General features: G+C 32.4%; 6 protein-coding genes and 2 long non-coding RNA genes across 11 annotated transcripts; 5 read left to right on the top strand and 3 right to left on the bottom strand.

The window, feature by feature from the left end:
• The first annotated feature begins 2,068 nt into the window (after positions 1-2,068).
• On the top strand, positions 2,069-3,245 carry LOC148276688 (uncharacterized). Its single transcript, XR_015823675.1, has 2 exons — positions 2,069-2,388; positions 2,640-3,245. It is a non-coding gene; the product is annotated as an uncharacterized LOC148276688 (long non-coding RNA).
• A 174-nt stretch (positions 3,246-3,419) lies between these two features.
• On the bottom strand, positions 3,420-5,624 carry LOC148276687 (uncharacterized). The gene is made up of 3 exons (XR_015823676.1): positions 5,353-5,624; positions 4,651-4,838; positions 3,420-4,096 (listed from the first exon to the last, which is right to left on the bottom strand). It is a non-coding gene; the product is annotated as an uncharacterized LOC148276687 (long non-coding RNA).
• Positions 5,625-13,778: 8,154 nt separating this feature from the next.
• On the bottom strand, positions 13,779-28,247 carry LOC148276686 (uncharacterized). 3 transcript variants are annotated; one of them, XM_088233936.1, is made up of 6 exons: positions 28,031-28,247; positions 26,099-26,263; positions 19,855-21,046; positions 18,510-18,620; positions 16,891-17,010; positions 13,779-14,434 (listed from the first exon to the last, which is right to left on the bottom strand). In XM_088233936.1, the coding sequence occupies exons 3-6, from the start codon at positions 20,883-20,885 to the stop codon at positions 14,230-14,232; spliced, it is 1,467 nt and encodes a 488-aa protein (XP_088090062.1). In that variant the 5' UTR covers positions 20,886-21,046; positions 26,099-26,263; positions 28,031-28,247; the 3' UTR covers positions 13,779-14,229. The 3 variants fall into 3 exon arrangements, with proteins under 3 accessions (XP_088090062.1, XP_088090060.1, XP_088090061.1); XM_088233934.1 differs by having other exon boundaries at positions 26,099-26,325; positions 28,031-28,229; XM_088233935.1 differs by lacking the exon at positions 16,891-17,010 and having other exon boundaries at positions 28,031-28,238.
• Positions 28,248-32,197: 3,950 nt separating this feature from the next.
• On the top strand, positions 32,198-35,218 carry LOC148276685 (m-AAA protease-interacting protein 1, mitochondrial). The gene is made up of 4 exons (XM_088233939.1): positions 32,198-32,706; positions 32,796-32,960; positions 33,857-33,975; positions 34,686-35,218. The coding sequence occupies exons 1-4, from the start codon at positions 32,365-32,367 to the stop codon at positions 34,822-34,824; spliced, it is 765 nt and encodes a 254-aa protein (XP_088090065.1). The 5' UTR covers positions 32,198-32,364; the 3' UTR covers positions 34,825-35,218.
• On the bottom strand, positions 34,936-46,081 carry LOC148276684 (uncharacterized). Its single transcript, XM_088233938.1, has 6 exons — positions 45,819-46,081; positions 43,843-44,198; positions 42,904-43,093; positions 42,345-42,676; positions 38,827-38,922; positions 34,936-35,147 (listed from the first exon to the last, which is right to left on the bottom strand). Exons 1-6 carry the CDS (start codon positions 45,914-45,916, stop codon positions 35,068-35,070), a joined length of 1,152 nt encoding a protein of 383 aa, XP_088090064.1. The 5' UTR covers positions 45,917-46,081; the 3' UTR covers positions 34,936-35,067.
• Positions 46,082-48,785: 2,704 nt separating this feature from the next.
• On the top strand, positions 48,786-54,983 carry LOC148276683 (uncharacterized). Its single transcript, XM_088233933.1, has 3 exons — positions 48,786-49,037; positions 50,855-51,523; positions 52,633-54,983. The coding sequence occupies exons 1-3, from the start codon at positions 48,936-48,938 to the stop codon at positions 52,966-52,968; spliced, it is 1,107 nt and encodes a 368-aa protein (XP_088090059.1). The 5' UTR covers positions 48,786-48,935; the 3' UTR covers positions 52,969-54,983.
• Positions 54,984-56,702: 1,719 nt separating this feature from the next.
• LOC148276682 (uncharacterized) lies at positions 56,703-61,222 on the top strand. 2 transcript variants are annotated; one of them, XM_088233931.1, is made up of 3 exons: positions 56,703-57,303; positions 58,623-59,279; positions 60,805-61,222. In XM_088233931.1, the coding sequence occupies exons 1-3, from the start codon at positions 57,202-57,204 to the stop codon at positions 61,186-61,188; spliced, it is 1,143 nt and encodes a 380-aa protein (XP_088090057.1). In that variant the 5' UTR covers positions 56,703-57,201; the 3' UTR covers positions 61,189-61,222. The 2 variants fall into 2 exon arrangements, with proteins under 2 accessions (XP_088090057.1, XP_088090058.1); XM_088233932.1 differs by having other exon boundaries at positions 58,623-59,308.
• Positions 61,223-76,954: 15,732 nt separating this feature from the next.
• On the top strand, positions 76,955-101,270 carry LOC148276681 (uncharacterized; the record flags this gene model as incomplete). The annotated part of the gene is made up of 13 exons (XM_088233929.1): positions 76,955-77,242; positions 79,719-79,904; positions 82,198-82,354; positions 86,046-86,173; positions 88,092-88,220; positions 89,015-89,135; positions 89,572-89,726; positions 90,507-90,654; positions 91,856-92,056; positions 97,499-97,722; positions 98,798-98,979; positions 100,430-100,611; positions 101,137-101,270. Coding segments are annotated over exons 1-13 (2,184 nt in total), but the record flags the coding sequence as incomplete, so codon positions are not given.
• Between the last annotated feature and the right edge of the window lie 5 nt (positions 101,271-101,275).

Here is a 101,275-nt window from a genome sequence, read left to right as displayed (position 1 = left end):
ATGGCAAAACTGTGAGTTTGTGCCTATGTAAAAACTTCAATTTTGATTCGCCAATAAACTAAAATTCTGACTGCATTTTTGCGACAGGGCTTTAAAGGGGTTATGAACTGTCATTGGCTGGTATAAGTGGCCACTTTACACACTGTAACATTTCCATTTTGCCCATGCTGAAGCAGCTACATTTCCTCAACTCTTCTATCTGTTGACTTTTTAGATCTAAATGACTTCCCAGGGAGGAAATCCAGCCTGTCTAAAAACATTTTGACACACTCAAAACATTGTTGAAAGTAAAAATACTGGGTGGAATACTTATCTACCGGTGTATATTATTACGATATTCTTGTGACATGAATAAGACTTCTTGTGAATATGAAATATTAGAAAATAAACCCCTCAATTTTGGTGGTATATTTATGAGCCACTCTGTTTCAGGTGTGATATTAAGAGTCAAATTGTTCCAATAGATTAGATTTCGAAAAAAAATATATGGTAAATGGAATTCATGGTTTCACCAGAAAACAATACAAAAATAAAAACTTTTAGTGGACTTTTATATAAATTTCCTCATTTAAAGGGTTTTATCAGTACACAAAAGATATGTATATATAGGTACCTTAGAGCAGCAGTTTCCAACCTTTATGCTGTTACGCCTCCCTGAAAATAATATTATTTTCTGCGCCTCCCTATCTTTTTTTTAAAAATAGCTTTAAAAGTAAAGACACGTTTTAAATAATAAAAACTTTATTACAACAAAAAAACTAAAAATTACAATTAACAGAATAAAACAAGGTTATGCTAAAACATATACATTCATGCATATTTATTTTGGAGGACGGTAAATAATTTTATCTTTAAGGCAGCCTATGATAGTGTAAACAGAAATGAACTCTATAAAACAATGTCTAAGCTAAACATCCCAAATAAGCTGATTACGATGATGAAAACCCCAGAAAACGCCTGACTCTCTCTGTGCCACAAGGACGACAAATACCAGGAAGGCCCAAAATGCGATGGACGGACTGCATCAGCATAGATATGACAATGTTGGAAGTGAGGAACTGGAGAGGAAGGGCAGCAGACCGGCAAGAGTGGAGAAGACTCCTGGATTCAGCCGAGGGCCCACCCAGGGCTTTCGAGCTTATGATGATGACATAATCTTAAAATGAATGCGAGGGATGTTGTTGTTTATTGGCACAAAGTTTTTAAAATCTGGGGAGCAATGTGGAGAGTGCTCTCCTATCTCGTTTTTGACTACTAACCTGGCTCGATATTTGGTTTTCATTGCAGCCAGTGCCGAATAGCCCGTTTCGCATAAATAAGACGTACAAACGGTAGAAGTACCTGCATTTCTTTGCAGTAAAAAAATTCAAAATTATATTATTCTATCAATTTCAATTTTTAATAAAAACATTAGCGTCTCTCCTGGCATAGTCCGCGCCTTCCAGGTTAGAAACCGCTGCCTTAGAACAGTTTCTTTTGCCGTTTTGAAGTCAAAAATGCATAAATTATTGCAATAAACTATTTCATATGTGAATAAAACAAAGAAGTCCTTATAAAAATGTTTTTTTAAGTTGAAATAGAAACCTAAGTCCACTTTGTTTTAATGCAAATGACATCAGTAGTTACAGGTATGCTATTTTAATATGTACTTTTATTATCAAAATAATTATTATTTTACATTCAAGGTTCTTAAAAGATTGAAATGATCTCATTTGGTTAAAAAGTTATCGTGTTTTGGAAATCGCACAATCACAAAATCTTGTTTCCTGAACATTTCATCCTTTAAGGTACAAATATACATTTCAACTTAAAAGGAATACCACATATAACAATTTAAAACAAACAAAAAATACTAAATAATAGTAATACATAGTAACGTAACACATAATAGGGAAATATCACGTTTTTTTTTTTTTACAATTATGAATTAATAAGGGTAAATGAAATACTTCAATGTCAAAAAAATTTTTTTTTTGCACTTATTAGTAGCATAAAAAATATTTTTAAATTCATCATTTTGAATTCCCGCGAAAACACTTCATTTCATAGGCCACGCCCGTCATACGTCACAAGCCGCATTTAAGTTTGACGTTTTGTCACTTTTGTATGCAGAAACTGTTGTGTATTATTTCATCTGAGTTTATTTACATATATTAGTGATTTTACAACTATATTTTCTGCATTATATCTGGAATAAAGGGCTTTTAATACTGTATAGTACCCAAATGCAGGATTACTTTGAAGACAACGCCAGAAAAAATGTGTTTAAATGTGCCCAAAGATGCATCAATACGAAGAAAATAGCGCTTCGCTATGAAGAGAGATATAAAGAAAAATAGGATGTTTACTTCCAAATCCGTTATCTATTGTTGTGAAGATCACTTTAATGTAAGTATTATTTAAAGTATTCGTTTGTTTTTATACGTATTTAGTTTGTCATTGATCACGGAAATTCTGACATTTCGTATAACCTAAAATTCATTTTGTCGCTACGCTATCGATATATTATACTTTTCCACTTCATAGCGAGTATTTTTATTTATCCAATGAGTCTCGGATCATGTCGGTATTGTAATGATATTTATTCAAGTGTATAAATAATATATTGCTATTCATTTAAGGGTTTCCATTTATTACAGTTGGAAAAGTATTTGGAGAATAACATGAGTGTGCCAAAAGTCCTAGATGATGAAGAAAAAGTGAAGTGTGCAAATTTCCCAGGAAATTCGAAACTGTGTCCAAGAAAACCCAAATTTCCTTGACAATGTGATAACCAGTGACAACCCGGAGACCAAACACCAGAGCACCGAGTGGCACACCAACAACTCCCCGCGTCCAAAGAAAGCCAGAATGAGCAAGTCAAGGGTCAAATCCATGCTAATCTCCTTTTTTGACCGTCGCGGTATGGCTCACAAGGAGTTCGTATCCCCTGGATAGACTGTGAATGCCATTTTTTACGTGGACGTGCTTGACAGGTTGCACAAACACGTCTTCCCCATGAGGCCAGACATCGCCGATTCTTGAAAGATTCACCACGATAGCGCGCCATGCCACACCACGCTGTTGGTGAGGGAGTTTCTGACCAAGCACAGGGTTGCCTCACCCTCCCTACAGTCCAGATCTAGCACTGCTGGACTTCTTCCTCGTATGTTTTTTTGTAAATGCCCCTTGGGCGTAAAAAAAAAACAGTACTTCATACATATTATGACCGTATCATATTCTTGAAATAAAAAATGATATCCAAACTGAATCTTTTACTCCACGTTGACCATTACAGCAAACTTTACTTAGCATTTGTTGCTATAGAGTTCAACTTAATGGACCACGCTCAGATATTTTAAGAGGTAACAACCGTCATCGCAGCCGATTGTGATTGATTGCAAGTAAAAGAGAAATGAAATAAGTAGTTAAAAAATCAATTCAATTTCAATGCTGACAAAACCAGCTTTTATTTGTTATGTAAAAAAGGTACAATATTACAAACAATCAGAATATATAAAAAAGAAGAAACAGGGTACGTTGACAATATTTTTTTAATTAAATTTATTTGGGAAACAGAACAGTTCTACGTAAGTATTTATAGTTCATAACATCATATTATTTATTGCATGGATGACTTTTGACATGTCTATCTTCAAGTATTTGTTGAATTTAGTCATGCCATGTCTTTCTCGGTATTCCTTTATTTCTGCATCCATCAACATTCACATTGTAAATATTTTTATCCGTTCTTTCGCTGTCCATTCGCTCTACATATCCAAACCAACGCACATCTGCTTTCTTAATTTTGTCGATAATGCCTACCACAGCATTACATAATGTACGGATATCGACATTCGTGCATCTATCGTACATAGTTTCAGTACACATTCGCCTGAGAGATCACATTTCAGCCTACTCTACGCTCCCATACATCAGAGTCGGGGCCAGGACTCCATTGTGAACTGATAATTTTGCCTCTTGTGGCAAACATTTATTTGCCGAGGTTAATTTAAGTTCACAGTTCACTCTGTTCCCGGCACTCACCCTCCTGTTCCTGGTTCCTTACTTCGACGATGAAGGCATGACAAAAGAACAACAGCGTGCTTGCAACCTCCTGAAAATAAATGAGTATTTTTACTGACTTTTATATAACTGGTCATACCATCTTAAAATGATGATGGAGTTCAATTCTATGGATTTTTTCATATGGGAGTTGCATTATTTTTTACTTTGCTTATAATATACAAGGTATATATTTCAAAAAGAGGATTTTTCTGATATTATCTTACTTTATTTTAGCTAAACTGTTGAAATTCTATGGATTAAAAATCTTTTAACTCCTTTTTAAAAGCTGGTATGCAATTTAAAAACTGTAAAAGGCGTCAAATACTGTTGTTTTCAATATAGAACTATTTGCACCCATTTTACACCTTTCTTTTCTTCATATTATAAAATATTAATCTGGGATATTAGATTAAATAAGTTAATATGATGGACAAAATACTTGTTTATACCGAAAAGTTTTAGTTGCCCATTAAAAATATATTAGATATTTCTGAATACTTATTATGACAGGTCAAAAATAATTACAATAAAACAGTTATATTCTTGCTTTCTCAAAACAAAGTACAAGTCAGATGATGAACATTTTGTTACATTGCTACTAACCTTGAGCCGCTGGACAATCTTCACATATACAAGACTCCACTATTTCCTCCCTTTCATTTCATATCAAAGTAACAGAATATTATTTTTGGCGTACTTTGTGCTCCGGTGTGACATGTGCTTTTACTAATCCAATTCGTTGAACGTGCACGTATCCAATTGCATTATTGCCATAATTTTCCCAGGACGACCTGTGTAAAAAAATATATAATCGTCAGTATCTATCAATCTAGTGATTAAAATAAAATATTATGAACATTCATGTCTTGAATATAACATTTATCTGATGCCAAGTACATTATTGCTAATAATAAGTATGGATTTAAAAAGCAAATCATACATTTTAGGAAGAACACGGATTATAAATGTACACATACAATAGCATAAACTTCGTTCTTAACCATCGGGAACAAAAATTAGGTTATGACTTGTCAAGCAATATTTTAATTAATATTTTACATAATAATTGATACACATCGATATTATTTTATATTAAATATTTACATGCCTTCGTTTTTTTAAGTTTAGGGTGTTTAATATATCAACAATTTATAATGCCAACTGGTTTTCTAACACAAAACGAGGTTAGAATGACACTTGTATTCGGGGAATGTTTAAGATACTATTCAAATGATTCATGTCAAACATCAACACATATAATTGATAAATACATTAAATCTATAAATATTTATAACAATTACTTACTTTGCAGCCTTGATTCCTTGAATTTTCGTACTATTATACTGCATATTTGTAGCAAAAAAAGACGCTAAAATAATCGCATCATCATTCGGCAAATTATCCAATCGGGCTTTTGAAATTCCGTCTTCCATTATTTTGAATGATTTCTTTATCACTGTAGAGTAATTATAATTTACATTTATAACTTAATACATAATTCACAACGTCAAAATCCTTTATAAAACGCACGCGACATTGACAACCCGTACAAACAGTATGCAAAAATAACAGGCATTGAAGACGAAAGCGGCTTGTGACGTCACGACCAATCATATGGCGTTTTTGTAAAGGCGTATTTTTCAACATTTTTATTTTAAAAATTAAGAATGAAAACATATTTCTACAATATCCATATTGATTATAAAAATATAATTATTTTTTCTAAATCCATTTCACATATTTTTATCGGTATTCGTAGTATGTGATATTTCCCTATGCAGTCTGATTCTAAGTTTGCGATAATTTAACACAGGCTTGTGTTCACAGGGGTGCTATTCTGAACCACTCTCGTAGCATGAGAAAACAGTTTTTCTCGTGTATTTTGTATGTAAATACACGAGATAATACGGCCACGAGAGCGTTTGGAATACCAGCCCAGAATATGAACTTGAATTTAAGTTCTAGTAAAGCGCGGCCGTGTTAATTTCCTAATGAATCAGACCGCAGGTATCATAAAATAAAACAAAAGCTTTAATATATAATATAAAAGTACAATATAATACTTAAGGACATATAACACATGGACAGTGTCATATTGCGCAGTAGAAGAAATCCAAAATTCCATACATAATTACATGGTAGGATCAAATAGTAGTAGGACTGAATTTCTGTAGCGCGAACCGAGCGATGAAGGGGGGTCGGACTACCTGGGCGTGGTAATGGGGAGCCTTCCAAAGGGACCAATATTTTTCCAGTCACCTGCGGGCAAGCGGAGAGTAAGCACGTTGATTTCCGTGAACCTCTGTTAAGAAATTTCGTTGCGATCCAAGATGGAAAAAAATCTCAAGAAGCGCTACACCATCAAATTCTGTGTCAAACTTGGGAAAACCGCGACGAAGACCCTCAGAATGATTAAGGACGTCTACAGGGATGCTGCCATGAGCCGCTTAACAATGTTTGAGTGGCACCGCACCGCACTGCTGGTGAGAGAGTTTCTGACCAAGCACATGGTTGCCACGTTGTCTTACCCCCCTACAGTCCAGATCTGGCACCGCCGGACTTTTTCCTCTTTCCTCTGCTCAAGCGGGACCTCAAGGGAAACCGATACAGCTCCGTAGAAGACGTTACAGAAAGCGTACGTGCAGTGGGAATCATTATACGCGTTGTGTTGAAGCACAAGGGTGCTATTTCGAGGACTACTAAGGATTTGTACCGATTAATTCAATAAAAATAAAATAATTCAATCCTACTACTTCTTGATCCTAACCAGTGCATAAACATTTATTTTTCATGCAACTAAAACAGGTAAAACTCTCGTATTTTTAAATCATTATAAAATAAAAGTTGCATACGAAATACAGAAAGAATCCTTGTTCTTAAAACATATAGGTTTCATAATAAATTTAAATAAAACAAACAATTTTATACAAAGGTAGAGGTGTGTAGCTTGCCAACGACCCCGACTGACAAGGTGGAAACATTGAACTAGAGATACGTTTCTCACATCCTGATCATCTAGTTCGCAAACAAATGCTCCGAACTAAATGTACCTTCGTGTCTTTAGTATTTCTAGTTGTCATTGGCTATGATTGTGTCCTTATCTCCGCGGTTAGTCGGTAGATTTGGCACCTACATATACACTCTGTATCTTTAGTAGGTGCCTACATGCCTATACTGGCTCCTTTGTTCCTTTTTTCTTTCCGTTTTTGTAAGTCTCTTGTGTCGTGTCAATGTCGTCGGCTCAGTGGTTTTATGGCGCGTTAGCAGATATTTATGTGAGGGAATGACACTTGAAACTAACTTAACACTAATTATAAAATGTGAAAGATTAAAATGCTATTTTAATAATTATTATTTACATTGAGACTAAACTTGAAGTATTCATATTTAATTAATGCCCTCAAATGTGAACAAGGTCAGTCGATTTGCTAAAGTTTATTAAATATCAAATCTTTTGCTGTTCAATATTGAAGTATTTTATTAATTGTAGAATAACTCAGTAGGTCATTTACCATAATGTTGAAACAGTGCTTTATTTATTTGGTTTTTTATTGTTACTTTTTAGCATAAAAACTTTATCTACTAGGCTCAATGTTTATTGTTTGTAAATTTATTGATATAATTTTATGTTTCTAGAAATCTTTGTAGCTGCAAGACGATTGGTAATCTAACTTCAATATGTAATTCAACTATCAAATACCTACATTTTGTAAATGGGGTATGGAATTTCAACCCTCCATACACTCGTTGAAAATGAGTTTCTTAAATGTTTATTTTAATATCATTGAAACACTTAACTTAATTGTCAAATTAAAAAGCAATGTAAATGGGGGCTACATTTTTTACCATCCATGCGCTCTCTAGCTGCAAGATGTACTGTAATCTAGCTCCTATCTGTTATAATTGAAATAGATCATAATTGGAAACGAGGAACTAGAATCCCAATCATCCATGCGCTCTGTAGCTGCAAGACGTATTGGGATATTTATTTATTGTACAGCGCCCTTCAGGTGACTTTCACGAAAATGGCGCTGCCCAACTATGATAAAAATAATAGTTACCCATTTTATGTTAGAAGCCCATTATTATTATTTTTTTGTTATATATTTTTCCATTTGTATTTGTTTATTTTTAAAAATTCACAATTAATAAATATGGAAAACAACTTTAAAAAATATTTAAAACCCGCTGAGGGCATTTAAAATATTTATAATTTAAATAAATAAATAATGTATTAATTATAAAAGTAGCTTGTGCGAAATAAATAAAATTTGCTTGAAATATAATTTCTGTGCCAATTTGTTTATTAAGTTGCCATAAAAAATGGCTTATAGTACAACCATTATTTTTGTAAATAAAACTATTTGTTTTCTACAGGTGTACAATATATTATAATGTGTATAGAACATTATTATTATTAAATCGATAAGAGAAAATAATGTTGATAAACCAGCTAAAGCTTATTTGTTTCATCTGTGTTCTCGCACACAACTAACAGGTCGTGCACATTCCGCTCAAACAAATAAAAGAACTAAAGGAACTAGAGACACGAAGATACGAAAGACACTAAGATACGAAAGATACAAATGATACGAAAGATATGAAGATGCGGAGATATGATTACCTCAATGAGCCGAATGAGCTCAATTAAACTACTTAAAAGATCCGGTCTTTTTGTTGATACAGATCAAGTGATATACACCGCAAGACAAAAAAAATTACGAGTTTACCTGCTACCGCGCCCCTTGACTTTACTGAACCCTTTTTCTAAGAAATCCTTTATCGATACCTCTTTCTTTTGTTTAATAAATTAAGGACACTATGTGTCACCTTTCTACAATATTTACATTTTAAAATGTCTCAACAGTCTTGTTTTACCCGCGTTTGAGTGAACATAACACAACAATCATGGAAAGTGCAAAGCAAATGTCGATTGCGATAAAATCCAAAATAATCACATTGTCGCAAGAAAACATATCTAATTGTGAAATATCTCGTCGAGTTGGGTATTCAGAAGGTGCAGTGAGGTTTTTATTAAAAAAAATCCAAGAAACTGGATCCATAGAACGGAAAAAAGGAAGCGGACGGGGGCGCGTGACATCTGCCCGAGATGATCGCTTAATAAAAAAAATTGTTATGCGCGATCGATTTTTAACGGCACCTGAAATACACGCAGAGGTGCAGTCTACCAGCACATCAACATTTTCAGTAAAAACAGTGTCCAGGCGGCTGTTGGAGCATGGTTTCCAAGCACGGAGTCCCGCAAAGAAACCATTACTCACGGACAAAATGAAGAAGGCTAGACTGGATTGGGCGAAAGAGCACCAGAATTGGACCTTGGAGGGTTGGCAAAATGTTGTTTTCTCTGATGAATCAAAATTCAACCTTTTTGGTCCAGACGGCAGAAAGATAGTTCGACGAAAACGTGGGGAAAGATATCATCCGTCGTGCGTCACTCGAACCGTTAAACATTCACCCTACGTGATGATTTGGGGGTGCATGACAGCATACGGTTTAGGACCTCTAAATTTTGTACAGGGTACGATGAATGCCATTCAGTACAAAAAAGTGTTAAAAAAACATATTATTCCAACAATCGAGGACATTACGCAGTATACCGCGGACCCAATTTTTCAGGACGATTCTGCGCCGTGCCATAGAGCCCGCACTGTGAGTACAAATATATATATTTTTAAATGCATTTTGTGACCACATGATAAATAATTTATTGTTTTTTTATAGATCAATGAATTCAAGGAGAAAATTGGCTTAAAATCGTTGACGTGGCCCGGGAATAGCCCTGATTTGAACCCGATAGAAAATTTATGGGCGATTATGAAAAAAAAAGTCGGGAAAAAAAAATCAAAAAACATTGAGGAATTAAAAAAAAACTTAATTCAAGTTTGGGAAGAAGAAATAACATCAGAAATTTTAGATTCGCTTTACGCTTCTCTAAATAATAGAATTTTACATGTTATAAAAAATAAAGGTGAATTCACTAAGTACTAAATATTTTTAAATGTTATAAATATGTTTAAATGTAAAATACTTTAATTTAAAATAAAGCGATAAGAACCTACTTCTTAAATATGAATTAAAAAATAACATGTCTTTTATTATTCCATCACAAACACTCGACCATAAATGAACCGTTATGGGTCTCTAAGGTTCGGGTAATCTGATACCTGATATATAATGGCAATTTCTAAGTACAATTCATGAGTAAGATTTTTTATTTTAACCTTGAAATAACGAGTAGTCATCACATATGTCAAACAATATAAAAAAAACTAATTAAATATCAAGAATAATTCATTATATGTCAATTTTAGTTTTTTTTGAGAACTCGTAAATTTATTTGTCTTGCGGTGTATATCCTCTCAGTGACAGTCTTACCCACCTCTATGATAAAGCATTAAAAATTTAACAATTTATGTAAAGGAATTATTAGATATAAATCAAAAGAAATTCGAACATTGCCTTCAATTTCACTGAAAACATTATGAAGAATAAAAATAAACATTTGAAAACATGTAACATTTTCAGAAAATTTAAATGTCAATTATTTGTGATATCTTTTCAAAAAAACAAATTTGATAGTTTTTCAATGAAAATTGTGTTCAGGTGTTGTCTAGTATGTGAAATAATTCAGTCAGATGAATATCTTCCCAACAATAAGGATTTCAGCTCTTTAACTTCACTAAAATCAACAAATGGAAGAATTGAAGAAATATGGATGTTCAAACATAAACAAAATGGTGAATGTTACAGTGTGTAAAGTGGCCACTTAAACCAGCCAATGACAGGTCATAAGCCCTGTAAAAGCCTAGACTTCCATATTCCCTTATTTAAGGTATTCTCCATCCCTGTTGTAATTTGTTAATGTAAACTTTTAGATCATTTCATTTGCCAAAAGACCTAAAAATAACTTGCATTAAATATTAAAATAAATTATCATCCAAACCTATCGCTATCACAACCAGTCTTTTAATTTAATTCATATGGCAATTCGTTAATATTATTTTACTTATATAAACTATGTATTAGGGCACCACCGCAGATTTGAAAATTTTCCCGCAACACTGAATTTCCTTGTCGGGTTGTTAAAAAAATATACAAATATGCTCATTTTAATATGGCAAATTCAAGCCTACTCCATCAACAAGCATCGGTGAATCATTTACCCCCTCGTTCATATAACAAATATCTTCAAACCACGTGGAAAAATTTACAACTAATTCATCTTGTATGAAGATATCCTTAATTAAAGTATTTTTAATTCATAACTAAAATTTAAACACAGAGAAATGTGATGGAATCACTTCCTCTAGTTATTGAATCATAAAACATGTAATTATAGTTGAAGAATATTACGCTTACCCTACATAATATTATACATGTGATATTTACTATAAATATGTACTCCGAACAAAGCTACACTTAAAAAGATTTTTATGAATATAGATAATACTTAATTGAATTGAAAAAGCATTTTTTCCTTCAAATAAACACAATATCTAAATTAATTTTGGTGGATTTAAATTGCCTTTTAGTTAGGGATAGGTAGTTTTTTGTCATACTGTTTTTTTATCAAAACTTTTGAGGTTATTATAAAGCTTATATTTTTATACGAGCTATCGATCAAACCTCATCGTTAAATTTTCTGTTTTTTATTTGCCATCCCAACAGGTTCAAGCAGACACTTTTTAGTAAATTGTTTACATTTTCACTTGAAAACTAACTCAATTTTAATTTTAGGAAAGGTAGCATATCACATTTGGAAAATATTGTCATTGAGTTATGGGAAAAACAATGTTAATAAAGCCGAGCTTACAAAATCATTGAAAACCTCAATTGTAAAAAGAGAAAACTAAAACTAAAAGATATTAAAAATAATCAACACAAAAATCCTTATATTAAATTAACTGATATTTATTTTTTATGACAATTTATACATCGTAAATTATTAATCTCACATAAAATTTATTAATTACAAAATCAAAGAATCAAATGTCTTTGGTAAAGCTTTTTAAACAATATTGAATAAAAAATAAAAAATACATTCACTGCTGAGTCAAAATCCACGCATTTTTAATAAAATTGTATTGAAGATTTTTATTTGAAGTGATGGATCCATATTACTCTCGATTTGTATTCCACAAAAAAGCAGATTCGAATTTACTAATAGGATTTATTAAAAAATATGTTGAGCAAATTCATGCATGCGATAAACACATTTCACAAAACTGAAATGTTTTACAGCACACAAAACAGTAGGAGCTATATTAATTTTCAAAAGAGTTACTTTGACCTTTCCGAGCCTGAATGTGAAAAAAATTCGCAAGTTCCTGAGGGGAGTACCAGGAATACCCCAGCTAAAATGCTATAAATATGACATAAAAAATATTAAAAAATCATTTTGATTACCATGGCAGTGTTTATAAAACTGTTTCATAATATTCAGAGGTTTTCTGCGAAATTCATGCATTTGTCATCAAATAGTGTTGCCAGGATGCTATTGCTATATGACATTGCGTTGCTCTCTGTGACACGTTGAACTGCACTGATCTAAAATTTCGATCGCGTTAGCGGAGTGGTACAGCAAGGAGTTGGGAGAGAGAATGTATGTAAAATGTACAGCACAGAATCAAGATTGTGGTAGCTGTAGCTGAAAATATACGCCCAAATAACAAAAAGCACAAGTGCAAACTGAGCAAAATATCAAAGGTTATTAAAACGTAGAGCAATGAATTGTGATATTTGCTGTTTGGACAGGGGTAAGGCAAAGACAAAGGTGGATTATTTTTTTTAAGAATTTGGCAGTATATTTTTCAATTTTAATACATTCTTAACGTTATGGGGTAGGATTATGCAAAAAACGAATTCAATACGACGATTAACAAAAAAATTGTTGAAAAATATGCTTCTGGGGGACCCAAAATACTCTCTTTATGCCCGAAAGGGTTAAAAAAAATCATCACTATTATTTTTGTCTTATGCGCTGCCAAAAAGTCAAACTTTTTTTGAAACGATACAAAATTACATAGGTATATTAAAACAAATTGAGAATTTATAAGATATGTTTTGGTAATGCATATGAAAAAGAAAAGTATCATATAAAATAAATAAATAAATCCTGATTTAACGAGAGTCGAGCAGATACTAGATTCAACTAGATTACTGAGAAAAACTAAAGTTTTTCTACTTGGACGGTTAATCAAATTATGAATTATTTATCAGGATTTTCTTAAATACAAGTGTAAATGAATGCAAATAAAAAATATCAGTATGTATTTGATTAAATTAATAAATAAATGGATGGGGGAGTCCTCATTAAAAATAGAGATTCCACATCTTTAAAAATTATGAATAGGCACTGTTTTTTTTATGTAAATAAGGCAGGGAGGTACTACATATTTGGATAAAAAAAATACTTTGCTGGGAGATTGGGAGGAGTATCCTCTTTTGTGGTTTGGTTAAAAAAATAACAATTATTGAGTAATTATTATTTATCCTTTATAATAGTTTTTTAGGTTGCTTTAATCTTTAAGTTTTAAATAAAAATAGGACACAAAATGCCGAACGCTCTCAAAGTGGAACGGAAGATCTGTTGATGCCTGTCAATAGCCCGGCTTCTACTGAATGAGTTTCCACCACCAGATCCTCACACTATAGTAAAAAAAATTAGAAGGGACACACCTTTTGCAGTGTACATAGTAAGCAAGGCAAAAAATATGCAACTACTTTATTAAATTGTATTTTTGTTTTAATCTTTAAGTTTCTTATTACAGATGATTTATATAGATATATTAGAAGTACATAAATTTAGCTGCCAGTCCAAGGACAAAGAAATACTTTTGTGTAAAACCATCTTTAAATATAAATATTTCATGTCAACCTTATTTGAGAATCGAACCCGGGACCTCGATCGTGATTGGCCAAGGCATCAACTCTTCTCCACTCGATTTCCATTTTCAGCATTTTTACCCGAGAGCTGCCAACCATCCAGTCGAAAAAACTCATCCAGGATTCCGATTCTATTTCACACGCATAACTGTATTCTTCGTCGGCCTGGACACAGACTAAAGCGCTATCATTAGCTGCAAGATTTCTCACGCAGCATTTTTTGTGTATTTTTTTTTTATCCGTGTACTAAGGCCGTCGGGAATGTACATACATAAATTAATGGGATAAAAACTTTCGTAGGGTCGGTCCACTTCTTCCGAGAGGATCTTGAGGAAACATGAGCATATCTCCAACCCACGTAAAGGGAAGCAATCGCTGTTCTATGGTTTCTCTCCAAGCTTCATTCTCCTGGAGTAAATCCCTATAATTATCACCAGAAACGATAACTCCTTTACACTCCGCAGCACACTGCACAATGTACCTGAAATGAGAGGGTGTAGTATTAATTATTTCAATTTTATTTGGTGAAAGCACACCATATGTAGTTTTTTAAAAGCATTGCATACAAAAACTAGTTGGATATACAATAATTTAAAAACAATGATAAAACATGGGTAAAAGGTAAATAAAAATAATAACAGTCGGTATATATGAAGATAAAATGAGTTAAAACCAGATTATTAGCATAAGTAGCTTTTGCAAATAATTTGTTAATCGTTACTATAGAACAGCATGAAATATTTATATTTATAAAGAGATGATTTGAATTCACAGAGACTCGAGTTAAAAATGTCGATATGAGAAGTACATTCATTTCCTAGTCTGTGTATACGCAGTATAGGTGAGTGATAAAGATAGTTGGTTTGAAAAGGGTTACAATAATATATACTATTTTGTCTAGTTCTACAGGTTGGTATATTAATATTTAATAAATCCAGGAGTTCGCAACAATCAAATTTAGAATTAATGATTTTATATAAAAATATTAAGTCAGTTATTGTCCTGCGATCCTCAAGAGTAAGTATATTTTAAAAATTTAACAATGACATGTAGTTAATTTGTTCTATAGGAACGTATTTCTGGAAACTAAGTTCCATTTGTATTTCTTGCCATTGCAGCGCTGTGATCGCAGCTAGCATACGTGGTTCTTACCCTGACCTATTGGGAGAAGGTTGACGCTGTTATAAGTTAGCTGACTGTTGTGTATACTTCATGGTGCTTGTTTGAAATGCCAAATAAAATAAAAAATCCCCCGGCCGCGAGATAAGGTCTGCATTTTGTTTCCTTGATGCGAAGAACATTAAACCAGTTCACATTTATCAATAGATCTGTGAGGTGTACGGAGAACATGTGATAAGCGATTCAACGGTAAGGAGAAGGGTGAAAGATTTCATTGAAAGTAAAGATAATGTGCATGACGAAGAACAAAGTGGGCGTCAATCTTTGATTCAATTTTATGAGAAAACTTTTCATAAATAAAACAATTGTGTTTTATTAAATAAATATTTGCGTTCTTACAATTTACCCAAATATTTCAATCTTGGGGGTCATTTTTAACGAGTTGCAAATAACTCACTATTATAAAATAGGAATCAAGTTATGTTAGAGTGGATTTCGAACCTCGGATCTCTGATTCGTAATTCCAGGACACTAGATACTGGACCACAACCCAGTTTATTTATTTACATAGCTGTGTTTAAAATAAATGAAAAGCCTAAAAATACTACAGTATACATATCTCTGATGGACGGACATAAAATTATAACTGCATTTTTGTGATTTATATGAGAAAATGTTCCTTGAATCAATGGTATTAACAGTACACTTATATGACTACGCAAAACATAAATAAACAACTTTGTGCCTATTTAATGAAAAAAGTATGCGCATTTGTGTCATATTTTCAGTAGCACAAATTATACAAGATGATCTCAGTAATATAAGTAGACTCATTTGAATCATTCATCGAGTGGTACAAATAGTATAAGGTAGTTCTATTTATACAAATTACTCCCATTTTGCAAAATATGAGTTCTGTACGTAAATAGTTGGGTTCATATATTTTTTGCTCTCCTTAAAAATGTCAATTTTGCAAATGAACATAGTTATGCAGAGAGCAGCCAGCCACAGAAAAGTGAAACTGAGATAATCACACTACAGTTGGAATGTTTTTTACTTTGATAAATTATGTACACATCTAAATGAAATAAAATACACAAAATATTTCATGATATTTGACCAGTTTTAATGATGTTTAAAGTCTGGCTGATGTATGTTGTGTCATTATGTATTAAACTTTTTATTCATATTTATATTAGGGTGCTAAATTGTAAAGAATCCCTTAATTCATTTGGTATAATTATATCAAAATAATTTGATTATGTGTTAAAGGAATTCTGGTGTTTTTTTTAAAGTCTGGCTGACCACCAACCTTAAATATGCATATTGCAGAAAACAGACAGATTTGATATTGAATGATACTTCATTCAAACTTTAAATGTGTGAGGTGACATTCTGTATTAAAACGTGTTTTTTTATTACGGGTATTTTAAAATTAATGAATTTACAAAATTAAAATACTTTTTCTGGGGGCAGTATTCTTCGCATCAGCATCTATACGGTAAGATTTTCCTAGTGCTGCGGGTGCTTTCCGCCAATTGAGCAATACCGTTTTTGCGATCAACACAATTTTCAGAAGGTGATCTTTGCAGTTTTTTGTATGAAAGCGGCCTGGCTGTTATTGGCTGAACATAGAATTGACCTTACGGCATCCGATAATATCAGCATAACTACGTTCAATTAAACTCCTATGTCCGCCCATCAATGATGTTTTCTTTGACAAAATAAAAAATTCAATTTTTGTTTCCTCAATTCCACAAACTCAAAATATTGATTATTTTGCAACAAATTGACAAACACCTAGAGTCCAGAACTAACCTGTCATCATAGGAAGCGATACACCTTCCCTTTATTTCTCTAGATGGTGTATACACTACGTGTCCTTCGCATTCTAGCTGATCCAATAATCGTGGATTTGAACTTTTCCATTTCTTGTTTCTTTAATGAAAATAATAAAATCAATACAAGCGTATACTCTAGTGATGAAACGGATACCGGATATTCGGCGAGCCCCTAAGCCGGATAGTTAAAAACCAAACTTTTAATGGGCATAAAATAAAAAGGAGTTAAAATATTTTTAATTATAATAATAAAGATACGTATATAGTTTTATTCCACTTTTATTTATAAATTTTTACCAGTGACCGGGTTTCGTCGTGACCGGCATCGTCAGACTCGAGTCAAGGTTACCAGTCTGGTTACCAAGTCTCTAGTCGAGGTTACCAATCAGATTGAAGGTTACCAGTCTGACGATGTCAACGAAACCCGGTCACTGGTAAAAATTTATAAATAAAAGTGGAATAAAACTAGTCGAACTTGGTTATTACGAGGAATATGGGAACACTTTAATTTGCTCGTTATAAGCGTTACTCGTTATACCAGAGAAAGGTTTTTTTTATACAATCGCTATTGCACTTTGTTGTGTGTTGGTTAGGTTTTAACTGATCTGGTCTAGAACGCATTTGATATCACCCACTTGTAACATTTATTGTGTATTGAAATAAGCCTAGAACATTAAAAAATTTAAAAAATCCCAAAACAAGCGTGTCATTCATAAACTACAAAAGCAGCTGTAAATTGTAACAATGTGCCGAACCGGCACTTACTAAGTTCACAAAGCTTGGATTTTTTTAAAACCATGTGTGTTCATTTTTCAATATATTCGGCGAAAAATCCAATTAGGTACTTAGACACTTACATAGCTATCATAAACATAATCCGATCCCAACGCCCGGTGGTATTTATCCTTTACGTTAGCCGACCGTTTAGATTTTATTACTTAGATTCTTATTTCTAAAATGATGTTTTTAACAATTGAAGTTTTTTTTTTAATTTTTGGCGAATTTTTTTGTTCGGTGTGTCCGAGAAGTAGCTCATTATAACAGTGAATAATTGTACGGAGAAAACTATGAACTAAAATGTTAACTAATGTTTCCTCGTTACATCCGAGACCTCGCTATTTCCATGATCAATATAACCGATTTCGACTGTATATACGTATTTTTATTATCATAATTAAAATGCAGTTCCACCGAAAAATGTCAGTAGAAAAACATGGTTTATAAGTTTATTAGTTAAATAATAATAATGGTTTTGGGTAGTGTCACCTCTCACGCTTTATTTTTTTGGCGCAAATATATTTTTAATTAAAACATACTTTTTGATGAACATTTTTCATTTGCGGGTAAAAACATTTTCATGCAAAAAAAAAACATTTTTCAAATAATCAAGGTTCCTTTTTCCCAAACGAGGTTGATATTAATAAATATATTTAGTGGCATTTATTTTGTGAAATTTTCACAGTTCAATGAATATTAAGTATCCGGATATTGAGCTACCGTCCGGTATAGGCCGGCTACCGGAAAGTTACCGGTATCCGCTTCATCTCTAGTATATTCTATTTCACATTCACGAAGGTCAGAGTAAATAGCACTTACCTAAATCGGGGTACAAAGGCTTTGACTACATGTCCTCTTTCCAAAAAATAATCAATGCATATTTTGAGACCTTCAACAGAAAACGTTTTTCCATGAGATTGTTTTCGGTGCCTGAAAAAATAAAGCTGAATACAAATAAACTGATAGCTTATCAATTTTTGCAACCATAAATTGATATTACAGTGCACCGTAACCGCAAGGGGCTCCTGACTAAAAACATCGGCTGTGCATTTTCTTATAATGAGGAATTCCACTGTTTTCTAATAAAAAAAAATTCTATTAGTGTACTATTTAACTAAGAAAAAAAAAAAAAATTATGTGCGTTATTTACAAAGATATGATTTTTTAAAGTTACACTTATCAAATACCGCGCCAAATGACTGTAATCAGTGTGTCACTTTTCAGTAGTGACGTCATGGAACGGTTGGCGCTCTTACTTTCACTGACCGCGGTAAGTTGTATTTCTCCAGCCAATAACAAAACTTACAAGAATCTATGGAATATTGCTTTGATTACTTCATTTAGTTGATAGTAATTTGCTCATTTCTATGTTATGGTTGTTTTTACAAACGTTTCGATTTAGAAAAACCTAGAAAGTTGACATAATCTCTGGTTGAAATGTCAACAAGGTATTATTTGCCGGATTTCAGGTCGTACATCGTAATCAAATTTTTTCTATTTTCAAAACGTTCCTTACAAGGTGCGGGGGGGCTTTAAAGCGGAAACCGGAAATACTACACGTAGATATAAGGAGTGACGTCATTATTTACGATTTTAAAATGAATACTATTTTTAACATTTTTTATTTATTTTTGCGTGCGTTTTTGAGATATTTCATCCTACACGAAAACATTTTTAAAATTTAATTCCGGATTGGGCTGGAATTCCTCATAATGTCAAAAATAATATTATAATAAGATTAGTCTGACATGATAAACGAACAATAAGAATATGTGCAATGACAGCCGCTAACGCTCAATCCACCATTGTTTTTGTTGGCGTAATGTTTTATACACACCAACATTATACGCACATTATAAACAACTAAATCACTTAGATTCCGGCATTACATATATTGTTTTCTCCCTCTAACGCACAATTCACCCTTCAATTCAAGAGTCAATCTCGCTCAAATCACAGTTTTAGCAGATCCATTATGTTTCATACAAAAACCAACAGTCTAGTTATATTATTATTATAATGCATTGATGAATTAATGTTCAAAACATTTTTTATTGATTTTCAGACTGTGTTATTTAGTAACCGTGTAAAAAATAGTTTCTGTATACTACAAAATGCAGTTACTAAAATTACAAATAATATGAAAATTCTCTTGGGTACTTACGACATAGCGACGTTACTGCCGTCGATAACAACCAATCGAGGGCCAGTTTTCACGACATCTTTATTGTTTCCCGGAAAGTATATATTTGAGCCATTTCTACGGACGATGTTTTTCTTAGCTAATTTGTCAGTGCAATCTTTAACTGTATCGGCTAACGCTGACATTATACAATTACGTTTTTCATTTAAACTGCTTAAACTCGCTACCCTCAGAATATGACTGTCAGTATCCATAGTCAAATCATACACGGGTTCCTTTACATATACTAAAGTGTTTTCTTTTGTCAGATCTATGCTGTGCGCCGTCGAAGGGGTGACATTTTCATTTGCGTATAGTGAAGAAGTGGCCTTTACAGAAAGAGTGTCAGATTTAAAACCATCACTAATTTCTTCAATGCATTCTGCTGGTAACGTACAATCTTTATAATCATCCAAATTAATAACTGTATCATCGAGGATTTCAGTTTCCGAAGAACCGCTTTCATATTTATCTATTGTTATAAAACTATCATCGTCCAAATCTACTGTGGGTATAGAATCATCTACTGTGGGTATAGAATCATCCGTAGTAAAATATCTTAGAACATTTCCATTATTATCTGGCAACAGCTTTAACTTTTTTTGAATAGGAGAAACTTTATCTAGGAAAGTTTTCGTGACATGCACGCTCGTTTTAGTAGCAATAAATGGTGTAGATGCCGCATTTTCATTCTTAGATATTTCTGTGGTCATATTAAATACGCTATTGTTGTTTATGTTAAGAGTAGGTTTTGGATCTACTTCACAGACAATCGGCTCAAATCTAGCGGATGTAGGATTTGATGCGGGAGGATTTCTAGAAATGGTTTCCAATTCACATTCAATAGAAATAACGTCTTCTTCACATTGAACTCGTTTTCTCTTAAGAGGGAAAACTGTTTTACTCAAACTATGTTCAGGGATGGGTTTTGTAATTTCAGTGGCATTGCACTCTTCGTTTAAAATAATGGAATCAGTTGATCCCTCAAATAATTCTCGGGAAACATTTAACATATTACTTGATCTGTTTTCGTGAAGTATCTGAGAAAGTCTCAGATTAATTTTTTTTTTTTTTTGTTTTTTTTTGGGCGGCTTTTTTTAAAGATATTCAGTTCAATTTTTTTATTCCTAGGTAGGATAGATTCTGATGAATGAGCAACATTTTTTGATGCAGTCTGTAATGTTAAAGTGTCACAAATTAAAAGCATTGAAGGTATCAGTAAAATAATACAAATAAAGCATTAATTTAATCAAAACATTTTTTCCATTCACATTCATTTGCAGTATCCAAACCAAGCAAAAATAAATAGAACTTCAATATTTTGAAGAAGTTATAAGGAGATTATTAAAACAATAAGTTAACCCTTCAGTACCAGAGTAAAAAAATTTTTTTTGTTGGATTTATAAATTCTATTATTTTTTCAAATATTTTCACAATTTTTTTTCAAGCTTGCATAGTTAACAAAAAATCATGTAATTCAGAAATAACATTGGGGCTCAGGAGGTGTGAAATAAAGGTACAGAATACAAAAGGTATAATATATTGGGTTGGGGAAAAAGTAATTTCATATTTCGCGCCCTTTTTTTTCAACTAAGTAAATCTCGTTCATTATTGGGCACATTGGATCATACGATACGGCGTTGAAAAGTTGTGAGTGTATACTATAAACGATTTTTTGACAATATTGCGCTTGGTCGGTTAAGTCGTAAACTATCGTGCGTCGAGTATGGAGGTCTCAAAGGAAGAAATTCACTATACTTTACATTTTAAATACCTGAAAGGGAAAAACGCGACAAAATTGACTAAAAATATTTGCGATGTATACGGGGCCAATAATCTTTCGATTCGTGCTGCACAACGAGCGATTTCATTCTGGTGTGGTGGAGGTGAATGATGCACCACGCTCTGGCCGGCCTGTCGTCAAAAATTTCGATAAAATCATGGAAAATATCGAGATAGACCGTCATGTTAGCAGTCGTAGCATCGCCCAAGAGCTGAATATTGATCATAAAACTGATTTGAACCATTTGCAGAAGGCTGGATTTAAAAAACAGCTCTTTGTTTGGGTGCCACACGAGCTGACGCAAATAAACCACTTGGACCAAATTCCCATCTGCGAATTGCTGCTGAATTGCAACTAAATTGACCTATTTCTGAAGCAGATTGTGACTGGTGATGAAAAGTGGGTCACTTACAACAATGTCAAGCGACAGAGATCGTGGTCGAAAGCCAACGAAGCGGCCCAGACCGTGGCCAAACCAGGACTGACAGCCAGGAAAGTGTTGCTGTGTGTTTGGTGGGATTGGCAAGAAATACTCTACTATGAGCTGCTCCCCTATGGCCAAACGTTCAATTCTGCCCTCTACTGTGAACAACTTGACCGTTTAAAGCTGGCGATCGAACAGAAGCAGCCAGCATTGGTGAATAGGAGAGGAATCGTGTTTCATCAGGACAACGTCAGGCCGCACACATTTTTGATGATGCACCAGAAGCTCTGAAAACTCGGATGGGAAGTTCTTATGCTTCCACCCTATAGTCCGGACATGGCACCGAGTGACTACCACCTGTTCCTGTCTATGGCCAACGCGCTTGGGGGTGCAAATTTGCCCTCAATAGAGGCCTGTAAAAATTGGTGGTCTGAGTTTTTTGCCAATAGGGACAAAGGCTTCTACGAGAGGGGCATTATGAAGTTGGATTCTCTTTAGCAACAAGTTATCGAACAGAAAGGCGCATATTTGACTTAAATCAGACGATTGCAACACTTTTTATAAAGCATTGAAACAAAGCGAAAAATACGAAATTACTTTTTCCCCGACCTATTATTACTGTTTTATATTTTTTTATATGAAAAAATGGTTAAAAAAAGTTTAAAATAAATGGAAATATAAGATTTTTTTTTAATTATACACATAAAAATAAAACTGAATTATTGTAAAGTTTTTTTAAATTAAAAAATTATTAAAAAAAACAATCGTCATAAAACACAAACATCAGAACAAGCAAAGGCAACCAACATAAAAATTACATTGCTTTGTAAAGAATATATCTTTGGCTAGATGCATGCAAAAAATGGGGCAGATTAATTAATGTAAGAAAATAAATAAATAAACTTTACTCAATATTTATTTATTTACCGAGTCACTTAAATTCTGTCGCTTACCATGTTTATTATTATTGATCAAATTAATTTATGCTTTTTTACAAATATATATAGAATGCAATTCTATGTGTATTGATAATTTTACCATATTCAAATGCACTTGAAAAAATACAAAAAAATTACAAAGCACCAAATACATAACCACCAGCAAAAGAAAACAGTGTGGTGTTCTATTTTCAAAAAAATATACTTAGAAGCCTAATTAGGCAATGTATAGTGGTACCTATGTAAGTATAATAATTATGTACAAAAGTGTGCCAAGAAGAGGTGTACGATTTATTTTTTCAATAAAAATAAAATGACTTGTAATTAGAAATCAAACACTGATTTGAGTCTACTGAACTGCTATAGTTCATAAGATTATTTTTATTTTCTACTTAAGTACCTTGAATTATATAACTATATAAGGACATTCAAACCAAATAATCTTCACATTCGTTTGAAAATGCCCTAATAAGGCGAAACAATTGTCACAAAGTTTTTATTTTTATATGTTTATATTTGTAAAAATAAAATAAAGTGTTCAGTAGACTCAAATCAGTGTTTGATTTCTAATTATAAGTTTAAATATGGAGTTCTACAAAATAAACACCAAATAAATCAATCAAAAAATAAAATGTTTTAGAAGTTTCAAAATTCAATATTAATTACAAAAGTGGAAATTTTGTATGAACAAAATGCCCTCCTTGGCTTCTGTGGCGTGACATCATCCTTTTGTTGAAATTTTCTATGCCATAATTGGAGCTCTATCTCACCAATATGGCAGATTATATATTTCTTTGGGTCTGGAATTGTTCCTCGCATATTGACATAGACTTATGATTTTAATAGATATTAAATTGGTCAAGTCAAAGAAGGAATCGTGTGCTAGAAATACCACATTGTACCCAAAAAATTTTAATTATTTTTTACCGATATTTCAATGATCTCAAACTTTCAAAATTTTCCTTCTTTTAAAAAACCCACTATCCTGGATTCAAACTAAAGATATAAACTCATTTTTTCTATGATATATTTTGTTGCCCTTTAATATAAGGAATATTTTTATGTTTTTTTATATTTTTTCTTTCCTTTTTTAATTACTATAAAATAAAAAAGTACCTTATAATCTTTTACAGCATATTTTCTTTTCTGTTTCTTATATTACACAAAAATATTATACCTGTCTTTTTATTATAGGAGCAAAAAATCATTAACATTTTCTTGTATACCCACGAACAGGCCATGCCTTTGTGGGATTTTTTATTTACTATTTTAACTGTTAATATACATTTCATTGCTATGTAATTATCCTTTCTTTTTTGAATACTCTGTTTTACCTCTTATGTATATTGTAAAAAAAAAAAAAAATAATTTAAAAAGTCGCCAAGAAAAAAGTTCGGTGGAGTCGAGTTTGCCATCATGTCCAGATAACGTTTACAATTCACCGTAAACTCTTAGTCAGCCAGGTCAAAAACCGCACCAATCTGTGTAGATGCCTATTGTTTCAATAATCTATCTTGGATTTTCAGCTACTCAAATGCGGCAGTTCTGATTATTAATTAATCTGTCGAGGTGAAAATGTGCCGCATCTCTGAAGATGATTTTTTTTTTAAAAATCAGCACTAACTTTCTTCCGGCATCACTATATTCACGAGGCGTTGAACTGTATAGGGCTCCATTATGAATTTTCCATGTCTCTAGATGTCATTTGTAAAACACGACGTTTCTAAATTTGAGACAAAAAATGGCGCACAATTCAAATCGTACACCTCCTACTTTGACACCTTCCATAACATAATTTAGGAGGTAGCTACAACAAGAAATCATTAGTAAAATGTGGGTTTTGAGAAAAAGAGTGTTGGAAGTTTACATTTTGGTATTTTTAAATTATTTTCCTTTTGTCTAGTTAAATATACAAAAATTTTATTTACTATAATACAAAATAAAAATGTGTTTCAATTATGAAAAGGTTATAAATTTCTATCATTTGCGTTTCATTAACCAGAAAACAAAATGTCTGATTGCATGAGCTATATGAAATACACTTCCTTTTTTTTTCTGTAACTATTTTTGTATTTATTTAAAATGAAACACTTTGTAATTTTGATCACATAAGAGTTTAATTAATAACACTACTAGTTTCATCATCATCATCATCATTCCCTTTCCGCACCTTTGGTGCATGGGGCACTGCATTGGTAAACCAATCGCAGCGTATCTGGATCATTTTATTGTTACATGAAGGTAAGATGATCAGTCTTATGATTCAGATGCCAGTCCAGGGACTATGAAATATTCTAGTATGAAAACACTATTTTTAAAATAAATATTTTATTTAATGTCGGGAATCGAACCCGAGACCTCTTGCATGGTAGGCAAACGCGCTGACCATTACACCAAGAGGCCGACAAGGTGTTCTGAATTACCCATCATCAGGGGAATATACGGTGTAAGGTGTAAATATAAATAAATAAAAAATAAATATAAGGTGTAAATATAAATAAATTCATAATTACACCTGATGATGGGTAATTCAGAATACCTGAAACTAGTTGTGTTATAATATATTAAACTCTTATGTGGTCAAAATTATAAAGCGTTTCTTTTTTAATAAATTGAAAATGTTTTTCCACAAAGTAAATGCTGAAACAATAAATAATATAACTATTTTTGTATTGTTTTTTTTTTTTCATTTTAGTAATAGATATTATTTGTTTTCATCTGTATCATTGTACTAATTTTGTGGTTTTCCTTTGTGTCAATTTGTCAGATTTTTTTTTCTAAAAGCCTCCTTTGCCAACACATTTAAAATTAAAATAAAATAAACCGTCGACTAGCAAACAAAATTGTTTAAGTACTGGGTATAAGATTCATTCAATATTTTTAACCCGTTTCTTGGCAATGCAGGACACATATGGGTTAAACATGCAATTGGAGACTTGTTAATTTGTATAATCATGCAAATATGTAGTTTATTTCATTAGATTAATTAAAATGTGATAAATAAAAGGAAAAATGGTAGTGCAAAAAAAATCACAGCTCGGTACCAACACCGTTTAATAAGCATTTATTTTTCATTCTTACTTCTTGTATCATGTGTTTCTGCGAACCCAAGAATATCTTGTGGATCAATCTGAATGATGGCGTCGCCGTTCGGGGAAATTGTTTCAAAAACAATTTCTGAACTTTCATCGGAGACTTTGTTTGTGTGTATTTCTCTAAAAGATATTCTTTTTCCGACACTGATAACTAAAAACAAAATGTTCGGGAGACATCTTTTGTAGGGGGTCCCATCCGCACTTCACTATTTTCTAATTAAAAAATTATAATTTGGTTCAATGTCACGAGTGCACGAGAACACACTCTTAAACCAAAATATCCTAATTTATTTTAAAACAATGTTTCATACATAGAATTAAGAATAGTTCAGAAGGAGCGTAGAATCATATTTGAATACATCGGACTGTGTCCAAAAAACCCCCCCTTTCCCCCACTTTCACCGCGCGCACGTGTAAAGTCGACGCGTAATGTTGCCAGATAGCGAAAAATATAATTATAACACAAATGTACAATTTTTTTTTTTTTAAGTTCTCTCAAATTTTATTGTACACGTGGAAACATTGATTGACACAACAGAGTAGATAGCGAAAGGGTCATTTAATAAGAGTAATTGAATTAATCAACTTTGAACCTAAAAAATGTAATAAATTTTATTTTACATCAAGCGGATATTTTTATGTCATGTTAAATAATATATGATGATCAAAGTAGCACAAAAATTTAACTACCCTGGCAAAACTAACAAAATGTCCATTTTGTTTTCTTTGACAATTTGATAGATGGAAAAATAATTTGATTTAAAGTAATGCACCTGCTGCTTACACATGAAATGTGATCCCATCCTGATTTTTTAAGATTCCGGCAGTATTTCTACACTTTAAAACGACACAACACGGCATAGTTTAATTCAAATCGGGCGTTGCGTACTGAGCGACGTTTACAAAGAAACTAATGGGTCAAAACATAAAACTACTTTTTAAAAGTAGTTTAGTCTCCTTCTGTTTGATGCACGTATGCGGTTTCTGGACTATTCTTAATTCTATGGTTTCATACAATTTTACCGTCAATGTCTTAATGTACTGGACACTGAATTTTAACAATTTAGTTGATTTTAATAGTGTACTTAATGTACACTTATGCAATAGTAAAGTTTATTTTTTTTATATCATCAATCAATTTACAATTTTCAAATCACAAAAAGAAATTTGAAAATTCTTAAATTAGACAAAATATTAAATTGATGATCGCAAGACAAACGACATATGGGTAAATACTGTCTTCAGTTTTTGTTATTTACTAGTACCAAATTATAAAGCCAGTACCGAATTTCAGTGGCAAAGCAAAAATCTTACAAAATTTCTCATCTTATTATATACTTTTATGCAAAAGGAGCGTACCATCTAGTCTCAAAACTATTGCTTTAAATGGCATCTGTTAGGAGTTTTTGAATGTTTATTTTAATTCGTATGATGGAAAGGATCGTAGAAGATAATAAGCCATTAAAAAAAACTGGGTTAAAACCTCTCTCTCTCTCTCTTATTACATCCATGTCTTCAATTAATGTAAAAACATATTTCTCGAATTGAGATGTCAAAGTATCAAAGAGATTTAAGTGAAAAATTTCCCAGTGTCTAATCATCTAAATAGTAAATCTACACCCATTGCATTGTAAAAGGGGAAATGTAATTGATTAAGATTTAATTATAGGTAAATAATCGACAATCGAGGCTACCCCACAATCAGTGCGAGGCTCCATGAACATTAAGCATGGAAAAATTAATGTAAATCATACTGAAAAATCTGTGTTTAAGGTAGTTTGAGTCAGTAAAAAGCTGGAATCGAATGTTTGATGTGAATTTAAAAATAAATAACAGAATTCGGCATCATTAATGTTTATGTATAAAATTCTCATAAATTTCTATATCCTTGTAGTTTACTAAACCAATTTATTCATACCTGAAATACTTCCAGCCTGTTTTTAACTTTTATTTGTGGAGTACCTTTATTTATTTTGCCCATCTTGGTTATGTTTTAAGTTGGTTGATATTGGTGTTCAGTCGCCTCGAGTCGCCTAAAGGCCCTCAAGTCAATTTACAGATTACACTCAAAACTCAAAACTCAAACCCTCAAATGAACTTAATGTCAATTTGTCCATAGACTACATACATGCTTTGTCCATTCGCTTATTGCACCATGCACCATTGAGTTAAGCGTTCACTCTGTGTTTTTGTGTCTATGGAATACGATAAATTAAATCGTTCACATTTAGATTTTTTCAATTATAGTTTTATAACTCTTAACTGGCGTCCTTGCCCCTTTGGACGCATGTTGATTTTTGTTTATTCCACTAATCTCGCGTTTTTTGCGGAAGTGACCCCCCTTCCTCAGTACCTTCCTTTAGTCGAGGTGCAAAGTGAGGGGATGTGTCAATCGGGCCAGTGAAAATAACATTTCAAACAAGTAAGTGGGTCCAGCAGGGTTAAGACGCCACTAACGTAACTTTTTGTTTTTTTTTTAATATATCGAAAGCCAATTATTAGCCAAAGACTACCTACCTAAGTAGAAAAAAATTATGCTAGCTCAAATTCATCTACATGATAAATCGACAGATGCCCGTATTTGTTATTACACTACTCATTTATAGTTTGAAGTTTTAATATTCAATGGAAAAAGTTGAAGAATAGATTAAGTTGGTGAGTTTTTTTAATGTAAGGGCTAATATTACCAAATGTCTTAGATCTACAAAGCGCATAAAGTTATAAAATTCTAGTGGCGAAAAACATATTTTTTTAATTCAGCAAAAACAAAATTATTCAACAATGTCACTGTATGAAATGTGCAGTGAAATGTATTTTGTAACTTTATTAATGTTTTTCGGTCTATTTCTAAAACACAAACATGTCTTAGATGCTTTTCTTTTGCGTTTAGGCTTGGAAAACACTCGACGAACTGTCAGAAAAGGTGGAAATTTTCTTGTGTTCAGTTTATTCGAGATTTTTAATTTAAAAAAAATTGTACACATATATGATGAGTTAGGGTGTTTTGTTTCTACAGCATGATAAATAGTACTTCCTTTACGATGACCTTGACGGTTTTATTCAGAGACATCTTTGAAAACACAGCCAAACGAGAATGACCATAAAATGGTTTCATTTTTGGGTTAATTCTGAAAACTTATATTTTTTATAAAGTCGAAGTGAGTCACTCCCTTGATTCATTTAAATAACACTTTTATTTTATCAGTTGGTTGGAAGAAGTTGCCATTTGGGAATAAATCTACCGGTGTACAATTTATAATATATAAAACAAGACAAAGTTAAAAAATACGTATCCAAGAAAACAACTTAAAATTCAATAATATATTTGAAAATTGATTAATAACTCTTCTGTAAAATACCAAATGAGATCACATTATAATTCAGAATTTACTGAATTTGTCCAATTTAAAAAATAAAAAAAAATATTTCCAATTTTCCATAGCACTGAACTTTCATCAAAATATAAATCAAATATTAAATATGATGGTATTTAAAAAAAAAAACATTAAAAACGTATAAAATAGATAAAGAAGACATAATAAATTGATTGATTTAGTGTTTATTTTGTAGAACTCCATTTTCAAACTTATTTTATAAGAAATCAGTGTTTGATTTCTTATATTATAAGTTTAAGACATAATAACTTTGTTTTCCCATCTAATAAGATAATCATTTGATTAATATATTGTGTATACGACTTTGTTATTACGAGTAAACTGACATATTTATCGGATAAGAAAGCAAAGTTATTATGTCCGTTTTATGTACGGCGGAAGTTTTATAATTTACTCTCATCATTGACTTATAATCTATTACTTTTATTTCAGTAAAGCAATGTTTGTATTGCGTAAATAAAAGTATCTAGTAATCTGTTTTACGTGAAGATGTAAAATATACTTACTATTTAGTATTAATTTATTGATCATATTCAACAGTGCTTGACAAAATTTAACAAGAATTGTAATTAAAGTGTATAAGGTTCTTCTACGAGAATTTTGTCAGAATGATCTAATTTACTAGATGAATCACTTCACCGATACTGTTCAAGGACGAAGCCTCACATTTATTCTGCTCATTTTTAAATGAAAATACTTATTTTTGAAATTTTACCAAGGCATGTTCACATGAGTCAAAATATTAAAATTTATTATATATTCTGAAATCCTGTACGTCGAGGAGAAATCCCAAGTTTCCACATTTTACTATTGCTCGGTAGAGTTAAAATACTGGCTAAAATATTTTTTTATTTATTTGGGATTTTTACAGCTATTACATAAACAAAATAGGTACAACAATACTTAAGCCAATTTAAAAAATCCACTGTAAAACTAATGACACATAATATAAAAGGAAAAAGTTACCGTAATTGTATGTGTGTGACGTTTGTATTCATGTGTATGTTAATGTGTGTATGCGTAAATGAATAAGGGAGGGGGTGCGTGTGTGTGGGTGCATAAGTATAAAAAAATAATAGTTTAAAACTTGTAAATATATTAAAATGGTACAAGAAAGAGAAGAAGAAAAAATTTAAATCAGAAATGTTGTAAATTGTGTTTTTTAAAAGTATGTTAGATTTTAAAACCGTATTCTGAAAAATAAGCATTTTATTTTTAAATTTAACTGATACACACTGAATGAATAATGTACAAAAAGTCCTATTAAATACTAGTACGGTAGGTAACCCCAAAATTTTAAGGATATTTTTTTAATATATTGTACTGTTTGGAAGCAGCCCGAATCTTCGTAAGTTTTTTCTAGTATTTAAGCAAAAAAAAATGATGGCCCTTCCTCGAAACTTTTATTGATAAGTACAAATCATGTCGATCGCAGAACAAAAATGTTTAAAATGATCAATTAAAGCCCATTTTAGAATACCTCATATTATTCATTAAACAAAAATTCAAATATGCAAACAATCATAATAATGGTCACTCAGTGATATACATACCAGTGGTGTCAAGACAATGCAAATTACACAAAAGTACATTTATCGTTTTATAAATATTTGAGACACAATATTTTTTTTTAAAACCAGCTTTACAACTCAACTACAAATACTCGTATCTTAAATTCTCACTTGAAATAAAGTTATACATCATTTGAATTTAAAGCGTATTCCGTATTATTGTATGGGAAAAAAACAGTTAAAAATTTCGAGAAATTTGTTATTTGGAGAAATATTAAATATATGTAGGGTCCATAGTCCATAGTCGATGACACACACGTGTTAAATTAGTTCACCTAAAAGAGACTAATGACCGACGATGCAATGTCATCATTTTCAATCGAATCCTATACATTTGTAAAATGCAACTCTGAGTATTTCACATGAAATCGGAGGGCATCGTTCTACAGTACATTCACACCGTCCCTATCATGAAGAAATGAACTACAAAAGAACATCGTCTGTAAAGAGACCACAGGACGCAGCCAAAGTCAGTCAGCTCGTTCAGCCTGCCCAACAAAGTCAGTCAGTTCAGTTCACGTCTTACCAGCTCGACGACATCACACATTTCCAGCATGTAGTTCAAGTGCAGTTTCTTCAACATCTCATCGACGTAACACTCGTCCGACATAATTAATTATTTATTCACCATGTAATAAATAAACATCAAACAGTAACCTCGAGTCTTCTCTGACAATCTCTAACTGGGATAGGAACTCAAACCAAACTTTTTCCTACATTGGTGACCCCGACGCGACTATACACTGCTTGAAATTAATGCTTCCCTATTTGACTGTACCCTGTAGCTAATAAGTACGTTTACGAACCGCAACAATTAAATTAAACGGTCGTGATTTTCTCCAGCCTAGGTATGTTTGATCTGTATATATATTTGACCTTTTGGCCTGTCCTGCTGCCCAAAAAGAAGTACGTATAGTATTTTAATTGAAATAAATACGGTTGTTGTGATTTTAAAACATTACACAATTAGACATACATCTCTGTGCGATGTGACAATTTAATGTTTTGTGATCTCAAAACATTAATCGCTTTTCACCTGATTTCTTATTCCATTATTTTTTACTAAAACAGCGTAAATTGGATTTGTAAACGAGCCTCATTTATGCAAAAATTATAAATAGGGTCCCATAAAGTAACAACCTACTCTGAAGGTACATCCGCATTCCGCATCTATCTTGATATTTTGAATATCTATGGATAAAATGTTTCTGTCAAAGTGTCAATTGTAGTTGCCACAATAATTATTACGGTAATAAATTCGAATTAGTATAATTGTGAATGCGAAAATGCAGTTAATAAATAGGTTTATTTTACCCGCTCGGGCTTATCAGAGGTACGGCCGGCTCATAGGATGTAATCAATATTTGTCGCGTCAGAAAATCAGTAATAATAACAAAATCTTAACCTGTACCGCCGACTTCGATCAGATCAGATTATACTGCGAGTCTTCGCCTCCTCGCAGTGCAGAAAACTCCTTACCAGCGTTGATGGATTTCCCGAATTTGATATGGCCGTCCTTTATTAAAACTATTAGAAACTGGATATTTTCAACGTTTATTATAAAACCATACCTCGATAAAGAATTTTATATAGAAGATTTCATAAGCGGCTCGAAACAAGCCGTAGAGGTGAGTTTTACCTTTCAATTTTAATTAAAAAAAATTATCGAATACATATTTGAAATCGTTGTTTTATTTGCGACTGATTTTTTTAAAAGGTTATATCATCTGCATTGGGTGCAAGCGACTTCTCAGCTCTTAAGAATTTGGTGTCTAAAGAGGCATACGAAGAGCTGTATGACTCCATTAGCAAAATGACCGTAGCTGAAAGAGAACAGCTAACAATAATAAGAGATGACATCTACTTTTCATTCCCATATGAAGTAAGTTACCTCCCACAAATGTCATATCCTTGTGTCACTAAAAAATGTGATATTTACATCAAGCAATTTAATCGCTTTATCTTGTAAGCATTTCATACAAAATGTATAGTTATTTTTAAAGTTGGACATCAAGATTTCAAAGTATCAAAACATTTGATTTCATCAATAATTTAGCCAAGAATTGAAATATTTTTCTATATTAATACAAGGTATCCCAGAGTCAAGTTATTTGAGAATTATTTACTATTGTATATTTGAAAGTATACTTCAAATAAGGGTCCATATGCAAAATGCAAATTTTACGGGAGAGGGAAAAAAAACTATGCATAAAGTAATTAATAACAATTTTAGATTTTATCTATGTTTTATATATTTAATAGATAAAAAAACACTTATATTCATAAACCAACATAGATATTGTAAAAAAAAAATAAATATTTAGATTCTAGAGTAAAAAGGATCTATAGGCCCTAACATAGGCCTCCATTATGTTATCGTATTTTGACTCGCCAATCGATAACATTGATCTTCTGTTTTCTGTTGGTTTTTTTAAGAGCAGCTTTTAAAAACACACGGCCATGTCATCTGGCATTTTGGAATAACAATCCGTAAAATCTGGACATTATTATTCCATAAGCAATTTTTCAGAGCAAATTGTGGCTCGAGTTTTGCTACTATAAAAACATTTATATGGGAATAAGCGCAATGCTAGACCCTTGTTTGAGGGACCCCTTCATTTATACAATTGTGATTTTTTTTTCATCACAACCATCTAATAATAATATAATAACTAATAAAGGATCAAAACGTAGAACTACTCCTTTAAGAGTAGTTTAGTCGCCTTCTGTTTGATGCGGTTTCTGGACTATTCTTAATTCTATGGTGTTGTATTTTAGGTTGGGGTAATGTTTGAGGATAATGATAGACGCTGGGTTGAGATTACAATGTGTTTCCACGTGCTGAGAGGTTTAAAGAGTATGACAGACTCTGGAGAAGATCCGCCAATGACATTAGGGTAAATATAATTAGATATTCTTTATAACTACTCAATTTTTCTAAGAACGGACCCCTGACATCTAGACAACCATGAAGTAAGCACATTTTGACTCCCATTTTACATAGTGGATACATCGTTCCACGCAATACTATATAAAAAGAGTAATGGTGGATATTTTCCCTGTATAAAAATCAATGAGGAAGTTCAGGTACGGAAAATTGGATATAAAAATGTTTTCTTTCGCGCAATAAAAATTAGAGCATTAAATTGTACTGTGAAGCTTCTTAAAAATGTATGAAAAAAATTATTAAAATACGCTATATGAATAGCTTTAGAGAGACATACCTGTTACATATCTGTTGATAGCTTTTCCATTTTCCGTATTGTTAGCCTTTAGATTCATTATCCCCCTGAAGGCCATGAGTGTCAAAAACTTACCATTACTTGAAAATCTTAGATGACCCAATTAAAAATGCCGTCTCAAAACAATGCCGGCCGCACACCTGTCTAGACCTTAAAATGTCTGTCAAATGCAGCAAACGCCTGTCATATAGCAACCCTACATGCGTTTAACTTGGAACACTTCATGCTTCATAGATTTTCACAACCTTTTAGATACATTTCTGTCCATCACCACAGCTTTTTTCCCAAACTGTTGCATAAAACTGATCTTAATAATGTTTTTCTTTTATTTATATTCTTTATTTAATTCTAATTTTCTGTTTCAGATTGCAACCAGAGTACCAACAGAAGCTGTTTATTCTCAACTATCGTTTCATCAGGGAATATACAAAGGGATTAGCGGAATCCAATTGGGTTGTTAATGTAGTCAATCATTTTAAATTATCGGATATTTCCAAACGATAATTGGAATGTTTCATTCTTTAGTCATGCTCGCTTTCTGACTTCCGAGAAAGCCGTACTCTTGTAAATAGAATTAAAACGAAGCGCAAATTTATGAAATAAGCAATACATAACTGCGTTCACTTTATATACATTTTATTTTATCCCCACTTAATTCGATTAGTTTATTTTAAGTACAAAACAATTACAACACGAATACGTGTAATTTCATCCTTAGATTTACAATTGTTTAAATTAAAACATTAGTCAGAGAAGATGCGCCGTTATTCCACGATGATTGAGCCTTCCTATTGATTCAAATATTTTAGATTCGGACGCGTCATCACCTGAATAAAATAAAAATTGTAAATACATTAATTTGTCAATACTGATAAAAATATATTTTCAAAATGTGAAATTGGTTTTTTGTACTATTTACAAATTATTACACATCATCATCATTACACCTGTATCTGCACCCAGTGGTGCATCGGGCACTGCATTGTTAATTCAAGTGCAGCGTATTTCGATCACCTGTTACAAGAATGTACAGCAAGTCCAAGGGAAATAAAATGCTTCAGTAAAAAACCACCTTAAAAACAAATATTTAATGGCAACAAAATGGTGATCGAACCCAGGACATGAAGCATGGTTAGCAAATGCGCCAAGCACTACGATACTGGGCGGATTTTTCTTCACTCGATTTCCTATTTCAGAACTTTTACTCGAGAGTGGCCATCGAATCAGAAGCCGAAGGATGCGTATACAGCGATGAATCACAGTGTTTCATTTCCAAAAGTTGAGGAGAAAGAGAAAAACTAAAAATAGACTTGAGCATCTCTGAGAGTTTCACTCCTTACAATATCAGATTATTTTATTGGAAAGAGAGACAACGATGCAGAAAGAATTTTATGAGACAAGACATCAGACTGAAGAAGACAAACTGCAGTCAAAGATAAGACCGTAAGGTGAGAACCAGGCTGCAGAGGAGAAAACAAGAGGTTTTAGCCGGTAGGAGTCTGGCAGTACTCCAGAGTGTCCACGATGAATTTCCCCAAAAAAATATTTTTTAATAAGCTATTGAGTCGAGAATATTCATCCAGGATTCAAATTTTTTTTTGGTTTATGAATTATCTAAGTATTACCTATTGAAATCAGGGCCCTCTCCTTCTTCTTCTTCTTAGTTTTTTTGGCTTTTTTCACCCCTAACTGGGGTGTTCTAGCCAGTGTCAAGTTTAATCACCCTCTCCATTTAGCCATTTAAGCCATGCCTTTTGCCTATATATAAATATATATATTTTTTAGCCAATCAACAGGCTTAAGTAAGCCCTAATAGATTGGCATTAATGAGTAATACTTAATCTTAACATTCTTGAAATCTACTCAAATTAACAAAGTGTATAATTAACAAAAGGTATGTGTGACATCGCGAGTCAGGAGAGAACACCGCTAGCTTCTTAAATGCCTGCCCTGCAGGAACACATTGACAGTACCGTTTAGTGAGATTTCGTTCACTGTTCTGAGGATCCTCGGCAGAGGGGAAAAGAATCCGATGTTAGTTTTATAATTTCCCACGGCAAATACAGGATTGGTACGCAAGTTACGGCGAGGTACATTAAGGTTTATCTGAGCAAGGATATCATGGGCATCTATACAGTTAGATATTAATTTGTGCAAGAATATCAAACCAGCCAAAATCCTTCTGAATTCTAAACTAAAGATATGAAAGTACTCTAGACGATCATAATAGTTGATTATGAAAGTATTTGATCCAATTCTAAATATTAACAATTTTAAAAATGTACGTTGCACCGATTTCATCCGCGTTATATGCATATTATAATTAGGAGACCATAGTATATAATTAAATTTAAGCAAACTACGAACAAATGATTTATACAATGTAATTGCAATTTTCGGGCTTTTGAATGGCTTAGATATTCACAAAATAAATCCACATATTTTGGACCCTTTCTTTGAAATGTGGTCAATGTGATGGTTGAATTTAAGTTTGTTGTCAAAAAGTATCCCAAGATCTCGAATTGTCTCCACGTTAATTAAAATTGTATAATTGAAAACGATTTTATTTATATTTGATTATTACAAATATACAATAAGAGGGTTGATTAATGTGCTTTGAGTTGACCACTCCAGCAGATGTGTATGCTTTGTGTAGCCTAATATGCCTGCGTGTGAAGTACAGAGCGAGAAGTTGAAACCTGCAACGGTTCAGTCACAACCATTAACCACTGCAAAATGCTGATCAGTGCTAAAATAATGGACAATGCTCCAGCACACAAGGAAATCATTTAATCCATTTAACATCAAGATGGATGTTTACCGAGGATCAGCATTGAGATTAGATTGTACTCGTAGATAAGAAAGCTACGGAGCTACAAGAGACTTTTAACCCTCGGGACTGGAAAAGCACAAAAATACAAAAACTGAATACATGGAGTGACTTTGGAGGGGCGAAAGACGTAGGCTGTGATATACATATTGATAACAACACAAAGCTACCCAAGGTGTCACACTTTAAATACCTTGGATCTATGTTAACGACTAATGCCCGTGTGGATGAAGATGTTTATCACCGTACCAATACAGCATGGTTGAAGTGGAGATCCCGCAAAGTGTAATAGCGCTTTAACTAAGTGCAAGGAAAATAGGACTCATCATTAATGAGGAAAAATCAAATTTAATCGATTGCCTCCCAAACCCCTGGCATAAATCCCCACATCTTTGCAGCAGGAAACTACAAAGTTGAGGTGATTAAGTCGTTTACATACCTAGGTTCTACCGTCGCCAGTGACAACAATACACAGGAAAAAATCAGAAAGAGAATAATGGCTGCCAACAGATAATATTAAGCGCTTCAGAAACAATTACGGTCCAAACTAGTACGAAAAAATACTAAAATAATACTGCACAAAACTCTGATTAAACCAATCTTGCCAAATGCATCCGAAACCTGGGTTATGACAAAGAATGTTTAGGGAACCATTGCAGCTTTCGAAAAAAGAATCCTCAGAGTTATCTATGGCCCTGTGAGAGAAAACAACCATTGGCATCGTCGCTACAATAGAGAGCTATATGAAATCTATGAAGCGCCTAATGTAACCAAATCCATCAAGGTGGGACGCTTAAGGTGGGCTGGCCAAATAATTAAAATGAATGAAGAAAACCCCATAAAAAGCCTAACTCTCTCTGTGCCACAAGGACGATGAAGACCAGGAAGGCTCAAAATTCACTGGATGGACTGCAGCAGTGCAGATATGACAATGTTGGAAGTGAGTAGCTGGATAAGAAGGACAGCAGACTGGCAAGAGTGGATGAGACTCCTGATTCAGTCAAGGCCTACCTAGGGCTGTCAAGCTTATGATGATGGTGATGATGAAGTGGAGATCACTATCTGGCGTACTCTGCGATAAAAGGATGCCAAATGAAAAAAAAACCCAGGACAGAAGATCCTGGCGCTTGCATACAAGAAGGCCCGACCCAGGATGAACCGGGATATGGGGGCAGGGAGATGAAGAAGCTCCAACACACGAGGAGTTAGTGTCAATGGCTGCTATTCACGAAGCTGTGTCTGAATTGGTTTTACACCCCCCTTTGCCTGATCTAGCTCCCAGTGACCACCGACTATTCCCAAAACTCGAGGAACATTTGCGTGGAAATAAATTTTTGGACGACAGTGATACTGTGTGCTGTGTATACGAGTGGTTGGCGGGAATTGAAGAAATGTTCTACTAGGAAGCTATAGAAATGTTGGAGCATTGCTAGAAGTAGTGCGTACAAGCCTAGAGGGACTGCATCATAAAATAAGGCACAAAAACTTTTTCTCGTCCATTTTGAAATCAATCCATCCCCATAAAATTATTTTTATTTTGCCATAATTATTTGTCACACCAAAATATTGGGTGACATACAAAAAAAAATATCTCTCCCTTGAGAAATATGAGCCATTATATCAATCCAATTTGATTGAATTAAAATATAATAAAGATGTAAGAATGATTGGTTTACCTTTAGATTCGCAGGACAGGTAAAATTTTGATGAAACATTGTCAAGTTTCTGCGGTTTTTGCAATGATGTTTGTTCACACTGTTCGTCCGCAAAATCTGAAGAAAAAATATAATACATTTAACAATAATAAAATGAACGTATTACGGCAGAGATGGAGGACATTTTAGAGAAGTAATATGGAGGTCTAGGCATTTAAAGGACTTATTTGTCCATTTAGTTACAATAGTGAAAATGGGTAATGGAATGATGAAATCAGGCGAGAGTGTAAATCTGAGACAAGTATAATTGATAAGATTAAGAAAGGGTCTCTGAGATGGTTTGGTCACGTAGAACGAATGGACGGTGAGAGAATGGTAAAACAAGTATATATGGCAAAAATGAACGGCAACGTTAGACGAGGACGACCGAGGAAGACGTGGCATGATCAGATAAACCAAAATCTTAAGTCTGGTCATGTCAAAAGTAGACAGAACCGAAGGGCATGTATGACAAGATGTATGAATGTGGAAGAGGCTAGGATTGCATGCCAGGATAGACGTGTGTGGCGGTCCATTCTCCAGTAGTAGTAGTAGTAGTAGTAGTGGTAATGGAAGTGGGATGCGCTCGGATTGATGAGTGGATCAGGCCAAATAGGTAAAAAAAAGTGTTTTTGTTTGTAAGTTTTATACAATTTTATGATGTTTAATATGTATGTGTTTAAGGCATGTTTCAAAATGACGTAAAATAATTCCATTGGCACGGGACACTCCAGTGAGGGAACAATATCTATTGTGTAAAAAATAAATAAATATGGCATTTTTTAATAATATATAGATACAATTAATTAATAATTAACAAATAATTAATTAACTGGATGTCAAAAATAAAATATAAAAAAAAGGAATAATTTAAAAAATATATATTTATAGATGACAACCATGAAGTTTCGCGTAAATAAATTGTCTATGTTTTTATGAATGTATGTACGTGTGTGTGTATGTACATGTGTATATATGTGTATATTTATATATACATGTGTGTATATATGTGTATGTCTGTATGTATATGAATCAAAATGTGTATCCGAATAAGTTTATATTTTGTTTGTCTGTGCTCTATGTTAATTTGTTAAGTATTATAATATATTAAAATGTAATTGCCTAGCTTGGAACGGGGTATGAACCCTTGTTAGCTGGGCAAAGTGAATATGGAATTGTATTTTGATAAAGAGTGTGAATAAATAAATAAATAAAAATAAAATACAAGTAAAGAAAATTAAAGCTAAGATCTGGGTGGTATTCTGAAACTTCTCTACTCCTTAGAGTAGTTAATTTGGTGATTACTTTTTTTAATATGACAACACTTTGCATCATATAATGGCCACACTGATGATTAAACGTCAAATGATGTATAAAACTGTAAAAAACAGAAAAAACTAATGCGGTTTGGTCAATTCCACCCAATTAAGTGTTTTGGGTAATCCTTAAGGTCACAATAATGTTCTTAATGAAAATCATCATATTTAATTTCACGTGTTCATATTTATTTGACCTTTATTCATTAGTGTGGCCAGATATGAAGCAAAGTATAAATGCATGCAAAAAAAAAAAAATCTGTAAATTAATCACTCTCTAGGGATTAGAGAATACCACCCCTGACCTAACTTGTGACCTGTGAAGTAAAAGAGATGGAAGAGTTGAGGAAATGCGGATGTATAAACGTAGGGAGAATGGTGAATGTTACACAGTGTGTAAAGTAGTCACTAAACCGGCCAATGATAGGTCATAAGCCCTGTGAATACCTAGACTTCCATATTCCCCTCTTAAAAATGTTTTCCCTCTCTGTTGTAATGAATTTCAATCTTAACAACTCAGAAGGAAGTAAAGTCCAAACATTACTGCAAACATTTGGATATCAAAATATTGTTCAAAAAAGCATATTTTAAATTTATTATTATACTACTTTTAATGTGATCAATTCATTGAGCTGGAGTTAGTGTGTTTCCGTGTTTCTGGTCGACATACCCGCCACAGATCTCCATTTTGCTCTGCAAGTTCTAACACCAACTATCACATGCACTCGCCTATCCCTAGGCTCCACAGATATGGCAATCAGTATGAGGACAGGGCTGATATATTTGGCTCTGTACTTGATAGTTATAAAACGAGTCTGATTTATTTTTTTCTCTCGCAATATAATTAATTCTCAAACTTTTCTCTACGTTTAAAAATGGTTTTGCATTTTTACATTTCAGTATGTATATATTTCATTAATATTTTTGGTTGCTTATGTGTATTTACTTGTTACTATTGTTATAGTTATGCAATTTTATAATTTTTATTATGTATATATATATATATACGTATGTACATTAGAGTGGGCCGATGATGTATGAAGTTTTTTATTTTATTAGACATGAAAGTGAAAGGGGTCTAAAAAGTTGCATTTTGGATCACATTGAACGTTAAAATTATTTTTTAAAATATTTCATACTACTTTTGGCCCTCAATCAAGGTTTGAAGTTTATCACTGTCTGAACATTTTGTTAATTATCTATATTGAGAAAAAAATTTTTTGTTGGTTAAGATATAATTTAATCACATTACAAATTCGAACACGTTTTAAAACTACCGAAATGCAAAAAATTTACACTCCGCGCAACTGATTCCGTTGAGCGCCCGGCGAATATTGACGAAAACAATGGCTCATTAAAACAATGCTACCCATTTATTACACAACAAAGTGCAACTAACGCCCTTAGATGCTTATTTAATAAGAATTAATGCACATCAAAAAATTTAATTGGACTGATTTTCTTACTTAAACACGAAACGACAGCCGGTTTAGTGCAAAAAATCGACTTTTTCAAAAACTTCTAGCTCTGGTTGAGGGCCAAAAGTAGCATCAAATATTTTTTTTGATATTTTTTGCATTCCCAGTAATTTAAAAGGCAACTTTTTAGACCCCTTTCATTTCAAAATTCGGGAAAAAAAATTATCGGCCCATCCTAATGTACATGGGTATTTTTTTTCTTCATATTTATGTTCAAAGTATATGTTAATGGCAATTTATGCCGTTTATGTAAAAAATAAATTTGAAAAACTATCGGCTTGTAATATTAATTTTGTGGCTTGGATCAATGTCAAAAATTGCAATATTACATGAGAGTAATTTTTCGGCCATTTTGTGGCGTTTTAATCAACTGTTTGGCGTATTTGAAGCTAATATTGATTAAATAAAACATTAACACTTATGTATGTGTACATAAAATAAAAAAACAACTAACATCGACCCTCCACAAAATGTTAGCAATAATTTATTTTTTTCTGATATTGGCCCTTTTAGATCCAAGCCATCAAATTATTGGGCTTGTTTGATAAATAATTTATTCCTAGATAAAGATGTCTACCTTAAAACAGGTTTCACTTAGCTAAGCAGGCAGTATGTATTTTAGATAAATATATTGAAATAATAACAGTACAGGAAAAATAATGCGGTAGATTGCAAACATTTTTCTTGTACCATATAAATATTATACCTTTGTGCACCATTTCCAGAATGGTTAAAAAATCATCATCTTTTCTCAAATGCCTCTGCAGGTGTCTCACATACAAGCTGACTCCAGTCAGATGATCTTCAGCTCCTAGTTTATGAGTTCGTTGGTTCCCAATATCCTTACTGTCGAAGCTGCTCGTGTTGGAGTATCGGCTCTCGCAAGAGTCGTGTTGTGACTGTGATATTGTGGACTCGCAGCACAGTTTCTCAAAGGAGGGCATAAAAGGAGAAGTAGCGTAGCCGATTATTAGGTTCCGATTATGTAAAAATTCTTCTAACGGAGGTATGTTGGAGTATATTTCTGGATTTAGTCTCCTAAAATAAAAATAGGGAAATATCAAATACTACGAATACCAAAAAAAATATGTAAAATTAATATTTTCTAAATCAATATGGATATTGTTGAGAAATGCTTTCATACATAACTTTTGTATGACATAAATGGATGGATGAAATGCATATCATAAAATGCGCATGTTGTATAGTATGTATGTGTGCAAAAAATAATAATTATTGGTTATTTTAAATTTCCCTTCTCTTACCGATCTGGAGGTTTTCTGCACATGTCGAGGAGTAATATGAAGAGGTCAGGTTTGCTACTAAAGGCATTCTTTGTAATGAAATTCTCCGAGACTCCATTCTGGACGGTGTATTTTTCCGACGGACATTCTATCCCTAGCATGTACTTCGCCCCGCATAATTCGAATCCGTGTCCAGCAAAGTAAATTAAAGCTGTAAAATAAATAATAGTAAATGAATACAGTAACAAAACATAAATAAATGATATAATAAATCACATAATAACTGGTCGATCGCAATTGACTTGTCAATCATAGCTTTTAGGCAGTGACGAACGGTGATTTTTCATAGGTAAGCTACAATTTTTTTCTTTATTTGTACCTGCATGTATATACATATAAATATAAGTAATAAAGTATAAACATGGCTTCTTTATCTGTGGTTTTGCGTGAATACAACATCATCTCTCCGCTTCAGCTGCTGACAACAGAAGACGGAATATTTATTTTTAATTAAATAATTACTACCAATAATCCACCAATCAAACTCAAACAATTAATAACTGCGAAATATGTAGGTATATTCTTCAATATTTTAATACAATACATAATGTGCAATAAGATCCATATATTCTCCCGCGATAAGATCCATAATTCCACCCCTTGTATATAGAAATAGAAACTATAGTACATTGGAAATTAAAATGGAGAAAAATAATAAGAAAGAGGATATACAATTCAAATTAAAAAATATGAAAACACATACGATTTTTAATATACTTTAGGCATTCTATTTTAAAAATGGAGATGTTTCTAACTTTCTAGTCTTTTTGGGAACTAATGAAATACTTTCAAGCCCTTATAAACTAAATTGTTTTGAATTACAGTCAGTCTCACAAGAAAGCTTTAAATCATCTCCACTTCTAGTTTGATAATTGTGAAAGTCTTTGTAGCATTACTTACTGTAAGAATTAGAAGGTATTACGGAACACAAATTTTCAATTGACTCTTTCAACTGGATGCTGTTGACATTTTCTAAAATAACCACGATGAATCCCAACGACTTTAAAATATCACCCAAAACGCGACAGTCTGAGACGGGAGTGACTAGATTGGACCAGTTATTGTAGACTGCGTTCCCTATCAGTATGGCCACCTTTACTGATGGATTGGAGTAATGTAAGATGGGTAGCGGTGTAATGTCACTCTGCCAAGAGACTTGGCATTCGTCTAACAGTTTGTAGAACTTTCCGACCGAATATCCTCGTCTGTCCAGCGCGTTGATTACAAACTTTGCTGCATTTATCTCGGGAACATTTCTGAAAAGCAAAGTAACACATTTATGGCAAATAACTTAACATATGTATTACAAATAATCACTGAAATACTGCAATTGTAGTACTATATGCACGATTCAGTGTGAATAAAGATGATTAATGATAAAAAAATTATAACTTGAGGTTCAATAAAATCCCCTTTTTACATTTTTCAAGGGAGCGACAAAAAAGGTGAAAAACTTATGAAAATGTAGAAGCCGAGAATAAGTACGATAATTGAATACAATAAATAAACCAAAGCTATGGTGGCCAGCAAACGGAGAGGCATTAACATCCGTCTCACTATAGACGGCAGTGGGATAGGACAGGTTACCATTTGAAATATTTAGGATGCTGGCTGAATAACAAGTGGAGTCTGGATTCAGAAATAAAGATCAGAATTGAGACTGCAAGATCAACCTTCTTTAAGACGCAGAAATTCTTATGCGACCGAGATCTGAGACTGAGCACAAGATAGAGAGCAATAAAAGCTTATGTATTGCCAGTGTTGCTAAATGGTTCATTAGAATTATATAGAAATTATTATTATAAATACAACTTTGATTAGAATATAAAATATAATTTTAAATTTTAAAGATTACTTGAAATACTGTTATTCTTCTTTTTTCTCTGCTGCATTCTGCATATTTTTATATTCGTAAACTACTGTTAATTACTTTTTAAAATAATATATTGCTTTCTTACCATAAAATGTTATTATTTTTTAAGGTATTTTTTAAATTAACTTAAATTTATTGTATTTTATTTTTTTATAGTTGCTTCTCATTTTTTTCTTTTTGAATCCCTTAAAATATTTATGTATGTATTTATATTTCTCCTTTTTGAAAACATTTTTTTCTTATTTATTTTAATTCTTACTTTTTAATTGATTTCAATAAAACATTTAGGTTTGTTAGTGAAAATTCTTGATGGAAGTTCATTGTAATTTATTATAGAAATAAAAGACGAGTGATACTTCAATCCACAAATTTGGAATATCCAGCGACCAGTTTCATCGCTTTCGCGACATCTTCGATACTGGTATCTTTATTAAGGAGTTCAGTATATTTGTACAAAACAGAGGTAAGAATAGAGAATTCAAAATTAAATGAAAGTTTACTTCAGAAAGTTTTTTTTCCATTTAACAATACTAACTAGAAACACAAATACTAACTAGAAACACAAATACTAACTAGAAACTTTTAACATAACTTTTATTACTTTGATTTTAATTTTTTAACTACTTTCATTTATGTTTTTTTCACTTATAATTGTACTTGAAAAAAATTAGCTAATTGATAACCTTAGAATGGCAATAATATGGAAACTTCACTGGTCCATTAGAGTTAAGTCTCATTTTGTATACTATAAAACTATGTAATTGTACTGTATGTAATAATGAATAAAAGTTTTTTTTAAAATAAGTATAAACAAATTTAGAATGGTGAATAAATAAATTAATAAATAGTTTATACTACGTCGTTTTAAGAAAACAAAATATGTTTTTTTTGTTGTTTTATATGGTAGAAGAATTGGCTCTGTACTATAGCAATTTTACTGGGATAAAAATTATTATTATTTGCTATCATATTTTTATGAAAGTTATTTTTGATATTATTTTACCTGAGATTTTTAATTTCAGCAACTCTGAGAGCCCAACCATCTGTGCGCTGTAGTAAATCACTATACACTTGGTATGGCAAGTTTTGAAGCAATGACATTTTCTTAATCAATTAAATAAATGTATATCCGGTTTGAAAATAATTATTCCTTAATACAAATCAAACTTAGATTAAATCATAATTAAATAATGACACTCAAAATCAATTAAATTAAACATTATAGTATTCTGACAGCTGTCAATCTATTCCTATTTTCCATCCTGCATCCTACATTTGCTACCATAAACAAAAATAAAGTATGGAATAGATTTCTGTAGTCTGTGGTTAGGAAAATAAATGAAAACTGAAATCGTTCATATATTTATAACGGGGCCGATCACACGAACGACCATTCATCCGTAGAATTTTTATTATCATTCAGTTTATCACGCGGGGAATAAATAGAAAATGAAATAATGAGTATTTTATAGGGTAGTTTGGTTATTTGAGAGTGGTGAAGTCGAAAAAATTAAGATAAGATTTGAAAATCTTGGAGGCTGTTAAAATCAAGTTCTGCGTTTGCGCGTATAAATAGACGGAAGCCGTTCATTTCTCCGCCAGCTTAGAGGAAGCAGGAACATTCGCCAAACGGAATTTTGAGATTTAATGGAAGATCGCGTCTCCCTGGTGCCATATCGGATATGTGGTAAAGAAGTTAATTCGCCATTTGTTTCTTTATTTTTGAATCCCCGTCCTGATAATGTTATTTTAGTTGAAACTCAATTAATTTAAATCCCAAAAGAAAATAAGGAAAACTTAAATCTATCCTGAAAACGTGTAATTTGGAAGACAATTGAAGAAGCTTGAATGTTTTATGTATCTATGTTTATTAAGCTAGAACAAAGAAAATGTCTTAGAAGTAATTACAAGATTAAAAAAAGATAATTACTTACAGAGTTAGGTCTTTAACTAATGCAGTTGCAGTTTAACCGAGGGTACAATTGCGTAGACCTGACTCACTTTCTCGACAGCGCTTTCGGCTGCGTTCTTTCTTAATACAATCAAAGGTTGATTGTGTGGTTAATTATGAAAATATCTGCTTATTTTATAGGGAAAGGGGTTTTAATGCATAAATATTTTAGACGTATTTATAGTTTGATACTCTGCTATTTTGCGGGTGATGAAAAATTACCATCAGCTTTAAAACTTCGAACATTTTATACGGAAAAATTTCAATTGTGATAGCTATTTGTGAAGCACAGGGATCACGGGTCATTTTTCTTAAGAAATTCACTCGCTAACTCTGCATACCTAACCGCAGCCTAATGTGTAACGGTAAATCAATAACAAAAGAAGTTAACCCAGTACTCGGCCAACGGAGCTAATCTCGCTACCTGAAAGCTGACCGCCGACCCTAACCATCCGTGTTGACAAAAGCGAAGGGATAATCTCGTCACTCTCGATAATAGAAACCGACGTACGTCACAAGTCCAAGGGCCGGTGATAAGTTATATTTAGTACCACTAGCATCATTATATTGTAAATAATTATCATTTTGTGGTAGAAAAGTGGGACTCCTTGATAAATTTAGAAAAAACAGATAGAGCTTCGCCGGCTATTTCACAGAGAGCGCTAATTAAAAAATGTTAAAGAATAAATAAATTATCCAAATTAGTTAATTGTCTTTCTTTTAATTATGTTTTAATTGACTTTAACACAACATTCATCTTCAGAAATGTATAATAATTGTCGATGCTCATAATTTACTTCATCCGTCCATATACACCCTCCGTATCATAAATTATAATATAAAGTTAACTGACCTGACCTTATTTTTTCCAATTCATTATGTTGTAATTATAAGAACTCTTAATTAAGTATTTAGGTTAATCATTATCATAGTTAACATTCCCAATGTCTAAATATTATCAATAAAAATGAATGTAAAGATATTCAAATGTATGTAAAGATATTCTAATGTAAATAAAACCTGTTGTCCTTGTTAGTATAGTAGTATTGTAAGTTCGGTATAGTAAATATAGTTTTTAAAAATAAAGGAAAAAGGAAGAAGATATTGTGAAGAATATTTAATATTATGTGGGTATTTCATTCCCCAAATCAAATTATTTGAATTCCATATTTTAATCTGGCAAAGGAAAAGCGTAGCCTGGAGCTTGCGACCAATAGGGAGAGAAATACAGCCCCCCACCACAAGGCACCCATCAAAATAGTATATAAGCAGTATAAGGGGGTTATTTGGTCTCTTGCATCCCTTGCAATTACGCTGTCCCTACTGAGACGTGGAGGCTCTCTCACTGAGACGTGGGAACTCCGGACCTTATCACCAACAGAGACGTGGAGGGTATATTCCCCCCCTAAGGAACTATCTGCTAGCTATCTACAACTGAAGCAGCCTTCAAGCACCCGATTCCACCAGCCAGCCTGCCACCTCCAGGGTCAACATCACCCAGGAACCAACACCACATCACCAAGGGATCAAGATCAACCGAATCCATCATCAGCATCAGCATCCATAACACCCACTTAAGTAACAGAATTATTTCCTCCCTTCCTTTAGTAGAGTCAAAGTTTTAATTAAATTAAGTTAGCATTATTTTAATTTTAATACACTTTGTTTGTTGTTTCTTGTTTTATAACCTGCTATGTTTATGTTTTATGCCTTCAACCATTTTAACTAATATACTTAAATTCATAACTATATACCTGTTTTTACTTCTCTCCACCTCTCTACCACCTTACCACTTTTAAAAATCAAGTTTCCTCAGCAATTAAATACAGTTTCTAACAGATTTTAACTATATTCAGATATTACACCTCTCGGGAGTATGAAAGGTTGTAATAAGCTCGTATCAAGTAAAATGTTTGAACTACCCCCAACCGATGGATGTCTTTACTGTTGAACAGGGGCACAGGACAGCGACTGGCAACACTTTATTTTGAAGGTTTTGTTTTGTCTTTGTTTGTAATTGTCATCAGTGTCATCTTGACAAGTTGGTTTCTATGGGTTTAGTCGAGTTTAGAAAAGTTGACTTTTGGTGTATTGTTATTATTTTATACTTGTTTCAATTTCCAAATAATTATTTATAATCTTAGTATTGAATATTGAATTTATGTAATTATGAAAACGTGTAGGCTGTGCCTCGGAAAAACAGCTGAAATGTATATTTTTAAAGAAGATTTGTCCCTTTTTATTACCATTCTATCATATTGTAAATTAAAGGTAATTGATAATTATAAATGTTCTAATAATACATTTTAAATTTAGGTACATTTTAAATTGAGTTTATTACGACTTAATAAGATTAAATGTGAATTTAAACAGCTACAAAGTACTCTTTACAGTATCTATCCCAATTTCACGTATTTTACACACTAAATTTATAAAACTAAATTACGCTAAACTTCTATTTTAGAGGTTTCTCAGCAGGTGAGAAAGAGGGGATGTAGAAGGAAGTTATGAAAAATACACAACTTCTAGACCAATTAAGACAACAATATATCTTGGATTTTTTTCTTGCAACTGGCGGGAATCGAAACCGCTATGCCAATTTTTAGCCCTCTTACCCATTGCGCCATGGCGCTTTCACATCGGAAAATATTTGAAAAATGAATCCTGGGCGAAAAAAATCTATAATTCTCTTCCATTTTAAGAATAATAAACGATTTAGTGTTGAAATTAATATTTGGAAAATAAAATTTTATCAGGTGATAATATTACTTATGATCATTAAAAGTAAAACAAAACGGCATTGACATAAACAGACATGCCCCGAGCCTTCGAAAATGATGGCACTTAACTCATGCCCAAACAATCAGTCATGCCCAACGTGAATCTAGTCATTCTTCGACCGCCGGCCAGGCGTGACGTTTAGAATCGAAACTAAAATGACTAGTTGTGTCACGAAAGATTGTTAAAACTTTTCTGATAAATATTGTAAAAAGAATTTTCTAGCTTTTTATTGGTAAATATTTGTTCATGAGTGATTAACAAAGATTAACTCTTAACTGATGTTGTAGTAAAAAATTACATTACTGGCCTCCAAGCCTCGTTGGACCCACCCTTTTTCAAAAAATATATTTTTTAAATGTCTTATTTTCAATTTTGATTTTTGTTTATAGTTACATGATTCATATTCTGTTAATTGGTAAATAAAAAATCTTTAAAAAGTAAAAATATATACTTAAATCAGTCTTCAGCAACAATATTGACAAAATGAAATAATGTAAACACAGTATTTAGTAATTTGACCGATGAAATTTACTACTATTTTTTTTTCTCAAATTGATCACATATTCTTACACTAGAAAGGATGTTTTTAAGAAAAATAAAATAAAACAATTAAAAAACCTAAACAACATAGAAATAACAGTGGGTAAAATACACATTTTTTTTACTAATTGAAGCAGATTTTGCATACTCTGACAGTGCGTGTGTTGCAAATGGGAGTGTTACACTTAAAATAATAATGAATTGTCTTTGTGGGCTTGCCAAAAGGACACACAAAACATATTTTCCTCTTGTTGCCCTCCAGGACTTGTTGTCGCTCAGCCACTGGTGATGACGTGGGATAATTATCATTGAGTTCTTCGAGAAGCCACTGTTCTATTTCGTCTTCTTGTAGTACGAGCCCTGGTACTGCATGGGCCGGCAACTTGCTTCTCAATGATGGATATATCACAAAACAAAAAGTTACGTAAATGGCGTCTCAGCCCCGCTAAACCCACTCACTTGTTGAAAATGCTATTTTCACTGGCCCAATCGACACGTCCTCTCACTAGCACATTTGCACCTCGACTAAAGGAAGGTACTGAGGAGGGGGGTCACTTCCGCAAAAATCGCAAAATTAGTGGAATAAACAAAAATCAACATGCGTCCAAAGGGGCAAGGACGCCAGTTAAGAGTTAAAATAATTTATATTAAAATATAAATATCATTTTTTGTAAACGTCAAACTACGCCTAGCGGCGCTATTGCGAAGCTCTTCTTAGTTACACGGGTGCACTGGTTGAAATATTGTATTACTTTTTAACATTGTAGATATGCAAAGATGACGGGTTACCAGAATTTGTATGCCTTTCTTGCGTTCAAAGATTAAAAGAAGTTGTAGAATTTATCAATCAATGTGAAGAAAGTGATAGAATTCTCAGGTCCAATTTAGATGTGGATTTGATTAAATCTGAAATTAAACTAGAAGATGGCACGGATATCAAAGCAGAACATATGGAGACCAACATGAATCTATCTGATTTCAATTTCGATACAATAGATATAGAAAACAGCGCATTTGATGATTTACCCGATTGCCAAGAGAACCGACAAGATAACTCGGATGAAATAGAAATAAAAAAACCTAAAAGAAGAGTAAAAAAAACTAAGAATGCAGAGAAAATCAGCAAAAGTGGGCAGCTCTGCACGGTTTGCGGTAAACATTACGCGAATAATTATAATTTTGAACGACATATGCAAACGCACGGTGATAAAACCTTTTTCTGCGATGAATGTCCCAAGACTTTTTATGTAAAAGACAAACTCAGAGCTCACAAGCTGACCCACACTCTGCTAAAGAAACATCCGTGCGAATTCTGTGACAAATATTTCAAAACTAATTACGATTCCAAGATCCATATGAAATATGTGCACAAAAACATTAAACCAACACCTTGTAATCTGTGCGATAAAGTGTTCTATAGGCCGTATTATTTGAAGGTAAAAACTTTTTATATATTTACGATACATAATAAAGACACAAATGTACTAGCGGCATTTAAAAAAAAAAATTTTTTTCTTAAAATGTCCCTTTTCCAGCAGAGATGTCTTAGTTTATTTTTTCATTTTTTTTAAGCATCTTGTACTTGTTTTGGGAAACTTTGAATAATTGATAAATATTTTTAACAGAGATGAAAAAACAAAAAAAGTACTCATAAATATAATTATATTCTAAGAAAATTGCGTATTATATTTCGTCATAATTATTCCCTTTTCGCACCTAATAGTGCATAGGGCACTGCATTGATATATCAATGGCAACGTATCTCGGTATTTTGTTTTCATGAAGGTGGTTTTTAGTGACCGATTGAAGTTTCAGTTTCGGCTGTGGTTTCAGTTTCTATAAATAAATAACGGTTTCTCTTCATCAGGACACTAATTACACTTTCAAGAAAATATATATGCTTTTTTAATTTTGTGAAATTACTCTTTTTTTCTTTTTTTTTTTTCTTCTCTTCTCTTTTGGGCTATAACTGTTTTTTTTTATTTCTTCAATATTGTTTTTATTTATAGGAAACATATTCGAAAACCATATTTGCCGCAACAAATCGGTTTCTTAGAACAGGCATTTGCCCATATAGGAACCGATTGCAACATTAGGCGTATTAATATTTCTGGCTTGCCGACCCTTCATATACTGAGCCTACTCCTAGTACTAGCAGAATTTGCCAGAGTGTTTTTTGTGCCATTTTTGTAACATTGTATGTATAAACTAATAAATGAATAAATTAATAAAAAGGTGATGCGGTTAGCCCGTCTCTTATATGCAACTATGTATGTTTTTTATTTTCTTCAATCACTATGGTAAAGACGTATAGTGGGATTTGCCCGTCTCTTCGCCAGGACACTAATTACCCTAATATGCAAATATACATGCTTTTTATTTTTGTGCAATTACTAGGGTTAAGGTTAAGTGCGGTTTGCGTGTTAGTGTAATTAGTGTCATGACGAAAAGACAGGTACGTCTCGAAACCGGTAGACAAAGAAACGTCGGTTAGTGGTTACTAAGTATTCACTAAGATTGAATAAATAATCAATTGATTTTGCAGGTTCACATGTTAACTCACACTGCCGAAAGGAAATATGAATGTGAAATTTGTCACAAGTCATTTTGCATAAAGCATTTGTTAACTGCACACACTCGGGTCCATACGGGTGAACGCCGATACAGCTGTCACTACTGTGACAGTAAGTTCACCATACTCCAGTCTTTGAAGGAACACGAGAGACTTCACACCGGAGAGAAGCCATACAAATGTCCCATCTGCCTAAAGGGATTCGCCCAAAAGGGAAACATGAAAAGCCACTTTAAGTACAACCATAAAGGAAAAGATTTCAAGAAGGCAGTTATAGCGTATCAACTGACCTCTACGCAAAATACTTAGCTGTAATATAAAAACTTAAGTGGAGGTGTATAGACATTCCAACAACAAAAATAATAACCTTTTGAAAGTGAAATATCTTCGGTATTCTGATAAAACCCTCTAAATGTATTATTGCCTGTATTGAGAAAAATTTATTTGAGTGTTTGACGCAACGCAATGCAAAAATGTTTCAGACAAAGTTTTCCTTATTTATATTTTGGACATGACACAAAACCATCTTACACAATACTATATATTTGTATGTATAATAATATTTTTTTACTACTTATTAAAAGCATTTTTTTTTTTAAATTAACAATTTGAGTTCCCGCAAAAATGGTCATTGCATTGGCTACGCCTCTAATACATCATGATTCGGTTAAATTTTGAACTTTGTGACCGTTTAAATTTAAAAAGAACATTGTGCACAATGAGGAAGTGCAGTGGTTTTTCAAATTTTAAAATTTTTTTTATATCGTAATAACTCCACGTGTGACGTCAGAGGTCAATTTCCGCTTATTCTCATTCAGTTCTTCCTATTGCTCAAGAAATGGTAAGCAGATCAGAAATCTTCCACAGCTCTCATATCATAGATTGATTCATATGAACCAGTGATGTCATTCAAAGTAGTGGGTTTTTATTGAAATATTTTTTATTATTTTTTTGTACATTTTCAAGAAACTTTGCGGTACAATTTAATGCTCTTATTTTTACCCCGTGCAAGAAATCATTTTTTGTATCCAATTTCCCGTAGGGCTGAAGTTCCTCATTGTCAAAGCCAAACATGTTGTGTTTTGGTAGGGACATATCTTTTAAAGTTATGTATGAAAACATTTCTCTTCAATGTCCACATTGATTTTGAAAATACAATTAATTTTTCTAAATCCATTTCATATATTTTGATTGGTATTCGTAGTATGTGATATTTCCCTATTCCTTTAAGTTGTTTCATTGGTTGAGATTTAAAAAAAAAAATCTGGTTAATGTAAAAGGGATTTGAATAAGTTCTCACTTTTCTCCAACACATAGTATTATCTTAGCCTTCAGGCAATACTACAGTCAACTTCATCGTGAAGATTGACCATTAGGCTTGAAATGCCAGTGTGTATTATTCCACCGAAGTGTGAACAACATATTTTTTGATGTGAGTAAATAGTAAGAGTGCAGAGAATTTTACTGCATTACTTTTTTTTTTTAAATCTGCAGCTGAAGCACATAGAATTCTTGTGATCATCATCATCTCTGCTCTGCACCATGATCGTCTGGGTGTAATGTATTATGAACTGCTCAAACCCAACGAAACCATCACGAGAGATCACTATCGACTACAATTATTGCTTTTGAGCCGAGCATTGAAGGAAAAACAAACGGCCTCAATAAGAGGAAAGGCACGACAAAGTAATTTTGCAGCATGATAACGCTCGGCCACATGTTGCGAGGCCAGTCAAAACATACTTGGAAACGCTCAAATGGGAAGTCCTTCACCGGACATTGGTCCTTAATATTAACACTCGTTCCGATCGATGACTCATGGCCTGGGTGAGCAGCACTTAAATTCTTTGAAGATGCCAAAAAATAGCTCTATTCGTGGATAACCTCAAAAAATGAGTCGTTATTTTGAGATGGTATTCGCATGCATCCAGAAAGATAGGAGAATGTAATCTCTAGCGATGGACAATACTTTCTAATTTAATTAATAATTTTAATAATCTAATTTAACTAATTTTCACAAAAAGACAACGAAAACTTATTCAAGTCTCCAATAAGTAATGTTTGTCACCAGAATACATTAAAAAAAAAAGTACCTCTAGTGGTCTTATATACATATAGTGTTATACATGATAACTTTCGGTTAGCGCTTACAATTCTCAACCCAAGTACCTACAGCCTGTTATATTGCTGTAATCTGTAGCTAACTTCGTGGTCAATAATCATAGAATGGTTTTTCTGCATAATGGCGATTCTATTAGGTTTAATCAGTATGCCGACAATATAATAGTCCAAGCATTTACAGGGTACAGGACTTCAAAATAAAATCTAACTTTAAATAAATAATTATATTTGAAGCAATAACTTTGCGGTTATTCATTATATAATTCAAATTAAAATAAAAAAAGTCAGCGATGACACAACATAAAGTTTTATATAGGGCAGTAAAAAAATATTTTGAAATGGAAAAAAATTCAAACAGAAGGTTACGAAATATGTGTTAAACAACTTAAAAATTAAATATATGTACATTGTTATTATTAGAGCACACATAAGAATATGTTTATGTGCCCTATTTTAAGATTCAAAATAAAAATAAATAAATAAAACATTTTATTTTTAACCGCTTAATATTTATTTAATTACTGAGCAGTTTCTGAGCTACATTTAGAAATTAGTACAAACCTGTTATTTAAGAAACCTAAAAATATCTCAAAATTGTATTTAAAATATCTGATCAATTTTATCATGGATTGTTCGATATATTACAAACAAATAAAAATAAAGCAATGTTATACATAAAGATATGAATAACATGTGTACCAATTGTGCAAAGTAATACATTTATTGGTCTGTATACAGGGTGTTCTTTGATCCCTGTCACATCCAAAACCACGATGATCGGTAATTAAATAATTTTTTAGAACTACTAAAATCTTTAAAAAAAAAGATAAATAAAAAACACATGGTTGCTTACTTCTGCAGGGGAGAAACGAGGACAGGGGAAGGGGAGTCTGATACACCGTCAACCGCACGGCCGCGCCCTTCCCTTCTACCCTGCAGAAATAAGCAACCATTTGTTATTTTTTAATATTCTGTTTTTAAAAATTTTCTTCGTTCTAAATATTTTTTTAAATACGCTAATATGCCTTCTTGCCCATACTGATCATTGTGGTTTCGGATGTAACAGGGTTTAAAGAACATCCTGTATATTTTTAGAAAAAAATCCTTGCTTCACTATTTATATGTGCAGTTATTTTAGTTTTAAAATTGATTTATTTTGGACTAATTATGTTTTGTTTTTTACCAAAATGTGATTTGTAATGTGAAATCCGTAATATTTTTATTTAAAAAAATGAAATGTATCAAATATTAAATATCGTAGGATATGGTGTTACTCTGGTAAAATAGACGGATTTGTAAAATATTGAACTGGCATCTGAAGCGTAAAACTAATCACCTTACCTTCCACTTATCAAAAAATATACACACAAGCTGCCATTTGTGCTAAAACAATGCGCTCTATGCACAACTGAGTGCAAAATTATAAATTATGATGTTAGGTATTTTTGGAAAATAACCTATGAATAATACATCCCGTGCTAACATAAAAGTAACACAAAAATATTTTCAAATAATCAATGCATCTATATTTGAGAAACCCTGACTGCCACGTACTGTATGGGTGATTATATTTCTTGGAAGGTTCATTCGGCGGCCAACGCTGCTCTGGGCGGACCAGATGGGACAATGCGCTAGACAAAATACGTAATATTTTGTACTACATAAATATAAATAGGTACATTGGGGTCTTTTGGGACCCCGTCTGATCCGGCGTATTTTTTGTAGTTTCAGTAAGGGAAAGGATAAAAACATACACGAAATAAAACCGAGTTGTGGTCCAGTGGTTAGCGTCGTGGAAACCTTAATAAGATATTCGAACCTCGTTCTACCACAATTTGATTTTCATTAGAGTTTTTTTCTATAAAAAAAAGCTAGAGCAAAGCTTTTTGAATGTACTTAACGATCACGGCAGAGATTGATCACGGTACCTTAATATTTTTTGAACACGTTCGTATGCGGCGTTGCCATTTCTACCAATTTTGGGAGCAATCTACCGAATTCAATAATAATCCTAATTGACCCCTGGTTACCACCCAGTTTTTGGAGTAGTGTGGCAAAATCAATAACAGTTTTAGGCAGCGCGGGTCGTCACAATAAACAGTTTAATTATTTTTTGTGAAACTGTTCCAGTTGATAACGAATCTACCGATTTTAGGTTGACGGAAGTTGGCAACGCCGCCTGTATGAGACAAACGTCAAAATAATCTATGGTCAATGCGCGTCAATCGTGCGTAAACCCATCAAATGTTTATAAAATTTTATATATTTAAAAAAAAAAATGTTGTTGACATTTATATAGATTTAAAAATCAACTAATCGTTAATAATATACATTTTCGTTTTTATCGCGAGCACTTAAGGTTTCTTAATGAATATTTTATTATTTGTGTAAATATTAAATTTCATGCCAATTTAACAAAACATGGGCACGTGTAGGTGTTGTCTTGGTAATGCAGACATGAGTATCTTTTATGATGACCGTTTAACTATTTTAAACAAACTTCTGGGTGCTAGCAAAATAAAGGTTCGTATTTTTTAAGTGTACTGTTTTTTTGATTATATTATTAACTTAAAAAAACAAATTGTTATGAATAACATTCAGGCGGAGGCACTGTAATTGCTAATTTACCACGTTCACAATTTTAACGTAGTAAATTAGCAAACAAGTAAAAATGAATTCAATGCCAAAGTCTCAAAAGAAATATTTGCAAATTTGGAATTGATAGATGGTTGTTTAGTCAGATTGGGGCAATGGTAGCTAGTAAAACCTGGGTCCTGTCATTATTTTATTTTATTTATTTATTCATATTTTACTCTTAACTTTACAATATACTTTTTTGAAATGTTTTTACATTTGAGAATAAACAAAGTAGACTTTCTTAATAAATAGATAATTAACAAAATATTCAGACTGTTTTAAAAACTAGGCATAAATATACATCTTTATTATTTATATTACAAAAACGCACAATGAAAACAACAAAAACCTAACATAAGCTATACACTTGTGGAGCAGTTGATTCAATATTGGTTTGGGCGAATGAGACAATCCATTTTACTTCTACCTAGCTCTACTATCCATTTTTTTATAGCCTTTTTAAACATTTTCTCATTACTAATTGTTTTAATAGATAGTAGATACCATTTCAATGTCGCTGTTTTGGTAGTGTGTTCTCTGTTCAAAATTAACTTTCATGCTATTTTTAACTCAAAACTGGCAACATTGCAGATTCTCGACTTTAGCATTGGCACGGCGATATGTACTTATTATGGCACATAATTTAGTAATTTGTCGCTACATGTCGCTTAGTAATTTTTGCCTTTCTACCGTCAATACAAACTATTCAGGGTAAAACTTATGTTTTAACTTTCAAACAAAAGGATTTTGAGTATTATTCAATTAAAATCTATAACCTACTTCCACTATCTATTAAAACAATTAGTAACGAGAAAATGTTTAAAAAGGCTATAAAAAAATGGATAGTGGAGCTAGGTAGAAGTAAAATTGATTGTCTCATACGCTCAAACCAATATTGAATCAACTGCTCCACAAGTGTATAGCTTATGTTAGGTTTTTGTTATTTTCATTGTGCGTGAATATTTTTTTAATTATCTCTGTTTATTAAGTTAGCCTTCTTTGTTTATTCTCAAATGTAAAAACATTTCCAAAAAGTATATAGTATATAGTAGTGTCCCCGGCACGGGTAATCCCAGTAAGGTCACATTATTTTTATTATTAATTATAGTTGGTAAGAGAAAAATATGAATAAATAAATAACATATAAGTTATATACAAAATTACTTGATTCTCACTCCCATTTTAATATTTTATGTTTATTTCAGGTTTGTAAGAATGATGGTTACCACGAATATATCTGTCTTCAGTGCATTTTGAAATTAGAAGCAGCTGTTGCCTTCCTTAATATATGTGAAGAAAGTGATCGAATATTGAGATCAAAGATGAATTTAGAACCCGCCTCAATTTCCGAAGAATTTATCTACGAATTGAAACAATTTTCCGTAGACGACGATTATGGCAATGAAGAAAAAAAAGTCATCATAACTAAACAAGAATGCTCGGATAATGATGATGACCGCTGCTCCGTCTCATTCGACGACTTTTTAGACTTCAATGAAGAAAATCAAAGTTCTGAAGTGAAAAAAAAAAAGAGAAAGAATCTAGAAGACAATAATCTCTTATGTTTTCAGTGTGGTGAACAATTCGAATTCTATCAAAAAAAACCATTTGAACGTCACGTGTTAAGTCACGGTGAGAGGAAATTCAAATGTGATGAATGTCCCAAAGCATTTTATACGGAACATTCTGTTAAAGATCACAGATTGACGCATAGTTCATCGAAAGTTCCCTGTCAATATTGCAACAAGTTATTCAAGAATAATAGACAAGTGAAAACTCACACGCTGCATATGCATAAGAGACCCAAAACATATCAGTGCAATTTTTGTGACAAGGTTTACCACTCACCTGGCACCTTCAGGGTTAGTAGAATTTTACATCATATCGTGAGGTAATTACTCCAACTTCTAGGACTGCAAATAGGAGCTGTTGCTCTTGCTCCGCTCCACTCCTGCTGCAGTTAAATCAGCTATCCTATCCTATCAAATCCTATCCATTGAATGGCCATCCCCTCAATTATCCTCTTTTTTATGTGTTTTTCGTTTCAATAAGGAAATATCACGATTTTTTAAACATTTTTTAAGTAATAAAGGTCTATGAAATACTGTCCAGTAAAAAAAAAATATTTTTTGCTAATTATTAGTAGCATAAAAAATACATTTAAATTTGTAATTTTTAATTCCCGCAAAAACGGTGATACCATTGGCCACACCCCTAATACGCCACAATTCATGTTTGTTTGTTCCTTGCCATTGAAATTTGTGTAGAAAAATATCACAAATCTTGACGTCACAACAACCAAGGCCAAACACATCACGTTTTTCTATGAACATATTTTTATTGAATTTCTTTTTTACATTTATACATAAAAACTTTTCATTTGCATAAATGCATACGATGATTTTTTCCCTAAATATTGGGAAATTTTATTCATGTGGTATCACTTTTCTTATTATGGTACCACTGAATTTCAACTGTCATTTACATCGCGACAAAACTGTTTCATACTTTAATTAAAACTCTTTAAACTATCTTCTTATCACATTATGTTTTCATCTTCAAATAATATTTTTATTGCCAAATTTTTAAACTTTCTGCACCGTAATTTATTGATGTAAAGACTTTATTCTTCCTAAACACGTGTCAACTGCATGTCACTATTTAGTCGAGTGTCAAAATTAGACACTTAAACAGAATGGTCAATTATACTGCGCCTACTTTGAATTTAGTTTGAGACAATAATTTACACGTATTTTTACTTACCTCGATTTTATTCTCCATTCGCGCGGCGGCGCGCGGCTCGTTGCCTTTGGACAGATGGAATGAGTTTTGAAAAAATTTCAGCGTAAAACCGGGGTAATGAAGAACTTAAAAAACTTTGATCGAGGGAATATTTGAACGAGAATGTGTGGAAAAAAATGCGATTGAAATATTTCGGTGTAAAAAGTGGGAAAACGTAAAATAGAGGAACGAAAAACGAGGTTTTGCTGTAAATGTTTATCAATATTTTGTTTTATAATGAAAATATTATAATATACCAACAATATGTTCATATACCACTGATTTTCTCAAATTGAACGGTTTTGGGAGGTAGGAAGAAATTGTCTGAAGGCAATATGCCTGCCCTTATGCATACGTATGTAAACTATAAATGAATAAATAAAAAATAAAAAAAAACATTGTATATAAATACGATAAAAATATTATGTAGATATTATCTTAAGGATACTTTTAAAACATCAAATCGGTGTGTTTAATTATGAATCCCAAACCAACCTTAAGTACGCTATCTGAAATAATTCAGATTAGAATTTCTCTGTTATTTACATTACCATAGGATTATTAAATATTCAAACGCTCTGTAATTATCTGAATTGTTGTTTGCAGAGTCATGTTCATACTCACACCGCCAAAAAAAAATTCAAATGCGAATTTTGTGAAAAGGCGTACACTCAAAAGTTCTCTCTGGCAGCACACACGAGAATCCACACTAATGAGCGACCATACATGTGTAAATATTGTGATAAAAAATTTACCATTTCTCAAAATCTGAGGGAACACGAACGGCTACACACCGGGGTCACTCCGTACAAATGTCCGGTTTGCCTAAAGGGATTTGCACAGAAAGGAAACATGAAAAGTCACTTTAAATTCAACCACAAAAATTTGGATTTCAAAAAAACTTTATTGGCATACAGACAAAACCAGTCTAACCTTAACCAACCGACCAAAGAAACGAGTACGAATTCTTCAGAAACTAATTGCGATTGAACTTTTATAAATTAATAAAATCTTTATTTCGGTTTTGAATGTGTTTTATTCAAATTATTAAAGTTTCCTGTATCTTATCCTCATCCTCATCCTCTTCTTAACTCCTTACCTAATTCCACATACAAACATTTCTTACCTTATTCCACATACAAACATTCCTTACCTAATTCCACATACAAACATTCCTTACCTAATTCCACATACAAACATTCCTTTCATTACCATGTTTGGTAAAAGATCTATTTTTGAATGAACCGTTTTATATGTATAAGCACCTGCTCACTGACAAATATATTCCTGATTTCCACACCCTTATACCCGTATGCAGAGACAAACCTTAAGGTGAGGAGAGTACATTCTATTGTCTTCACCTTCGGGTTATTCTATGCATTTGAAATTAGAATGTACTTTCCTCACCTTAATTTTTGTCTCTGCATACGGGTATTAGACTGATCTGATTTAGTTATTTTTTTTTACGAGTATCAGAATGAAATTTTCGGTCTAGCCATGTTTTGATTTCTTCAAAATATTTCATTTATTTATTATTGAAATCATGGTCTTTTTAACAAAATGAAGGTACAAGAAAACAATTTTAAAAAGTAAGACCAATTACAGATTTCACACTAATTTATTATGAATATAGGAGGAGAGGGGAAAAAATTCAAAACCAAAAAAAGAAAATTAAAAATTAAATGAAAAGTCCATAAAAGGAAGAAAAAATGGTATAGTTCCACCTCTACCTTCCTCCCCCTTCTCTGCTTCCATGAACATTTATATTTATTACCAAAAAATTCACAACCAACAATAATTCATTAAATACAGGTAGTAGATGCATGTAAAAGTAAAAGTTAAAGGTTAAGCATGAGATAAATTTTAAATGCCTAACAGATCTGATAAAACTATAGTATTTACAGTATAGTTTGTCGATGCCACTAAACCTGTCAGTTCTCGTAAAAGGTTTGGTTGATCGTATGGCAAACCCTAACATTTTGTATGCTTTTTCTACTGTATTTTAAATATGTTTGTTATAATATGTAAGTTTACCATCAAGTATAACACCAAGGTCACGGACTTCCGAAGAAGAATTTATAATTAAATCGTTGATTTTATATGAATTATCGCATTTGTATACCATATGTCCGAAGACAGTAGATAAAACTGGGTACTTTTAATGATTTTTAGTTGGTCTTAGCTCCCGTTATGAACAAAACAAAAGAATAGGGTCACGCCAATGGTCTTATAATGCAGGGAGAAAATACGGGAACATTTTTGCATGAAGAAAAGTCAGACCACGTTTTCTCCTTAATAGAGGTATCTCAATAATAAGGTGTCCGTTTGATTAAGTATTTAGTCATATTTTATTTGATTAGATTATGATAGTAAGTCTATGCATGGTGTATCATTATATAACATTAACTACACATTGTAATATTTTTAGTAAAATATTTATATGCCTACTTATCAATTTGATCGAATACCAAAGAATGTTATCTGAATTTGTACAAATACTTTTCGTTTGTAGAACTTACCTGCCTACATTTTTAATCAACTAAATTATTAAATATAACGTATTTTAATCAATAACAAAGTTGTTTTAAACATTTGACATAGGAAACTTTGTGAAAAAATACTTCTTAACATATTATTTATGATAATCTTAATTTTATGGGTACTTGTATGTAAAAAGTTATTTGTTTTTACCGGGTTTGACTTTGTAAGGAATTTAAAAATAAGGTAATGGCACAGTAACCTTCGTTCATAACTGTTGCCAAGCAGAGGTGATATGGCCAGTTGGCTGGACCATATAGTCGGGTAATTACTGCAACTTTCAAAATCAGCATTATTTGTGAGTTACCCACTAAAAACATATATTTTTATCCTTCTCCACGAGTGCTACAAATTGACAAGTGATGCATTCAAAACATCATAATACGACTCGAATGAATCACGATTTGTCTATTTGTAGCATTCATGGAGGAAAATATAAATATGTGATTTTATTGGGTAACTCAAAAATGCTGATTTTGATGTTACCTAGTTGTTGTATAACTACCCCATGATGTACTGGATACCTTCCAAGAGCTTGAACTATCATCGATACTTTACTCTGTGTCCAAGCGGATGAAGAATACAGGTCTGTGTGTGAAATAGAACCAGAACCCTGGATGAGTGTTTTCGACTCAACGGCTGCTTTCAGGTAGAAATACAGAATAAGGAAAACTTGTTGAGATAAGTACACCTAGTTGTGAAGTGGTTGGCGCATTTGCTTACCATTCTTGAGGTCCTGAGTTTTATTTTGGTGGGTCGGACGTGAAATATTAATTTTAAAGGTTGTGCAAACTATAATATTTCATTGTTTCTGGACTTGCACCTGAAGCGTAAGACTGAACCTTCTTCTTTCTTTCTTTTTCCACATTCGTTTTTTAGTGGAGCATGTGGACATCATCGGACGCCTCCAGGAGACCCTGTTGCCAGTCAGCATTCTCACCTCCTCCCACGTCAATCCCGTGTCCCTTACTTCCGCCAAATAAAGCTGAAAGATCATCATTGATGGCCCTCCAGAACAGCGGGAGTTCGCTGATGTACAGAAAAGGCAACTTTAATTTAGCCTATCCTGAGGCATCTGCAGCAAATGCCCAAGCTGGTCCACCGCTGCATCCGTTCTCAGACTTTAATGTCAGTTATAGAATGTATAACTTTAATGTTAGTTAAAAAATATACTGCATTTGGTTTGCCGATGCAGTGCCCTATGCACCACTGGGTGTGAATAGGGGAATGATAATGATGATTTTCGTGGTTCTAGATGCCCACAACCGACAGTTCGTCACCAGTTCACATCTGAGGTGGGCCTGATTTGGGAAAATATACAGGAGTTGACCGCTGACAGAGAAGCCTAGAAAGACTTTGTGGACAACATCTAGGAAGCAGATATTGATTATTTAGTAATATTCCATTGATTTCTTTCAGTTTTTATTTAATTCTGGAAAACATACAGTGCGGAGAATTAAGTATTTCCCTAATTAATATTAAATCTTTTAACCAATAGTGTAAAGTCAATAAATTAGAACTAAATATTAAAAAATGCAATGTAATGTCATTTCATAGAACAAAACAACCGATTTTCTTTAAGCATCTAATAGAAAACTCAAAAATTTATGTAGTTAAGTCCATCAGAGATTTAGGAGTTGTTTTGGACTATAAACTGACATACAACGAGCATATAGATAATACTGAAATCACTGAAATTACTTGGCTTCATTAACAGAATATCCTCTAATTTTACTAATGTTTGTACAATCAACACTTTTTATTGCTCAACTGTTCGCCCTCTTCTAATGTGAATAGCATAATTCACATTGAATCAGTCCAACATCGCTTGCTTCAAAAAGTAGCGTGGATGCTTGGACTAGAGAGAGGTAATTATTCTTATGCTGATATAGAGTCAATGAAAAATATTTCTAGTCTACAAAAAGGTAGAATTATTATTGATTCCATATGTATGTTCGGCATACTAAATGGTATAATCGATGTTCCATCCAGACTGGGACAAGTAAAATTCCATATTCCGACTCGTAGGTTGAGAAACAATGAAGTACTGTTCACCGATCAGCATAGAACAAACTATGGCCTTAATTCTCCAATGACCCGTCTTTGTCATATCATTAACTCAAGACAAGATCTGGACTTTTTTGGTTTAAGTTTACAGCGATTTAAACAAGCATTAAATAAAAAGTCCAGATCTTGTCTTAATGCCAATTGTCAATGCTTCTTTTCTTTTTAAAAAAAATGTTTTTAACTATTCTTTTATTGTAATATTAAAACCCTATAAATTGTATAAATAAGCATTGTCTGTGAATAAATAAATAAATCATTGTTCTTTTATAAATTAATGAGTAATATGTTTTTAAAATCTTGGTTTTATTGAGGCCATCTACCAAAACATAATAATATCGGCTGAAAACAGTAAATTTCTTAAAAATTACAATAAAATAAAATTGAAACATGAAGGAAAAATACAATGGATAACTATAAGGTATTATATTACGAAAATGGCGCTATATAAGTTATCAATAATAACAATAATATTAATATGTACACAAACATAAACATAATGCGTATATCTTTTTTTTTATTTCACAGGAATACATTATATAATTGAATTAACAATGTATTCCTCACTGGGAAAACCCGTGCCGAGGAAGACATTTTACAGTATTTTAGTTTAGTTTGATTAATTATTTTTTTTTACATAGAGAATAGTTTTCTAATAGGCTTTTTACATAAATAAACAAATAATTAATTTTAAATTTAAATATATGACATTACAAATTTCAACTAAGCATAGGTAGCTTGTATTATATGACCAAGAATAACATAAACTAGACTAATATCTTTTGAGTATTTTCAAATGTTTGTAGATAGGCTGGATATCTAAATTTGTTGCAAAAGGGAGGGAAAACATTTTCGAGAAGAGGATATGGAAGTCTAGACATTTACAGGTCTTATGACCTGTCATTGGCTGGTTTGAGTGGCCATTTTACACACTGTGTAACATTCACCATTCTGCCAATGTTTAAACATCCACAAAAACAATACTTTAACTACAAATAATTGATATGTTTTATGTTGGAAGCACTTACTTTGTGGAACATTATTATTTGATATATTAAAATAAAATCACTTTGCTTTTATGTACCACTTATATTTTTATAATTTGACAACCAACTAGTTTCGGCAATACTATGCCTTCTTTAGGGTTAATTACAAACTAACATAACATTTATACAATTTTCACAGTGAGGGTAGAGTGGGCGTGGCTACGGGAGTAGAGAGGAGAGGGAGTTTGTGTGTGGATTTAGGGAGAAGGAACATATTTAAAATATGACTTTTACTAAGATTTATTTGATTATTAAAAATATTTAAAAAAAAATTAACAGCCTTTCTAATCTCCAATATTTCAAAATAAGCATGTCCTTTTTTGTTTGTGTGTAAAATTTAAATGCCATCTTCAAAGTTGAATAAGTGACTATTTGTTAGGATATGTATGTGGTTGTCAAATTATAAAAATATAAGTGGTGCATAAGAACAAAGTGATTTTATTTTAATATATTAAACAATAATTGAAGCTATTGCCTATGGATATTCCATTTTTTGATTAAAAATCTCTCATTTTTGCTCATGTAAAGCACAGATAGAAATGGAAGGGTAAACATATTAGGTATCTAGGTATCTGCCCAAGGTGTAAATCGTACCTATCGTCGCATTGGGAAAACAAGGCTCTATGTAGATTCATAATTTTTTTGAGACATGACAGTTTGAAATGAAGACATTATTTTATCTAATATTTGAAAATTAATATTGTCTCAATAAACTATTAAACACTTAAGGATTGATTCCAGTTTTCGGAACCGATATTTAAATCTAAATTATTACGAGGAAGATGGAACCGACTGAATTTGCTCGTTATAAGCATTACTCGTTTTACCAGAGAAAGTTTGTTTTTCAATCCAATCGCCATGGCCTATAGTCACAATGTAAACAAATAAATATACAATTTAATAGAAAATAAACATTCCTTTGAATTAAAAAATAACATAAAATATTTCATATTGCACCTAAAGGCCATGAACTTGAAAAACTGGAAATTCTCAAAATTAATAGATGAAAAAATAAACCCCCACGTAGAATTACTTAATGAACAGATAACGCACATGCATTCTCCATAACTATGCCCATTGTAATATATTTTTACTAATGACTTTTTACCCTTTGTTTTTCAGAAATCATAATTGACAAAAATCGCACTCACGAAGGATGGAACACTAAAAATATAAATAGTATATATACAATACTTAAACTCATTAAATTAGCATTACATCAACTCATTAGTTGACCCAAAAAATTTTTGTTAATGATCCTTAAGATAAAAATAATTTTATTTAATTAACTTTCATATAATTTTGAATTCTCTATCCTTACCTCAGTTTTTTATAAATACATTGAACTCCTTAATAAAGATACCAGTCTCGAAGATGTTGCAAAAGTGATGAAACCGGTCACTGGATATTCCAAGTTTGTGGATTAAAGTATCACTCTTCTTTTGTTTCTATAATAATATTGTATTAATAAACTTAATAAAAATTAAGGATTTATTTCGGTTTTCTGTAAAATTTTGATGCAGATAGAACCGATATTTAAATCTAAATGCAGTCGAAATTGGTTATTACGAGGAAGATGGGACCAACTGAATTTGCTGGTTATAAGCGTTACTCGTTATACCAGAGAAAGGTTGTTTTTTAATCCAATCACCATTGCCTATAGTCACCATGTAAACAAATAAATATATTGATAATTAAAAAAAATAAAACCATTAAGAAAAGTTATAATAAATGCTTACAAACATACTACTTTCTAAATTTACCTCAAGATTTTATTCACCACATTATATTTCACAAATAATTGCCACTTTTTCAAGAATTGAGAGACACTTCCTCTTGTTAGTAGACAGTGTTTATATTTCGAGGGTTAATTTTGAACTGATCTGACATCACCCACTCGTATTGTTTATTATGTATACACTGACCATAAAACATTTTTAAAAACTGGAAAACGTAAAAGCCCTTGAAGGATGTCATTCATAAACTATAAAAGAAGTTGTAAATTGTAATATGGTGCCGAACCGGTACTTACTGGGTTTACAAAGCTTGGATTTTTCACACATGTGTGGTGATATTCAATGTTGTCGGCGTAAACACCAATAAGGTACTTGGACACTTACATAGTGTCATAAACGTTTTCCGATCCCGATGCCCAGCGGCAGCAATCCTAAGTTAGCCGCCCGTTTAGATTTTATTACTCAGGTTCTTCTTTTAAAAATTATGTTCATAAACGATTTGAGATTTTTGCTCAACTGTTGACATTATTTTAGTTCGGTATATCCGAGAAGTGGCTCGTTATAAAAGTGAATAAATGCATGGAGAGATCTCGCTGTTTCCGTAAACGCTATAACCAAGTTTGAATAAAAGGGAATCATTCCCTTCAGGGAGGGTTACGTTTCTTTTTTCTTTCAATTCTTCAGTGATTAAAACCTTCTTGGGTTATCTCCGATCACTGGACAGCGCAGTTTTTTTATCAGGTCATGGTAAATTTAATAAAAAATGATTTGTTATCAATATTGTTGATTCCCCTTCGTGCTGCTGCGGATATCCTAACCAATCTTCTAAACACATCCTGTGGTCTTGTCCGTTTTCTCCTCTCTATGGTTACCGAATGGAGCTTCTCGTTACTATTCGTGTACCTGTTATAGGTCCTGTCGGATATACAGATCTGGTGGCTTCCAAAAAGAATTTTGAGGCTTTTAAAAAGTTTTGTTATCATTTTAACGAATTGATCATGTCCAATCAATTTAATCCCAGTCAGTGAAAAATTCACTTCCCTCTTTTCTCAATCCAATGAAGTACGTATTATGTGCTTCTGGATTACTTTCTTTCAACACAGGCTACCAGATTACAGAGAGCTCCTTCGGGCAGCTTTTCTCATTTGACGAGCAAATTTTCCGTGTATGTGGGCATCGCCAAGGAGACTTATGTCCTCCGATGCAGTGTGCGGTATGTGGTGGGCAAGCTGTATAATAAAAGTTGAATGTAAAAAAACATATTTTGTTTGATAGAACCTTGTTTCCCCAATGCGACGCTATGTTATATTCGACACCCCTGTTGAAGTGCTACAGTTGCTTATCTCTTCCTTTTTAGATATATTTACATAATATCTTATCACCTCGATTGAATGATTAGATGTCAAATATATTAAAATAAAAAAAAATATTCCTATTTATACGAATTTCAGTTAGTCAATCTTTGTAGTTCCTTGGAAGAAGGTACTGGTATTTTTTTAATATATTATAACTACTATTAGTTCATTTGTATTTTACTGTTCAAATATTTAAATAGATTGAGTACCTACCAATCTTATGTTTGGTTTTAAATGTATTCATTAATGGTATTTTAGTTATGTTTGCTTTTCTTAATGGAAAAGTTATGTAAGAGCGTGTTTTAAGTCGATGAATAATTAAACCAACAAACGTAGGTACCTTCCTGCTTCGCTCTAAATAGTATTTTAAATAAAGAAATTACGGTTAGTTATTGTCTAGTGTTTCGTAACAATTGTCTTCGCTTGTGTCGTGCATGGTGAAATATTTTTATAAGTATTATTTATTAGCTTTTAACCCACGGCTTCACTCGCCCGGTATTAGAGATAAATGAATTAATTTTGTTATATTGATGTTTTTTGTTGATATTTCTTGATAAAACTCCATAGTTAATGGTTTAGATACAATTATAAATAAAATTTCTCAGTTAGGTTTCACTTTATTTCATTTTGACCAACTTTAAGCTTTACCCACCGTTGAACTACTGGGACTCTTCCTTAATTCTGACCTTTCTCTTGACGCTTAAATTAGTAAAACGATAAGTTCATGCTTTTACCAGCTGAGACAGATTAAATGCATATGCAAAAATTTGCGAGTTGATGCCGCCCGTCAATTAATAAATGCGTTTGTAGTGTCTAGAGTCGATTATTGTAATGGTATCTACGCAGGTCTACCGATGAATAAAATGACTCGCCTACAGTCTATATTGAATGCCGCAGCGAGACTTATTTTTGGAATCTCTAAGTTCAGTCATATCACTCCACTACTTCGGGAATTACACTGGCTACGTTTTCCACAGAGGGTGGAATTCAAACTCTGTTGGCTTATGTATAAGTCACTGCACAACTCTGCTCCAGAATATCTAAGGGAACTCTGCATTCCAGATGAACTAGCTGACAGACGTCTTACGCTTAGATCAGCTACATCTGCGTCGAAAGGAAAAGTTATTATACCTCTACGCAAACAGCGCACTAAATTCGGCAAACGCGCATTTGCGGTCGCAGGCCCTACGGCATGGAATGCTCTTCCAGCAGAGGTCCAAAACTGTGAGATGTTTCGGAAGAAACTTAAAACCCACTTGTTCTCTAAATCATTTGAATAAATCCTTAGCATGTGGTGACAAAGTACATTGTTTTTCTTAAATTAAAAAAGTTAAAATTAAATACGTATCTTTATATGATCACTTTGTAAAGCGCCCTTGAGATATTATAGTACGAAAATGGCGCTATATAAGTTATCCATAATAATGATAAACGCTTTGTTTACAAGACTTTGAACTTTTATAATATTTGTTTTAAGGTTTGGGTGTAAGATCACATAAGTATTTTATTAAGGGACAGACAACATAAATATTATTACAACTGGTTTGCAAAAACTGTTCATTTTTTGGAAAGTTTTATACGGAAATTGGGATTAAGTCCTAGTAATACTTATGTGATCTTCTTATATTATATAGTCGGCCTCGTGGTGTAATGGTCAGGGCGTTTGCCTACCATGCAAGAGGTCTCGGGTTCGACCCCTGATATGATTGATATGAAATATTTATTTTAAAGGGAGTTTTCACACTAGAATATTTCAAGGTCACAGGACTGGTACCTGAAGCGTAAGACTGATCATCTTACCTTCATGTAACAAAAACTAATCAAGATACGCTGTGATTGGTGTACCAATTCTACTACTACTAATTTAATTTCCTCACTTTAAGTTTAAAAAAAAAATTGTTATAGAACACCCTCATATACTTAAAATAAAGGTCAATCATTTTCAGTAAAACGTTTACCATTTTCAAGATACTAAATTTTTACCGTTTTTTTCCATGATTTTAGTTAACTCATATTTGACTTTATAAATGATTAGTTTTTCTTAATCTATAACAATCAAGTATCTGATGAGGAATTTTAGTGTTTTTTTTATATCTATTTTTGTTAATGGACTATCAAATTATATCAATTAAATAAATATATAATCAATATTATAATTTTTTAAAGTTCTGTAAGTCTGTAGTTCTGCGTATGCCGTCACAAGTTATCTTCGGTGAGTTCTGCTGATTGGTCAGTTTGCTTCCCGTAAACCGGAAATCTATCACAACACTATCAATTATTGGTTCGTTAGAACTTGTGATGTAGTTCAAAGTAGTTTATTTTTATAATTTTTTTCATGCATTTTTGAGAATCTTCACGGAACAATTAAATGCTTTAATTTTTACTGCATGTAAGAAAATATTTTTTATATCTAGTTTCCCATAGCGCTGAACTTCCTCATTTTAATATTATTTTTTTATTTATTTCGACGGCTTACGCTTTAAACAAAGCATAAAATAATAATAAAAAACAATTATTTTATAATGATACAAAACACCTCTACACAAGTGAAGAAAATATAGAAATTATAGCATAGGTTTGCAGCAAATTAACAATAAATTAAGAGTTTAAATATAAAAAGTATTGAAGTAACAGAGGCAATGTATCATAGTATAAACAGTAAAACAAGTATAACACTACATTTTTATAATTTAGAAAAGAAGTGATAAATCTATGTTTCCATGTTTGTTTGCTAACATGTGGAGCCGTGGAATAGGCGAATATTTAGCATAGTTTGAACTGGGTAAATCAACAGAAAAAGTAGTATTTTGTCTCGTCCCACGCTGTTTCACATAAAAATTCACACAATTGAAAAGTTTGGGACTGTAAAGAACATTATTTAATATCTTGAAAGCAGCACTAAATCTGAAATCTCCCTTCTATCACTCATACACATTAATTTTAACTGCTTCATTGAACATTTATAGTTTAGCTCTTCAATTGGAATGATTAATTTGAAATTCATGAATCTTAAGGTTAAGGTTGATATAAAATATTTTATTTACTGACATATAATAAATGCACGCTTTAATCTTGTATAGCAACATTTAAGACAGAGGTCGGTAAACTGCGGCTCGCGAGCCACATGCGGCTCTTTAGCCACTTAACCGGGGCTTCCACAGCCCAAGTTTCACCTTCATTCGATTTATTTCGTCTACCGGTTCTAAAGAAGGATTATTGCCACTGAAAGTTCCAACACGTGGCGAGAATATTGCAAATGCTGTCATTAAATGCATGGAAAAACATCATATTAAACTCGATAAAATTGTTTCAATAATGCAGATGGGGTAAAATGATTTTTTTAAATATTTTGAAGTCAAAAATTAATCATGAGATACTTCTTTACGATTGCACCATTCAACAAGAACCACTTTGACCGCAGACATTTCCAGAAAACAAAAAAATAATGATCAATATGAATCGACTTGTGTGTGGCTAGTGTCTCGGACTCACGGACCAAAGGTCTGTGGTTCGAATCCTACTCTACCCCAACTTGATTCCCATTTTCTAATAGTGAGTCATTTACAACGCGTTGAAAATGGCCCTCAAAATTAAATATTTGGGTAAATCATAAGAACGCAAATATTTATTTAAAAAAAAAAAATAAAAAAATACTGTCATCACAATTTTAGCCAAAGCTTTTTATCATCGCTAATTTAAAGAATTTCTAGTTGAAATGAAGAGCGAATACGCGTATTTTCTGCTGCTTATACACGTACTTTATTATTATTACTTTTTCTTCTATAAAAAAGAAACAATGTTTCTTTTTTGCGTGACACCGCGTGTGTTGGATTTGTTCCGACGTTTCGACTACCATTGCAGGAGCCATCTTCAGAGTAAGCCATCTACTTTTTTCTACAAAACACTCAGTTTACCCTGAAGATGGCTCCTGCAATGGTAGCCGAAACGTCGGAACAAATCCAACGCACACGGTATCACCTAAAAAAGAAACATTGAAAACAGTGACCGTGAAAACCTTCGCACCTATAAAAGAAACAGTTTAAAACATTAAGGAATTTGTCTCTCAAAAGAAATCTTAACTGTTTAACTGCTTATCTTTGGCTCTTTTGACTAATGAGTTTACCGTCCACTGATCTAAGATATAGCAAATATTGTGTTGCCCTCAACGATTAGAAAAAAATAGATAATAAATCACAATACTCAATAATTGATACCACCCAGTGGCATATTTTATACTGCTTACCCATGCGTAATTATCTATTTTCTCTTATCATTTGCGTCCTGCTCTTTCAAATGGATTTAGTGACTGTTATTGAATAATCCACAAGACGCAACACTAACGTTTTTACTCCGAATAATAGATAATAGATTTAGTGATAAATTTTGAGAGGTTTATCATAAAATATTTTTTTTTTTGATAAACAAAGCTTATTATTATTCTTTAAAATAAGGGTCAGTGCTGTATATAAGAGCATAGACTATCGGATTTTTTTTTTAATAATGGTATTTTTTCAATATTACAATTTTAAGTATCGGAAACCCAGTATTTTATTTTATTAACATAAACGGCAAATCTGCCTTTTACAAAAACTTATAATACTAACATATTTGGCTTAAAATAAATATATTTTTTTTTTTAAACATAAATTTCTTTATACCCAAGATTAAAAAAAAATTAAACCTAAAAATTATACAAGATTTATATTTAAAAAATTAACCTAAATATTATACAGCATATTCAGTAGAGAGTTTAAACAATTCAAGAATAAATGTAAAAAACAAAATTAAATAATAAAATATTCTAAAGTAATACAACAAGAAAATCATAAGTACTGTTTCATACAGCTGGGCAAAGTGAACAAAAAACTGTATATATTATGAAATGCATGAATAAATAAATAAAATTACCATTCACCATCTTTGAAAAAGTTCAAAAGGTTTTTTCTAAAGGAACAATACCCTACACTAAATATATCAGATACGTGGGAATAATTTTGATAATTTATCGATATTTTTGCTAAATATTTAATAAATACTTAAAAATCTAGATTTTCTTTTCTTCACTGTATTCAGTTTTCATGTCAAAAATGGAAATCCTTGGAAAGAAAAGTGTTTCTAAGTAAATCAAAAATAATTATTTAAATTCACTGTTTATTTTTGAAGTCTTCAATTTCAATTTAAGCTTAGGTGGTGTAGCTAACGCGCCACCGGCGTCATGTTGTGGTTCCGCTGTAGTCACTAGAGCACACGTCTCGGTAAAACTGGTTGCAAGGCAGTGGAGACTAAGTCTCATCAAGGCCGGAGATGTCCTCAGAAGGGCCTCTTACTTCAGGTTGAAGTTTTCAATTCACCGTGGTCAGGAGTTCATAGGGAGAGAAGTCTAAAATCCAAGTCCAGGGTGAAGCGACGGTCTCAAGCGAAGTGAAGTGAAGTCGAGTAGAAAATCAGGTTGAGTAGAGATGAGTAAAAGCCAAACGTCAGAGAAGAATTGATTGTTTATTTTTAAAACACATGTTTATATATCATCGGCGCTGCGTGCCCTACTATTTATGTCCACGGCGCAAACCTAGGCTGCCGCGGCCACGGCTATAACACTCATTACTCTAAATATTTTCATTGATGAAAAAATAAGGTAAAATCCTTGATTGACGGCCATGCTGCATGTACCACTGTGGTCTGTTCAGGAATCCGTAAGGTCTGAAGGGACCCACAATTATCGGAATGCATCAAGTCTTGTATTCTATGTAGACTCAGTGGCAATTGCATATAGAAGAGTTAAAAAATATTAAAATGGAAACAGAATACACATATTATGCACGTATTTCTTTTTTTTATAAAAAATAATTGACATGCATTGAATTCATATTTCAAAAACTTATCATCATTCCCCTTTCGCACCTAATGCTGCATAGGGCACTGCATTGGTACACCAATCGCGGCGTATCTTGATCTTTTTTGTTACATGCAGGTAAGATGATCAGTCTTACGCTTCAGATCCAGGGACTATGAAATATTCAAGTGTAAAAACACCCTTTTAAATATATATTTCATGTCAACCATGTCGGGAATCGAACCCGAGACCTCTTGCATGATAGGCAAACGCGCTGACCATACACCATGAAGCCGAAATTTCAAAAACTAGTTTACATAAAACACGAAAATTAGGTGTAATCTATTTAAAAACAGATACCCTTTTAAAAATGGTGATGGAATTTCATTTAAATCTAGGCGGGATATTTAAATAGTTTTACTTATCTCTAAAATATGTGATTCTGATAATTAATGCGTGGCAAACTATTCTCGTAGACATTAGTTGGAAATCTATTTTAAGTTCTGACAATTTCAATTCATTAGACGTGATTCAATTCGTAGAATTCATTTACACTCCTCTGTTTGCAATTTAGGCAATGACTCAACTCAAATAATTTTTATCTCTTATCAATTCCCTAAATCCAAGGCTGAAAGTATCAAATAATCAGCTCCCACTTAAAATGGATAAAAAAATATTTTTAAATATTAAAAACACCTCAACTGTTTGCAACTGGTGATTTTTTGCCCACCAGATATGAAAGAATATAAATAAATCCTTAACCTTCTCTGTGCCGCTAGGTATTGCTATGGCAGTTCCTAGCAGGCTGCGAAATTTTAGTCAATTTTTAGAAACTCTCATTTGAACCGCTATCGTGTCGATAATTTTATTAATTCCTAGTGTTCTAGTGTTTCATCAAGCTTCTTACAGATGTCTGCAAGTGTATGAAATCTAAAATCATTCAGAATTTTGACCTCGATGCATAAAACACGTATGAAGACACGCATCTTTAAGCACTATTTTTGTATGGCCAGTCCTGTGAGCACGGAAACAGAGGCGCATTAACGTGCTTATGGCACTTAACCTGTTAAGGGTACATTTTTAAAAAGGTACCTGCACGATCATGCTACTCAGGAATAATTTGACAATCAGGCAAACTCACAATCGTATCAAACCGGTTCCAAAGAGTTCGAAGCAGGTATTTAACTGAAACCAAAAATTGATGTATTGCATTGATCAGTGGCTTTTTTAAAAATAAATATTTGTGTTCTTATGATTTACACGAATATTTAAATTTTGAGACCATTTTCTTTGTTTAGTAAAATGTTTAACCACGAAGTTAATGCTTTCACATAACTTTACCCTTAATTATCTCAAAACTAAATAACTGTCGGATAGGCATTTGGCTATGAGCCATTAATTTATTTAATAAACGCCCAGAAGGCTCTTACAATACACAGTTAAAAGTACATAAAGTATATAAAGAGAATTGAGGGGATAGGATAGCTGGAAACATCCACACGGAATATGTGAGTGGATTGATTGGGAGATATCACTTTAGTAATAAACGCACCCCTGTATCCATCATTGAAAAGAAATATGTTTTTAAACTACAAACAACCTGCTTCCACTATCCGTCAAAACAAAACGAAAGGAAAAATTGTTTGATAACTATAAAAAATAGTGAAGGCAGGTTGAAGTAAATTTTATTTAATAAACACCCTGAGGGCTCTTACAATATACAGTTAAAAGTACAAAAAGCATTATAGAAAATAACAAAAAATAAAATCATAACTGTTACACTAAAAATGTAATTAATTCTAAGAAAAGAAAAAGGAAATAAAGTGAAGATGATAAACACATTAAAAAGAGGAAAATTGAGGGGATGGCCATTCAATGGATAGGATAGCTGATTTGATAGCAGAGTGGTGTGGAGCAAGTCCAACAGCTCAGTATAATTATTAGCTGTTCTGTGGATGCTCACTAGGGGAGGGGAGAATGGTGGGTGAAGTTTGTCCTATTGTACTCACACTGGAACATGTGTTGAAGTCTGGTGATCCTTGTAGATACACAAAAGATTATCAGGGACAGTAATTTGGGCAATCTATTATTATCTATTATCCATTATTGTTGCATTGCAACTGGTCGGCAATAAAAAAAAAGTTGCTAAAAACAAAATTTTATTTTAATTGTAATGAATAACCACAAGGTTAGTACTTCAAACATAAATTTGATATATTTTTTGTTTACTAGGCCGAAATGTCTCAACACAACGGGCACTCGTTGGACATTTCAGAGATGGATCAGTTGGGAGCGGAGCCTATTCCATACAGCGACAGAGCCAAGCCTGAGAGACCACGCCCCATACAGCAACACAGCATTCATTCTGTGTCTTGGAGGTGGGCCATACTAGCCCTCCTTGTGGGCTGTCTGTCCTTCTATATAGTGCACCTTATAGATCACCATCTGCCCAAAGTGGTCTCCGAATATGAAGTGGTAAGTGTTATTTCATATCAGCATTATTCTCATCGTTAATTCAATACAGTATCGATGTCAGCTACGTAAACTATTATGTGTTGGAGCTGGTAGAAGATCATCTGTAAATTTTTCTTTGTGGTTTTAAAGGTGTTTATGTTTGGGATTACAGTTCAAGTGACCAGTTTAACCTTAGAAGTCTATGTTTTAATCAGGCCAACTGTGAACCAGGCATCGTAGGTTCGATTCCCGCCTGCAAGAAAGAAATCCAAGAAAGATTTTTTCTAAATTGAGGACTGTTTTTTCAAAACATGACATTTGCTTGAAATATAATTTTTTTGTGCCTTTCTTTTGCCTGTCGGTGAACCAAGTAAACACACAATTTTTGCTTGTGTAATTACACACATTTTGTCACCTTTTAAAACTTTTTGTTACACACGCATTAGCAAACCTGCCCGTTCCTGTAATGTAACCGACGATGCAAATTGCACTTAATTAATTAACATCTCGGCAACTACTATGAATATTAACACAAAATTGTGATCTTCAAGTAAACCTTAACACATAAGAAAAAAACCCACATATTTCGGTATATTAGATTATCTGAAAATAAAAAAATATTGAATACCCTGAGACAAATATATAAAACATTCATTTGATAGAAAGAGGTGTAAGCTGATTCGATCACTAATCAAGGCAAACATATAATTTTAATAAGATGAAAAGAGACAGTGATTATCAGGATATCATTTTCTAACCTCGGGTTACCTAAGATTAGTTAACCTTAGGTTTAAGGTAATCTCAGGTTCCCACACAGTGACTTGAGGGAGTTTTTTCACACAGTGTGTTAAAGGTTAAAGATTTAAATTGACTGTACTGATTTTTTTCCATACAGCTTATAAAATATATAACATTTATTTGCACACTCTGATATTTAGAAACAGTCTTCTTTGTATACAAATAAAGTTATCAATAAAACAAATTCTATTAATGAATACCTACGTAATGCGGTTAACTGCATTAAGGAAATCCACTTAATTCTTTAGATGTGTCGAAATTTTAATCCATTTCAATTTTAAATATCAAATTTATCAATTAACAGTGTCAATTTATGACTTTTAATTTCCATTTAATCATTTTCTTTCTTTTTAGATAATTATTGTTTCACCTTATTATTGAGTTTAATAATTAATCTAATCCGGGGAATTACAAGAAATAATAGACACTTTTATACAATTTAAAAACTACTTAAACGCCGTCAAAGATAGCAAACAATAAGACTTTATTGAGAATTCTGAAGAATTTCTTTGTTATCAAAAATGGGTACAAAAATATTATCCAAAATTCACTTGTTTTGATAATTCAAAAAGGACATGAAAGCTAGTTGTAAAAAAATAGAATCTCTATGGGTAATTTATTTCTCGAATGAATGAATCGAACTTGAAAATAAAAATAAAAATTGAAATACATATTCTCGACTTATAAATTGTACACGTTCAGTCGATTGCACTTAAATTATTGATACAATAGGTTTTTCTAGTGCAAATGTTTTATTTTCATTACACAAATTTATTATGGCTGTATAGGAGCCATTGTTATAATTGACGGGAAAAAATATGGTCAGTTAAAAAAAACTATTACCTATTACATATTATATAATTATTAGCGAGCTTATTGCAAAATGGCAATTTCTACAATCCAACCAATAAAATAAAGGTGTTATGTTTATAATTTAAAATTTCATATTGCTTTAAAAAACGTATTAAAAAATAAAAAGTAAACCATATTTTTTATTATTTGTTTTACCTAGTTTTAAATTGACCGCTTTATTTTAATTTCAAATCATTCAAACTTTACTTATTTACATTAATAATTTATAACAAGATTTTCTTAAATGAACCATTATTTTTTATTTGCTGATGTTATGTTTCTATTTAACTTTATTTTTATTTCATTTCCATCAAATTGTTTAGTTTTAATTATTTTATAAAGTAACATGTTTCATATTATGTGTTACATTGAAATTTGTTCACTGCTGTGATTATTTTTGTAAAAAGTTTTTTGAACTGTTTATTAATAAACAAAATAAAATAACAATCCAAAAAAATAACAAATAAATACAAAAAATAATAATATACTTAATGGAAATTATGCATAGTTACAAAAATAATCTAAACGAAATCAGAATAGTAAATGAATATCAAATTAAAAATAACAATACGTAAATAATAAAAACAAGAGAAAAGAGATAATGGTATTTTTTGGTATTATGTACCAATTAAATTCAATAATTTGTTGTATCCTTAATTGCTTAAATATTAAAAAAAATTACCAAAAAGGAAAATAATTTTTTGATTTAGACAAGTGTATTTTTTCTAAACAAAATTATTTAAACTTGATGAAAAATTAAAAATAACTTTAAAAAAGAAAATTCACTTTACAGATATTACTAGTGCAATGACGTAATGTATTTTTTTTTTTAAATTCTGATTTATAGACATACCTTAACAAAACACATCTCTTCAGCGGTGAAAGATCCAGGAACTCTCTAAAGAAGCTGACCAGCATGGGACCCAGAGTTGTGGGGACTCCGGAGAACAGAGTAATGGCTCCTGCCATCATATCCGACGAGCTAGCTCAAGCTAAACTCAAGGCGCATTCTTCGCAGTCTCTGATGTTTGAGGTACAATTAAAACGATTTCGACTTATGACCTGTAACTGGCAGGCATAGAATTACGAATAGTCCAGAAACCGCATAAGCGCATCAAGCAGAAGGCGTCTAAACTACTCTTAAAATAGTAGTTTTACGTTTTGACCCATTTTTTTAAAGTTGTTTTTTTTTATTAGTTTCTTTGTAGACGTCGCTCAGTACGCAACTCCCGATTTGAATTCAACTATGCCGTATTGTGTCGTTTTAAAGTGTAGAAATACTGCTGGGATCTTTAAGAAACAGGACAAGATCACACTTCATGTATAATTAGCAAATATGTGTGTAAGTAGCAAATGCACTACTTAAATTATTTTTTTTTATCTGTCAGATTGTCAAAGAAAACAAAATGGACATTTCGTTAGTGTTGCCAGGGTTGTAAATTTTTTTACTCTACTTTGCTAATCTAATGAGAGAATTTATGAAAATTGGACCTCGGATTAAACAACGCCGTGGTGGACATTTAACCGACATTATCTTTAAAACATAAAATATTATTTAACATGATATAAAAATATCCGTTTCATGTAAAATAAAATTTGTTTTATGTTTTAAATTCAAAGTTCATTAATTCAATTACTCTTATTAAATGACCCTATACTTATCTACTCTGTTGAGTAAATTTTAGAAAAATTAACAAATTGTTTTTTTTTACCTTACATTTGTGTCATGGTTATATTCTTCGCGATCTGGCAATATTACTCGGTGACTTCAAGTATGCGCGCGGCGAAAGTGTGTCTAAGTGGGGGAATTATTGGACACAGTCCGATGTATTCAAATATGATTCTACGCTCCTTCTGGACTATTCTTAATTCTATGTATGCTTCACTAACTCAATGGAGAATGCTAAGTTTGCAGTATCGAGTAGTGTAATTATTGGAATATGTATGATTTAGAGACGGTTTTGAATTACGCCTTTATTTAGGTAGGTAGATTTTTACGTTTAGTTTATTTTGGCATCAATAACAAATTTTCTGTTTTTGGTGGAGATTTCTAAGTTTGCTTTTAATACTCTTGTATGACCGAGTTATGCTGCATTTCATTTTCTAATACAGTGCCCTATGCGACATCGGGTGCGGATGGGGATTATAATGATAAGTTTTATTTTTAAATATTTTAATGCCTTTAAACCACAATTTAAATATTTTTTATATGGGAGTTGCGTTATTTTTTACCTTGCTTATAATATACAAAGTTTATATTTCAAAAACAGGATTTTTCTGCTATTATATTACTTTATTTTAGCTAAACTGTTGGGATCAGGAAGGATATTCTAATGTGGACCAATCAGGTACTTTTCAGCATTTGCTCATTTGGAGAGGAAACCACATAAAACTTTTCAGGAGAAGCCGGCCTGTTGACTACTGTCAACAGGCCTTCCGTTCCACTAGAAGAGTGTTTGGCATTTTGTTCCCTATTTTGGTTTATTTTACCACTTGTGTAAGGCATGATGGTTTGTTTTCTTTATCTCTATTTTGAGTAAAAATAAATATATGGTTTTTTATTTGATTTTAAACACAACATGCTAAATTGTTTTTGATGCATGTACACATATTTTTACTAAGCAATTAATCCATTGGAGATAAGATAAAAGGTGTGATATAAATAATCCGTAAACTTTTCAATATAAATCAAAACTTGAAAACTGATATCAAATGCATCTAATAAAGATAGTTCTAGACATGCCCTTCCATTTATTAGGTTACATTTTTTTACGAACCATGATTATACTGTGATTTTTATTTCTGTAAAATATTTATTTCAAACAAGCAAATTAGCCAGTAAATGCTTATTATTTATTTATTTTGAAACTTAAAATAGAGCACATATAAGCATATTTCAGATTTAGTGCTGCTTTTCAAGTTATTAAATAATGGTCCTGACAGTCCCGAGCTTTTCAATTGTGTGAATTTTTATGCGAGACAGCGTGGGACAAGACAAAATACTAGTTTTTGGTTGATTAGCATGGTTTGAATTATCTTAAATACTCACCTATTCCACGGCTCCACATGTTAGCCAACAAACATGGAAACTTAGATTTATTTCATTTATCTTTATACCAATTAAAATCATTACTTTTTAATCACCTCTTTTCTAAATTATAAAAATGTAAGATTCATCGCCTCTGTTACTTCAATACTTTTTATATATAAACTTTTTATTTATTGTTAATTTGCTGCATACCTGTGCTTTAATTTCTTGTGTATGTAGTAGATAAAGTAATTGTTCTTTTTGTTAATAAACCATGATTATCATTATATTTTTACAGACTCAAAGAGGAAGCGGAGCATACACCCTAGAATACAACCCTCGGTTTACAAATGTTTATGAGAATATTCAAAATGTTGTGGCCTTTCTGGAAGGAACCAACACAGAACACAGTGTCCTGGTCAATTGTCATTACGATTCTGTTCCTACAAGTGATGGTATGTTTTTATGTTCAAATAACTAAAACGTAAAATCTTTCCTTAAAACCAAAAATGTATTCTGCTGTTTTTGTCTTATAGTATTTGGTGTTAACATAAGTTGCGTCCATTTTTTTCTAAATGAAGAGGACAAGAGAACACAACAAAAAAAAGTTACATCAAATTAGTCAATAATGTATTCTCCTTCATTATTTTACAACAAATTAATCAATAATATATTTTCCTTTATTATTTTACAACAAATTAGTCAATAATGTATTCTTTTTCATTATTTTACAGCAAATTAGTCAATAATGTATTCTCCTTCATTATTTTACAACAAATTAGTCAATAATGTATTTTTTTTTATTATTTTACAACAAATTAGTCAATAATGTATTCTCCTTCATTATTTTACAACAAATTAGTCAATAATGTATCTTCGTCTTCTTAAGCCTCATTCTCTCCACTGCTATATAAATACCTCTTCCAAACGTCTCCATTCCTTCCTATCACCCACTTTCATCATCCATGTTTTACCGACTATAGAGGCAATGTCATACACCCATCTTTTATGTGGCCTTCACTTCTTTTGTTTGCCCATGGTCTCCACTTTATTATTCTGGGTGTCCACCTGTCACCACTTTGCCTTGCCAAGTGTCCTGCCCACTGCCATTTCAATTTTACTGCACGATCCATGATATCCACGACTCCGGTTCGGCGCCTTATTTCTTCATTTCTTATTCTGTCTCTTAGATATACACCAAGCATTTGTCTTTCCATGGATCGTTGGGTACATTTTAACTTCAAGCTACTTTTCTGTGTTACATACATGGTTTCTAGTCCATATGTTGTCACCAGCAATGAGCGCGATTCATAGACTTGTCTTTTTAAGTATCTAGATATAGGGACTTCTTTATTTTCAAAAATATATTTTAGTTTGCCAAAAGCAGCCCAACTTAGCCCTATTCTAATTGGTAATAATAAAACTTCATGAATAATGTATACTCCTTCACTCCATGTGTCGAAAGTGCTCACTTTCGTCTACTTGACATTCCATTTTAGGTTGTAATAAAATCTTGTTACAATGTTTATATTTTAAAGTTAGAAAGAGTACAACGTAAATTCCTGAGATTCATAAATTACAAACCTAATATACCTACTGAAAATATTGATTACAATAATTTATTATGTACACTAAATATGTCAACTCTTTGTAAAAGAAGAATTATAAATGATCTATAAAATTTATATAAAATAGCAAATGGCGTATTGGACGTCCCGGAATTAACCAGTGTTATCAGCATAAAAGTACCTGTTCGAAATACTCAGCAGCTAAAGTTATTTTTTAAATCTCCTGGCAGCCACAATTATTATTACAATTCACCAATACCTAGACTACACCTGCTAGGTTACGAGTATGATGAAGTTGATATATTTCGTCTGTCTTTATATAAATGTAGGTTAAGTATTCAAAATTATAAAATTTCTCAATATTGTTCTTTATTTACTATTTTTTTTCTCATGTATCTCTATAATAATGTACATACTTATGTGTATGTATGTGTATGTGGATATATGTGTATATATATGTGCATGCATGTATGTATATGTGTGTGTGTGTATGTATGCATATGCATGTGCATGTATGTGTATATCTTTTTATATGTAAATTTATTAAATATTTTTCTATGTACCCATATACCTATGTTGGAACATTTCCTTATTTTTACTTATTATTGAATCTTTTAGTTTTTCTTATGTTATGTCTAATTTTAACTAAATGTACATACTTATGATTCACTGCTGCACTTGAATGTAATTCTAATCAATGTTAAAGCCTGTAGGGCGTGTAAATTAATAAATAAATAAAATATTTTATGTAACCAAAAAGCTAACACAATATCTTACTCTAGCTGAATGGTGTGACCTGTACCTATCGTTCAGCTCGCTGCCATAATCCTTCTACGTTCACGTGAAATAATGTGAGTTGATCTGCGAGCCAGTTTAAAACTCCAGCTCGAGTACTTGAGCTGCGAGCTGACCTGCAGCTTAAAAAATAATCTTGAGTTACCCATCTCTGGGACGATGTCTCAGTCCATTGTCCTGTCATCCAAATTGTTAAGGACAACAGGTTCGATGCTAGGATGGGAAAATATAATCCTGTCTTCATGCATATTAGCTAAGCAGAATTATTATGTCTATGACATATTAACAATATTTTAGAAATAAAATAACTTAAGAGGTTTCGATTATCAGTACGGGTTCAAATAAAATATTTGTTAAATTTTTTTTTTTAACTATTTGAAGAAGACATTAAATTAAAGCATTTTTATGTTGTTATGGCAACCGACGCAACAGATTTCCGGTTTCCGGGTTAGCCATGTTTTTTAAAAATATTTAGCATGTTTTGAGGTTGGTTAAGTTGGTTACTACAAATTTTCAAAAAATGAGATTGATTCATAACTGGCGTCAAATAATCTTTGTTTTAAAAGTTATTACAAATGTGCTGTATTTTATAAATACAAAAAACAATGCTTTATGATATTCTGGTTATGGTATTGTTGATTTGGGATGAGCTTTAAACTAGAATTAAGAATAGTCCAGAAGGAGCGTAGAATCATATTTGAATACATCGGACTGGGTCCAAAAATTCCCCCACTACGCTCCACTTTCACCGCGCGCATTGGTGATGTCACCGCGTAATGTTGCACGATGGGAAAAAATATAATCATAACACAAATGTAAGGTAAAAAAGAACAATTCGTTAATTTCTTTAAAATTTTATTGTACACGCGGAAACATTGATTGACACAACAGAGTAGATAAGTTAAGGGTCATTTAAGAAGAGTAATTGAATTAATGAACTTTAAACTTAAAATATAAAACTAATTTTATTTAACATAAAATGGATATTTTAAAGTTTTATTTTTGCCATCCAAATTTTTAAGTTAAATAATACTTGATGTTTTAAAGATAATGTCGGTCAAATGCCCACCACAGAGTTATTTAATCCGAGGTCCAATTTTCATTAGTTCTCTCATTAGATGAGCAAAGTAGGGTAAAAAAATTAACTACCCTGGCAACACAAACGAATGTCCATTTTGATTTCTTCGACAATCTGACAGATGGAAAAATCCACATAGTAGAATTAGGCATAGTAGAATTTTAAATCAGGAGTTGCGCACTGAGCGAGGTCTACAAAAAACTCATGGGTCAAAACGTAAAACTACTCATTTATTAGAGTAGTTTAGTCACCTTCTGTTTGATACTCGTATGCAGTTTCTGGACTATTCTTAATTCTATGGCTATATGTCACAATTATTAGTTACCAGCGTGTGCCAGAAACCTGACAAAATTATAGTTATATGGTGTTCAAGCTTTAAATGAAATAAATAAAAACAAACTGTTTGACATTCCTTCAAACTAATCAATAAAAGTCAGTTAAACCCATGTTTGTCTTATTTCTGGTCAGTAATGATTCACCGTTCAGATGTGTATTTTGATCACTCACAACCTGAACTAGTAACGTCGAGAGCGGCGTAATTTTGAAGTTTCAGTGGTGGTTTTCAAAATTACAAAACTTCAAAAACCTTATAAAATCTATTAAAACCATTGAACTTCTTTATTATCATTTAAAATTCTAATAAAAGAGTATCTTTCATCCAATCAACTTACATTTGATAAATCGCACTAATCAAATTGATTTTAGGGGCTTCTGATGATGCTATATCATGTGCCATAATGTTGGAGCTGGTGCGAGTTCTCACACAAGCTCCCGAACGTCTCAAATACAATGTGGTCTTCCTTTTCAATGGTGCTGAAGAAACTTCATTGCAGGTCAGTTTATATAAATTAATTTATAATATTTATATGTGTCTAAAGGAAAAATGCGTAATCATTGAACAAAACAAATGTTTTTTTTAATACAGTGGAATCCGGATATTAGAATAGTGGACAATGTTATCAGTTGGCTATTGTTATAATAATCAGTCAGTTGCAAAATCACTTATACTATGGGTGGCCAAAGTTTTAACCACTACGGGCGACCGTTAATTTAAAATAAACTCAGATAATATCAATACCATATTCAATATCCTTTTATTTTAATAACAGTAATTAATGATGACTTGACACAACTATAAAAATAGTATGTAAATAAAACAAGATGTTCTTTTATTTTAGTTTTATTAATCCAAGCAATATGCTTATTATTGACTTGACAATTCGTAGGTAAATGAACTATTTATCGATTCAATTAAAATAATTTAATCAGAATAACATATACATGACAAACGAAAATTCAAGTCGTACATATTATAAAAGCCAAAAAATATGTAAAGAGAGTATTGCCAAAATAGTAGGAGAATCCTGCTCCGGAAAACCCTTTCAAATACATGGAACAGATCAACATCCAGAGCGATGTTGTTTAGCATAGTGGTAGCCCTTCCAACAGGCATAGCCATCGGCAAGTTGGTCCTGTATATTGGAATATGAAAGAATCTATGCTGACGCTGTCTTAGGTAATTATCAGGAATATACAAACCAATGCTCACCACAATCACAAAATTATCGACCATACTGCTCAACAATCGATAAAAATGTGTAGTCAAACACACATTGCTTCTAGTCTCTTAGCTGTTGTAGCTAAGCATACCCTGAAGAAATTCAATCGAGTAGAGCCAAGGATAATAATGTCTCATGTAGAGATATCTCAGAAACTTCTTTTAGATTTTCTCTATCATAAGAGAGTACTTCAGTTCATGTGGCTCCCAAATCATCGAGCCACTCTTGAGTCTACTTTGCACCGAGAAGTTGCAAAGAATTCTCAGTACGCGGGTATTTTCAAAAACCCTGGCAGTACGCAGAACGAATCTTAACATCTTCAATTGTTTACCACTGATTGTCTCTGTGTGATCATGAAATGTTAGAGTGCTCACAAATCTAACTCCCAAATCCTTAACATTTGATGTTTGCAGCAGATTCTGGTCATTCATTTTGTACAAAAAAAATAGAGTTTTTTGGGTCCCGGTGAAGAACGTGACCGAACACTTGGAAACATTAAACCTAAGTTTGTTTTGCCTTCCCCATTCAGATATATTAGATATATCCGCTCGGAGAAGACGAAAATCATCAGAAGTTATCACCTTCAAGAAAAATTTTAAGTCATCCGCAAATAACAGAAATCGCGAGTTCAAAATTACATTTTCAATATTAAAAATGGAAAACAACAATGGACCTTGGTTAGAGCCTTGCGGGACACCAGAGAAAGTATAGAAACACTCTGATGTGAATAGACCATAGGAGACGTATTGATTTCTATTTTGTAGGTTGCTCACCACTAATTTTAACAAACCATGCAAGAAACGGATCTAACACAGCTTTTATAAAAATGACATCATGGTTGACAGTATTAAAGAGAGGGCGCACTGGAAACAGAATATTGAATATTTTCAGCAAGCTTTTCAAATTTTGGTTCATAGCTGCAGATGCCAAATAGTCATCTGTCAAATAGGAGCAACAAAATCTATTTTGTGATTTGTTGATAAAACCTGTTGAGTTATAAGACTATAAATAAAAGTACATCATAAATAACCCCACATATCATGGCATACACAAAAAATAAACGATTAATACAGTTATTGCAATAATGTAATCAGATTAATGTATCACTTGTCTTTTATTTCTATAATAAATTACAATGCACCAAGAATTTTCACTTACGAACTTGAATGTTATTTTGATGTTTTATTTTCAGGGTTCTCATTTGTTTCTGACCCACCGATGGGCGGCTTCTGCTCGTGTTCTCCTCAACATGGAGGCCGCAGGGCAGGGAGGAAGGTCGATTCTATTCCAGTCGGGACCCAAAAATTCCTGGCTCCTCAAAGTAAGTCATTTTAAATTAAAAATACCGTGGTTATAAGAAAATGAAAATAAAAACTTTAGAGGTTTTAAATTCTACATTATATATGGAAATCCCCTTCTCAAAATGTTTTCCCTCTCTGTTGCAACAAATTTAGTTCTAAATAACTTCCTAGGGAGGAAATCCAGCCTGTCTGCAAACATTTGGACACACTCAAAACATTTCTGAATTAACTAACTTATATAAGAAGAAGTATGCGAATTGGAAAATTGTTTTCAGGCATTGCCTAGTAGGTGAATGGGTCAGCCTGATGAATTTCATCCATATGATAAAGGTTTCAGGTCTTTTACTTCACAAAAGTCAACAGATGGATGATTTGAGGAAATGTGGATGTTTAAACATAGGCAGAATGGTGAATGTTACAGTGTGTAAAGTGGCCACTTAAACCAGCCAATGACAGGTCATACTCCATTCTTAAAAATCCCTCTCTGTTGCAAAAAATTTCGTTGAAAATAAACACGCCTGTTATTATTTTTGAAAATTGATTAATTTACTTAAAGTTGAGAATGCTAACGGTGTAGTGATTTTAGGAGAAAGTTGGAAGAGACGCACATGGTAAGAAGTTAGAAAACATTGCTCTAAATAATTAGCATTTTTTTTACACTCCTGCAGTATTTTTGTTTGATTCAAATCCCAAGTAATATATTTACAGAACGCATTTTTTAGGATCCCCTGCCAAAAAATCAATCGATAGTTTGCGGTATTTCAGTATCACCAACGATGTATTAACTTAATTGTGAAATACATATTTGTTTTAGTATTACGCAAGAAACGCTCCACACCCCCACGGACTCATATTGGGTGAAGAGTTGTTCCAAACTGGACTTCTTCCTTCTGATACAGATTTCAGGATCTTCAGAGATTTCGGGAATATTCCAGGTATATTTTACAAACAACTTATAATCAATTATTTCACATCATTTAAAATGATATTGTCGCTCCCCCTTTTCGCACCCAGGTATAAGACTGCATTTGTAAACCAAATGCAGCTCTTACAATCATCAGTTACGTGAAGGTAAGGTAATCAGTCCTACGCTTCAGGTGTCAGTCAAAAATTTGTCCGACAGTTTGTGGGCAGATTTTTTCTTATTCTTTTCCACATCTCATCACTTATTATACTTCCACATTACTTATTTTAGTAATTGTGAGGAGACAAAAGTTCGAAAGTAACCGGGGACTGCTCGCAACAGACTAAAGTTTGTTCTATCAAACATTTGCTAATTGACCGCAGCTCGAGGGACCATATTTTAAATGCTCATATTTACTTTAGTTATGTACCTCAATGACTAAATGATGACTTTGTTTTGTTCTCCAGGACTTGATTTTGCCTTCTGCAGGAATGGGTATGCGTATCACACCATATATGATACAGAGAGCTATATACCGGCAGCTAGTCATCAACATATGGGGAACAATATCCTCTCGCTCATCAGAGTACTCGGCCATGCTCCTGAATTGGAAAATATAAAGGTACAATACTATCACCATCTATTCTGATTTTTTAGGGACATTCTGGGTATTTTTATAGTTCAACCAGGGTTGCATTTGACGAGAGTTCATATACTAAAAAATTATGAGGACTTAATTTTAAGTATACAAAAAAAAATGTATTTGAATGTTTACAAACAGCATTCATTTTTTGTATATCCCAATCAGATTCTTTCCTTAAATTTCATATAATTTCTACACATTTATTTCTATTTGCTGGTTTTTTGACAATGCTAAATAATTTTAACTGACATTTAATATATTTTTGAAAATTGTGTTCTTAATTCTTGCATTAAGTGCACCCCTGTTGGTAAAAAGAGCAGAGTTTTACATTTACAAAAATAAATCTAAATTTGAATCTTAAACACCTATGTACCTATTTACAAATTAAAAGTTACACCATATTTTTTTACGATTATTCAAACGGTTTTTACATGCTTTCACAATACAATCAGACATTTCGATTTCAAATTAAATGTTTTCAGGCGTACGGTACACAAATATAACTATTTTTGAAAAACGTAGAACCTAACAATACAGAAAATTTTATTCTGATACTCTGTATAAAAAAATAACAAAATCGGTTCAGTTTTGAGGTATATACGAGTATACACTCAAATCTAGCAAAAGCAAAGTATTGTTGGGTTCAGCTCGTAATCTATAAACTCCTAACCCTTTTTTGTTCCATATTTCAAAATACAAGAGTTAAAAGGGCCAATGTACAGAACAAATTTGTTCATATTTTTTATGTTGTTTTTACAGGAACATTCTGAAGGACAGATGGTATACTTCGACTACCTGGGATGGTTTATGGTTCGTTATTCCCTCGGAGCTGGAATAGCCATCAACATTATAGTGTTCCTTCTCTCCATCTTCAGTGTAGTCGTATTTGTTGGACGCTTGTCTCAATGTAAGTTTCCTCACAATGCTCTTTAATGATGTTCACGTAAACATGAATCAAATTGAATAATATAAAAAACTTGTGGGTCTATCGATACTAATATTATAAGTGCGAAAATGTATTTGTGTGCTTGTGTTTCCTTCACGTCGCAACGGAGAAACCAATCGACTTAATTTTTTGCATTGGGATAGCCGAAGACCTGAGAAGTAAAATAAGATACTTATTTTTCAAATTGACATTAAAAAAGAGCCCTAAAACAATAATGAAATATTGCAACATTATTTGGAAAGACTGCCAAGTAGCCTATCAAATACTCAACTATGTAGCATTCTATAAGGTTCATTTTGCCTTTATTTGAATGAAAAAGGGATTCGAAATGTTTCTAACAATTCGCCTGACTATACAATTTAAAAAAAAAATATTGCAACAGAGAGGGAAAACATAAAAAGGGAAAAGCTCTGTAAGTGCCTAGACTTCCGTATTCTCTTCTCAAAAATGTTTTCCTTCTCTCTCGAGTCACGATTTGTGTTTAATTTAAATAAGGGATTAAAACAACTTTAGCCAAATATTATTTAAATGCCCGATAAATTAAAACAAACTTTACTAACTATCTCACCCCTCTCCTTACCAAAGAATCGTTGATCACATGTTCTCAGTACATCTCACAAATCTGTTGATAAATGTGGACTGGTTTAATTGGATTAACTAAACAAATTACAGACCTCATCTCAGAAGAGGCGAGGCGTTAAATTTTATTTGGCATTTCAAGCAAGCCCCACAGAGCGTATGTATGAAATACAAATGGAACTTATTTTCTGGATTTACCTCGCATAAAACGCGTGTTCCGCGTTTTGCTTAACATTTGTTTAATACACCGGGCATTATAAATAACTGCTTAGTCGATTTGATGCTCCCCGTTACCAGCATATTATTTTCTTTCTTATTTTTTATTCCTTGTAATTTTTTTATATTTATTTACATAGGATTTCTTCAATCTCTTGTAAACGTCAATGACTTAAAACTGTGTTATCCAATTTAAATATCAAAAGGTAATTTATTATAGAATCGTATGCAGTTTGAGGCAAATTAATGACTTTTTTTGCAGTCTAGTAGTGGGCACAGTTAGTTTATCTTGTGTCGAACCTATGGAAATCTCTGTGGAATGTTCTGCTGTCTCGTAATCCGCCCCAAAATTTATCTGTAACTCTAGGGAAGTGGCTCCCTCAAGGATGGGGTCCCATAGTGAAGCTGCGGGGTCCAGTCGGCAAGGCCGTGGAGCCCCTAGAGAAGTTGTGGGACAAGAGGAAGTATCGGCTCTCTTCCACCAAGAAGAGTGACTCCATGTATGCTCACGTTGGGCAGAGAAACGGAAATGGAAATGCCAATGAATTATTCCAAACAAGAAACCAAGGTACCTATCATTTTATTAATATTTTGAGTTTGTCAGACAAGAGCTGGATTCAACCTCCTTGGAAGCTGTTAATATTAACATATTACAACAGATATAAAAAACATTTTAGAGAAGGGCATATAGGCTTATGACCTGTCATTAGCTAATTTAAGTGGCCACTTCACAACTGTGTAACATTCACCATTCTGCCTGCATTTAAACAGCTGTATTCCTTCGATTCTCCAATCTGTTGATGTCTGTGAAGTTAAAGAGCTGAAACCTTTATTAATACAGGTGAGATTCATTTGATTAAAATATTTGGTTATCGTTCCGTGGCTAGTAGGACTCACGAAACCCACTCTACCACGACTTGATTCCCATTTTCTAAAAGTTTTAAAAATATTTTTTTAAATGAATAACTCGCTAAGCTTCTTCTTTAGAGGCTTGTCAGTAGGTAAGAAATAGGATATGGAAAGAAGTTATGAAAAATATGCCAAAATACCCAGACCAATTGAGGAAATATGTTATCTTTCTTGGATTTTTTCTTGAAACTGGCGGGAATTGAACCAGCAACGCAAGTTTCACAGTTAGCTGTCTTACTAACTGCGCCACGGCGCCTGTCGAAGTGAGTTTTTTACAACTCGTTGAAAATGGCCATCAAAATTGAAATAATAAACAAATATTTATTTTTTATTAAAATAAAAAATTCACCTACATGCTTACTTGACAAAACTTGAAAATATTTTTGAATTTTAATCACTTATATATTATATTTTTATTAAAATAATTTAATCGGATGAATCTCACTCGCATCAATACAGGTAATTTTAGAAACATCAACAGATGGAAGAATTGAAGGAATATAGATGTTTAAATATAGGCATAATGTAAAGTAAAGTGGCCACTTAAACCAGCCAGTGACAGGTCATACCTTTTTCAAAATGTTTTTTATCTGTGTTGTAATATGTACATACAAAAAAAATACATTGAATAATAATGCTTCACAAAGATGGTGCTTTAAATATTAAATCGGCGAGTACGGCCAGTAAAGCAAAGATTTATAAAAACACTCACAGTGAAATACAGAATCGAGTGTCTTAATATATATTTTCTTAAGAACTATTTAAATCCACTGATACACCCCCAGTTTCTACCCCCTCTCTTAGTTACTGCTTCAAATATTAAAAACATACAAATTTAATTTTAGGGAACTTTAAAAAAAAAAAAAGTTATCTTACATTTGTGTTATGGTTATATTTTTCGCGATCTGGCAACATCGCGCGGTGATTTCACGAATGCGCGCGGTGAAAGTGGGGCAAAGTGGGGTTTTTCGGACACAGTTCGATGTATTCAAATATGATTCTACGCTCCTTCTCTACTATTCTTAATTCTATGGTTTTTTAGTATAAAATTTCAACCAACTCTTCTTTTGACCAGACGGTTTTTTGGTTGGCTGGAAGATATTGCTTTTAGCAATAAGTCCACCAAATTACTTATTCTTTGTATTTAAAGTTTCAAATAAATAAAATAAATGTACAATACAGCACTGCTGTCAATGACAATGTTCATAGATTACATTATATAATAAGGTATCTACATAAACATGATAAAAAAAGCACAAAAGATTATTAAGATCCAAAAAAACAATAGTAAACAAAGACAAATAAGTCATTAATTCACATTATGATACCTTCTTAGAGAGGAAGAGTATTTTCCCTCCTCTAAAATGTTCTCCATCCTTGTTGTAATTTGTTAATAGGAATAACCATGTTTTGTAACTATAAGTCTCAATTCAGATGTAAATATTATATAATTTTAGTACTTTAATTAGATCCATTGAATCTAGATGCAGTTTCTCATCAGCCCGCCACAGAGATCCCCCAACAATCGGAAGTGGAGACACGGATAAACACACCGGCCTGACCTTGCAGACACAATTTGTTAAATATCCCAGTAAAACTATAAACCTTATATTCAACAAACATCATTCTTGGCGCTTCTATTCTATGGTCTTCAATACTCTAACCACTCTAAGGCGCCGAGTTGAAAATGTACGGAAAGAGGAAAAAAGGGTGGAATTGCCAAACTGTTGGCAAACAGAGTTGTCGTGCTGAAAACAAATTCGATGTAGTTTTAAATATTTAAATATATTGGTTATTGGGGTAGTTTAAAGAATCAAAATGTTTGATAATGGACTGTTAAACTAGGCCAAAAAATTTAAAACAAGTTTTGTAACTTCAAATAACTCCGCTCATGACGTCATGAGTTTTCGTCAATGAGTTAAGTAGAACCCCCCGGCTTTTAAAATAAAGTAAACATTGAAAAAAAGGCTACCCGGAACCCGGAAATATATCACAAACTCAGAGTAATAACTCTCTAGAGAAGCCCTTAAGCTCCATTGCACAGAACAAAAACGTTCCTAATTTTCGGTTTGGTTTTAGTTTAATTATTAGTTCAACAACAAACGTGTAACGGACGGTTTCAGTTAGCGCTTGCGATTCTCAACCCAAGTATCTACGGCTTGTTGTTTTGCTGTAATCTATAGCGCTTACTTTGTGGTCAATAATCGTACATTGTTTTTCTCCATATGTGCGACTCTATTATGTTATTACTCTAAGATCACAACACTATAATTGATTGGTAGTAGTTCACATGAACTTGTGACGTTTCAAAGTTCATTTTTCACACATTTTTGAGAAACTTGGCCGTGATGACAGGCGCCACAGCGCAGTTGGTAAGACAGCCAACTGTGAAACTAGCGTCCCGGGTTTGATTCCCGGTAGTTGCAAGATAAAAATCCAAGATCTCAATTGGTCTGGGTGTTGTGGTATATTTTCCTTCCATATCCCATTTCCCACCTGCTGACAAGCCTCTAAAGAAGAGGCTTAGCGGGTTTTTTCTTTTAAAAAAAACATCCAAATACTGTAGTTTTTACCGCGTGTAAGAAAATATTTTTTGTATCCAATTTCCTCTAGCACTGAACGTCCTCATTGATAAGGCGCCGTTTTTTCGATCATCTCAGGAGCATTTTAAATGACTAGATACTGTTAGGAAACTCAGGAACGACACATACCTATTTACTGGCTCAGGCTTACAAAAAAATCTAGGTTAAGTCTGAACATTTCAACAAAACGTGATATGAGAGTTATGTTTGAAGAAAATATAATTTATACTAAAACAAACCTTAACGCCGTTTTCTCATAGGGGTAGGCAGCGATATTAGCATACCACATTGGTCTGTCGATGTTTGACATGTCCATCCAAAATTTATATTAACTATTAACGCGCCATGAATAATACAGTTATGTTTGTGTAATAGAAACAGAATTCTAAACAAGTGTTTTTGACTCGATTGCTCTTAGTTAAAAATCAGGAAATCGAGTGAAGAAAAGTCCACCCCAAAGTTCGCCTACTATGCTTGAGATCCTGGGTTCAATACCCCTCAAGGCTGATGAAAAACATTTCTTTTAAATGTGCTTCATTGCAATATTTTAGTTTCCCTGGACTGGCACATGAAGCGTTAGACTGATCACCTTACCTTCCAGTAGCAGTTGATTTAGATGCGCTGAATTTTATTTGACAATGCAGTGCCCTTTGCACCACCGGGTGCGGATAAGGGTTTGATAATGATGATAACTTAAAGTGTTATTTGAATGGGTATAAAATTGTTATTTAAGTCCTTTTGGTTATCAAAAACCACACTTTTAAAATTATTTGTCTAGAAGATCCTGCTTTGGGATTTTTGCAAAAAATTCAATGTATAATAGATTTAGAACGGATATTTTTAGTAAAGTCGTCGTTTTTATAGTATATTTTAAATGACAACGCAATTTGGTTGGTTCACCCCTTTCTTTCTTTTTCTGCATATTGGGTCTGCCTAAATCTGTTGGATCTTTTGCTTATCTATAAATGGGATATTAAAACAAATAAGTTAAGCTTTAATGCATTAATATTAATTACTATTTAATAACAAAAATTGCTTTAACCACATACCAATATCATGTTTTAAAGTAATTAAAATTCATATTATTTTGCCTACACTACTGACATCTATGAATTATATTCCAAACTGCCAAAATTAAAATGGCGGCTGCTAACTTACACTCTGACACTTATTAGATAATATTATTTTATTGACAACAATTTATAATAATTATTCATGTTTAAGTTATTAATCAGGATATGATAAATATTATTGCTTGCTTTCTTTCTGCCACACATGCTAACATGTATAAATTCTTCTCTTTTCTTTTCAGCTGTTTCTTCCTACTTTATTTCAATTCTGACAGCTTATTTCAGGGGCCGGCGTGGCATAGTTTTTATCATAAGGCAATATTTGAAATCACTTGCAGACAGACATTTCAATTGATTGATTTATTGCGAATGTAATTTATCTACAAAAATATTATTCTTTAAACAGTATGTTCAGTACTACGCAAAATATAAAATGTTCTGAAGTTCAAACATTCAAAAAAGAAATACAAAAAATATGGAGACACTTACTGTTAAATAATTTATTTTACATAATTTATAAAAACAATAACATAATTTATGACTGTTATATCAAAATATATTAAAAATCATAAATACACCGGTCATGTTACATGCGTGAACTCCTGCTCACTGCCAATAACCAGCTGATTTAACGAATTTCTTATTTTTTTGTCTCTTTCACACAAACACCGGGCACGGAACAGCGTCTCTGTCTTCCTTGTTATAAATTCTATTCCCGTGCTCTTTCTTATACAGTAAAACACATTTATTATGGTATTGGCATCACTTTCATTCGTATAATTTTTAATTATTATAAAATTTATTGTTTAATAAAATCCAGCATATTTATACAAATTTTGCTTTCCAAATCCGGTGTGAAAATGTCCATTCAAAGATTACAAAAAATACAACTTCCATCATTTAAATAAATAAGACAGATATGAGGGTATTAAAAGCAAACTTGGAAATCTCCATTGAAGGAGTAACGGAGATTTTTGCAAAAAACTTTGAAAAAAGAATTGTGAAATTTTTAATTATGCTTCACCAACTCAATGGAGAATGATCAGTTTGCGGTGTCAAGTAGTATAATTAAAACCTATTTTTGTAAGATTTAGAGATGTTTTGAATTACGCTATAATTTAGGTGGGTAGGATTTTATGTATAGTTTATTTTGGCATCAATAACTAATTTTCCGATTTTAGTGGAGATTTCAATATTTGCTTCTAATGCCCTCATATATTAAGGACCTGTATCCTTTGTAGACTCGTGTGACATCATAGACACACAAGAGTTAAATTAATTACCAATTTCTAAAAAAAAAAAATATATCGTTTTATTTCAAAACCATAAGAAATCAGGTTTCGGCCCTACACAAACTAATAATTTATTTGTAATTCTCTTCCATAGAATATTTTCCTAAATATGATTTCCTTTTTAAAAATCTCTTATATATTATAATTTCCTATATAGGTATGGCTTGGATCGAGTTGGGTTTTGCTCTGGGCGGTCAGATAGGCGGCATGTTAGCCGGGTTCCTGGCTGCCATCACCATGGGAGCCTTCATCGATGGCGTGGCTCCTCTCGCCATGCCCTGGTTCTCCAACGTCTGGCTCATCTTCCCCCTGTACTGGTGTCCCACCCTGGCGGCCTATGGGTTGGTCATCATGCTCGTGGACTCGTGGAGACGGAACAAGGTAAAATAAAACGTTTTTGTCAAAATGGCTTTCAAAGATTCATACATTTTGTTTTTTTAAATATTAAACGACTAAGGGGGTATTTCACCATCTCCTTGTAAAAACCTGTAGCTCAATCACAAATAACTATTGACGTGTTAATAAGCGACGTGATAACAATTTCTCACCATGGTTGTTTATCATATTCACGATCACAACAAAACATCCGTGAACACCTAATATTAAATGTCAAAATATTTACGTTTCGCAACGTATAATCCTGTTGCGCAATCACATTTTCAATTTCACCGGTGTAAACATAGAAAATATTCAAAAACTGCTATTTTCATTTATTTGTTTATTATTTATCATGCTATTTATTGCATTTAGCCGGCTGTTGGCAAGCCAAATGTCAAAAAAAGTAGTCGCCATAGTAATTGTAATTTAATTTTTCCCTTTTTTGTATTAGATACTCCTTACTATTTTGCAAATGCAATATATTGTATTATTTTTTATAGTAAACGCCGATTTTTCACCAATTAACTATATTTATTTACGCAGAAAAAAAAACCGACACGAGCGTCGACTTAGAGATTACACATGCATTGACTTCTGACTGCGATAACTTAAGCATGTTCATTATTGTTCATTGTGATCGCTCAAATGCTTAGCATGTTTTTGAGCACGTCGATAGTTATTTGTGATTGAGCTACTGATTAGCTTATATGTCAGCTAAATCACATCTAAGTTTAAAAATGGATTTTTTAATCTCTGATTATCGCAAAAAAATGTTAATCTCGTTTAAATCGTAGGTATTTCCTGTGTTTAAATCTCATTTGAAAATGGCGACGATCGCGTTATCGTTATGACAGCTCACCTCAAATTGTTTATAGCGGTGAAAACCGTTTATAATCGAAATAATTATGTGAGAATCTTAGATTTTATGTTAAATTAGGTTGGTATCCTATCAACAAAATATAATTAAACTCGATTAGAGCTTGTTTAAGGAAACATTATCTCCATACGATTTCAACTTATGACCCGAATGGCAGGTTTGAGTGACGACTTCACAACTTTGTCGTCTATTTTATTTCAGCGTGGACTGTCACAATCGATGGCAACCCAACTGAACCTAGTGGCCGCTCAAATACCCTGGGCTATTATCATGTTCATCATGACTTGTGCCGGAGCTCGATCTGCTGCCGTAATCATGCTTCCGCTTCTCTTCTCTGCCATAGCCAACCTCATCATACATTCTCTCCCCTCTCTTTCGATCTGGTAAGGGTGTAATTTTTTTATTGATTTCATGTAGTATTTATCTGTTTCACTAGATAAGCCTGTATCAATGCATAAATTTGAATCACATTGAATTTTACAATCAATCTTATGATATTGAAATAATGAGGTAACATTATTATCATAAGAGATTTATGTATATTGGTTGGTCACAACAACATTTCTACAGAATATGCGTACCCATAACTATTGTGTAAAAAATATTTTAAATGAAATATATTTCAACATAATACAATAATAGTGTCATTCACATTTTTAAAATAATGCATTTTTTAGTCAGCAAGAAATTACGAATTAAAATTAGTTTTATTATTTTTTCCTTGGAATATTGGATACATTTTCTACAATGGTTTAAAATACGCATATTTTTAATGGAAACGTTCAGTGCTACAGGAAATTGTATATAAAAGATGTTTTCTAACATGTTGTAAAAATTAGAGTATTTAATTGTATGACAAAGTACCTCAAAAATGTATGAAAAAAATAATCAAAATGTTTTGTTTAGTTTAGTATAATCTTTATGTAGGACTCATTGAATCATTTATGAACGTCTATATAATACAATTTAACAATTAGTAAATTAAACACAACAAATGAATAAATTCAAATTAAGAACACAATTATAATCAACAAACTAAAATCACTAAACATGAATCTAATGCCAAGCTGTTTTGTTCTGCAAATATTCTTTGACTCTATAGTAGCTCTTTCCAAACAGCCTGTGCTTGACAAAATCTTATAAAATTTTGTTGGCAAAGACTGAATTTCAAAAAGGTATGCAGTTCGAGGCAAAAAATAATATTTTTATGCAGTCTAGTTGTGGGCACAACTAGCATATCTTTATTTCTCGTGTTGAACCTATGGAAAACTCCGTTCCTCTTAAACTCATCAATATTTTTATGAACAAAGATTTTATAAAGATATTGACATGCGACTGTCAATATATTGATTTCTTTAAACTTATCTCCAAGTAACTAAATGTTATTAAATATTTGTATATAACCACTTACCGACTTTTCTATGTCTACCGGTTTCAAGACGTAGCCGTCTCTTCATTGCAATTAAATGACTTAAAATGCAATTCTTGTCCTTCAGTTTACGTCGGAAGAATATCAAGAAATTTTGATATTCGTGTTAAAGAACATATGACATGAGGTGTCTTCACAATTAACAATTTCTCCGAATTCGCAAATCATCTAATCAATTTTAATCGAATCTAAGCGAGTATGGTTTTTCATGTTTTTAGCAATTGGATTAGATTAAAATATTACCTACCACTTTTGACTTCAACTTTAAATAATTGAAAACATTTGCATTTATATATTTCATGTCTCCAATTTGAAATCTCTTATTTTTTGCATGTGTAATGACTACACAGCACCGTAACAAATCTACGATTTTATGTATGTAATGATATTACATTTGTTCACAGTTCACACCTGGGTATGGGTATACTTGGTAGTGCATATTCCTACCATCATCTTCCAGATGTACATCGTCCTTCTAGCGTACATGCTCTTCATCCCAATTATGGGACGTTCCGGAACAGTCAATGGAGACCTGTATATCGGAATTATCACAGCGGGATTAATTTTATATTTGATGTACTTTTCAGTGAGTACTAATTTTTATTGTTAAAATGTGTGTGCATAAATACACTAACATCTTTAAACATGGTTCTTTTTACACGGTTTAATAGTTGAAAAAAGTAAATGTTGAATATTAATTTTACAATGCGTAATAGTAATATAATTATATTATTCATTATTGGAATGCCCAGCATCACCTTTTTACTTACATGGCGTATAATGTACGATAGTAATAGTGAATAATCTTTGTTATGAAATTTTTTAAGTATTTGATGTCATGATTTAAGAAAATATATTTAAAAAAAAATCCTAATTGATTTTTATACAAGGTAACTTGACCAGCATTATTATTTTTTTGGTATATTTATTTTTAATGGTTTTTCACCCCAACACTGTGTGGAACACACCTCTCGTGTAAAAAAGGTTACAATATGTATATATAATTTATTTATTTCTTTGATTATAAAACGCCATCCATTGGTATGGTGCGAACTTATTTTTGGAGACCAAAAAACCATTAAAAAAATAAAATGATTCCTCTTGTTTATAGATTCCTCTTCTAAGCTTACTGAGAAAGGCAGGAATGCTGTTAGCATTCCTGATAGCTTTTGCCATCATAATGCTCCCCCCGTCTCCCTGAATACCTCTGTGGGACATCCCTACAGACCCGGACCCAGCAACCCGGTGCA

This window comes from Micrasema longulum, unplaced genomic scaffold (assembly GCF_059751315.1).
Source record: "Micrasema longulum isolate JH-2025_06_02 unplaced genomic scaffold, ASM5975131v1 h1tg001164l, whole genome shotgun sequence".
Lineage (NCBI taxonomy): Eukaryota > Metazoa > Arthropoda > Insecta > Trichoptera > Brachycentridae > Micrasema > Micrasema longulum.
Note: the sequence above shows the minus strand (reverse complement) of the source record. Positions and strands in the feature narration are given on the sequence as shown.

Bases quoted from the DNA above. Each gene is read 5' to 3' on its own strand.
- LOC148276684 (XM_088233938.1), bottom strand. From the start codon at position 45,916: ATGTCATTGCTTCAAAACTTGCCATACCAAGTGTATAGTGATTTACTA. The intron at 38,923-42,344 runs GTATAATATTTA...TTTTTTCTTCAG, and splicing joins TCTGGAAATGGTGCACAAAG to ATTTTGCGGACGAACAGTGT. The intron at 35,148-38,826 runs GTAAACCAATCA...TATTTTATTCAG, and splicing joins CCTGTCCTGCGAATCTAAAG to GTGATGACGCGTCCGAATCT.
- LOC148276682 (XM_088233931.1), top strand. From the start codon at position 57,202: ATGGGCACGTGTAGGTGTTGTCTTGGTAATGCAGACATGAGTATCTTT. The intron at 57,304-58,622 runs GTTCGTATTTTT...TGTTTATTTCAG, and splicing joins TGGGTGCTAGCAAAATAAAG to GTTTGTAAGAATGATGGTTA. The intron at 59,280-60,804 runs GTTAGTAGAATT...TGTTGTTTGCAG, and splicing joins ACTCACCTGGCACCTTCAGG to AGTCATGTTCATACTCACAC.
- LOC148276685 (XM_088233939.1), top strand. From the start codon at position 32,365: ATGCAGTTAATAAATAGGTTTATTTTACCCGCTCGGGCTTATCAGAGG. The intron at 32,707-32,795 runs GTGAGTTTTACC...TTTTTTTAAAAG, and splicing joins GCTCGAAACAAGCCGTAGAG to GTTATATCATCTGCATTGGG. The intron at 32,961-33,856 runs GTAAGTTACCTC...GTTGTATTTTAG, and splicing joins ACTTTTCATTCCCATATGAA to GTTGGGGTAATGTTTGAGGA.
- LOC148276683 (XM_088233933.1), top strand. From the start codon at position 48,936: ATGAAAACGTGTAGGCTGTGCCTCGGAAAAACAGCTGAAATGTATATT. The intron at 49,038-50,854 runs GTAATTGATAAT...TTAACATTGTAG, and splicing joins TATCATATTGTAAATTAAAG to ATATGCAAAGATGACGGGTT. The intron at 51,524-52,632 runs GTAAAAACTTTT...TTGATTTTGCAG, and splicing joins ATAGGCCGTATTATTTGAAG to GTTCACATGTTAACTCACAC.
- LOC148276686 (XM_088233936.1), bottom strand. From the start codon at position 20,885: ATGTTAAATGTTTCCCGAGAATTATTTGAGGGATCAACTGATTCCATT. The intron at 18,621-19,854 runs GTAAGTACCCAA...TTATTTTTTCAG, and splicing joins GGCAGTAACGTCGCTATGTC to GCACCGAAAACAATCTCATG. The intron at 14,435-16,890 runs GTTAGTTCTGGA...CTCTCATTTCAG, and splicing joins ATCGCTTCCTATGATGACAG to GTACATTGTGCAGTGTGCTG.